Here is a 142,744-nt window from a genome sequence, read left to right on the forward strand (position 1 = left end):
AAGATGAGAAGTTACCTGTAAGCTCTTCAAATGATTTGAATGGTTTCAACATGAAGCGTTTCCTGTACTCATTCAAGGACTGGTATCTCATTTGTCTGCTCTGGTCAATTGAAGCCTTTGCCACTTTCTGTACTGCAGCAGGAACATTTTTCCCACCAGCAACCTATTTAATAAAGGTGAGAAGTAGTAAGATCTCCTGGTAAGAGCCATGCAAAAGTTGTTCCTTACAGTATACAATTAATTTTGGGTAGCTTTTCTCTAGCCCCTTTTCCCATTCCCAGTTTATGCTGGTTAATTAACAACTTGAGAAAGTACCTACCCTGCCAGCACTTTGCTTGGAGAAAGACTTCACCATGTGGGAAAGGCCATGTTCCAGCATTATTGAATTGTTGTAGAGGAACTGCTGGAAAGTGTACTCCTGATCATGGATCTGGAAAGTGTCAGGCAAAAGAGGGTGCCAGTGGTACAGAGTGTTGAACTCAGCTGCAATTCGGTTCTGGTATTGGAACCTCTGGTTGAACAGCAACTCAGGATCAAACTTGAGTTTAAAGTGGTAGCCACTCAAGTGCTGCACATAGTCCTCAATAACGATCTTGATTGTCTCTCCTGTGGATGAGTGAAACAGAAAAGAGTATTGGTACTGGTTGCCTGAGAAACATTAGGTGGTTATCCTGCTGTGAGAGAAAAGAGCATTTTGGGACTGTTCTTAAAGATACTGCAGTGCTTGGGATAAATATATTCTGTAATCTCTTCTTGAAAATCATGTATTTTGTGTTACTGAGGCGTGGAACAGTACTTCAGACCCCAAGAGTTTCTGGCCTGCTTTCCCCTCATGTTAGACTTCCCTCTATGTCCCACAGCACACTGTCTACAGTGTGCTCAGTTACACAACACTCCGCAGGACAGAAGCTGGGGTTGAAGGAAGTTGGTGTCTGAAAGCAACTCTCAGCTTCAAAGCTGCTTAATACAATTGTCTTGATGCAGGGTCACTCAGTCCAAGCAAGGTCTTTTCAAGCTTGGTGTATACCACAGCACTGAACAATTAGACAGAAGTATGAAGAATTACATTTAAAACAACCTCCTGAACTTTAGGTTTAATCCCAGCCTTTCTTTTAAGGCATACCTGAACTGACCCAAACCCAGGGGAAAGAAACTCACAAAACACCCCACAAGAAGTGGAAGCCTGAGGTCATCAAGCCTCATACACTTTCTCTCTCAGAAATGATCCTTAGCTTCCTGCCTTTTCACTGCTTCCAGTTCTGTTTCCCTTAGATAAAGGAACTAAGATTCACTTACGTCAGTTTTCTTCAGTTCTGTCTTTAACACAGCTGGGAGGAAGCTGCATCTCAACACAACCCCAGTGATAGGTCATGAAGGCTCAGATCTATGCCTTCACCACCAGTTTAAGTAACAGCTTTTCCCCTCTTACTACATCTGCTGCAGTAGGTGTAGTAGATGACAGGTAGAAGCGTCATGCTCGGAGAAGGTTAGAGCTGCATGTAGAAGTGACACTCACCTATCAATATGAGCCTGGTAGTTTGGAAGAGCCGCTCATCATCCCACTCAGGATGTTCCTGTTTCAGGATGTCACAGACTCGGTTGTGTTCCCTCAGCCATATTGTAGCGTACATCATCAAGCCTGGCACCAAGCCAAACACTTCCTGGCCGACAGAAAACTGCAAGTTCTCAGGCACATGAGGCGGGTAGATCATCTCTGCCTGAGTGTCCTTCACTGTTGGTGGATACATTTCACCATCAATCATCTGCAGAGGGGGAGGAAAAACAAGTAAGACTGGTGAGCTGTGATACATACAAGTTAAGCTGTGTTGACTTTGTTAGCGTTGACTTTAAGCTTATACTTTAGACCAGATCATGCACATAGCATTAGTTTTTGCAAGTGTATGTTATCCAATAAGGTGGCAGGAATTTGGAGATAAGACCTACCTGGTATTTTAGCTTTCCATCCTTTAGAAGTCTCAGTTTAAGTTGCCTCTCCAGAGTCTCTCCATAAATATGGTTCAAGTCAACCTATAACACAAAAGCATTTACAACATGAAGCCAACCTGCATGTTGGGCTATTTTAGGATATATCCTACTTCTATGGATGCCAACAGGATCTCATCCCCTAGATGTTTACCTTATGTTATTGTTACCTTATAAGTATCATGCACTGATATTTCAGATGAAGCCAAATTATTTCCTGGCAAGTGGAGCAATCTCTGCATAACAGCAAGCTGTTGAACTGCCAATTTAACAAAGGACTCTGTTTAAACTATCAGCAGCTTTCTATTATGCAGACAGCGATTTCTATACACAGAGTTTTTATAGCTTGGTTTCAAACACACTCATTACACTTAAAATGAAGACCTTTGCCCAAAGGCTCCATGTTTTGTAAAGATCCTACATCTCAGTCTGCTTTTGAATTTGTTTTTAAACCAAGTCTCTTCAATTGTCAGCACAAGAGTTGCTTTGCAGCACTGGATACAGCTCTGGACTCTTCCTCTCAGCTGCAAGAAGTAGTTCCGGATACTCACTAGATCTGACATGCTTTAGGTGAAAGCATATTCTTGGGAATGATAAAAAGAGTCAGAGATCACAGTGCAGATAATTTAAGGCAGCCACATGCTTTGCACAACTGGTTCTGACCCAGGAAGAGATGATATCAATTGCTGGAATTTTGCCTCAGGAGAGGTTACAGACAAGGTGAGCCCATTGGTTTGTGCTAACAGTGCTGCACACCATGTGCACTGGTGTTTGTGCACCCTGACAACCTGTAAGACACCATTCCAGCTGCTCAGCAGCAACTAAGAGCCAAGTGCTGAGTCTGAGTACAGAGCTACGATCGTACCCCATGGCCAAGAGCTTTGGTGAAGGCAGGTCCTTTCTTGTGGTCTGTCTTGAAGAACTGATGAGTGAAATGCTGGGCAAAGAATGTGAACATCACATTTGTGCCTTGTGGGTCAGGAATGAATTTTCGCCTCAGCAAAAACTTCTCCACAATCAGCTTTGAATCTGGGAGCTCCTTTTTACCTGTGAAAGAAATAATGGTCTTCAGTACCTCACTATGTTTATGCAACACTTTTGATCCTGACTTCAGACTTTCCATGTATTATTGGAGGACAGCAACATACAGATAAAGGGAATTACCTGCTTTGCTACGCTCTCTTTCGTATCAGGAATGTCTGATAAGTTCAGGTTGCCCAGGGATGTGGCTGAGGCCCTGTCCCTGGAGATACTCAAGATCAGACTTGATGTGGCCCTAGGCAGCCTGATCTAGTTGGAGGAGTCCCTGCTGACTGCAGAGGGTTGGACAAAATGACTTTTGAAGGTCCCTTTCAACCCCATGCAATACGTGCATCTGTGAATTCCCTGGTTTTAGCATAAGAAACAGCATAGTTCTCTTTTGGCTCCTTTACAGAGTATATCTGAAATGTGACTCCTATTGAAGTCAGCTACGGTGGCAAAATGGTCATAGACAAGGTCTCACAGAGAATAAGGTATGGAGAAAATTCTAGAAGTAAACATTATGCATCTGGTTTATTCTTTACCTTTAACTCCCATAGGTGTTGGGCAGTCAAGTCCCACTGGTGGAAGGCTTCTTGTGTAATAGGAAAGATTGGAGTAAGCTTCCCAGCTTTTGTAATTATAATCACTGTTGTAAGTTGGTGGGCTGTCAATCAGGTGTGATCTTGCTGCAAAAGAGAAAGGGATTTTTTTTTAAAAACTGTACATTTTAGTCTCAAAATCAATCACAATTTTTGTTTATTGGAGTTTTTGGGAATTTTTGTTTATTTATTACATATTTTGATAGCTGTTGCATTGACAAATTCCACTCATATCAGCTACTGATGTTAAATGAGGTTACAGTTATGGAATAACAGGACTGAGTCCCTGGTTATCAGCTGGATCTGACTACTAGCATGAGCAATTTGGTGCAAAGTTCATGCTAGCAAAATGCTGATTCTATGAGAGATTAGAGCAAAATCCATTTCCAGTTCAAAGCTGGTTTCATACAAGCCTGCGTCATGCAGTAACTAGATAGGACAAGATGAAATGGGCTTACGTTGTATCTGGGGAGGTTTAGGTTGGATGTTAGGACAAATTTTTTCACTGAAAGAGTGTGAGGCATGGAACAGGCTGCCCAGGGAGGTGATGGAATCACCATCCCTGGAGGTGTTCAAAAAGCTTGTAGATTGTTATTGGTCATGGTAGCTGGGTTATGGTTGGACTTGATGATCTTAAAGGTCTTTTCCAACCTTAATGATTCTGTGATTCTATGCAGCAAACATGTTTTGCTTAGAGTGCACCTTAGTGCATTTTACCTTGCTAATTTATAAATGAACCTTTCAAGTGCAAGATTTTGAAGCCCTACAAGTAGCTTATGCCAGTTTAGAGAACTGGGAAAGAGAACTCATACTTACATGTTAATACATATCTCATAATAGCATCTCGTAAGAAGGGAATGCTGTTGATGACATTCCAGGCTCCTTCGAAGTGGGTAAGGATGTAGTGGACAGTATTGGGAGAAGGTTTCAATGTTAGCTTCAGCCATGTGAAGAATTCCGCTGTGAGCATCAACAGAAAGATGATTGTAAATTAGCTATTGAGACTCATCTGCAGGCCTGCAACTGAATGTTCAAGCTTCACTTCCATGAAAAAAGATGTGAGAGACTTACGTGTCGTGCAGTTTTGCCCATAATATCCTGTCCTTGTACAGTCACATTCATAGCGATCAAATCCTGTTGTCATGCACACTCCTCTGTTCTGACAGGGGTTTGAGCAGCAAGGGTTGGCTGGAAGGAAACCAAACGCTCAGTTTAGCATCTTATACAGCTACACCAGTATTCTTATTGCACTGAACTAACTTTCCAAAGCTAAGTAGGCAATACAGAATCACAGAGTGCTAGGGGCCTATGGGGAAGACACAGAGAGTGAGCATCCATTCACACCAGCCTTTGGGCTGCTACAGGTAAGAGCTACCTAATACAAGGAGTTTGTCTGCATTTCCTGACAGCAAAAAAAAACAAACCCTCGGTTAGGAGTTTGTCTGTGTTTCCTGACCAAAAAAAGAAAGAAAAGTCGCGCTAGAAAAGTCACGAAAATAATCCATTCCGCAGCTGAACAGAGAATAGAAGAGAGATCCCGATGCCCGGCGCGACCGGCGGCGGCCGCGGGCCAGCTGCCTGCGCCAGGCGGGGAGGCGCGATGGGAGACAGGACTCACCGGCGTGGCCGGCCGCCAGGAGTGCGGCCACCAGGGCGCAGGGCAGGAGCATGTCACGGCGGGGCTGGTGATGGCGTGGTGCTTGCTGCAGCTCCGGCTCCACGGGTGCTCGACGCCGAGAACCCAGTGCCGCTCCTAGGTACGCGCCCGCCTATATATCGCCGGCGGTGAGTCACCCGAACAACACTAAATGGGGGATTTCGGAGCGGGCCGGGCCCGCCCCGCCGCCCTCTCCCACCTTCAGTCGGTTGGGATTTCTCCGCCCGCCCCCGGCTGCCGTGACGCGGCGGCGGCGGCCGTGCTGGCGGCTCCCCCGCCTCGGCCCGGCCTCTACCGTGGAGAGACCGAGGCTCTTCCTGCCGGCGGCTGAGGGGACCACATGCCTCGGGGGGCGGAGAGGGACTACCGGGGCTACCCCATACCATTTGCACCCCCGACGGCCTCGGGGAGGAGGAGAAGGCAGCGCTTTGTCGGAAGCGACTTCTCAGCGCCCGAGCCTGTCCGAACCCCCTCGGCGTGCCTTCAGGGCAGGGCGGCGGCAGTCTCCAAGGGCTGCCCCGCGCCGCAGGGCGCTTCGCTTGATCGTGGCGACCAGAGCTGCCCATACACTTCCCCTGGCCCAGTTTTCTGACACCCCCTCAAACTGTCTCTGTTCCAAGGGATGTTTTCAAAGCGCAGCTCGTTACCGACAGAAAAAGTGCAATGCAAAGTGTCACCTGGCAGACACCTCGCCAAGGACTCCTGGCACCGTGCTATCAGAGTGCTGCTGACGGTCGGGTTCACCCCCTGCTCTGTCTGACACAGCACTGAACACTGGGGGACGTGAGATTTAGATAGCTAATGAGGTAATTTTAATCTGTTCATTAAAGAAGGGCTAGAGGACTTTGTTTTTCACAGGGAGAGGGAAACCACCGAGCGCTTGTGTTGCAAATGAACGTGCACGGAAGGAAGCATAGAAGACTTGATCTTGAGGGTGCTGGAGCACTGGAGTGGCTGCCTAGAGAGAGGGGTTGTAGAGTCTCCTCTGAACATTGTGATATTGGGCAGCCTTCTAGTAGGTCCTCCTGCTTTAGCAAGGCAGTCGCACTGGATGATCTCCAGAGCAAAACTGCAGTATGCTGGGATTCAGTGTTTCTGTGACATGAATACCGAAGATATTTAATTTTATTTGTATTTATTTGTGTTTCTAGGATCAAATCTCATTGTTAAGCATCTTATTTTGAAATGACCAGTGAGTTTTCCTTGGTCCTTCTGCTCCAGGATACCGCCCCCCCTCCCCCCCCCAGCTCTGTGTAGCCCATCTGTAAACATCTTTGCTCATTTCCTTCAGTTGCTGCACAGATTTGGCTGTTGCAGGATGCTTTACCTTTTCGTCATTGATTATTTTGTTTGAGATCAGGATGCGCTACTACTATTTTTAATCTTTGTTGTGCATGGAAAATGTGTTATGAAACTAGGGTGTAATGCAGTTGTGTAACGCTCTGCAGCACAGTGCAGGGGGCTTGCTGCAGTCTGCCCATCGCTGCTGCTCTCGCCCATGATGTCAGCACGAAACACTGACAAAACCCATGTTTCAGTAAAGATATCTTTTGAGGTTCGATGCTGCTTGTGTTTAAATTGCATATCGATGACTTTATTTGGTCCAGTTTAAACAAGATCTTATTTTTGGCCCAGAAGAATTGCATTGTGGTTGGTGAATAATTTGTGTACATCAGCAGGAGGTCATCCTGGATGGTTTAGGGAATGCTGCACGAAAGTCTGTACTCACGTGTTTCTCCTGGCATAGGGAAAGGCTTCTACTACATGCTTACATATTTATACATTTATGTATTTACACACATACGTTATAAAAAAGCCAACTTGCCTTGGTCATGAGACTTGAAGCAGAGGATGGCTGTTGGGAGCCTGTTCCAGCATGATCTCTAGGCTGTGGCTATCATTGAACTGTTACTCAGTCTTGTCAAGTATGAAAGAAGGGTGAAAACATTACAAGGTGTCATGAGCCAAATTCATAGATTCATGTCCATAGAATGGTTTAGGTTGGAAGGAACCTTAAAGATCATCTAGTTCCAAGCACCTGCCATGGGCAGGGACACCTTCCACTAGATCATGTTGCTCAAGGCCTCATCCAACCTGGCCTTGAACACCTCCAGGGAGGGGGCATCCACAACTGCCCTGGGCAACCTGTCCCAGTGTCTCCCCACCCTCACTAAAAAGAATTTCTTCCTAATCTCCAGCCTAAACCTTCCCTCCTCAAGCTTCAATCCATTGCCCCTCATTTTCTCATTATAAGCTCTTGTAAAACATCCCTTCCTGGCTTTCTTGTAGTCCCCTTTAAAACATAACACCTCACTCATCTAGTTCTTCAGTAGAGTCTTACTATGTCACAGCATCAACAAAAGCTTGTGTACAGCTAGAGAATGACCACTAAAATGATAATTCAAAGCTCAACTGTGCTATAATTTGGAGGACCTGGGGATGTATATAGAGGGAGAGAGGTAGAGGTAGCTGCAACTGCTCGAAGCTTTCAGTTACAAATAACTAATGTGCAAATCGAGCAGTGGAGCTGAACTTCTTTTGTGGCAGAGGATGCTTCTCCTTGGGAAGTGGCATTTTTGAAGCTGAAAAAGCAGTCAGTGCACTTAACATTCCTCCCTACCTTACCTATGGTGGGATAGGAGCTCTGTTTTCAGCTGGCAAAGGTTGCTTGTGTGCCTGATAGATGCAGGAGGACTGAAAGGATGCTTCAGCTCTCCAAAATGATGGAAAATCAAGGAGGTATGATCGTGCTGTTGTTCTGAAGGCTGCCCTTCCCATGCTGCGTTGGGATTCTCCATAAAAAACAGCTGGTTATAGGTTGCAACTGGAATGTTACTTCAAAATAAACCTGTTTGCTGTGGCGGGACCCACCACCAGGTGGAGATTTTCTGCCTCTGCTAACAAGCGCTTTTTTTCTCTTCTCTTCCTCTTCTCTTCTCTTCTCTTCTCTTCTCTTCTCTTCTCTTCTCTTCTCTTCTCTTCTCTTCTCTTCTCTTCTCTTCTCTTCTCTTCTCTTCTCTTCTCTTCTCTTCTCTTCTCTTCTCTTCTCTTCTCTTCTCTTCTCTTCTCTTCTCTTCTCTTCTCTTCTCTTCTCTTCTCTTCTCTTCTCTTCTCTTCTCTTCTCTTCTCTTCTCTTCTCTTCTCTTCTCTTCTCTTCTCTTCTCTTCTCTTCTCTTCTCTTCCTCCCTCCCTCCCTCCCTCCCTCCCTCCCTTCCTTCCTTCCTTCCTTCCTTCCTTCCTTCCTTCCTTCCTTCCTTCCTTCCTTCCTTCCTTCCTTCCTTGTTTTTTTTAAAGCATATAAACCATCTTTGCAAAACACCCAACAGTATTGCTTTTACATCTGTGATAGTTATTTTAAGTAGCCTTTGGTCCAGATGAAAGCAATCTGTGGAACAGAGTAGCTTCTTTAACTCAACATTCTAATATTGGCTCAAGTTTCTGGAGGAGGCGATTCCCTGAGAACTATTCCTGTTTCTGTTTTAGGTTTAACAGCATAGGAATGAATAGAATAGAATAGACCAGGTTGGAAGAGACCTTCAAGATCGTGTCCAACCTATCATCCAACACCACCTAATCAACTAGACCATGCAACCAAGCACCCTATCAAGTCTCCTCCTAAACACTGCCAGTGATGGTGACTCCACCACCTCCCTGGGCAGCACATTCCAATGGCCAATCACTCTCTCTGTGTAGAATTTCTTCCTAACATCCAGTCTGAACCTCCCCTGGCACAGCTTGAGACTGTGTCCTCTTGTTCTGGTACTGGCTGCCTGGGAGAAGAGACCAACCCCCACCTGGCTACAAACCTCCCTTCAGGTAGTTGTAGAGAGCAATAAGGTCTCCCCTGAGCCTCCTCTTCTCCAGGCTAATCAACCCCAGCTCCCTCAGCCTCTCCTCATAGGGCTTGCGTTCCAAACCCCTCACCAACTTTGTTGCTCTTCTCTGGACACATTCCAGCAAGTCAACATTTTTCCTAAACTGAGGGGCCCAGAACTGGACACAGTACTCGAGGTGTGGCCTAACCAGTGCAGTGTACAGGGGCTGAATGACCTCCCTGCTCCTGCTGGCCACACTGTTCCTGATACAGGCCAGGATGCCATTGGCCCTCTTGGCTGCCTGGGCACACTGCAGGCTCATGTTCAGCCTACCATCGACCAGTACCCAAGGGTACCCACCCAAAGGTTTCATCTAGAATGCATGTATCAAATTTACACCTCTTTGCTGAGCTCAGGTGGCTGTTTCCCTAAGGCAAGATTTCAAGGCAGTATTGGTAGAAGAGGCAGCAATCCATGAGGATTGATTTGCTTCAGTAATGCCACTAAAAGATGGGACAGCAGGAAAATCCTTGTCCCCCATCACTGGTGTTACTCCATTTTGTACTGATTTCTGCAACTCCAAGGCAAATGCTCTTTTTATACTTAGAATGATTTTTTCTGAGATGTCATTTCTCTGGAAAGGGAGGTTGAGGTTTTGCACAGCCCGTTACGTGTCTTGCTTGTGAGACAAGTACAGGCTTTCAGCATGGCTTTCAAAGCCACAGAATCTTTCCAGCAAATGAGGTTTTTCTCCCTTGAATATTTTCATTCACTTTATCCATAGGTGTGGCTGTGAGTGGAAAATCAGTAAATTACTCAGTTCTCTTAGGGAATATTCACACCCCTGAAGTGAAATTTGGCTCTGCCATTCTGGAACAGCTGCAGATACAGATTAGAAATCTCTGCATAGTGGGATATAAGCTAATATACATGATTTTTGTCCCAATAGTTGACAGAACCCCGCATGACCTGTTTTTGATGGCTTTCAAAGAATCTTAGAATGTCTGAATGCAGGATTTACTGAGTATTACTGCCCTCTTGCTGGATGATTGTTTCATGTTGTATGACAAGGTAAGTGATGACAGGCAGCTGATTTTTGTTCTTACTGTTTAGATGATACCCTGTTTGCAAATAAGCCCAGGATCACAATGTCCAGGTGGGTTTGGAATCTCTCCAGAGAAGGAGAGCCTCTCTGGGCAGCCTGTTCCAGGGCTCCAGCACCCTCACAGCAAAGCATTTTCTCCTCATGTTCAGATGGAACCTCCTGGGTTCCAGTTTGTGCCTGCTGCCTCTTGTCCTGTCACTGGGCACCACTGAAAAGAGTCCGGCATGATCCTTTTGCTCCCTACCCTTTAGCTCTTGCTGAGCATTGATCAGATCCCCTCTCAGTCTGCTCTTCAGGCTAAACAGCCCCAGGTCTCACAGCCATTCCTCCTCATAGAGATGCTCCAGTTCCCTCAGCACCTTCATAGCCTCTACTGGGCTCTCTCCACTAGTTACCAGTCTCTCTTGAACTGGAGAGCACAGAACTGGATCCAGTAGACCAGATGTGGCTTCCTTAGGGCAGAGTAGAAGAGAGGAAAACCTCCCTCATTTGGTCACACTCTTCTCAATTTTAAGTAGTTGAAGTCTGATATGAAACGACTTTAATATAAAAAGAGGCATGAAACATTGGATTACTTTTTGTTCTTCACCATTGCAAAATATAGCTGTGAAAAATACTGGGACTGGCAGGTTTTACTGTGCTATTAAAAAAAGTCACTTTAAAAATGGGTTTGAAATCAGATGCATGGAAATGACTTCCAGTGGCTTCCTCTGTGAGCTGGATGCAGTGTGGATGTCAGAGAAACGTGATAAACTGAAAGGCAAGATTGGTTAGGAGTTGGAATTTGCTTGGGCTAAAAATAACCCAGTAAAGACAAGGTGTTTATTGCCATAAGGTGTAGTAGTGTCACTTTATAATCATCAATTACCTTCCCAAATCAGTTTAAAAATCAAATATTAAGAGTTTTTAATGCATTTTTGCTTGTCTGTTGTTTTCTAGCTATCCTCTCTTTCTGTATGGTGCAAGAACTGGAAGTTTTTAGGGGGCATGTCAAGTTATTCCTCTTTAGCACCATATTCGATTAAAATAACCAAGTGGAATTACAGAATTACAGAATGGTCTGGGTTAGAAGGGACCTTAACAGGTCATCTAGTCCAACACCTAAATAATCTACCTTTATGTTAAAAATGTGTCTATATGGAGAGAAAGGATTTTGTGGCATGTCTTGGAGTGAAAATAACCCTGGAAAGATTACCTTTCCAGGAAGAAAGCCACATCTCCTTCCTGATTCTGCTCACTGATGAGCTGATGCCACAGAACACTGTGGAGTTGAGACCAAGTAGAGTAGGAGTAGCTGTCTAAATGCCAGGATGAGTTTGACTTTGCCGAGAAGCACCTGCACGGTGGGCTGCCCAGCTGCTTCTAGGACAGGATTGACTGACAGAATGGCTCTGACAGAGCCGTGTTGCTGTGAATATTCTGGGCAGAGAGCATGGGACTGCAAAGGCTGCTGCTGGTCCCTGATGAGCAGCTCTCACAACCCCCTCCCCTCACCCTGCTTTCAGGATGGGCATAACCCATCACATCAGGACACAGTCCAGGCCCTCAATGTCCTTGTTGGAGTGAGGGGCCCAAAACTGAACCCAGTGCTCAAGGTGTGGCCTCACCTATGCCCAGTATAGGGGGACAATCCTTGCCCTGGTCCTGCTGGCCAGATAATTTCTGAGAGATCAGCACAAGGTGTAGATTGCAGTAAAGCAAAGGGCTTCTCATGTTAGCAGGCTCAAAGGATTAAACGTTACTGGAATCAGTGGGTGTGCTTGCCCTGGTGCTGGCCATGAATTTTATCCTCCAGTGTTTTTAACATGTTTTCAAGGTTGCCCCTCCCTTTTTGATTTTGGGACTCTCAGCCCTGTTTAATAGTGTAGTAAGTTCTGCTGTAATTGAGTTCAGTCATTTAATTCCTGTAGGTTCATCTGGAAAACAAAATGACACCATTAACTGTCATAAAAACAAGGGAAGTTTATTTGGTTTCCCAGGAAGGTGCCTGACTACTGCAATTGTGGAGCACACAAAAGAAATTTGTTCCAGTTAAAAAGATGTGTGAATATAGAATCATAGACTCCTTTTGGCTGGAGAAGACTTTAAGATTATGAATTCCAACCACCACCTAACACTACCAAGTCCAGTGCTAATCCATGTCACTCAACACCACACATTTTTTAAAATCCTCCAGGGATAATGATTTCACCACTTCCTTTGGGGAAGAAATTCTTCCTAATGTGCAATCTAAACCTGCCTTATAGATGGGATGTGAGATATGGGTGTGGAACTGCCTTGCACTCCACAAGAATACCATGGACAGGGATTGGCAAGAAATTTCTTCATTGAAAGGGTTGTCAATCCCTGGACCAGGCTGCCCAGGGCAGCAGTAGAATCCCCATCCCTGAAGGGATTGAAAAGCTGTGTAGATGTGGTGCTGAGGGATATGGTTTAGTGGTGACCTGGCAATGCTGGGTTAACAGTTGGACTTGAGGGTCTTAAAGGTATTCCCCAGCCTAGACAATTGAGTGATTCTAAGTTTGGCTCCATTAAGTTTACTTCCCTTTTCAGAGCAGCTTATCTTTGCACTTCAGCTACTAAAAAAGATGCATAAATTTACTGCTTGTTTTTGATCTGGAAGCCAGCAGGAGTTTTGAGGGCTGATTTCCAGTCTGAAAGATTGTAGCTTTGATCATCGACATCTGGTTAGATTAAACATCATCCAAGTAACCCTTTACATGGTTCTTTTTTTTAATTGACATCTTCAAGTTCTTGTTTTAATTCTGCAGCATTGTTGAGAAACTCAAGTAAGAGTCAAAGGCTGGAGTAAAATTGCTCCATAAAAAGATTAACTTTCATAGATTCATAGAATGGTTTGGGTTGGAAGGCACCATCTAATTCCAAGCCTCCTGCTATTGGCAGGGACACCACCCAGTAGAACTGGTTGCTCAAGGCCTCATCCAACTTTGTCTTGAACACCTCCAGGGAGGGGGTATTCATGACCTCCTTGGGCAACCTGTTCTAGTGTCTCACTACCCTCACTGTAAAGAATTTCTTCTGAGGGGTGGCTGAAGGAACTGGGATTTTTTTTGTCTGAGGAAGAGGAGGCTGAGGGGAGACCTTATTGCTCTTTACAACTGCTTAAAAGGAGGTTGTAGTAAGGTGGGTGTTGATCTCTTTTCCCAAGTAACTAGTGATAGGACAAGAGTAAATGGCCTCAAGTTGCACCAGGAGAAGTTTGGATTGGATATTAGGAAAACATTCTTTGCTTAAAGAGTGGTCAGGCCTTGGAACAGGCTGCCCAGGGTAGTGGTAGATTCACCATCCCTGGAGCTGTTAAAAAAACACATAGATATCACATTTCAGGACACTGTGTGGCAGACATGGTGATATTGGGTTAATGGTTGGACTCAATAATCTTAGAGGTCTTTTCCAACCTTAATGATTCTATGATTCTTCTAAATCTCTCCTCCTTTAATCCATTCCTTCTTGTCCTATCACAACAAGCCTACTTCAAGTACTGGAAGGGTGATCTAAGGTCTCCCCAGAGCCTTCTCTTCTCCAGGATGGGCAACCCCAACTCTCCCAGCCTGTCTCCATAGGGGAGGTGCTCCAGCCTTCTGATCATCATCATAGAATCATAGAATCAATAAGGTTGGAAAAGACCTCAAAGATCATCAACCTGTCATCCAAGACCTCCTCTGGACCTATTCCAGCAGTTCTGTCCTTCTTGGACTGGGGGCACCAGAACTGGACACAATGCTCCAGGTGGGGTCTCACCAGAGCAGAGTAGAGAGAGAAGAGTAAATTTTATGTCAGCTTTAAGCAGTGAGATGAGGATGTGGGATGAAACTCCTTTCATGCTTGATTATCCTGCATCATGGCTGAGTTTCTCCCTGGTAGGCCTTTTTGCTTTGCAAATTCTTTGCCAGTTACCTGTATTACAGTGTGGCTGTGGGGCATCTACACCCTTCTTGGTAAGTGGTAAGCATTAATTTGTCACAAAACTAGAGAAAAAGAACACAAGAACTGCTCATTAATAACAGCTGAGTTGTAAATCTCCACCTTATCCAAAGCAAGGTTGAGCTTTTTGCCTTGGGAGGTGACTAGAGATTGAGGTCACATTATTTTAAATGAAAATTCCTGAAGGAAGTCTCAGCAGAAAGGCTTCCAGAAGCCTCTGTTTTGTTTTCCAGGTGAAATGTGTTTTACGACCTTACTCTTTTCCTCATTTACAAACCTGGTAGTCACAAATTCAATCCTGCTTGACTAGTTCCTACAAAGCAAGCCCTAACTGACTTAAACTCAGCTCAGAACACTCTAGGACAAGTTTTTTTCCAAAGAGAGTAGATGAATGGAGTATGAAACCAAATATTTCTATCCTGTATGATAGTTTGAGGCAGAGGGTGACTGAAAATCTCATTGAGGGTGTTGGCTGATGAGAGGCTCACCATGAGCTACCAGTGTGCTCACACAGCTCAGAAGGCAGCTGTGTGCTGGGCTGCATCAAGAGGATTGTGGCCAGCAGGGCAAAAGAAGGGATTCTGTTTCTTTACTCTGCTCTGGTGAGACCCCAATTTGAATACTGCATCCAGTTCTGGTGTCCCCATAAGAAGGACACAGAGCTGTTGGAGTGAGTCCAGAGGAGGGCTTCAAAGATGATCCAAGGGCTGGAGCACATCTGCTGAGAGGATAGGTTGAGGGAGCTGGGGTTCAACCTGGAGAAGAGAAAATTCTGGGGGGGACCTTAGAGCTGCCTTCTGATACCTGAAAGGATCCTACAGGAAGGCTGGAGAGGGACTTTTCATAAGGGTGTCTAGTGACAGGACAAGGGTGAATGGTTTTAAGCTGAGGGAGAGTAGGATTAGTCTGGATCTTAGGAAGTTCTTCAGTACAAGTTGGTGAGGTACTGGAACGGGTTGCCCAAGGAGATTGTGGATACCCCCTCCTTGGAGGTGTGTAAGGGCAGGCTGGATGAAATCTTGAGCAGTCAAGTCTAGTTGAGAGGTGTTTCTGCCCAGTACAGGGAGATTGTAGCTCTAAGGTCTCTTCCAACCTCAGCCATTCTGATTCTGTCCTGGGTTCTTTTTTCTGGGGGGTGGGTTGTTTGTTTGCTTTTATGGTGGCAAGACTTTTTAATCATTTTTAATGGTATATTTAAAGGAAGAGGCCATAAGCATAAGCTATTAGTTTTTGTCAACCATGTGCTGGACCAAACTTATGGAAATGATTGTGTGATTCTATATTTACATGATTCCATGATTCTGTGCTTGTTTGATTCTGTGCTGTGACTGTCTGAATCTATGATTCTATGCTTTTAAAATTTCAAACTCTTTTTTCCAGAGGCCTTCTTTGGTTCCATTCCCCTGGGATTTTCTTCCTACTTGAATTGTGCCTATTGGAATGGAAAATATTTTTCAGGCAGGAAAACAAGTGTCTTTATTTGCAGTGGGCTACTGACCTTCATCTGCGAACCTCTCTCTGTTGTGATTCAGCTTTCTGGGCTGTTTGTTGGGTTTGTTTTTGTAGCAGAGTCCCAGCTTTTTCTTGGTGCAGCTCAATATGCTTTGTATTTCCTATGCAGACATTCGATCACAGCTGTAAGAAAATAGGAGGTTTTGTAACTCCTTGACATGAAGAAACGTCAGTTGGCATGTGTTATCTGCTTCTTGTCATGTCACAAACCAGCTGGAACTCATATTCATTGCCTCTGTTTTGCCGGTTTTAATAGGCATTGCACATCCCAGCAAGCAAAAGGCTATATTTGTGTGGGAAAACTTCCACAGAAAGTCCAGCCCTGGAGAGGATATGTGTAAGGAATTAACATTCCTCATTGCAGATGCTGGAATTTTCTATTAATGACTTCTTGCTTAACTTTTAGTGAATTCTTTTATCCAGTCCCACATTCTGTTGTTGTGCAGCTGAAGTTCAGCAGCAAATACCCCACCTTGTAATTTTTCATCGCTTTCCAGCATGCTGCCACTCAGCTGGATCAAGGAAACTGTAGTGGGGTTTGCTGAGTGGGAAAGAGTTTCAGCATAATACTTTTTCACATGAAAAGAGCCTCTTTGGGCTCTGCACTTTGTTTAGTTTTATTCATTAATCCCTTTCCTCGTTCAGTTTACAGAAGGTAAACATTTTTTCTACAAAGAAGAGGCGTTTATTTCTGCTAGAGCCTTTACCAGCTCAGTTTACAACTGAGCAAAAACTGCCATTCCATCTGGCAACCTCTGCTCCACATGGTTTTGTAAGGTTCCTGAGAATTCCTAGATCCGTAAATTGAGCTGCCTTCAGTCACTGCAAGGAGTCCACAGATCCTGTAGCTACAGCACTCATGGGGGTGTTCAGCAAATGCTTCAACGTAAAAGCTGAACCCAGGATGTGACACAAATGCAGCCTTGCCCTTTAACTCCACTTAAAATATTTTTCCACATACATAACTATATACACGATTTATAGCCCACACATATAACTATGTATAACTATATACAGCTATAAATGATCTGTATTACAGAATCCCAGAATCCTGGGTCTCCAAAAGGGACCTCTGGAGATCATCCAATCCAAGCCCCCTGCTAAAGCATGGTCACTCATAGCAGCTTGCCCAGGATCACAGTATCCAGGTGAATCTGGAATCTCTGCAGAGGAGACTCCACAGCCTCTCTGCTCAGCCTGCTCCAGGGCTCCAGCACCCTCACACCGAAGAAGTTTCTCCTCTTGTTCAGGTGGAACCTCCTGGGTTCCACTGTGTGCCCCTTGACCTTGCTGGGCACCACTGAAAAGAGTCTGGCCCCATCCTCTTGACCGTCATGCTTTAGCTATGGATCGGCATTGATCAATCCCCTCTCAGGCTGCTCTTTTCCAGGCTAAACAGCCCCAGGTCTCTCAGCCTTTCCTCCTCACAGAGATGCTCCACTTCCACCTTGTCATGTTTTTAGCTACTGGACTCTCTCTAGTAGTTCCTTGTTTCTCTTGAACTGGAGAGGCCAGAACTGGTCCCAGGACTCCAGATGTGGCCTCCCTAGGGCAGAGTAGAGGAGGATGAGAACCTCTTTGATATTGTTTGATCAAGCAGATCTTTGCAGGTCTTTTTAAGTAACAACATTTGATGCTCTGAGTAGTAGGCAGCTCCAATCTACAACTTCTTGTTGAGAGTCTTCATTCAGAGCCCACAGAGAAAGATGCTGTTGAGGTATATTATAGAATGCTTTGGTTCGGAAGGAATCTTTATAGGTCATCTAGTCCAACCTTACAGTCTTTGTGGAGGACTAGATGTGGATTTACATGTTGATATTATGACACTGAGTTAATTTCAGTTGTCTCTAGTTCTTCACAGCTGGGAGGCAGGAGGAGTCATCAGGTGTCAGGCAAAGGACACTGCTCCATGACATAGATGCCATGGAAGCCCTTTGGGATGGACAGTGGACCATGCCTATGGAAATTACAGTAACAGCGTACACTGGGAAGAGGAGGTTCCTGGAGCAGGTTGTGCCCAGTGCAGGCTACCCAAACTCCCAAGTCTCCTTTCTCATCATCTCCATTTCCAGATTAAACCAAGAATGTCTGCCAATATTTTTGGCACCATACTCCTACAATTAACAAAACCAGGAGGAAATAAAATGATTAAGTGATAGTAAACAAGCTGGTTATTGGGAGGGAAAAGGACTAAGAGACCAGATAATTTTCCTTCAAGGGATCCTATGATCCTTTTGCTTCAAAGCTTTTTAGAAACTGTATTTGTAGTCACCGTTGGGAATTGAAGGCATTTGGAGAAGTATTGTTGAGTTAAACTACTCAGGTTGAAACAAGAGTTGTATCCTGGAAAGAATCTGCCAAGGAAATGCACAATCTGGAGAAACTCCTGCTGGTTTTCAAAGCAAAATTAGATGGTGGTGAAGGAGACATCACATCATGTTATGTCTTGCCAAGACATATGACTTGAAGCAAAGGCAGATGGTTAGGAATTGTTCAAATGCTTTTCTGCCTTTTTATTTGGAGTGGGGGGGTTGGGGAGGGGACAGCCAATCACATAACGGTGTAAAAAGCTAGCTGGCTGGCTGGGTTTTAAAAGCAAGCCTCCGAGGGTGATAATGCAATGATGTTACTCATCAGGAAGAAAGACTTGCTGCTTTTAATTTGTCTACCCTAGAATTTTCAATGAGAGGAAATACGTAATGATCAAAGAGATCAAAATATACAAACACTTGTGGCTGTGAGAGGTCAGACCCACAGCCCAGCTAGATCAATGTCTGCCACAGAAAACATCAGAGTCATAGAATGGTAGGGTTTGGAAGGGACCTCCAGAGATCATCCAGTCCGAACCCCCTGCCAAAGCAGAGTCACACAGGAATGCATCCAGGTGGATTTGGAAAGTCTCCAGAGGAGACTCCACAACCTCTCTGGGCAGCCTGCTTCAAGGCTCTTGTACCCTCACACTGAAGTTTTTCCTCATGTTGAGGTGGAACTTCCTGTGTTCTAGCTTGTACCTGTTGTTCCTTGTCCTATCACTGGGCACCACTGAAAAGAGCCTGGTGCCTTCATCTTGACACTCACCCCTCCTATATTTTTAGACACTGATAAGATCCCCTCTCAGTCTTCTCTTCTCCAAACTAAACAGCCCCAGGTCTCTCAGTCTTTCTTTGTAGCAAAGATGTTCAAGTCCCTTTCAACCCCTAACATCCTGTGATTGTCCTTGTAGCTCTCTCCATTTGACTCTCTCTAGCAGATCCCTTCAATTGGAGAACCCAGAACTGGATACAGTATTCTAGGTGTGGTCTTAGCAACATTGGGCATTTCTTTTTGGTGCTTGAGTTTTGTTGCAGGTTTTAGCCTATGGAATGTCATCTTCTCCTTGTTTCTCTGTATGTGTGCAGGACTTCTGCAGAACCTGGCAAACTCCACCTGTGCAGAGCACCTTCTGCCGGTAGGAACCAGTCTGTACAACATCAGAATGAGGGATTGCCTCCCAAAAGGATGCTTCATCTGAAAAGGGTATGTGGTTTATTTGTTCCAGATACTGAATTGTTACCATGCAAGTTAAAGGACTCCCTCATATCCTTCTGAACATCTCATTGTTTGCACTGTGACCTTGGGAACAGCTTTTATTATTGTATTCCACACAATTCATCCTCTAGCACAAGTTTTGATGGTATTCCTTTGTAGAGCAGTTGTTGGTCTGGTTTAATATTAACATGATTGCCACCATTTTTCTGTGTTTTGGTTTGGTTTTGGTTTTGGTTTTCTTTTATTCTTGAGGTGGTTTCTAAAATATTTCTGGATTTAGCTCTCATCCTAACCCTCAGTGGAGAGAGGGCAGATCATACAAACTCAGCTGAAGAAGAGCTGGGGCTGTTCAGCCTGGAGAAGAGAAGGCTCCAGGGAGACCTTATAGTGGCCTTCCTGTACCTGAAGGGGACTACAAAAAAATCTGGGAAGGGACTTTTTACAAGGGCTTGTAGTGATAGGATGAGAGGGAATGGATTGAAGCTTGAGGAGGGCAGATTTGGAAGAAATTCTTTCCAGTAAGGGTGCTGACAGGTTGCCCAGGGGGGTCATGGATGCCCTCTCCTTGGAGATGTTCAAGGCCAGGTTGGATGAGACCTTGAGCAACCAGTTCTAGTGGAAGGTCTCCCTGCCCATGGCAGGGGGTTGGAACTAGATGATCTTTAAGGTCCCCTCCAACTCATACCATTGTGTGAATCTATGAAAACTGCAGTCTCTCAGTGAAGAGATCAATCATCCAAACCCAACTGAAAACATTTCATCTTGTCTGGTTCAGTTGTTTACACTAGCTGTGGAAATTGTGTGCTGGTGCTGCTGTGTGCCTTGCTGTGTGCTCCTTGTAGTTAGTTCATTAAGTAAATGAGGGCTTTGCACTGTGCTCTGGCAGTCCCTGGTATTTTGGGATTGTTTTGGAGAGAGTCGCCAGTCAGCCTTCAGCTTTGGCTTGAGGCCAGGTTTGGATGGAAATAGCAGGGTTTGTTTCACCATTATAGAGTTCTGTCTGGGGAGCTAATTTTGTGCTCGTGGCCCCAAGGAGTCACTGCTTCTTTGAGCCACTACCAGTTCCTTTGAAGTGCCTGGTTCCAGGCTATTGCAAAGGCTATCATTGTCCTGTGATAGGCCTTCAGCAGGTTTGAGGTCAGCAGGTGGTGGCAGGACAGATGGGGATTACCATTCCCTGCTGCCTCCCAGTGAGCTTCTCTTCTTTGCCTGCAGGTCCTTCAGACTTTCAGCTCTTGCTGGGAAAACAAAACCCACCTGACAATCTGCAGTGTGTGTCTTCCCTCTTGACTTGAGTTTTGCAGGGAAGGGCCATAGCTCCTACACAAATAGCTCTTCCATAGCCTGCTGTAACCGCAAACACAGCTCCCAGAAGGCTCCTCCACCCTCTTTCCTGGACTCTCTGAACTCGGATGATTCTGGGTCAGGCCCATGAGCACCTCAGGGTAGCTGCTGATGGAAGTGTGGATGTGGCAAGCAAGACCTTGTGAACTTCCTCTGGGTGAACTCATTTGCAATAGCTGGTGCTCTTGCCTGTATCAATTAAATATAGAGTGTTTCATGCAAAGCACTTAGGTGTTGTAATGTAGCTCTTGGGGGCTTGGAAAGGTTTATAGAACTTCCAGAGGCTAGGAAAAAGGAGAAATATTTATGTGTAGAACATTTTTGTTTCACTTGGCTGCTAAGAATGATTAGCCTCCTTGCCCAAGGCTCCTTGTCCCCTGCTCTTTGGCAGTAATGTATGTAAATGACACAAAGGCAGTGCTGTGGGAAGTCACACAGTATTGTCACACTATAAACAGTGCCAAAAAGGGGAGAAAATACCCCAACAAAAGCAAAGCACTTTTCCACAGCAGGAGCTATCAGGGAATGCTGCACTTTTTCTTTGATGTGTACACACTATTACGGTGTGATTTGATTTGTTACCAGCTCCCAAACAAGTCTCTGCAGCTCCACTGCGATTTACATTGCAGTGTTCTGGATTCTCTACAAGCCTTACTCTGAGGATGCAATATTTTAGTGATTTCTAATACCTGGGAGTCTTCCTCAGCACAAGGCAGTGTCAGATGAATGTGAAACAAAAAATTTAATACACAGCATAAAAACCTGGACAGTTAAAACGTGGTGAGCTGGAGTGAGAGGAGGCTGTGAGCAGGACTCTGTCTTCCAGTCCAGAAGGTTTATTACGCTGCTATCAGCCCATCACAGAATGACAGAATGGTAGGGGTTGGAGGGGAGCCCTGGAGATCATAAAATCCAACCCCCTTGCCAAAGCAGGTTCACCTAAGAAGGTCACACAGGAACATGTCCAGGCAGGTTTTGAATATCTCCAGAGATAAAGACTCTGCCACCTCTCTAAGTGTCATCAACTGGGTAACACTTACCAACTGTGATTTCAAAACACTTCCTGTGCTAAAACAATGTGTTTAGGCCTGCTGTCACCAAAAATTGTGATGATCTTAGAGGTCTTTTCTGATTAAAATGATTCTATGATTCTCTGATTGGGATAATGTATTTCAGCCTATTTGGATTTCATCCAGGTGAAAGTTTGAAAAATCACAGAATCACCTCCAGGCTGTTCTGATTCCATCTTAATTAGGGGGGTAATTTTAATTTTTCTCTTGCTGAGCAGTTCCTTTTTGCTCAGATGCTTGACCAAAATAATAATAAGTTGTTAAAGTCCTATGGATTAAAACCAGGCTTTTCCATCTAGCATAGCTATGTCCTTGTATTAAGGGGAACCTTTTTCTCTCATTTTGGATTTCACATCTCATAAAGCCATTTTTAGCCACCTGTTTAAATTGTCAGTATCTGGGGTCAATGGGCTGGAGAGCTCCTGGGTTCCAGTTTGTGCTCATTGTCCCTTGTCTTTGTTGTAAAGAGGTGGTTGTTGGCCTCTTCTCTCAAGTCACAACTGATAGGACAAGAGGAAGTGGCATCAAGTTGCACCAGTAGAGGGTTAGTTTAGACTTTAGGAAAAACTATACTGAAGGGGTTATTTCAAGACTGGGACGGGCTGCCCAGGAAGTGCTTGAACCATCATCCCTGGAGGGATGTAAAAACCATCTGGATATGATGTAGTAGTGGCCATGGTAGAGTTAGATAATGGTTGGACATGATGATCTTAAAGGACATTTCCAACCACAGTGATTCTGTATGAATGATTCTGTCTGGTCTCTTAGCACCACATCTCTACAGCTCTTAAACACCTCCAGGGATGGGGATTCAATCACCTTGCTGAGAAGCCTGTTCCAGTGGTTGAGAACCCTGTCAATCTTCCAATATCCACCCTCAATCTCCCCTGGTGCAACTTGAGGCTATTTCCTCTTGTCCTATCACTTTTTACATGGGAGAAGAGACCAACTCTCACTTCACTACAACCTCATTTCAGGAAGTTGTAGAGTGCAAGAAGGTCTGTAAGGTCCTTTGATGGATTTCTTTGGCCAAGCTGATTTAACTGCTATTTCAAAAGCAAGTCTTTGCTCCTGCTGATTTGAGAACCATGAGCCATCACTTTTAACATTTCTGTACAAAAAGGGGTAGAGAAATGAAATCTCCTTTTCTGCCAGCCTTCTAGCTTGTCCCCTCATCTTTTTCCACTCAGACAAACCACAGCAATGCCTATTTTGAGAGTCAGTTTACCTGCTGGGTATTGCACATAAGGGGGGGTGGGATGGGGAGGAATAGAAGTAAAAGCCTTTGGGAAACAATAACAACAACAAGAAGAAACAAAATTTATGCTGCTAACTTCAGAACTCAAAGCTAATGATTAACGTGAAAGGAAACAATGCTGACAGGTATAAAGGTTTTAGTTAGTTACTGAATAAAGTCCCATTAGGCAAATGGGCTCACAAATTTGAATTGACGTGCAAATAGTACACAGGGAATTCATCCTAAAATAATCCAGACAAATTCTGTGGTAGTGGGAGCCACCTTCTTGGCATTCACAGCACCTCCCTGTGTCCATGTGGCGTGACATGGCATGGGAGCTGTGTGAGAGGGGTGTGTTTGCCTTCTCTGATTACCACAACTGTTCAGCTCACGGAAGGTGGCAAAAACCCCACCTGGTGAAAAGCCTGGGGATTATTGTGAGCTCCAGCACCAGTTTACTCCTGGCTGGGATAGTGTTTCCAGCTCGGATTTTGGACTTGGTAAATAATGGTCATACCGGGTTGATCCATTTTGGCTTGCTGTTGTTCTTTTGTCTGACAGCCTAGAGAATAAAAGGTGAGAACTTAGCAAGACTGAAAATCACCTGTTTCTCGGTTCTCCTCCTGCTGTTTTCTTGCTTCCTCTTCAAAAGGGAAAAATGTTGGTTTTCAAACTCTTTGCCAAGTGAAAATGCACAGCACAGTGCTCTCAGCTCAGTGTGCAGTGCACACACGTATGATTCAGGTCCCTTTGTGCTGAAGTTCATGAGAGTCTATAAATCATGAAGAGCAGTGAGCATAGGTGCCCTCTTCTATCTCCTCTCTCTGATTCTGACCTCAACATTCTCCTTGCCAGATTTGCAGTATATTATGTTTCATGAACTCTACATTAATAACATAGGAATGGATCGACAACGTGAATGTTCTCAAACCTTAACCTAAGTCGCAAGCCACTTGGTCACCAAGAGTATCACTTCTAATGGAACATGGTGGTGGTGGGGACACACACAGGTTTATTTGAGAGAAAGCAAACTATTGAGAGGTGAACAACTCTTTTGTGTGTTTCTAGTTTGTCACAAGCTTCCTCTTTATGTGAGGCACTGCATTATTATCAGAGATATCCCTGCTCATTGGACTGGTTTTAAGGTCTCTCTCAATGTGTGCTGAGAAGGGATCTGAAAACAGAGTTGTGTTTGAAGGAAGGTTTCTGGGAAGTGGTCAAAGAGTCTAAACTTCAAACATAGCTGAATCCTGTGCCTGACACATGGCTGCTGGAGCTTTGGCAGGTGTAGGTGTGATTTAGTAACTCACCTTGCTGCCTAGTGCAGGAAATTTCTTTTCTAATAGTAGCACTAGGTGGCACACAAGGTCAGGTCACAGCACTTCACTTCAGGAGCCCGACTTCACCTGCTCCTTGGGATCACCAATTGAAGCCTGTGGCACAGGCTGCAAGGTCTCTTACCATTCATTTCCGCTTCAAAGAATCCCAGAGTCCTGGGTCTCCAGAAGGGACCTCTGGCCATCATCCAGTCCAATCCCCCTGCTAAAGCAGGATCACGCACAGCAGGTTGCCCAGGATCACAATGTCCAGGCAGGTTTGGAATGTCTCCAGACAGGAGACTCCACAACCTCTCTGGGCAGCCTGCTCCAGGGCTCCAGCACTCTTGCAGCAAGATGGAACCTCCTGGGCTCCAGTTTCTGCCTATTGTCCCTTGTTCTGTTGCTGGGCACCACTGAAAAGAGTCTGGCCCCACCCTCTTACCCCCTCTTCCCTTACCATCCTCCTCTTTAGCTCTTGATGAGCATTGATCAGATCCTCTTGGACTAGGGAGTGCAGAATTGGACCCAGGACTACAGACATTTCCTCACCAAGGCAGAGCGAAATGGGAGGACAGCCTCCCTTGACCTTCAGGTCAAACTCTTCTTTGTGTACCCCATGTCTTGTCACATGAGATGGGAGGGAATAGGAAGCCAGAAAGGAAACAAGCATTTTATTCTGATAGGCATCATGCTGGAAGGAGCAATGTGTTCCTGGCATGGATGCAGAGGGAATGCTGATGTAAACTGTGCTGAGCCTGTTGGCAAATGCAGGTTGCCAGTTAGCAAGAAGAGCTCTGCTAGCTGAGATGTGAGCATCCACAAGGCTTGCTGAAGGCTGCAATGATTTGTGTTGCTTCTGTAGTTAAAAAAACAAACAAACAAGCAGAACAAAGCACAAAGGGCAGGGCCTGGAAACCCAGGCATGAAGAATGCAGCTGCAGTTGAAGTAGAACCATAGAATCATAGAATGGTTTGGATTGGAAGACAGCTTTAGAAGTCATCAAGCAGCAAACATGGACACCTGCAACTAGAGCAGGGACCTGGTCTATGTTTAGTGCTGTTCACACAAGTGCTGCTCTGCAAAGCTACACCAAATGCAAGGAAGAACAAAGAAAAGGTAATTCCTGGCAATGTTCCATGCCCAAGAACTGCTTTGTCCTCTTTTATTTTCTACTTCTTTACTATTTCTAATAACTTCCATGCTGGAGTTCCTTGTCACCGTAATCATTCTCTGCTGGGGTTCTTCTGCCAGTACCAATATAGTCTGTCTATTGTTTTCCTCCTGTCTCATTCACTTGACTGCTCCTCCAAATATCCTGGCACAGGACTATGAGTGTCCTGCCAGTAATGGGCTGGTTTTGTCTTACTGAAACATTCTTCTGCCCTATATTAACAAAAATACAGTTTAGACTTCAGGCTGTAATTATTTTTTCTTCAATTGTTTTACTGGGCAGTTTCACAGGGATGTTGTACTAAGGGTAAACATGGAATTACGTCCCATAAAAGAATTTAATTTGGGCATATCCAGGAATGTGAATCATAGAATCATAGGATTGTTTTGGTTGGAAAAGATCATCGAGTCCAACCATTCTCTAACTCTACCAAGGCAGGTGCTAAACCATGTCCCTCAGCACAACAACTCTGTGTCTTTGAAACACCTCCAGGGATGGGGATTTAGCCACCTCCCTGGGGATCCTGTTCCAGTGTTTAAAACCCTTTCAGGGAAGAAGTTTCTTCTAATGTCTAACCTAAACCTCTCCTGGTGTGATTTGAGGCCATTTCCTCTCATCCTAAAGGAAGCATGATCAGAAAGGGCTGAGATATTACAGCCATTTAGTCAATAATAGAAGGGATTATACTCTACCAAATAACAATAACATCCTTTCCTAAGCCATAGAATCATAGAATGGTTTGGGTTGGAAGCGACCTTCAAAGATCATCTAGCCCAATTCCCTTGCAGTCAGCAGGGATAGTCTCTACTAGATCAGGTTGCTCAGAGCCTTGTCAAGCCTGACCTTGAACATCTCCAGGGATGGAGCTTCAACTACCTCCCTGGGCAACCTGTTCCAGTGTTCCACCACCCTGATGGTGCAGAATTTGTTCCTAACATCCAATCTAAATCTGCTCTTTTCTAGTTTGAACCCTCGTCCTATCACTGCAGACCTTTGTAAATAGTCCTTTTCCAGCCTTCTTGTAGTTATGTAAGAAGGTTTGTTTTCTTTGGCCAGTTATTCTGTAGTCTTTTCCAGTAGATAGTGACACATGTAATGGACAAATAGACTGTGCATGGATCTAAAGGGGGTTTCAAAAATTGCAACACCAGCCTCTGATATATTCAGGCTGCATTTACTGAAATGGGGCTTTTAGCCTGTTCTTTTCCGGGCAAAAAAAGCTGCTTTTGTGGTTTTCTGCAATCAGGTGTTTGGTTCTCAGGTAAGTGAGACTTGCAGTTGAAAGGAAGGATTATGAAGGGAGGCTATCCCAGAAGACAATGTTTGGTGGGGAGAGAGACATCATGATTGACAAGATGGTATCATCTTCTTTACTGTGAGCTTATTGGTGTTGTTCAGTAGTGTAGGTGAAGAAAAGAAAATCAGAAAAGGTGGAATATCCTGGCCAGCATTCAGCAAGCAATGGTTTAAGAACTTACTGGGTTGGAAGTGACATTAAAGATCATCCAGTTCCAACAATGCTGCCATGGGCCGGGACACCTTCCAGTGGACCAGGCTGCTCATGCAGCCTAGCCTGGTACACCTCCAGGAAGGAGGCATCCACAACCTTCCTGGGAAACCTGTTTCAGTGTCTCACCATCCTCACTGTAAAGAATCTCTTCCTAATCTCCAATCTAAATCTGCCCTCCTCCAGTTTCAATTCATTCCCTTGTCCTGTCACAACAACCCTTGTAAAAAGTCCCTCCCCAGCTTTCTTGTAGTCCACTTCAGATATTGAAATGCAGCTCTAAGCTCTCCCTAGAGCCTTCTCTTCTCCAGGCTGAACAGCCTGTGATATCAGCATAATTTTTTCCAGGGGAAAGTTATCACTTACAAATCCACTCTTTAGGTGATTGGTTTGATAAAATGAAGTTTCTGGAAAAGGAGGTAAAACATCCACCTCATTGATTACTAACTGGTTAAAAGAGGAGAAAAAGGATAGGGAAGAGTGTTCAGTTTTTTTGTAACAGAGAGTGATAGCAGTGGAATCTCTTCTGGAGCCTGTGGTCCTTAAGATATCCATTCAGGGAAAGGAAAACAAGTTTAATAGTGAAGGACCTGGCTTTGCAGCAAACAGAATTACTCTGTGTAGCTTGAACTGTTGTATCTTTACAGAATCCTAGAATCCCAGGACAGTGGGGGTTGGAAGGGACCTCTGAAGATCATCCAGTCCAACCCCCCTGCTGAAGCAGGAAAACCCACAGCAGCTTGCCCAGGATCAAAATGCCCAGGTGGTTTTGGAATCTCTTCAGAGAAGGAGACTCCAGAACCTCTCTACACGGAATCCCAGCATGGTGGCTATTGCAAGGAATCTCTGGTACAGGCTGCCTAGTGAGGTTGTGCTCTGTCCTTGGAGGCTTTCCTGGTCTTATTGGATCAAGCCCTGGGCAACCTGCTCTGAACCCAGATCTACCTCTGCACTGAGCAGGAGGTTGGAGCAGAAACCTCCAGAGGTCCCTTCCAGGCAGAATTACCTTATGTTCCTATAATTTTATGAGGTCAAACGTTATAGATATAATAGGAAACAATTACAGAGACTAAAACCTTCCCTAATATGAAGGTTTCATCCGACGTGCTGCACTTCGAGCTCTCGGAAGATATTTCAGGATCGCAGGACCTGCTGTTATTTTAGCCCTTTGTGTTTGTTTCCATAACTGCCATGGGTGTCTTGGCCACAGCCCCAGAAAACCATGGTGTAGGTGGGAGGAGGGACAGAAAGAAGGGGTCTGTCAAGGAATCAGGCATCTGAGCAGAATTCCCTTGGAGTGTCAGTGTTTCTCATTTGGAAAGTCTTCCAGAATGATTAGTTATTTGTTTAAGTGATAGGGCAAATGTTTGCCTGTGGATGTGGGGGAGTCAGTGAGAAGGCAAACATGCTTACAGGAAATTTCTCATCTCTGCAGTACTGATATATCTGATAAATTGTCGCAGGAGAGCCAACTGGAAATAAAAGGTGCATTTATTCTGCCAAATGTCAATGATAGGAGATGCTGGGTAGCTGAAAATCCAGCTGTAGGCAGCTGCACTATTGCAGGTTATGCTCTCTACAGATACCTGAAAGGAGGCTGTAGTGAAGTGGGTGTTGGTCTGTTCTTTCAAGTAACAAGTGGCAGGACAAGAGGAAACAGCCTCAAGTTGTGCCAGAGGAGGTTTAATTTGGACATGAGGAAAAAAATCTTCACTGAAAGGGTTGTCAAGGCCTGGACCAGGCTGCCCAGGGCAGTGATGAAGTCCCCATCCTTTGAAGGATTTAAAATCCATGTATATGTGGTGCTGAGGGACATACTTTAGGAGCAGTCTTGGTAGTTTTGGGTTAGGAGTTGGACATGGTGATCATAAAGGCCATTGGCAGCCTAAAGCATTTTGTGGTTTTATGACTGATAAACAAATACCTATTTTTTTTTATTTATCCTATTTACCCGTGGTGTTATAGACAATTAATTCAATTGTTTTCATCTAAGAGAGAGAAATTGTATCTTGACAGGAGCAAATGTCTCAGGCCTGATGGAGGGTGGAAGAGGAGGTAGCTCTTTAAGGAATAGCTGGCTTTGTAAACCTGATCAAAGAATGATTTTTGTATGATACACTCTGAGGTGTCCCTGCTTAAAAATGACCAGAAGAAAACACCGAGTTTGTGTGAAGCATCTGACAAAATATCCCTTTTTGTTTGCTTAGTTGCTCCTTTGTCCTGATATGTGCAGTCTGGCTTTTCCATGGTTTTCCTGAGGTTGTGTCTGAGTTTTGACGCCCTCCAGCAGTGTGCTAAACTGGCCTCTAATTTGTCAGAGCTTCCCTTACAGGGCTGCTTCAGAAAAAAACCTTTGTCTGCTCCCTGCTTCACAATACTGTGTTCCACACCCTCTAATTGTCTCACCGCAGTCCATGGCTGGTTTCCACTGTGGACCAGGCTGTGGACAGCTGAGAAGGCAGCTCCTGGGTGGGGGGCTTCTGCAGATTGAAATACACACAGAGCACAGGTGGATCAGTGGAGGGCAAACGTGACAGCTCACCCTGCAGGGTACTGCAGACCCAACAGCAGCAGCAGGGCTGAAACAAAAAAACCACCAAAACACACACATAAAAGGGAATGGAAGGAGGTTACTTACCCCATATCATTCAGAGATTAGTTGATGAGACACCCCACAAAATCTTACACAGGCACAGTGAGGTGTGTGAGGAAGAATGAGAGAGGGGGAAAGGCATCTGCTCAACTTGTTTTGTCACAGGAAAAATAATACCATGAAATTCTACCCGTCATTTTCTTGAAAAAATAGGATTAAGACCAAGAATAGCTTTCATAATATTCCATAAAATAACAGGAACAGTCACAATGTAAAAGAGAGCTTTTCATTCCTTCCTGTGTCAGGGGAAAAGGAATTTTTGATATTAGTTACTCAGCTCCTTATCACGAGCTTGCGTCGTTTCCTTGGACAGGGAGAAATCCAAGTTTAGCTACTGGGAACTAAGGGAGCCTCGATGGCAATGTTGGAGTTCCCCTCTTTGTTGGGGAATTAGTTTTGTGTTTATTGTTGCATTCACTATCTGTAAAACCCCACAGAAGGGCATAAGCAGAGCCAGCTCCTGGGAAGCATGGTTTGCATACATTCAAAGCACTCAGGAAGAGAGCTGGGGATGATGCCTTGGAGTGCAGATAACCTTTGCTTGCAATAGTTCAGGGACAGCTAAGCAAGCCTGTGAGTAACATGCAGCTCTGCTGCTGATGCTGTGTGGCTAGAGCAGGGCTGTGCCAGGGTGGGCATGCCTGGGAGAAGGCTGAGCAACAAGTCCCTCAGGAAGGGACATTTAACTACTGGAGCAGATCCAGAGGAGGCCACAACAGTGATCAGAAGGCTGAAGAACTTCCCCTGTGGGGACAGGCTGAGAGAGTTGGGTCTGTTCAGCCTGCTTAGAAGAAAGCTCCATGGAGGGCCTTCCTGTACCTGAATGAAGATATAAGAAAGCTGAGAAGGGACTTTTTACAAGGGCTTGTAATGATAGGATGAGGGGCAATGGATTGAAGCTCGAGGAGGGCAGATTTAAACTGGAGTTTAGGAAGAAATTCTTCATGGTGAGGGTGGTGAGACACTGGAACAGGTTGCCCAGGGAGGTCATGAATGCCCCCTCCCTAAAAGTGCTCAAAGCCAGGCTAGTGTTGCATGTCCTGGACACTTGAAAAGAAGGAAATCTGGGGGGTTTAGAGCACAGAAAGAGTGGTCATACCCTCAGCCTTGTCAATCAATCACCAGTCAAAGGGAAAAAGTTACTAACTTGCTAAGAGCAATCCTATTCATGCCTTTTGTCATTTCTACACGTCTCAAGACCACTAATGAGCACTTCTGACACATTTTAAAGAGTCTGCTGCTACCAAAAGATGAGCTGATGATGATCTTCAGGCAGCAGCTGACGTGGTAGTCAAAAGGACCTGAATAATAACACTGTTGTGTTTTTGCTGGATTTTTCTGGCTGATGTTCCTTCAAATAGGCATGGTGAGGAAGCGGGTGAAGAGGCTCTCCACATCAAATACATCCTTTCTGAGCTGGCAGCCCTAGGTTTGCTTTCTAAACATACACTTGCCCTTCTCTGTGACAGCACTTAGAGGACAGCACTTTCCTACCATTTTTTTTTCCTTATGAGACAAAAACTAGGTTAAAAGTAATGGCCAGAGTTGCTCAACTCTTGCAGTGCATCATAGCAGGAGACCAGTAAGACAATGGAGATAATGAGGTTTCTGGCTCATGCTGCTTTAGCCAAGGAGTGCCTTGGTGTCCTCTAATTGTGGCTACCAGTTTACTACACATTAGGGAACCTTGTCAACAGAATGGGAATGCCTCTTATTTATCTCTCACTTGTGGAAGAGTACCCTTTGATTTTCTGTGCTTGGAGGAGGTCCTACTTGAGTCACTTAAGCATTTTTTTCTTTCTTCCCTTTATCTTTGGTGTGTTTTTTAATGGCCACATTTTTCAAAGAAGTGAGTTTCTATTTAGACACTTTAGTATGTGCAAAGCCCCAGCAAATCCCAACAATAAAACTGGGTATTTGGGAAGAGCTTGACGTCAACAGTGAAGTGAAACTCCAAGTATTTTGGTGCATCTAGAGAAGAACTGGCTTCTTTGAGATCTGTTATGTTGGGAGCTGTAGTTATGAGAGACCAGCAGCTAAGGTTCAAGACTGTCAGGTTCTCCCAGTGAGTCACTGTGAAGTCCACAGACCAGGTGAAACATATTTTTTTGGGTGGTAATGATGCAGCAAATAATCATAGATTCATAGAATGGTTTGGGTTGGAAGGCACCTTAAAGATTGGCTAGGGGGGTTGAAAGTAGATGATCTTTTAAGTTCTTTTGCAACCCAAACCCTTCTATGAATCTGTGAAGTAATCAAAATGAATGTGTTGCCATGTAAAACAACCCAAACCACCTCACTGCTTCCCTTATTCGCCCACTTCCCCTTTATCCAAGGAAGACCACAGTGCACAGCCAAAATGTGCAACTTCTAACTTTGCATGTTGAGAAGGCAATGGCATAATATAAGGTGTGATGGGGTGTGGTTCAGACTGAAATCTTTGATAACTCTGAAGTGTGAGGGAAGCAGTAGCATGTCAGTAACAAGACTGACAGTGACAAGGAATGCCTCCCATGCGTGCATAAGCTCAGTTGCTTTGCATTTATAACCCTTAGGCTGGTAAAATAATAGCTTGAAATGCAGTCAAGTGATGTCCCATAAGGTGTTGTTTAATATCTTCATCAATGATGTAGACAGTGGGATTGAGTGGCAGCCACAGCAAGTTTGCAGATGGCATCAAGCTGAGTGGTGTGGTTGACATGGCTGGGGGAGGGAATCCATCCAGAGGGATACAGACAGACTTTAGAAGTGGGCGCATATGAACCTCATGAGGTTCAACAACTCCAAGTACAAGGTCCTGCATATGGGTCAGGACAATCCATGGTATCACTAATGGCTAGGGGATGAAGGAATGGAAAGCAGCCCCATGGAGAAAGGACATGGGGGTTGGGGGTGCTGGGGCATGAAAAGCTGGATGTGAGCCAGCACTGTGTGCTACCAGCCCAGAGCCAGCTGTGTCCTGGGCTGATCCCCAGCAGCATGGGCAGCAGATAGAAGGAGAGGAATCTGCCCCTCTGCTCTGCTGAGATGCCACCTGCAGTGCTGGGCCCAGATCTGGAGTCCACAGCACAGGAGAGACAGGAACCTATCGGAGTGGGGCCAGAGGAGGCCACAGCAATGTCAGAAGCCCTCTACTGTGAGGCCAGGCTGGGAGCGTTGGATTCAGTCTAGAGAAGACTCCAAGAGACCTTCTAGTGGTCTTTTCAGTACTTAAAGGGGCTGATCAGGAGGCTGGGGACAGACTTTTTGAGCAGGACCTGTTGTGGCAGGACAAGGGATGATGACTTTGAACTAAAAGAGGGAGATTCATACTAGAGAGAAGGAAGAAAATTTTACACTGAGTATGGTGAGACCCACATTGCCCTGAGAGTTGGCAGATGCCCCATCCGTGGAACCATTCCAGGTGAGGTTGATTGTGGATCTGAGCAACCTGCTCTAGTTGCAGATGTCTCTGCTGACTGCAGGGGGTTTGGACTGGATGAGCTTTCGAAGTCTTTTCCCACCCAAGCGACTCTGTGATTCTAGGATTTCCCACCCAAGCGATTCTGTGATTCTAGGATTTTTTTTTTTTTTTAAATACAAACTTCATTTAGACACCCGTTAAGGAATTAATTTCTTGTTTTTCTGTTTGTCACAGACAGCACATGGTCGCTTCCAACGGTTTCAATTTACCGCTGCTCGCTGAAGTGCCCCACCGAGAGCCCGTACCCCCCGGGCAGTGCCGCGGTGCCCGCTCCGGTCCCGCCACCTCTCCTTAGGGAAGCCAGTCCGCGGCCGTGGGGCGGGCGGGCAGGCAGGCAGGCAGACTTAAGGCTGCCCTTCTGTCCCACAGGCTGCCTTACCCGCGGCGGAGCCTGCCCGCTGCCGCCCCACCATCACCGTGCGTGCCAGCCGGGCAGCCCGGGACAGAAAGCCGAGCTCCAACCCGGCGCTTCCCACGCACGTAGAGCATCGCAGCCGCCCGTGCCTCAGGCCTCCTTAAGAGGCGGCGGCCGTGGGGCAGCGGCTGGCGCCTCCCCCGCCGCGCGGGAGAAAAGCGCCGTGTGCCCGTGATGGGGAGTGGGACTCTGCCCCAGCCCAGAGGGACGGCCGAGCCCGCGGGACCCCCGGCAAGCGTAAGCGCGGTGCCTCCTCCATGGGGTGGGGGGGAGGAGCAGGACTGGTAGGGCGCAGGGGGGTGCGCGGCCGCCGCGCCCGGCCCTGCGGGGCTGGCAGGGCGCGGAGGGCCCAGGCTGCAGGAGTAGAAACGTTGGCAAGGGCGTGCCAGGGCGCGGCCGTGGGGAGAAGGTGCCGGCTGCTCTCTTTCCTCCGCGGTAGGGCAGGCGGCTGACCGAGCCTCCTTCTTGCAGTAGGGAGCACCAAAGAGTGCGGCTGGGGCTGGGGCATCGCGGAGCGGCCACTCCTGTAGCCGCCGCCTCAGACACCTGCTGCCTGCCTGGCGCTACCCGAGCCCCAGTCCGGGCAGCGCGCCTGGCGCTGGTCGCTACTGCTAGAATCACCCCCGGCACCTCTATGCGGCGTCCGTCCTCCCCGAGCGCAGAGCCGCGTGAAGCGGGGCTTTCATGAGGCTAAAGAAAAGCGGCGGGGAGTAAAAGGTGTTCACTGCGTTGCCCATGTGTGCCAAATCAGTGCAGTGTGTGCGGCCATAGGTACCAGGGCATGCCCGGGGTGGTCCTGTGGCAAACAGGACTCAAAAAATGCCCTGATGTGCGTTACTCATTGTCAGCCCCTCGGTCTTGGGGTGGTAGATCTGCGCTTGCCTTCTCTTGATGTCGCTGGAACTGGATTTGCCAGTGGTTACTGCAAACTCTGCCATCTCGTTTGCTTATCCCCACAGAGTGTGAGCGATGAAGCAATCGCTTTGAAATTTATAGGGAAGTAAACCAACACAACTGCTATGGAAAAGTTTCACAAAATGTCTGCAACAGCAGCTTTTCTTTTGGGTCTGATCTGTAGAAAAATGCACTTTCAAGTGCTCCTATTTGTGAGATGCAGCAGGCATAGAATGGTTTGCATCTGTTAATGTTTATTAGAAGCATGAACACCCACTCCCATCCCTTGTTTTCATGGCATCCCCTTTGGGACCAAATGTGCACATGTATAGTAGAGGTTAATTTGTGGTCCTGGCTGACCTCTGGTTAGTCCTGCTGCACCATTTGGAGAAGCTGCTGCCTCTGTGGTATGATCAGTTCCTGTGCTGGTGGTTGTGCTTTCCCTCCACCCCCAGTAGTTTAGGGGTTTGCACTGGTATGAAGTCTGATGCCTTCCCCTGAGCAGCCACTGGCAGTGGGTTTAAACTGTGAGCTCTAGCTGCTGGGGCTCCAGTACCTTTTGGCTGCAGAACTTGCCTGTCAGCACCTTTCCCCTCTGGGGAAAATCCTGTTGGCCACCTGAACTGTGGTGTGTGGAACGTCCAGTTTGAAGGTTCCTTGAGATGAGGACATGTAGGTTCCCAAATCAGGCAAGATGTAATTCTGAGTGAGGAGCAATGGTGTGTGTAGGACTTCTAACTGCAGTGGATACTCTTTGCAGGAATGGTCTTCAGCACCTCAGCAGAGTCATAGAATGGTTTTGGGGGGGACCTTTAAATGTCAAATATGAAAGTAGGCTCATGTGCTTACTGTATGAAATGATCTGTAGGATCAGCTGCTTTGTGGCTACCATGAGTTGTTCGGTCTAACACGCACTTCAGATAGGAAATGTGAACCTAAAACTAATGTGTTTATTTTTTTTTTTCTTCCTATTGGGGTTAAGGTTTTGAATATACAGTGTAGTTAAGTGTTCTGCTGCTATTGCTGTCTCTCTGAATCTCCACCTTGTCCATTTATCACCACCTTTCTGCTCTCCTTTGTTCTGCTATGGGATACGTAATGAAAAAAGAACTGAAAATATTTGAATCACATAATTTAATCTCCTCCTGCATGGCCAGTTAATCTGCACTGGAAAAATACCAGTTTGGCTCTTGACACTTAGTGCTGTTTATGACTTGTTTTTCTTAGAAGAATTGGGAAAAAACCAAACCACAAAACAAAACCCCAGCCTCCCCCAAACACAACCAACCCTTCCCCGAATGCTGCATGCTTGATTTTTTTTTCCCTTCACTTGGAGGTATTTCATTGAACATAGTTCCCATAGGGTGCCCTTCTTGAGCTGTCATGATACTTTGAGTACTTGTCAGCTAGCCTAAAATAGCTGAAATGGGAAATCTGGTTTTATCTTTGCATGCTTTGGTTCCTAACTCTTAGTCATACACAGAAGAGAAGTCCTGAGTATGGAGTGAGCCTTGACTACTTCTTTCAGAGGTGTTTCTGTAAAGCTATTGAGCAGGCTCCACCAGCATTGTGGGTAACCTTTCTTCCCTGGTGTGTATTCTTGTCAGTACCAAGGAGCTAAATCTCCAGTTTAGTCTGGAGAGAAGGAGGCTGAAGGGAGACATTCTCACTTCACAGTGCACTGAAAGGAGGTTAGAGCCATATGGGGATCAGTATCTTCACCCTTGAAAAAAGTGGTAGGAGGAGAGGAAATGGCCTCAAGTTGCCCCAGGGAGGTTTAGGTTGGGTATTAGAAGAAACTTCTTTACTGCAAGTGTTCTGAAACACTGGAACAGGCTGCCCAGGGAGGAGTTTGAATCCCCATCCCTGGAGGTGTTTCAGAGGCACAGAGATGTGGTGTTGAGGGACATGTTTGAGCACCAGCCTTGAAGATCTTTTCTAATCTAAATGGTTCTTTGACTGCACTGTAGCAGTGACTTTTCAGGTGCACATCACTTCAGGACTCGTGTGGATCTGTTTGAGAGGAATTGGATCTGTTAGAATCTGTTTTAATTGATGTGCAATATTCAGGTGTGTCACAGCTTTGGTGACTTCCATATGGTAGTTGCCTTGGCAGCAGAACTGAAGATGCCCTTAGAGACTTGGTGCATTCAAGTTAAATTAATTGAATGGCTTGAGATAGAGAGTGTCATGGATAGATTTGTGTGGTAGCCAGAGAAAGTGTCTCCTGCTTAACCCAGAAGTTCAAGTGTATGAAAATTGACTATAAAATAGGAGAAAATACTGAATTTCATAGAATCACAGACTGGTTTGGGTTGAAAGGGACCTTGAAAGGTCATCTAGCCCAACTTCCCTGCAGTGAGCTGGGACAGCTTCAAATAGATGGATTGCTCACAGCCCCAGACAACCTGACATGGAATGGTTCCAGGGATGGGGTATGGAAACTTTGTAGCACAACAGATATGGCCCATGGGTAGTGCATGAAGTTGAGAGATGGGAGATTAAATTCAAATTTGTTCTTCACATTCTACAAAATACCTTCAGGGCAGTAGCCTAAGACGGGGAGTGACACTGAGGGAGCAAAACTGACTTCTTGACTACTTGTTTACTTGATACTGTGAGAGAAGGTTCCAGGGAGTCCTTTCTTGTGGCCTTTCAGTACCTAAAAGGGCCAACTGGAAAGCTGGGGACAGACTTTTGAGCAGGGCCTGTTGTGACAGGACAAGGGATGATGGTTTAACCTAAAAAAGGGAGATTCAGAATAGAGAGAAGGAAGACTTTTTTTTTTATATATACTGAGGGTGGTGAGACCATGACCCAGGTTGCCCAGAGAGGTGGTAGATACCCCATCCCTGAAACCACTCCAGGTCAGGTTGGATGGGGTTCTGAGCAGCCATGTCCAGTTGCAGATCTCAGCTGACTGCAGGAGGGGTGGACTAGGTAACTTTTGAAGGTCCCTTACACTCCAACCCAGCCTGTGATTCTCTGATTGATGATAGGGAAGTCAGTGTTTCAGTGGTTGCTATAAGGACAAGTCCATGTGAAAAATAGCTGTGACTTATATTCTGGAGCAAGAAGATCAAATATTCTCCTCCAGCTCTTGTTCAGTTGGTGTTTCAGCTCCTAGCTGAAGCCTGGAAGACCAGTCTCCACATACATCATCATATTGAGCTTACAACTGGTCTGGTTTGATTTCATTTACTTTCTGAACAGAAGCTCCGTGCAATCTGCGGCAGCATGTCTTGGATTTCAAGGGTGGTGGTAGCAGAATTGGCTCTCCTCTGCCTGAGAGGTGATGAACTCTCTCTGGTGTGTGTTTGCTCTGCCTCAGTGATATAACTGTCTGAAAAACAAATCCCAGAACCTGCCTTAGTAATGGAAATTATCTCATCACTGCCCTCGGTTAGAATAGCACCATGCAGTAACAGAACTTTCACAAGGACTACTCTTTTTTTTTTTTTTTTTTTTTTTAATAGGGGGAAAAAAAAAAAATCAAAGCCCATTCAGACTTTCCTGAGGGCTTCAGTTTGCTGTTTACCTCAGGGAAATGATACCAATTTCCTGTACCAATTCCAGTAGCCTGTGTGTCAACGTCTGGAGCAGTGTTACTCAGTCCGTGGTGCAGGGACAGGAGGGGGGTCTCTAGGACTCGACAAAGAGATTCACAGAGCAGGAGTGAACCTGCAAAGACATTCCTGTTTTACTTTCCCCACAATCTGTTTAAAATAAAAGTAACTAATGAAGGTTTACACTTCAGCCTCTGCTGTGATTTTGTTGGTGTTTTGTTTTTTTTTTTTTTAATTTATAATAATAAAAAAAAAGTGGCAATATTGCATGAGAGAACTGCTGCACTGTCCTTGGACATCTCTGCTCTGGTCAGACTGCCCTGATCAGGTCTCTTTTTTTTATAGAAATCATCTTGTTCTGTACAGCACTTTCATGCTGAAGAATCATGGAATGTTAGGGGCTGGAAAGGATCTCCAGAGATCCAACCCCCCTGCCAAAGCAGGATCATCTAGGGCAGGTCACACAGGAACACATCCAGGTGCATTTAGAAAGTCTCCAGAGGAAAAGACTCCACAACCTCTCTGGGCAGCCTGGCCCAGGGCTCCAACACCCTCACTGTAAAGTTTCTCCTCATGTTGAGGTGGAGCTTCCTGTGTTCCAGTTTGTGTCCATTGCCCCTTGTCTTATCACTGGGCACCATTAAAAGAGCCTGACACCTTCATCTTGACACACATCCCTCAGATATTTATAGGCATTGATAAGATCCCCTCTCAGCCTTCTGTTCTCCAGATTAAACAGCCCCAGGTCTCTCAGTCTTTCTTCATAGAAGAGATGTTCAAGTCCCTTCATCATCCTTGTAGCTTTCTGTTGGAGTCTCTCTGGCACATCTTTGTCCCTCTTGAACTGGGAAGCCCAAGACTGGACACAGTAGTCCAGGTAATGGTTCAGGCTAGAGTTTAGAGTAAAGAATCCAAGGCTTCTGTTTGTCAGCTAGTGACAGAATTGCTTTGGCAGATATTCGTAGGCTTAAAGGAAATGTTCATTTTGACCACATTAACATGCTGAAAGCACGTTTTATGAAATGCAGGGCTGAAGGAGCCCAGGCCAGCTGTCCTGTCTTACATTGCAGTCATTTCCCTTTCAGCACTGAGTGGGCACGTCAGCAGGTGCTTGAAAATGCCAAGGATGAGTGTGAGTTGGCAAGGGGCATAGTGAGCCTTTGGGTGCCTTAAGAACTAGCTAAATGAAAAGCTCGGGCAGTTAGGTAAGAGGGTAGTCACAGATCATCCTAGCTTTCAGAACTTTCTCTGCCTGACCAGTCCTCTGTGGCTCAGAGGAGTATGAAAGTCCTCCTTATGTCCCTGATTTTGCAGAGCCCTTTTAAAAAGGGAATGTGTCAATCTGGGGTTTCTTCCTGACTTGGATTACTCTCCATTTACTACTTGAGTCAGTGCCTGTGGCTCCTCAGACAGCTAAATTGTTTGTATCACGTTCCTGAAGGCCATATTTAAGGTCTGAGTAGCCAGCAGTTGCTGCCTTTTACTTAGCTCTGTGGTTTTTGTTTGCTTTATAGAACCGCTGGTGTAGCTAACCACTTAGCAGTGATCAAAGCAGATTACAGGAAGGTCTGACATATCTTTTTGCTTATGAAATAGAGGAAAATTTCAAATCACTGTACTAAATAAAAATATTTTCAGTCCAAAGCCTTATTGGTAATGTTGTGCAGTCATTAATAGTGGCTTAGATCCTTCCCCTTGTCTCAGGACTTGACTGTGTTGACAACAGGAGCATTTGAGATGTCTGAAAAATGAAGCAAGTATCATCTGAACCAAAGCCTTCTTCCTAAATCACCAGAGTGACTGCACTAGATCTCTTGGCAGCTTGGTGTTCTTGCTTACTGTGGTGGGTTGAAAATTCCCCCCCAACATTAAATTTGCCAGACCAGCTCAGCTGGAAGCAAATGAAAGCTGTATTTACGAGCAAAACTACAATCTACAATGAAATGAATATGTACAAAATACGCAGTGTTTACAATACTTACAGCACAAGGACCACCCTGGCCAAAGACCACACTTAAAACTCAGCTGAAATGCTGCAGCAGAAGATTCAAACCTTTTGGAAGCTGCCACTATAACCCCAGGAGAAGAGAAGGTGCTTGTGGTTGGAGCACAGGTGGCAGAGATGACCAAGGAACAGTAGAGCTTCTGAGGAGTTGAGAGGCACAGGACAAAAAGGAAGGGGAACCTCAAGAAGGGGCACTATGTGCCGCTCCTTGTGTGGTCCCTGAGGAGGAAGATGGGTGGAGGAACCACCACAGAGTCCTGAATTTGTCAAGAAAATCAAACACCCTGTGTAAGTGCTTTGCCAATGGCTTCAAACAACACAGGAATCACGATTGGCTTGAAACGTAAGCTGGGAATCACAGAATCTTAGGGGCTGGAAGCGGGTTCTAAAGATCAAGTCCAAACCCACTATGAGAGCAGGATCATGTAGGGCAGGACACACAGGAACACATCCAGGTGTATTTTAAAAGTCTCCAGAGGAGAAGACTCCACAACCTCTCTGGGCAGGCTGCTCCAGGGCTCCAGCACCCTCACTGTAAAGAAGTCTCTCCTCATGTTGGGGTGGACCTTCCTGTGTTCCAGCTTGTACCCCTTGTTCTTTGTCCTGTCACTGGGCACTGCCAAAAAGAGCCTGGCACCTTCATCTTGACACGCATCCCTCAGATATTTATAGACATTGATAACAGCCCCTCTCAGCCTTTTCCAGACTAAACAGCCTGAATGAAACACCCTGAGCAAATGCTTTGCCAATGTCAGTTTGGCTTCAAACACAACCTGGGAGCTCTGAACTCTTCTGTAGCTGCTCAAATCCTGGATTGCAGGAAGCTTTATGAGATCAGGCAGGCTTTGGCTCAGCGTGTTTGGCTTTGTGTGGAAGCTGGGTGTTAGATCAAGACAAAGACCACTGGTGTTGATGCACTTTATATTGGAGAAATGTCCAACTGCAGACTGATCAAGAAAATGGGCAGGGCTGTTGGACTGTCCTAAAATCGTATGTTTAAAATGCAAATAAATGTTTATTGTGTGAGTTGCACTGAATTTCTCACCTCAGGAAAACTGCGGAATCTTAGACTGGTTTGGGTTGGAAGGGACCTTCAAAGGCCAGCTAGTCCAACCTGCTGCAGTTAGCAGAGCTGCACAGAACCTGACTTGGAATGATTCCTGAGATGAGACATCTACTGCCTTTCTGGGCAACCTGGGCCAGGGTCTTACCACACTCAGTGTCAAACATTTCTTCTCTCTATTCTGAATCTCCCTTTTTTTAGGTTAAACCATCACCCCTTGTCCTGTCACAACAGGCCTTGCTCAGAAGTCTGTCTCCAGCTCTTTTCTGCTTTTTAATCCGGAAAGGCCACCAGAGCTGTAGCCTGTGTTTGTCTGTAGAATATACACCCATATTGCTTCCTCTCATCTCAGGTTGTGACTTGTGTTGATAACAGGAGTACTTGAGGTAGTTGTCTGAAAGTGTAGCAAGTATCACCGGAATAAAAGCCTGCTTCCTAACTCCAGCTTGGCAATAACCATAAAATGCTTCCCTATAAATTTTCCTCCTCTCACTTCAAAGAGGCTGAGAAATTGCAGCAACAGGAATGTCTCTGACTGCTTTTACTAGAAAGTCTTGACAAATTTCCTTGAGTCACTCTGAACTACTTTGCCAGGCTTTTAGTGCTGTGACCATACAGACCAGAGGAAGTGCAGCACAATTGTCCCCTTCATTGCAGTCAGTGACCAAAGCCTGTATTTTGAGGAACTAGTCCAGACCCAGGAGCTGAAAGCTGCCCGTTTGAGTCATGTTGGGCAGACACCGTGAGTGTGAGATGACGAAGCATCTTCTGCGTGCAGCCCTTGCTCCATCCCTGTGGTGCCAGCGGGCCGGTGCCCGTGTGTGCTGGCTGCCCTTCTGCTGTGCCCTGCAATGCCAGGGAGTTCAGGGAGAAAGACCAGTTTGAAGAACTTGCTCTGGATACTAATTGGGTTGGAAAATTTAAGGAAATGTTTACCTAACTTCCAGCTAAATTTGGTTTATTGCCATCCTGCTTTACCTGAGCACAAGCTAGCTGTTACTTTCAGCAGCTTCTCTTGGTTTTGGCTGTTACTGTGGTTGTTCTTTTGTGTGTAACCACTGCAATGCAAAAGAATTGTCATCTGCCATTGAAGGGTAACAGCACTGGGCAGCTCTGCATGCTTGCCTCTGCCCCAAAGTAAAATAAACAAACAAATAAATAAATATTCTGGAGAAAGCTCTCGGGAGAGCTACATCTCAGTATCTGAAGGGGACCTACAGGAAGGCTGGGGAGGGACTGTTTAGAAGGGCTTGTGGTGATAGGACAAGAGGCTGTGGTTTGAAACTGGAGCACAGTAGGTTGGACATCAGGAGGAAGTTCTTTACAGTGAGAATAGTAAAACACTGGAGATGTTCAAAATCAGTCTTGATGTGGCCCTGGACAGCCTGATCTAGTTGGAGGTGTTTCTGTGGGCTGCAGAGGGGGTTGGACAAGATGATTTTTGAGGGTCCCTTACAACCTGATATATTGTGTGAATGTTTCCTTAAGCTTTTTGTTTTAAACCACCCCTATTTTACAGGGAATATACTCTAATGATTTTTTTTTTTAGTTTGTTTTTCATAGATTTTTTTACATTCTTTGCTTTTTGGCCTTCTTGCTGGAAAAGCAGTCTGGCTGGTTCATATGTAAGCCTCAGGGGCTCTCACTTACGAAGTGGGGATTACTGACCTGCTGCAAGCTTTGAGGCTCTGCCATCTAAACTCTGCTTTGTGGCTTGCACATCTGTAGACAAAGACAGTTATCTATGCCATTTCAAAATCATATTCTTGGAGTCCCTCAGCTGAGCTCTTTTGTTTTTTGGGGGGGGATGGGGTGGTGGTGTTTGTTTTGTTTGGTTGTGGTGTTTGTTTTTTGTTGTTGTTGTTGTTTTGGTTTTGTTTTTTTTTCCCACCCAAGGCTGTTTTTTATTTCTAGTGCAAATTTGAAATTGCATGGAAGACGTTGGAGGGAAAGTTAGGCAAAGGTATTCATTCAAGGAGCTCTTCAATTCTCAGAAGAAAAATGAATTCCTTACTTTGAGTTTCCTCAGTGCCACTTTCTAATATTCCTGCAAGTTCATCATACCAGGAGTCCAGGCATGATGACATAGCTTTTGTTGGTAACATCTTGCTAACTGTTGCAGTGAGTGTTTCTTGTTAACTCTCCCTTGCGCAAGCATTTCTACAGTGAGAGACACCCTCATGCCCCAGGCCTCTTCCTGCAGCCCTGTGTTTGTGGTCAAAAAACATCCATCCATCAGCTGGATGGGGATTGTGCTGGGAACTTCCATGACTAGTATGAAGTAGGTGCAGGTATTCAGGCAGAAATGCTTCCAGCCTCATGAATATTCAGAGAATTCCAGCACGGTGGGGGTTGGAAGGGACCTCTGGAGATCATCCAGTCCAAACCCCTGCTAAAGCAGGGGCACTCACAGCAGGTTGCCCAGGATCACAATGTCCAGGTGGGTCTGGAATCTCTCCAGAGGAGGAGACTCCACAAGCTTTCTGGGCAGCCTGCTCTAGGGCTTCATCACCCTCACAGCAAAGAATTTTTTTCCTTGTGTTCAGGGGGAATCTCCTGGGTTCCAGTTTGTGCCCATTGCCCCTTGTCCTGTCACCACTGCAAAGAGTCTGACCCCATCCTCTTGACATCTGACATTTGGTTATTGACCAGCATTGATCAGATCCCCTCTTAGGCTACTCCTGGTCAGTCTCAAGAGTCCCAGGTCTCTCAGCCTTTTCTCCTCACAGAGATGCTCCTCAGCATCTTTGTAGCCTCTGCTGGACTCTTTCCAGCCTCTCTCTCCCTGTCTCTATTAAACTCCAGATGTGGCAGAGTAGAGGTAGAGGAGAACCTTTCTTGATGTGCTGGCCACACTCATCTGAACGCATGGCAGGAGGCCATTGGCTTTCTAGGCCACAAGAGCGTGTTGCTGGCCCATAGGGAAGTTGTTGTCCACCAGCACTCCCAGGTCCTTCTCTGCAGAGCTGCTTTCCAGCAGGTCACTCCTCCTCTGTGCTGGTGCAGGGTGGTATTCCTCCCCAGGTGCAGGAGGGGGAGGTCATTCCTTGGAGAATGTCAGATAGTAATCTATTTTATTGTGGTTTTTTTTCTTATTGGACTAAATCCATCTTAATGCATTTTATTACAGGAGCATGTCTTATTTCCTCTGACTCACCCAGTCTTACCTCCTGTTACAGGAGGTTACTGCAACTTGGAGTTCTCCAAGAGGTGCTGGGCAGTTGCCTATGGTGAACTGGCCTGAAAATTTTACCGCTTCTATCTTCCTCACTTTTGTCTCTAAAGTAGCTCCCAAGGCGTGAATTCACCTTGCTGAAGAGTTCCTTGGCATTTCCGGTGTTTCTACCCTGCTGCATTATTTTACAGCTCCCTCCTTCCATCAAAAGGAAGTTTTAATTACTGTGTCATCTCCAGTTTCACTAATTGCTTACATCCCTCAAAAGAGTCACTCTCTTTTCAGCTTTTACATCCCTTTCAGCAGGAAGTCAGAGGTGGTTTCCCAATCTTAAAATACCCTGTTTAGCTATTTATGCTGTGTCATTTTTCTTGCCAAACTTCACCCCAGAGCATTCTCCAACAATCTGGCACAAAGGTCAGTCTTTTTGGGTTTCTGCTCAGGATCTTCTACCCATGCTCTCTTAGCAAGGCATGGGAAGAGCAGTCATTGCACATCGGCTAAGCATGTTCTGTCACTTGCGATCAACGTGGAGCGATGGGTGCTCTACACAGAGGAAACTTTGTTTCCTGTCTGAGTTAAAGCAGAACCCATTCTGTTTAGTGCTGTCAATTCCCAGCTCAGTCTCTGCTCATTGAGGCACTTTCTGAAGTTCAGGGCAGGTTTGCACAGCCAGAGGTGCTTCTAGCAGGGAGAAGCCGATGGGCAGAGTTCCTGCTAAGGGCTGGGCTACAGAAAGGCTCTGCCTGAGACTTGCAGAGATCAAGGGCACTGCCACAGCTTGTGCCCCACTTCGGGGGGTAGGAAGGCAGAGGTGGCACCTGTGGGGAGGAGCAGACAGGACAGGTGACCCTCAACTGACCAACAAGGGAGCGCATCCCATGGATGGCATCTGTAGGAGAAAGCTGAAGGATCACCAGGGTCAAGCTGCTTCTTCACTGGCTGCTGTCCCAGGAGGACTCTGATTCTTCTGCCTTTGATCCTGATCCATGTGTTCCTGAATCCAGCTCCTTAATCCAGTTCCGATCTGCTGCTGAGTCTGTCTGGGCCTTGCCCAGTGCCTGCCCCCAGCTTCAGCGGTGCCAATGGTGTCATCATTTGCCATCAGGGGTTGGGTTCCATATTGTTTGTATCTCTGTCTCTGTGTCGTTCCCAGCCAATCAGTCTCTCTCTCTTCTTCCTGGGTTTCATGGATAGCTCTGACTCTCATCTTGTGGCTGGCCTTGCTCTGACCCTTGATGATGGGAAGACCAAAAAGAAGCAGTAAGATCAGTGATTTTCCAGGATGCCAGGCAAAATCATCTAGAGATTATTTGTTATCTCTGTTAGACCATCAGAGCCTGGATCTGTAACCAAACACAGTTCTCTCATCTCATGTGACAAACCTGGCTGGTGACATTCATACCAGGAGCCTGAGTCAATCCTGTGCCCCTTGCTTTTATCAGGTTGGATCAAGCAGTGACTGGTGGAGAGTTGCACTCATTCGTTGACTGTTTTAGTTGTCCATGTCTTTGAAGAATTAGGCAGCTTGATGTAAACAATCTCCTCATATTTGACTGGGGTCTTTTGAACCATCTTGAGGACATTCTGCTGGTGATAATGGTATCATGTTGGGCTCTACTCATTTGCAGAGCTTTTCTGCTCTGTGAGACTAACAGTGGAGTAAGCCCCACCATGCTGGGACTGTGCGATGCTTGCTCCCTGAGGCCTTCCTCCCTAGCCAACGCCTCTGCCTGTGTCTGCCCAGTTCCCAGTGTGTTTGGTGCTGTTCCTGACGTGAGTGCATATTTCTCTGCCTGCATGACCCTTGCCTCACTCAGCATGGCGGCGCTTGGGGATTCTTCTCAGCTCCGTAGCCAGAGAGACCATTGTTTGCGGAATCGCAAATGTGCTTCCTGCAGATGTTGAAATAAATGAGGCAGGGGGTTGTAGGAGAAGAGAAGATGATCTCATGTCTAATCCACTCAACCAGTCCAGTGATGATCTGGAGAGCTGGAACTGTGCCTCTGGGCTGCTGGACAAATAACTGGAACCAGGCTTCTTGACCCAGACCTGACCCGTTTTCTTCTTTCCGCACATGGAGTATTGTCTTTAACTTGGTTCTGTGTATACAGGGCTACGAAGGTGCTGAGGGGATTGGAGCATCTCTCTGAGGATGAGAAGCTGGGGGGCTTGGGGCTGTTTATCCTGGAGGAGACTGGTTAATCTTATCAATATCTAAAGGACAGGGGTCAAGAGGATGGGGCCAGACTCTTCCCTAGTGCCCAGTGACCGGTCAGGGGGCAATGAGACCAAACTGGAACCCAGGAGTTTGCATCTGAACAGGAGGAAAAACTTCTTTGCTGTGAGGATGCTGAAGCCCTGAAGCAGGCTGCCTAGAGGTTGTGGAATCTCCTTCTCTGGAGAGATTCCAAACTGGCCTGGACATTGTGATCCTGGGCAAGCTGCTGTGGGTGCCCAAGCTTTAGCATGATGTTTTGACTAGAATCATAGCAGCGCTGAGGTTGGAAAAGACCCTCGAGATCAGGTACAACCATTAACCCTGCTCTACCAAGTTCACCACTAAACCATATTGCTAAGTACCACATCTAAACAGCCTTTAAACACCTCCAGGGATGGTGACTCCACTATCTCTCTGGGCAGCCTGTTCCAATGCTTCACCACTCTTTCAGTGATTTTTTTTTTTCTTAATATCCCCTGGTGCAGATTGAGGCCATCCCCTCCTATCACTAATTACCTGTGAGAAGATGATTTCTAGAGGCCCCTTCCAACCCCCACCGTGCTGGGATTTGATCCTCTCAAAATGAGTGTGGTTATCTCTTGGTAGTTGACTCTGCAGTCAGAGGAGATGGTCTAGTTTATGTTTTGTGGCTTCCAAATTTCCTCCTCATCACAATGCCTGCATAGCCTTCACTCTTCCCTTAATTCCTTTGAAGTTTGCAGCAGTTCCTCAAAACCTCCTGCAACAGGGCTTCTGTACCAAAGTTCTCTGTCATACTGAGGAAGCAGCGATTGTTCAGCCTGGAGAAGAGAAGGCTCTAGGCAGACCTTAGAGCAGCCTTCTTGTACCTGAAGGGTGCCTAAAAGAAGGCTGCAGAGGGACTGTTAGGTTGGATGTTAGGAACAAGTTCTGCACCATGAGAGTGGTGGCACACTGCAACAGGTTGCCCAGGGAGGTAGTTGAAGCCCCATCCCTGGAGATATTTAAGGTGAGGTTTGGCAAAGCTCTGAGCATCCTGATCTGGTGGAGGATGTCTCTGCTGACTGCAGGGGGATTAGACCAGGTGACCTTTGGAGGTCCCTTCCAATCCAAACCATTCTCTGATAACTTTAAGTAGGACCCAAGGTAAAATACAGCTGAACAGAACAAGACAGCTATACTCTGTCTATAAACACTACATTCCTTCCCCCCCATCTGCATGGAAGTGCACACTGGAATGTATGTAATGGATAAATAGAATTCCTTTATCCTTTTGTTTTTCTGTAGAGCTGCTAGAAAGATTTGGGTGACTGGAATTCAAGATACTTGCTTTGTCTTTTTACCCTGAGGCAGAGGAAGTGAGCACCAGAGCTTTCTCCAGTTCAGGTAAGTAAATATCTTTACCTCCATAGCTTACATGGAATTAAGTTCATGGTAAACAAAGAATTTGTGGGAACCTTCCTTAAGTGGAGGAACTGATTTGCTCTGTTACAAAATACAGTTTAAAAGGGAGCTGAGAATTTGAATATGTTTTTTTCCCTTTATTTACTAGTTGAAGGACCCATCATACTGAATTCAGCTTTGAAAAGTGGGAATCCTCTTCTGTGCAGAACTGAAACAGGACCTTTGATAGTTGTCTTGAATAAAAACTGAAGCAAAAATGTCTGTTATAGATCCCTATCAACACATTGTGGTAAGTAGTTTTGGATCTTCTGTCTCTGTCTTGTCTCTGGAATGCGTCCTCTTAGAAGTTGCTCTGGATAAGCCCACAGCATTAGGATTATCATCGAGTCCTTAAAGGTGTGGGAAGTGTGGCCATCTTGTCCAACCCCCCTGTAGTCAGCAGGGACACCTCCAACTACATCAGGCTGCCCAGGACATGGAATTTGATCTTGAATGCCTCTAGGGATGGGGCCTCAACCACATTCCTGGGCAACCTGTTCCAGTGTCTCAGCACCCTCACTGGAAAGAATTTCTTCCTAATCTCCAGTCTAAATCTGCCCTCCTCAAGCTTCAATCCATTCCCTCTCATCCTATCACTCCAAGCCCTTGTAAAAAGTCCCTCCCCAGCTCTCCTGTAGCCCCCTTCTGGTACTGGAAGGCTGCTTTAAGATCTCCCTGGAGCCTTCTCTTCTCCAGACTGAAGAGCCCCAGCCCTTGCAGCCTGTCCTCATAGGGGAGGTGGTCCAGCCCTTGGCCTGGATAAACACTGAATCTGCAGTTCCTGAAATCTGGACACAGACTGGGTGTGTTCACATCAGGCACTTTTCCTAACAGTCCCAGCGTCTCCTGGCAGGAGAAGTGCTATGTACTCACAGACAGTTAGGCTCCACTTGTTACAGTGTTGAACTCTCATTGCTAAAGATACTGCCTGAACTTCCTTGTCATGAGCTCTTATCAATTATGTGGCTTCTGCCCCACACAGTCACATCCCTTACAAGAGTTTGCAGCCAGCAGATGCCAAACTTGTGTTTTACTCACCCTGTGGTGCTCTGAATGCTGTTGCAAAGACAAACTTCAGGTTGATGTCTGTATTTAACAGCCTTGAAACAGGAGACTAGCTTCCTCCTCTCTGCATCAGTGCCCTCTCCTGGCTGGAATGTCGTAGCTATGCCTGTCTGGGATAGCTCTTGAGGCATTCAATTTCAGTGAATCATTCACAGAAAAGATACTAAGATATCATAGAATGGTTTGGGTTGGAATACACCTTAAAGATCATCTAGTTCCAACCCTCCTGCCATGGGCATGGATACCTTCCACTAGACCAGGTTGCTAAAGGCCTCATCCAACCTGGCCTTGAGCACCTCCAGTGAGGGGGCATCCACTGCCTCCCTGGGCAACTGTTCCAGTGTCTCACCACCCTCACTGGAAAGAATTTCTTCCTAATCTCCAGTCTAAATCTGCCCTCCTCAAGCTTCAATCCATTCCCTCTCATCCTAACACTCCAAGCCCTTGTAAAAAGTCCCTCCCCAGCTCTCCTGTAGCTCCCTTCAGGTACTGGAAGGCTGCTCTAAGGTCTCCCTGGAGCCTTTGCTTCTCCAGGCTGACCAGCCCCAGCCCTCTCAGCCAGTGGCCATAGGGGAGGTTCTCCAGCCCTCTCACCATCTTCATTGCTTCCTCTGGACCTACTTCAGCAGCTCCATGTCCTTCTTATGATGGGAGTACCAGAACTGGATGCAGTGCTGCAGGTGGGGTCTCAGCAGAGCAGAGGGTCAGAATCCCCTCCCTGTCCTGCTGCTGTCAGTGCTTTGGATGAGCCCAGCACACCGCTGCCTTCTGGGCTGCTGGTGACCATTGCTGGCTTCTGGTGAGTTTTCATCAACTGACAACCCCAAGTCCTTATGACCTGGATCATAATGAATAGAATGGAGCTCTAGAATATAGTAGGAGCTCTCTGTCAGCCCAGAACCTCTGCTGTTGGGGGTGTTGCAAATGCAAGAAGGAACATTGTTAATGTAAGAGCTGATCCTATAATTGCTTGAAAAGTGAATGGAAGTTCTTGAGGTAAGAACAATGTGGATGTCATGACTATCTCTTGCTTGAGAAAACAGGCAAACAGCAGTCAGAGTTGGGAGGGGAGTAAAGGAGGCAGGAGGGAGTTTGAAGGGATTGTAGAATCATACAATGTCAGGGGTTGGAAGAGACCTCTAGTGATCATGGAGTCCAAACCCCCCTGCCAAAGCAGGACCAGCTGGGGCATGTCACACAGGAACGTATCCAGGAGAGTTTTGAAAGTCTCCAGAGAAGGAGACTCTGCAACCTCTCTGGGCAGCCTGGCCCAGGACCTTCACAGGAAAGAAGTTTTCCTCACATTGAGGTGGAACTTCCCATGTTCTAGTTTGTATTCATTGTCCCTTGTCATATCATAGGACATCACTGAAAAGAGCCTGGCACCTTCATCTTGACACTCACCCCTCCTGTATTTATAGACATTGATAAGATCCCCTCTCAGCCTTCAGTTCTCCAGACTAAACAGTCCCAAGTCTCTCAGTCTTTCTTCATAGCAGAGATATTCAAGTCCCTTCATCATCCTTGTAGCTGGGGAGCTGTGGGATGAGAACAGGAGATGTTAAACCATGGCTGTCCTTGATACTGGGAAAACATTCTGAATGAAAGCAACAGAGAGTAAATACTGAGCAGAGGAGTTTCTGTAACTCAGAAGAGCCAGGTTTAGAGACGGCACAGGGAAAACTCTAAATCTAGGGAGAAGAATGAAGTGGCCTTCCAAGGAGTGGATGAGGGAACTGGGGTTGTTCATCCTGGAGAAGAGGAGTCTGAGGAGCGACCTGGTGCTCTACAACTCCCTGAAAAGAGGTCTGAGCCAGGTTGGGGTTGGTCTCTTCTCACAAATAACAAGTGATAGGACCAGGGGAAATGGCTTTAAGTTGCACAGGTGGCGGTTGAGGTTGGACATTAGGAGAAACTTCTTCATTGAAAGGGTTCACAAACACTGGAACAGGCTGCCCAGGGAGATGGCTGCATCCCCATCCCTGCAGATGTTTCAAGGATGTACAGATGTGCTTCTGAGGGACATGGTTTAGCACCAACCTTCATAGAGTTAGAGAAGGGTTGGACTGGATTCTCTCAAGGGCCTTTTCCAACTGAAGTGGGACACACACATAAAGCTCAGTCACTGACTAACAAGATTTATGGGTTTGAGTTCCTTGTGAGCTTCTGAATGGTTTATTCCAACTGGCTTAGATTTTTGAAGGTATGCAGATGTTGCTCCACTCACTGTTGCAACACTGAAGTGATTTATATACCATGGTCTATTTTTCAGAAGTAATTGAGGAGTTGGCAATGTACAGATTTTTATCAAGGCTTTGGGTGAACGTAAATCACCTCAGAACATGCAGCTTAGTCACCTGAGCTAGCAGGGGCTGCATTTATAAAGGTATTCAGAGGCAAGACACTTCTTCAGCCTGCAGAAGAGAATGATCTAGGGAGACTTTATAGTAGCCTTCCAGTACCTGAAGAGGGCCTACAAGAACCTGGGGGATTGTTTAACGTCCCTTTTAACCCAAACCATTCTATGAAGCAATGCTTCTGAAAGTTGTCCCAGCTGAAACTATGAACATTGAGATCTTTTAATGCCCTTAGAAACTGGATCCTAAGTGGAAAATTGCCTTCATTTCCATTTGCACTTAAGTTGGTTTGGTGGTAAGAAAAGATCTGGACTTGGGAGCTTCCTGTATCTCTGTGGCTTTATTTATTTCTTTTTCTCACTGAGAGGCAGATAGTTTATTTTAATAGTTGAAAGTGTCTTCCAAGTGTGTGACTATGGCCAAATATTAATAACTCTGTAATGATAACCCTCAGGGTGTTATTCTGGGTGAGGCATGGGGAGAGGAGATAATGTTTTTCTGTCTTGCCAGACCTCTGTGTACTTGCATGCATCTCAGAGGGTACCAGATCTTAAACCAGACTTAACTTGCTTGGCAGAACAACAGCTGGACCAGTGGGGTTTGAAGTCAAGAAAAAGCAGCTCTTCTGATAGTGTTAGCAAACCAGTAATAGAAACTGGTGGAGTTACTCTACTGCTGTAATGAGAACACACTGGGAAGTGGTGGTTTGGGCTTGTTTTATGAATCCCTGGATGGTTTGTGTTGGGAAGGACCTTAACAGCTCATCTAGTCCATCTTGCCACTGCAGTCAGCAGGGACATCTGCAGCTACAGCAGGTGGCTCAGAGCCATAAACAGTCTGACCTGGAATGGGTCTAGGGATGGGGCATCTACCACCACTCTAGGCAGCTCTCACCACACTCAGTGTAAAAAATGTCTTCCTTCTCTCCAGTTGGTTTCTCACTCTTGACCATTAAACCATCACCTCTTGTCCTGTCACAACAGGCCCTGCTCAAAAGTCTGTCCCCAGCTTTCTTATTGGTCCCTTTAAGCCCTGAAAGGCTACTTGAAAGTCTCCCTGGAGCCTTCTCTTTTCCAGACTGAACAATCCCAACCCTCTCAGCCTGGCCTCATAGCAGAGGGCTTCCAGCCCTCACATTATTGCTGTGGCCTCCTCTGGCACCACTCAAACAGGTTCCTGTCTCTGCTGTGCTGAGAACTCCCATATTTTTGATGGTAGGCATTTTACTTAGACATGCAAATTCCAGGAGTAAGCCCAGGAGATGCTTTACTTTTGCAGAAGGGCTTTCTGTCAGGGAGCATCTTGTAGAATCTGTGGTTTCCAGCCAGGAGTCTGGAGCATAGAACTGCAGGCGAGTTCCAGCTGTGAGCTAAAGCCAGCACACCCATGTCCTGGACTTGTAACTTAATTATAACTCCAGCATCCGCCTGCTTGCTGAATGTTCAGTGATCTCCCACTTGTGGCCTCTAGTGAGGAGAGGCTCTTTCTTAACAGCTGAGAAGGAGGAGGAGGGTGGTGTGTTTGTACATGGGGCTGTTTCTCTTAATTATAAGGTTATCTCTGACAAAGGAGTTACATCCTTCTGGGTGAACAAACTTTAAGGCCAGCACCGCATTGTGAAACCCACACTTGGATGATCTGATGTGCGTGTTAAGGTGGCACCCACTGAGGAAACAGCTTCCAGCACTTTCAAGAAGCAAACAGAAAACAAGGGGCAGTGAGAGTTGCTGTTTTCTGGAGATTCATAGAATGGGTTGGGTTAGAAGGGACCTTAAACTTCAACTAGTTCCAGTCCCCTGCCATGGGCTGGGACACCTTCCATTAGACCAGGTTGTTCAAGGCCTCATCTTGGCCTTGAACACCTCGAAAGAGGCATCCACAAGCTTCCTGGGCAGCCTGTTCCAGTGTCTCACCACCCTCATGGGAAAGAATTTCTTCCAAATCTCCAGTCTAAATCTACCCTCCTTAAGCCCCTTGTCCTATCACTACAAGCCCTTGTCAAAAGTCCCCCATCAGCTTTCTTGTACACCCTCTTCAGGTACTGGAAGGCTGCTCTAAGGTCTCTGTGGAGCCCTCTCTTCTCCAGGCTGAACAATCCCAGCTTTCTCAGCCTGTCCCCACAGGGGAGGTGCTCCAGCCCCCTGATCCTCTTCATGGCCTCCTTTGGACCTGCTCCCACAGTTTGATTTGGAGCTTGTAACAATTTCTGAAGCAGGGGAATGGCAGAGCTGGAGTGACTTGCTGTAGCTGTGTTCACAGCAGTACCAGCTATTCTCAGATGCCTACTAAAATCCTTCTTTACCCTGTTGTGTTGGGAAACCTTGGGCTTTATTTGCCATGTAGCAGAGGCAGAAGCTTGTCAGGGAAAAATCCCAACCTCCTTCTCGTCCACCTCGGAAGCTGTGATGCAAAAGGTGATATCTGTCATGAAATCATTGATGTGTCTTCATGTCAGCAAGAGGCAGGCTGTGAAGCTGGAGTTGCTTCTCAACAAATGTGGACTCCCAAGGTCTCTTCTTCTAGTATCAGGTGATAGAATGAGAGGAAATGGCCTGACATTGTGCCAGGGGAGGTTCAGGTTGGAAATTAGGAAAAATTTCTTTGCTACAAGAGTGGTCAGGGATTGGAACAGGTTGCCCAGGAAAGTGGTGGAATCACTGTCCCTGGAGGTGTTCAAGAAACCTGTGGACATGGCACTTGGGGACATGGTTTAATGGCCATGGTGGTGTTGGGTTGATGGTTGGACTCAATAATCTCAGAGGTCCTTTCCAGCCCCAGGAGAGCTGGGAAGGTACTTGTCACAAAGGTATGGAGTGACAGGACCAAGGGCAATGGCTTCAAACTGCAAGAAGCTTGATTTAAATGAGACATTAGGAAGAAATTCTTCTCCCTGAGGGTGCTGAGGCACTGGAACAGGTTGCCCAGAAAAGCTGTGGAAACTCCAAGCCTGGAAATGTTCAAGGCCAGGTTGGATGAGACCTTAAGCAACCTGGTCTAATAGGAGGTGTCCCTGCCCACGGAGGGCGGGGTTGGAACTAGATGATGTTTAAGGTCCCTTCCAACCCAAACTGTTCTGTGATTCTATGAGGAAGTAGGGAGGCAGTAGGAAAAGCCTGAATAAGGGGATCTCAATAGCTCAAGGCTATTGTCCATCATTTTAGATAAACTTCAATGAATCTTCTGAGTCTGGTGCTTCCCCATTTTCCTCCTGACTGGAATGTGTTGTAAGATTGTGCACCTTTGGTTAGTTGTTTTGCTGCCCACAACTGAGACACAGTGTGTGTGTTCATGTGTTACACAAGGTTAATGGGTGCTTAGGAAATGAAAGCCAATACCACAGTTTCCATATTGCCTGAACACCATCCTGGGAAACTTGCCCTGTGGGAGACCCTGCTTTAGCAGGAGGGGCTGGACTAGGTGACCTCCAGAGGTCTCTTCCAACCCCCACTATGCTGGAATTCTGGTTTAGAAATGGAAGCCTGAGGTAGGGGTGTCTCACTGTGCTTGAGAAGTGACTACCTGAGGGCAACTCCTGATGCAGCTGTAAGAGCAGCAGCATGGACTGAGCCATGCAGAAGCAGAGCTCAGATGTGAGCTGGGCTTCTCCCAGTGTACCCGAGTTCCTGCTGCAGGAGAGAAAGCTGGTGCCCTCCAGGTTCTACCAGCATATGAGTCAATGTCTAGGCACTGTGGGCAGCCTTGAGAGGCTTAACACTGGCAGTCAGATGGCAGTGCAGACATGAGTGCTGAGAGGCACTTGTGTGGGGCCTGAGCCTGGCTCTATGCACAAGCCTCAAAACATACCCACAGGGCTCTGCCCTGTGTCACTGTGACTCTCACAGGACTCTAACCTGTGTCCTTGTGGAGGCCAGTGCTGTCTGCCTTGCAGTGTGCAGTGGTATCTCACTTTGGTGTGCAGCAGGTTGGTGAGACTTAGGGCTCCGGAGGTAAAGCACAGAGTGAGTTACAGATCTCTTTTCATGCAGGTTTTTGCATTTGTTTCTTAATTTCACATGTTTTTTTACTCCTCTACTTTGTTCAGGACAGACCTGTTGTAGCAAGGCAGCTCCTGCTTCATGTTTGGGCTTTGGAGGAAACAGAAAGCTCCAGAGGCTGCATGCAAGTTGCTTGTAGCTGTTTGAGCAGCTTGTTCTTCACCTTCCTTCTTTAGTCTTAGGGTCACTTGCACACTGAACACTGATGCCTACTAAAAAGGGCATACTGTGGGCATTGCTAACTCTACCCCTTGTTTGTGCAGGATGCCTCGAGCTCTTCCACAACCTATACCTTGAAATCATAGAATGGCTTAAGTTGGAAGGGACCTTTAGAGATCATTTACTCCAAACCCCCTTCCATGGGCGAGGAGATCTCTCAACTATACTTGGTTGCTCAAGGCCTGATCCAGCCTGGCCTTGAACACTGGCAGGCATGGGGCATCCACAATCTCCCTGGGCAACCTGTTCCAGAGTCTCACCACCCTTATACTGAAGAACTTCTTCCTAAAATCCAGTCATAACCTACTTTCCCTCAGCTTCAAACCATTCCCCCTCATCCTGTTGATAGACACCCTTACGAGAAGTCCCTCTGCAACCTTCCTGCAGTCTCCTTTCAGGTATTGGAAGGCAGCTCTAAAATGCCCCCAGTCTTCTCCAGACTGAACAACCCCAGCTCCCTCAGTGTATCCTCATAGCAGAGGTGCTCCAGGCTTTGGATCATCCTTGTGGCCCTCCTCTGGACTCTCTCCAACAGCTCTGTGTCCTTCTTATGCTGGGGACACCAGAACTGGATGTAGTATTCAAGGTGGGGTCTCACAAGAGTAAAGGGGCAGAATCCTCTCTTTTGCCTTGCTGGCCACACTCCTTGGTACAGCCCAGCACACGGTTTGCTGTATCTTTGTGCTGAGAGAAGGCAAAGGCAGACACCAGCGCACTGTAAAAATAGCCCCCTTGAAATGTTTTTTCCTTTCCCTGCTAACCTGTCCCTGCCTGACTCAATGCCTTCAAGCAGGCTGTGTGGAGAGGAGGAGTGTTGTTCATTGAGATTAGTAGGTGTGGCTGCAGGAAAATCAAGTAGAAGGGCTGACCTTCCAGTAAAGCTGCAGGGTGCAGCTCAGCTCTGAGATGCTCTATCCAGTATGAGTTTCACTTACATTTTGACTGGGTGATTTCTCTCTCTCTGTTTTTGGACAAAATGAAACCTATTTTGATAGATTTTTTTTTTGGGGGGTGTGTGTGGATTTCTGGAGTTTAATCACCTCTAACTCTCTGACTTGCAGGTGGAACACCAGTACTCACACATATTCACTGTGACAGTAAGGAAAGCCACCAATGTCACCAAAGGAGCCATTGGTGACATGCGTGAGTATTTTCTGTTTTGTCTCTTTCTTCCAGGAGCCTGTGGCTGGAGGCAGAGGGAGGTGACATATCATGCTTGAAATGATTGCTAGTGGGCTAGTGGGGTTGGTTTGTATCTTGCTTGTTAAAGCTGGGGCAAAGCACCCAGTTCATGGCTCACTCGCTAACTCCAAAGGCAGATTTGCTGCTGCTTCTTTCCACTGATCCCAGAAAGCTGAGTGAATTGTAAACTATTTGCCTACCAGCAACACCTACCCTGAGCCTTTTGGCTCAGTCAGAAGTGCTGCTATGAAGAGGAGTGAAACCGGCAATTGGGCTGCCTTCAAAAGGCTGTGGTTTGGTGGTGGGAACACTTAGAACGAAGCCAAGGAGTTTGCTGAGTCACTGCAGTAAGAAGCAAAAGCAGAAACCTCAAAGTGGATAAGCAGATCTCCTGCTGTCTGTGCAGGACACCAGCACTTCTGCCCTGTTCTGATCGGCTTCTGAGCCTCTGGGCTTTGCAGCTGAACAGGAAACCACTGGGAAGAATGACCCAGGAAAACTTCTCTACTCTTGAGGGGGGAAGAGAGAGCCAACAATGTACTGGCTGAAGCTTAAAGGAGTATTCCTGTTCCTTGGGTACAACTGTTGCACTGTCAGGTTGCTCTCTGTTGCCCTGGTGCTTCATGCAGAGCATGCCATAGCCTGGGACTTGCAGGTTGGGACTGGGAGGATGATTGTGGTGCCTTGCTCCTGCTCTCTCCTCAGGCTCACTTGGCATATTCATAGACTTGCTGAATGGTTTCAGTTGGAAGGGACTTTGAAGGTCATCTGGTTCTAATCCTGCTGCCACGGGCAGGGTCACCACTCAACTAGACTTGGCTGCTCAAGGCCCTGTCCTCCCTGGCCTTAAACATCTCCAGGGAGGGGCCATCCACAGCTTCTCTAGGCAACCTGTTCCATAGTTTCACCACCCTCATACTGAAGAACTTCTTCCTAAGATCCAGTCTAAACCTACTTTCCCTCAGCTTAAAACCATTCCCCCTTGTCCTGTCACTGGACACCCATGTGAAAAGTTCTCTCTCCAGCCTTCCTGTAGGATCCCTTCATGTATTGTAAGGCAGTTCTAAGGTCCCCCCCAGAGCCTTCTCTTCTCCAGGCTGAATAACCTCAGCTGCCTCAGCCTACCCTCATAGCAGAGGTGTTCCAGCCCTTGGATAATCTTTGTGGCCCTCCTCTGCACTCTCTCCAGCAGTTCTGTGTTGTTGTTATGCTGGAGACACTAGAAGTGGATGCAGCACACCTAAGCCATTCTGTGATTCATGGGACACTGTGAGGAGCATGAGAAGGTGGTTGAAATGGGGACCCCATGATGTGATGTTAAAGGGATTATGGGAAGGGTGAAGAACACCAGAAGACTATGACTGTTTTAGTGTATTTTTATTGTCCCCTCAGGAAATGCTCCTGCAGTATAAATTCCAAATATCAGTGTCATCAGATTATTTCTTTTCCAGAGAAAACTCATATCTTACCAAATCACCAAACCCAAAAAGCTATTCAAGAAGAACTTTTTGTTTTGCTAAAACTTGACAGAGCTGCGCTCAAGGGCCTCTGAAAGCTGCTTAATTACCTGTCTGAGGCAGCTACAGTGCTTCATAGCCTGAAGCATTTCCAACCTGGGGTACCTCAGTGGGAGCTTCAAAGTTCCTGGGGCTTCTTCCTGGAGCAGCAAAACCCCTGAAGTGAAAAATCCCCTGATTGTTGCTTCTATTTTTATTTTAGGAAAATGAAAACTCTTTTTCTTTCCCATGTTGACCCAAAGCTTGGTGGGTTGGAGCCTGGAGGCTGTTTGATCACATCACTTAATCATGTTAATTGCTTAAGCATGAAGCAGTGAGCAGTGGAGGTGGATTTTGTATCATGTTTGCTCTCTTTTTACTTATCAGGCTTGCCAAGACTTTCTGGACTAGTTGTGAAAGATCTGAGTGAATCAAAGCTGATTAAAGATAGGGAAGCCCTTAATTTTTCTGGGGTTTGTGATAGTTCTGTTTCTCTCTACAGCTTCCTGAAAGGAGGTTGGAGACAGGTAAGGATCAGTCCCTTCTCCCTCCTAACAAGTCATAGGAAGAGAGGAAATGGCCTCAAATTGTGCCAGGGGAGGTTTAGGTTGGGTATTAGAAGAAACTTCTTCACTGGAAGGGTTCTCAAACACTGGAACAGGCTGCCCAGGGAGGTGATCAAATCCCCATCCCTGCAGGTGTTTCAAACAGGCAGAGCTGTGGTGCTGAGGGATGTGGTTTAGCACCAGCCTTGGTAGAGTTAGAGGATAGTTGGACTCAATGATCTTAAAGGCCTTTTCCAGCTGAAATGATTCCAGTTTTTCATTTTAAGGATTTGAGGTCTGTTTCTGCTCAAGGAGTTTGAGAGAAGAGGTCTGGTGTACACGGTGCCTCAATTCTTTTGGTGGGCATGGCGTGCCCATGATTTCTCTGGCATAGTTATCCCCCACCTCTCTCCTCAAGCCTGAGCTGGGGACATAAGCAGTATTTTAAGGAAACTTGTCAAGAGTTCTTGAGCTCTTCATTACTGGGGAGCGTGAATGGTTGTGTCATCCTTACAGCTAGGGAATAGGTGCCCACTGCACTGCAACCTGCCATGAGTTTCCTGCAGGGAACAGCTCACACACAGCACTGCTGACTCAAGGCATATTTTTAGTGGTCTGGCTGATCTGTGTGGTTGAAACAACAGAGAGAGCTTCCAGGGATAGCTTTCAGTCTTCTCTCTTTATTTGATTTGGCTGGGATTTCCCATTGTCTCTGCAAACTTGAACATTTTTGTGGAGGGATCTGACAAAGACAAGCAATCAAATCCAAATCTGGGTCATACCAGGATCTGAGGAGCTAAGCTACAGTAGCTGCTTTTATTCCTCACTTAAAGCACATCAAAGCAAACAAAAATGGCAATAATTGCATCAGAAACATTTTCCAGGCAAATGGATTTCATACGTGTGAAGGAAGTTGGGCTGCTTGCAGCAGTTTGTCATTCTGTGGGGGTGTGTTTGGAGCCCCACCATGAGAACTGCTGTAAGAGTACATGACCCACGATGAGAGCTGGCTGAAGGGGAACCTCATGAAAAGTTCAATAGGAACAAGTGCATCTGGGGAGGAACAACCCCCTGCACTAGTAAAGAGTAAGGGTGTCCTGCTGGAAGGCAGCTCAATGGGGAAACACCTTGGAGTCCTAGTGGACAGCAAGTTATCCATGGAACAGCAATATGCCCTTGTGACCAAGAGGACTAATGGTATCCTGGGGTGCATCAAGAAAAGGTCTAGGGAGGTTCTCCCCCTCTACTCTGCCCTGGTGAGACCACACCTGGGATAGTCTGTCCAGTTTGGGGTTGCCCAATTCAAGAGAGACAGGGATCTGCTGGAGAGATTCCATCAGAGAGCTATGAGGATGATGAAGGGACTTGAACATCTGTGCTATGAAGAAAGGCTGAGAGAGCTGGTGCTGTTTAGTCTGGAGAGGAGAAGGCTGAGAGGGGATCTTATCAATATCTATAAACATGGGTGTCAAAACGAAGGTGCCAGGCTCTTTTGGGTACAAACTGGAACACAGGAGGTTCCACCTCAACATGAGGAGAAAATTCTTTACTGTGAGGGTGCTGGAGCCCTGGAGCAGGCTGCCCAGGGAGGTTGTGGAGTCTCCTTTGGAGACTTTCAAAACCCATCTGGATGTGTTCCTGTGTGACCTGCCCTACATGATCCAAGTCCCTTGTTATTTCAGGTCCATTTGCTGTTGCCTTTGTGTAGCAGCATTTACTGATTCCCCTTGGTTTAATATTAGGGTGGCCCTTTCCAGGTAACTTTCACACCCTAGATGCTGTCCTATCAACATCCCATTGGTGCAGCTCTATCTTCACAAAAGATTTCACATCTGGTTTAGTGACTACTTCTCTTACAGCTGTGCTCAACCATTCTGGCTAAGACTTTTGACAGTCTGGAAGATTAATGATTCAAGCAGCTGCAGCAGATGTGTGGTTTGTTGACTCTGGCTGGCCACCAAACTGCTGTATCACTCCCCCTCCAACAGGATGGAGGGAAAAAGTAAGATGAAAAAAGCTTTCATGGTTCACAATGAGGACAGGGAGATCTCCAACCTACTGCCACCATGTGAAAACCACAAATGCTTTACAGTGATGGTGGTGAGACACTGGAACAGATTGCCATGGGAAGTTGTAGATGTCCACTTCCTGGAGGTGTTCAAGGCCAGGTTGGATAAGGCCTTGAGCAACCTGGTCTAGTGGAAGGTGTCCCTGCCCATGGCAGCAGGGTCAGAACTAGATGATCTTTAAGGTCCCTTCCAATCCAAACTATTCTATGAATCTATGAAATAATCTTTCCTTTATTGCCAGTTATTTCCTTTATTGGCAGTTAATTGTGACAGAGTAGGGTGGTGAGAAGCAAAACTACACCCACCTCAATCCCTGCACCTCCCTTCTTCCCAGGCTCAGCTTCACTCCTGACTCTTCCGCAGCCCCCAAGTGCTGCAGGGGACAACTGGGGGTTGCAGTCAGTCTGTAATACGCTCTCTCTGCCACTCCTTCCTCATGCTTCTCTGCCTCCAATGTGTCATCCCTTCCGCAGCATAGTCCTTCATGACCTTCTCCAATGTGGGTCCTTCCCATGGGCTATGCTCCAGTACTTCCATGAGGTACTCTTCCTCAGGAACATACTGCTCCAGTGTGGGCACTTTCCACATGCTGCAGTCCTTCAGGAATGTTTTGTTCCCTTGTGGGTCCCACATGTGCCACAGTTCCTGCCAGAAAACATGCTTCTGCGTGGGCTTCTCTCCAAAGGCTGCAGCTCTTGACAGGAGTCTGCTCTTGTGGGGGTTCTGCATGGGCTATGACTTCCTTCAGAGCCCATCCACCTGCTCCACTGTGAAATCCTCCACAGGATGCAGTGCGGATCTCTGTTCCACCATGCTCTTCCTCTGGCTACAGAGGGACAACCTCAGTCACTATGAGGGAATATCTACTCTGGCACCTGGAGCACCTCCTCCTTCTTCACTGGCTTGATATCTGCATGGTTACTTCTCTTGCATTCCCACTCCTCTCTCACAACCACTAGCAGCTCACAGCTCCTGTCTTAGCCTCACCGAGCAGCTCTGCACCATCTTGAAGTCAGCTTAAACTGGCTCTGTCTGACCTTGGGGCAGCATCTGGTATCTTCTTACAGAAGTTACCTCTTCAGCCCTCTGCTTACTAGAATCTGACACATAAACCAAATATGAGGTGGAATATCTCAAAACCTGCATGTTCTTGATGAGGACTTGGTTATCTTAATTACTTAGCTTGCTGCTGGTCACAAAGGTCAATAGACATTGTGAAATTGAGGCCACAGCTGGAGTACTTATTACTCTCTACAACTACCTGAAGGGAGGTTGTAGACAGACGGATGTTGGTCTCTTCTCCCAGGCAAGCAGTACCAGAACAAGAGGACACAGTCTCAGGCTGCGCCAGGGGAGGTTCAGGCTGGATGTTAGAAAAAAGTTCTATACAGAAAGAGTGATTGCACATTGGAATGGGCTGCCTGGGGAGGTGGTGGAGTCACCATCACTGGAGGTTTTTAGGAGGAGACTTGACGGTGCTTGGTGCCGTGGGTTAGTTGTTTGGGTGGTGTTTGATTGGTTGATGGGTTGGACGCGATGATCTTGAAGGTCTCTTCCAACCTGGTTTATTCTATGTATTCTATGTATTCTATGTAGTACTGGGTCCAATTCTGAGCTCTCCAGTACAAAAGAGATGGGGTACTACTGGAGAGAGTCCAGCAGAGGTTACAAAGATGCTGAGGGGCCTGGAGCTTCTCTGTGAGGAGGAAAGGCTGAGACCTGGGGCTGTTTAGCCTGGAGAAGGCTGGGAGGGGATCTGATCAATGCTCAGCAAGAGCTAAAGGGTAGGGGGCAAGAGGATGGGACCAGACTCTTTTCAGTGGTGCCCAGAGAAAGAACAAGGGACAATGGGCACAAACTGGAACCCGGGAGGTTCCACCTGAACAACAGGAGAAAATTCTTTGCTGTGAGGGTGCTGGAACCCTGGAGCAGGCTGCCTAGAGAGGTTGCAGAGTCCCCTCCTCTGGAGGGATTCCAAACCGACCTGGACATTGTGATCCTGGGCAACCTGCTGTGGGTGCTCCTGCATTAGCAGGGGGGTTGGACTGGATGATCTCCAGAGATCTTTTCCAACCATTCCAAGTTTGACTAGAGGATTTCCATAGGTCTTTTCCAATCATTCCAAACAAATGATCACTGTTCTGTGATCGTTTTCTCACTGGAGCTGTCATGGATTGAGTTGAATCTGCTGCTGTTAGTCATACCATGCTGCAGTCATGCCAACTTCAAAAAATGAAGGTGCTAGGTGGAGCAAAGTATTATGGGGTTTGAAGTTCAGATTGGAACATGGGAGACAGGGAGGAATGGGAGAGTAGTTTTCTGGCTTGGGCTTTTGGTTGCTTGCTGCTGCTTTCTGCTGTGCTTTTTCTGCAAAAACTGTACTTGAGCATCTGTTGAAGCATCATCAGATAACACTCCTCCTGCAAGGCTCTGCAACAGGATCTGATTTTCACAAGGGAACTGAAGAGGAAAACAATGCAAACTCCTCCCCTTTGCAGCTGAGCAACCTGGAAAAAGTAGGTCAGAGTTGGCCAATCTTCCAAGTTCTACAACCTGCACATGCAGATCTTCATGTGAGCAGGAGCTCTAAGAGGTGCTTCATGCCTAGCAGAGAGCAGAGGAGGAATTTTGACAGGATAGAATCATAGAAACATTTTGCTTGGAAAAGAACTTGAAGATCATCCAGTACAACCATTCTCTACCAAGGCTGGTGCTAAACCATGTCCCTCAGCACCACAGCTCTGTCTCTTTTAAACACCTGCAGGGAATGGGATTCAACCACCTCCCTGGGGAGCCTGTTCTGGCTTTTGAGAACCCTTTCAGTGAAGAAGTTTCTTCTCATGTCTAACACAAACATCTTCTGGAGCAACCTGAGGCCGTTTCCTCTCATCCTCTTACTTATTATTTGGGATCAGAGACCAACCCCCACCTGGCTCCAGCTTCCTTTTGGGGAGCTGTAGAGAGCATTATCTCCTATGACCCCACTTTTCTACAGAAAAGGAAGGAGGTAGAAATGTTCCCAGCTAGACCCATGCTGCACCAGTCCCTGCTAGAGCAGTCTGGATGGGCAGCTGAGTCTCTGGGTTACCAAGCTCTGTGGGCTTCAGCAACTGCTTTTGATGTGACTCTTCTCAACAGTCCTTGTAGCAGCCCTGCTGTGGTCATGTCCAGTAGTGGTCTGGGCTCTACCACCAACTGTAGCTGGGCTGGGTCTAGAGCCATGGGCTATCATAGAATAACAGAGTGGTTTGAGTGGAAGGGACCTCTTAAGGCCATCTAGTTTTGGGCAACCTGGGCCAGGGTCTCACCACCCTCACTGTCAAACAATTATTCCTTAGATCTATACTGAATCTCCATCTTTTAGTTCAAACCCATTGCCCCTTGTCCTGTCACAACAGGCCCTGCTCAAAAGTCTGTCCCCAGCTTTCTGGTTGGCCCCTTTAAGCACTGAAAGGCCACCAGAGGTCTCCCTGGTCCTTTCAATTCTCCAGGCTGAATAACCCCAACTCTTTCAGTCTGGCCTCACAGCAGAGGGGTTCTTCTCCCATGAGGAGAGGATCCTTAGAAGTTGTATATCTTTCAGTGATGAACAGTACCAGTATCAATTGCTCATGAAGTGTGTACTGCAGATGTCAGATTAACAAAGGGGCACCTGGAGACCAAATTCCCACTTCCTTGACACTTGCAATCTTTTGGCCGTGTTGCAGGGCTAGGTAGAGCGGCGCTGAAAGGTGATAGTTGTGTTGGAAATGGCCTCACCTGTTCCACACTGAAACCAACCCAGGCAATGCTGCTCTTTCTGCTTGCAAAAAGATCTTTTCAGAGAGAAACAAATCCTGCTTCTGGACACTTGCTCCACAGACAGCTCTTGTGAAATATTAGTGCAGACTTCTTCCCATCCTAGAAGAAGTTTCCTGTTACTGCCTTGCACTGTAATGATAACATCAAAGCAGTCATGCTGGCTTAGTCTAAGAATCCAGCTTGCTTGATCATTTGGGTGAAGGACCTCTTAGTCACTCTGCTTGAAGCCCTTGCCACTCTGTGACCAACTGGAGACTGATGGTGACTGGAAATTGTTTCTGGTTTATGTGCTGTCCTGTCTCTAGGCAGAACTTCATGGTGGGGCTTTACTCCAGGGAGCTGTGGACACCCCTTTCTCTAGTTTGAGCCTTTCACTCTGCATTTAGGAGCAGTCATCTGTAATAATTTGATTTCTTCTTTCTTTCCTTTATTTTCTGTCTCATCTCCCTTCCCAGGGAGGGCTTTGAAGTTGTGTTAGGCTTGGGTTAATGCCAGATCCTGAGGGATAATCGGGAAGGACATCAGTTGCAGTCAGAAACAAAGGCAAAGCGCTTCTAGGGTGAGGATGTGAACTTCCCTCTGATCCTGTCCAAGCACTCAACTGTCTTCAGTAAGGATGTGCCCTCAGCTGGATGTGCTTCTGATGTAATTAGTAGCCGTCTGAGTTTCTCTTGGAAAAACTTCACTGTTTTTTCTTGAATCTTCTCATCCCCACCTCCTTTGATAAGGAGTTCTGCCAGTTCCTGTCTACTGTGTGAAGAAGACTTGGAATTTGTTTTGAAAAGGGTTTGATTTGAGGCATCCTCTGGTTACTGTCTTGCATTTGGCAGAATGGTTTAGGTTGGAAGGGACCTTAAAGATCATCTAGTTCTAACCCCCCCTGCCATGGGCTGGGAAACCTCCTACTAGACCAGGTTAGTCAAGGCTGAATCTAACCAGGCTTTGAAAAATTCCAGGCCTGAAGCCTCCATAACTTCTCTGGGTAATGTGTTCCAGTGCCTCACCACTCTCATCATGGAGGATTTCTTCCTAATGTCTAATACAAATTGATCTGCTTCTAGTTTGAAGCTATCACCCCTGGTCCTTTCACTCCATGCCTTTGTGACAAGTCCCTCTCTAGATTTCTTGTAACACCCTTCAGGTACTGGAAGGTTGTTTTAAGGTCTCCTTGGAGCCTTCTCTAGGCTGAACAACTCCAACTCAGCTAGTGTTCACAGGGTGTCATATCAGTCAGTACCAAAGAAAATTTCCTTCAAATCAGTCTGGTTTTGTATTTCATAGAATCAGAGAATTGTCAGGGTTGGAAGGGACCTCAAGGATCATCTAGTTCCAACCCCCCTGACATGGGCAGGGACACCTCACAGTAGTTCAGGTTTCCCACCTGAACTCCCTTCAGAATCTATCTGACTTGCACAGACTATCTGTGCAAGTCTGTAAATTAGAATAGAATAGAATAAACCAGGTTGGAAGAGACCTTCAAGATCATTTCTGACTGAACATGCTCTGAAAGGGAGAAAAAAAAATCAACCTTCCTTATCTTCATCACTACAGAAAAGAAGGCTTTTGTAAAGGCTGGTACTGAAATCTGTGCCTGGAACATCCAGCCAACAGTGCTACAGGGAACATCTGCTTAATGCTGGGTTGTGCCATGCTTAGTTGATTAACTCACCTGCACAATCATCTCCCTTAAAGACCCGTTAGCATTGATGAGCAAATGCTGCTCTGAGTGCTTCCCAAGCCATTCTTCACTCCTCTAAATGGAATGTCTGCAAGAACCTGGCTGAGCAGCAAGGCTGGGGCAGGAACACTTCACAGGTGTCACTTCATTTCTGAGTTTCCTGTAGTGGCTTGCACTGGCAGTGATGATGGGTTTATGAAGATGTGATCTTTACATAGCCAACCTGAGGCTATACTTAGAGTTATGGAATTGTTTTGGTTGGAAGAGACCTTTCAGATCATCAAGTCCAACCATTAACTCAGCACTGCCAAGTCACCACTAAACCATGTCCCTCAGCACCACATCTACACAGCTTTTACTTCCCTTCAAGGGATGGTGGCTCTACCACTCCCCTGGGCAGCCTGTTTGAGGCCTTAATAACTCTTTCATAGAAGAAATTGTTCCTCCTGTCCAGCCTAAACCTCTCCTGGCATAACTTGAGGCCATTTCCTCTTCTCCTATCACTTGTTACTAGGGAGAAGAGGCAAACTCCCACCTGGCTCCAACCTTCTTTCAGGGAGCTGTAGAGAGCAATGAGATCTCCCTTCAGCCACTCTTTCTCCCAGTTCCCTCAGCTTCTCCTCACCAGACCTGTTCTCCAGACCCTTCATCAGCTTCCTGCTCCAGGACCTCAATGTCCTTCTTGGAGTGAGTGTCCCAAAGCTGAAGCAAATATTTGAGGTGAAACAGTTCTGCCCAGTTAGGACAGCTCTGGGTTGTTAAAGTGTGCCTCCCAGTTGTCTGAATTAAGTCCAGAGCAGAACCTCTTCTCCCTCAAAAGCCAGAAGGCTGTGCTTCAGCAATGTATTAAATCAAGCTCTAGGGCTGCTGGTGGAGAACTAAAAACTCTGAAGCCTCATGATACCAAACACAGATCCAGTGTAAACTTGTTCTGCAGATACAAGAGCTATTGCCAAGATAGAGCTGTAGAAGCAAACTTTCTGACAGGCTAGGAATCATCCATACTCCATCATCTAACATCACCCTGGCATGAAAGTCATCCTGTGGGATTGGAGTCATTGACCAGGAATGCAATGATCTGCCTAAACTCACTGAAGATCAAATTATCTCTACCCAGATCTAGCATAATCACGGACCTGTAGTCACAGCTGAAGTAGGCAGCCATGCCACTTTTCATTTCCTCCGGCTTCTCTCTTGGCAGAGTGAGATGTTGGCACTGAAAATGCTCTTAAAAACTGGGTATTTAATTAAAGCAACCCAAACCACTTGTATTCTGGCACACTCCTAGAAAACTGGATTGCTCTCTTGACTAGAGCACACTAATCACAGAGTGGTGGGGGTTGGAAGGGACCTCTGAAGATCATCCAGTCCAACCCTGCTGCTAAAGCAGGGTCACCCACAGCAGCTTGCCCAGGGTCTTGTCCAGCCAGCCTTGGAAGGTTTCTTTGTCTTTGAAAGATAAATTCTTACAGTGAAGATTTGGGGCTTTTTGTAGCAAACCAGATTCTGGCATATTTCAAGAACTGGAGAAGAGAAGGCCCTGGGGAGACATTAGAGCAGCCTTCCAGTGCCTGAGGGGGTTACAGGAGAGCTGGGGAGGGACTTTTTACAAAGTCTTGGAGTGATAGAACGAGGGCCATGGGTTAAAGCTTGAGGTGTTAGGATGAGAGGGAATGAATTGAAGTTGGAGAAGAGAAGATTTTGACTGGAAATTAGGAGGAAATTCTTTATAGTGAGGGTGGTGAGACACTGGAACAGGCTGCCCCTGGAGGTTGTGGATGCTGCCTCCCTAGAGGTGTTCAAGGCTAAACTGGATGAAGTCTTGATCAACCTGGTCTAGTGGGAGGTATCCCTGCCCATGACAGGGTCTTGGAACTAGATGATCAAGGTTTCTTCCAACCCAAACCATTTGATGATTTGTTTGAACCTTTAATAGACAAAGGAGATAAATGTATTGTGTGATGGCAGTGGCTTCATCCTTGGTGCTGTGGAACAGGCTTTCTGTAGTTTAGGTCTCTTCCAGTCAAAGAATTGAAACTGGAGTGACTGAAATAGAAACTACATTTCTGAAATATTAATTAACCATTAACCCAGCACTGCCAAGTCCCCACTCAACCATGTCCCTCAGCACCACATCTACATATCTTTGATATTTCTTCTGGGATGGTGACTCCAACACTGATCTGGGCAGCCTGTTTCGGGCCTTGACAGCCCTTTGGAAGAAGAAAGTATTCCTCATCACAGTATCACCAAGGTTGGAAGACACCTCAAAGATCATCAAGTCCAACCCATCACCATAGCCCTCATGACTAAACCATGGCACCAAGTGCCACATCCAATCCCCTCTTGAACACCTCCAGGGATGGTGACTCCACCACCTCCCTGGGCAGCACATTCCAATGGCGAATGACTCTCTCAGTGAAGAACTTCCTCCTCACCTCGAGCCTAAACTTCCCCTGGTGCAGCTTGAGACTGTGTCCTCTTGTTCTGGTGCTGGTTGCCTGGGAGAAGAGACCAACTCCCTCCTGGCTACAACCACCTTTCAGGTAGTTGTAGAGAGCATGTCCAACCTAAACCTCCCTTGGTGCAACTTGAGGCCATTTCCTCTTGTCCCATCACTTGCTACTATTTAGAAGAGGGCAACTTCCACCTGGTTCCAGCCTCCTTTTGGGGAGTTGTAGAGAGTGAGAAGATCTCCTTGCAGCCTCCTTTTCTCTCAGGCTGAACAACCCCAGTTTCCTCAGCTGCTTCTTATAGGACTTGTTTTCTAGATTCTTCACCAGCTTTGTTGCCCTTCTTCAAACATCTTCCAGTGTTTTTCCTCTGAAGGAGTTAAAAAAAGGAGGTATTTTCATTCTTTTACTACCAGTGGCACAAGATGAGCATTCAAACATGAAAGGGCAGGTGATTAACTCCGTGCCTTGAGCTACCTCAGATGATGAAGGCAGGGAGTGAGAGGGTGGCTTGGCAACCCTGAGTGATGCCAAGTGATTTTGCTAAGTTTAGTTGTTCCCCACTTTGGGTTTAGTTTCTCTACGTGAGATAGGAAGTTAGTGACACATCTGTCTGCCAGCTGTGCCATGCCATGGGCTTGTGTTTGCAGGTAGGAAACCATCTGCTACTTGTGTTTGAAAAGAAAAATGTTTGCTGAGTGTTCATATGAAAAATGGAACAGAAAGGAACCCATGGGTGTTTTCCTCAGGACACTCTTCAGCAGCAAGACCTCGCTTACATCCCAAGCCTTCCTGTTGGATCCCTTCAGGTATTGGAAGGCAGCTCTAAGGTCCCCCTGGAGTCTTCTCTTCTCCAGGCTGAACAACCCCAGCTCCCTCAGCATATCTTCATAACAGAGGTGCTCCAGCCCTTGGATCATCTTATTGGCCCTCCAACAGTTCTGTGTTCTTGTTATGATGGGGACATCAGGAGTGGATGCAGTATTTGATATTGGATCTCACAGGAGCAGACTAAAGGGGCAGAATCACCTCTCCTGACCTGATGGCCTGGATCTCTTTCCTTCTTGTAGAGTTTTGTGCTGGAATCCACAGGAGCTGATGCCTTCAGTGGGAGTTAGCATCTGGTTCCATCTGCCAGTGAGGAAAGAGCTCCAATAAGCACTTGGGGGTTGATCCCTGCCACTGCCCTGACTTTAAATTAAGAGACAAGATCAGTCATAAATTCTTGGGAGCTAATCAAGTTTGCTATTTAAAGCCTCTCCACACTGATCCCCAACTTTAAATAGCTGCTGGTTAATTGCACAGGTAGCAGCTTGAATCTGCCAAATCATATCAATTAGCTAAGACCTGCAGATATGGAGCACAGTGCAAAGCTCTCTGGGGAGTATTGTAGCAGTCCAAGGATGTTCTCACATGGTCAGATCTCTGACTCAAGGATTGTTTGCATACAAACTTGGACTTGAGGGAGCCTGAGTCTAGGAGAAGGTTTGTTTCTAAAGTTCTCCTGGAATACTTCATTCACACTGTGACCCTGACGTGCAATTCTGCATCTCCAGAGCTATTTGAAGTACTGTGTGGGTAAGTTCAGTGTCTGTTCTGTTTGGAGATGGCATCAGAAGGCATGTTATTTCTGGCTGATGTTCCCCACTGGAACTGCCAGGAGGCCAAACATTTGAGTTTTGATTCTGTTTTGTTCTAGTACAAATCCAGAAGCTCCTGAGGAGTTTCAAAAAGCCTTTTGTTTTGAATCACAGAATTGTTTCTGCTGGAAAAGACCTTTAAGGCCATTGAGTCCAACCATTCTCTAAGTCTGCCAAGGCTGTGGCTAAACCATTTCCCTCAGCACCACATCTCTTCATCTTGTAGACACTTCCAGGGATGGGGATTCAACCACCACCCTGGGCATCCTGTTCCAATGCCTGACCATGCTTTCAATGAAGAAGTTTCTTCTCATGTCCAGCCTAAACCTCCCCTGGTGCAACTTGAGGCTGTTTCCTGTTGACCTAGCACTTGTTACTCAGGAGAAGAGACTGGACCCCACCTCATTCTAATTTCCTTTGAGGGAGTTGTAGAGAGTGAGAAGGTCTCCCCTCAGCCTCCTTTTCTCCAGGCTGAACAAGCCCAGTTCCCTCAGCTGCCCCTCATCGGACCTGTTCTCCAGACCCTTCACCGGCTATGTTGCCCTTCTTTGGACATGCCCCAACACCTCAATGTCCTCCTTGAAGTGAGTGGCCCCAAACTGAAGCCAGTACTTGAGGTGTGGCCTCGCTAGTGATGAGTAGAGTGTTCCCTGGTCCTGCTGGTCATATTATTGCTGATCCAGGCAAGGATGTTGTTGCCTGCCTGAGCACCTGGTTGCTTTGTTGTTGTTATTCAATAGATGGTTGATTTCTGTTTGAAAATACCAAACCCATTTGTGTTGGCCTTTTCCTCCTCCTTCTCCTCCCAGCTGTGATTCTTTTGAATTTCATGAGGTTTCCTCCACCCAGCTCTCCACCTGTCCAGGTCAATAAGCTGGAATCAGTCCCACTGCCACTGTGTTTGTTGAAGGCTTTTCTTCTCCTCTCTTAAAAAATGTGGTATCTGTTGGTTTTGAGAGGTTGCTAAGATCCCTGTATCATTCCTGGTCTCATACTTATGGAATTCATAGATTTAAACAGTTTTCCATCATAGACCATGAGCTAACCTCTGAATTCCCATAACTGCATTGATTATCACAACCCACACTGGAGCCTAACCTAATGTGAGCATCTCTTTTGCCTTGTAGTTGACACTCCAGATCCCTATGTGGAGCTGTTCATCCCCTCTGCCCCTGACTGCAGGAAGAGAACCAAACATTTCAATAACGATGTGAATCCTGTCTGGAATGAGACCTTCGAGTTCATTTTGGACCCAAACCAGGAGAATGTTCTGGAGGTAAATCCTGTGGCCAAGCTGAATCTGTGGCAATGGAAAGTTAAAAGGACACTAGCTTGTTCCTTACTTGTTCTTCACATCACCCATAAATTATGTTCTCCATGCTTCCTACACTGGTGGACACTTAATAGGTGGGGGCAAAGTGAAGTCACAGCTGCTTAGGAGACAGAAAGCAGAAGCATTGTTCTGCTGTCTCCTCTGTGTCTGGAGCCAAGGGGTGAGTAGCCTACAACAATGGCCCTAACATGTGAAGGCTTCAGACCCAGGCTTACGGAGTTTCAGTCTAAACTGACCAGCTGAGACAGAGGCTAAAGCTAACATGTGAATCCACACCTTGAGTAGTGACTTCAGTTTTGGGCCCCTCACTCCAAAAAGGACCACTGACAAGAGTCTGGTGCCATCCTTTTGTCCCCTACCTTTTAGCTCTTGCTGAATGTTGATCAGTTCCCCTCTCAGGCTGCTCTTCACCAGGCTAAACAGCCACAGGGTTCTCAGCTTTTCCTCTTCATAGACATGCTCCAGGCCCCCTCATTTCATTCATAGCCTTCTTTGACTTTTTCTTGTAGTTCCTTGTCTCTCTTGAAGTCAGGAGACCAGAACTGCGCCCAGGGCTCCAGATGTGTCCTCCCTAGGGTAGAGTAGAGAAGGAGGAGAAGTTTCTCCATGGATAAGTTCTACTAACTGGCAATCTGAAGGACTGCATATTTTAGGTGTGTGATTTGAAGCTCTTACATCTGATTAGAAGGATAATGGCATCTACTGACAGAAGGGTGCTTGCATGAAAAGCCCCTTGGACATGAGGCTTTAATAACCATGCAATTGAATGCCTTGAAAGTGCCACCTACATGTTCCATGAGTTTACCCTGTGGTAGAATAACATGTCTGTTGTGATTGGTCATTGACTGGGTTGGGTTAGGCCTGTTTCTTTTCCACACAATTTGTTTTTCCTTTAGGCATAGGATGGATGGGATAAAAAGGGATTTATCAAAGTGGAGTTGAGTGCCTGGGTTATCTTTTCTAGGTCACTTTGATGGATGCCAACTACGTCATGGATGAGACTCTTGGCACATCCACATTTCCTATATCCTCTCTGAAACTGGGAGAGAAGAAGGAGGTCCATTTAACTTTCAATGATGTAAGTTGCAATGTTCCTGGCTTTGCCTTTGTTGGTGCAGCTTTGAACACAGCAGAGATTTCCCTGATGATTGCAGGGTGGCTGGACAAGATGACCTTTGAGGATCCCTTCCAGCCCAATGCAGTCTGTGGATCTGTGAATCTGTGTCCCAGGCTGCCTCCCCTCACAGGTCTTTGAGACACAAGTTGAGTATGAAGTTTACCCTGTGAACTGTGAAGCAAGTCTCAGATAGACTGTGACTGGCAGGAGAAATAAAGGATCAAAAGGGTGTGAAGACAATTAGATCCTTTCAGGCTAAAGGTGAACAGCACCTTCAAAAGGTGATTGTCAGTGGAAGAAAGTGAAGAGATGGAGTCTGGTGAATGAAAGTCAGGACCTGGGAGCAATTAGCTAGTGGTGCAATTTGAAATCACACTGTGTGCTTCTAGAAACTAAGCTCTGTAGAAGAGAACCCAATTCCTGTCTTCCAGAGGTGGTGTCCTCTGTAAAATGGTGATTTCAAGAGCACTTCTGACTAATCATTACTTTGTGTGCCAGGTGTGTTTGTGGCTTTATCTGCTCTCTAAGTGCTGTAACCATAGTTTCAATACTTCTTGTTTAGGTGACAGAAATGACTCTGGAAATGTCTCTTGAAGTATGGTAAGTATCTCACATTAAGAGAAAAAGGTGAAAAATATATTTAGCAGGAAAACTATTTGTTACTTTTACTAAGTTTTTTAGAATCTTAAAACTATGTCAGGTAGAGTGCAAAAATCCCCTGGTTCAACACAGAAGTCTCAAGTACTGTAAAGATTTGGAAGTGGAGGGTAAATTTCACATGGTATTTCTGTCCCTGACTTACACACCATCATTTGTACTGTAAGTTTGCCCTTGTAGGAGCAAGCCCAGCATGTGTGATACTTCATATTTCTCAGTTATCCAGGGACAGCAATGTGCCCTCGTGGCCAAGAAGCCAAATGGTCTCCTGGGGTGCATTAAAAAGAGTGTGGTCCATTCTACGCTGCTCTAGTGAAACCACAGCCGGAGTATTGTGTCCAGTTCTGGGCTCCCCAGTTCAAGAGGGACAGGGATATACAACAGAGAAGCTATTAGCATAATGAAGGTACTGGAACATCTGTCTGATAAGAAAGGGCTGAGAGACCTGGGGCTGTTTAGTCTGAAGGAGAGAAGGCTGAGAAGAGATCTTATTCATGTCTGTAAATATCTGAGGGGTGGGTGTCAAGAGGAAGGTGCTGTGAGGGTGCTGGAGCCCTGGAACAGGCTACCCAGAGATTTTCTGGAGAGATTCTGAGAATCATGCCCCTACCCTTTAGCTCTTGATCTTCCCTCTCATCCTGTCACTCCAAACTCATGTAAAAAGTCCCTCCCCAGCTCTTCTGTAGCCCTCTTCAGGTACTGGAAGACTTCTCTAAGGTCTCTGTGGAGCCTTGTCTTCTCCAAGTTGAACAGCCTTAACAGTCTTAGTCTGTCCCCATATGAGAGGTTCTCCAGCCCTCTGATCTTCTTTGTGGCTTCTTCTGGACCTGCTCCAGCAGGTCCATGTCCTTCTTGTGCTGGGGGCACCAGAACTGGAGGCAGTGCTGCAGGTGGGGTCTCAGTGGGGCAGAATCCCCTTCCTGTCCTGCTGCTGTCAGTGCTTTGGATGCAGCCCAGCACACAGCTGCCTTCTGGGCTGCCAGCAACCATTGCTGGCTCATGGTGAGTTTGTCATCAACTGACTCCCCAGTGTCCAGACTGCTCTTGAGCCACTCCTAACCCAGCCTGGATCTGTGAGTTCTACCTTTTGCTAACTGCTGTCTGTTTTGCCTCATAGCTCCTCCACTGACCTGCGGTTCAGCATGGCTCTGTGCGATGAGGAGAAGCGGTTCCGACAGCAGCGCAAAGATAACATCATGCACAGCATGAAATCCTTCCTGGGAGAGGAAGACAGCAAGAACCTGACCACTTCCCGTGATGTAAGTTTGGAGAGTATCAACTTTGGACTCCTGCATGCATGTCTCAATGGAATGAGTGAGACATAGGAAGTAGAAGGGCTCTCTAGGGAAGTAGTAGAGGTTGGAGCAAGGTGGGGATCCTTGGTCTCTTCTCATTGGCAACAAGTGACAGGACAAGAAGAAACAGCCTCCAGCTGTGCCAAGGGAGGTTCAGGTTGGAGATTTAAGAAAAAATTCTTCCCAGATAGGATTTTCAGGCACTGGAACAGGCTGCTCAGAGAGGTGGTGGAGTTACCATCTCTGGAGGGATTTCAAACATGCATGGATGTGGCGCTGAGTGTTTAGCTTAGCAGTAGTGGTGGGAGTGTGAGCTCTAGGTGAGCAGTTGGACTTGATGATCTCAAAGGTCTCTTCAACCTCACCAATTCTATGGTTCTATGATCCAATTTGCTGTGGGAAGCTCAGTTAAGCTGCTTGCCTCTGCTCCAGAGCTTTTCAGTTGAATTTCAGCTCTGAGATGGCAGCTGCTTGCTTTGTATCAGGTGGAAATGAAGTGCTATTCTACAGCTCCCTATCTCTTGGGACCCCCACACTCCCCAGCAGAGGAGTCTGATTCTGGAGTGCCTGTGGACTCAGAATACAGGAAATTTTTGCTGTCAGGATGCTGGTGACTCCTCTCCACGTTCTTTGTTGATCTTCCTTATGGTTTTCTCTGCATCCTGAAGACAACTCAGATTTTCCTTTGTGCTCATGCCACCATGGCTGATGAGTAGATCATCATGAATGGTGGTGCTTTGGAAGGCTTTTCACATACTTTCTCCAGGCTTGCACCTGCAAACCACCCTCTTTATCCTGTTGGGATTTGTTGGTTAATTAGGTGGTGTTTGTAAAGAGCTTTCAAAGCCTCAGGTCCGTGATTAAAGCTGTGATTAGTGATGTGGCTCTTTGGTTCAAAGCAGCTGCTCCGTTATTGGGGTGTTGGCTTAACAAAACATCCCAAACTTTACCTTTGTTTTGTCATTTTTTTGGGGGGATAGCTATCTCTGGAGGAGCATGATGAGTGCTGATGCCTCTAAATACCTGTGGTTTCTGTTACTAAAGCCTAAAACGTAGGAAGACAAGGATCAAATGATCTGACTGCATCAGGAATAAGCGATTTTTGCAGAGCGTAAGCATGGAGAAATGTCTCAATTTACTTGGGCATTGGGCATGGTCATTTCTATGTGACTCAATGGTTTCAGCCTGCAGGGCAGTTTCGTAGATTCACAGAATGGTTTGGGTTAGAAGGGACCTTAGAGATCATCTATTCCAATCCCCCCACCATGGGCAGAGGATACCTCTCAACTAGACCACGTTGCTCAAAGCCTCACCCAAGCTGGCCTTGAACACCCCCACAACTTCCCTGGGCAACCTATGCCACAGTCCCACCACCCTCCCACTGAAGAACTTCTTCCTGAGATCCAGTCTAACCCTTGTCTCCCTCAGCTTCAAACCATTACCTCTTGTCCTGTCACTTGACACCATTATGAAAAGTCTCTCTGCAGCCTTCCTGTTGGATCCCTTCAGGTATTGGAAGGCAGTTCTAAGGTCCTCCTGGAGTCCTCTTGTCCTATCACTTGTTGCATATGGGAAGATACCAACCCCCACCTCTCTCCAGCTTCCTCTGAGGTAGTTGTAGAGGGCAACAAGCAGAGGTAAATGACAGAGACATTGTATGTCACTCTTGGGCCCAGGGAATCTGAGAGGGACAGGTAACTCCATGGGTGGGACCATGGTACTGTTCCATTCTACATAGGGTGTTTGAAAGTCGTGTTTCAAAGGACTTCAACAGAGTGTTTTGAGGGTGTTTGAGCTCTGGAGCAGGCTGCCCAGGGAGGTTGTGGAGTCTTTTTCTCTGGAGATACTCCAAACCCACCTGGACATTGTGATCCCAGGCAAGCTGCTGTGGGTGCCCCTGCTTTAGCAGGGGGCTTGGACTGGATAATCTCCAGAGGTCCCTCCAACCCCCACATTGCAGGGATTCTGTGATTTTGCCATTGTCTTACACTTGTACTACTAAAAGACTGCACAACATCTTTTTGGCTTCTTAGAAGTTTTGGACAAGCAGGGGTTTCTTCTCTGCTGTGAGGATCTTCAGATGGTCACCTATGAATTGCACAAGGCTGTCGGGTTTGGCCAGTGGTTGTTACTAAATCTGTCTGAAAATGGATGTGGTAGTCTGCTGTGTTGTTCTTCCCTCTGCAGGTACCAGTGATAGCCATTCTGGGTTCAGGAGGTGGATTTCGGGCCATGGTGGGGTTTGCTGGAGTCATGAAAGCTCTTTATGAGTCTGGAGTTCTAGACTGTGCCACTTACATTGCTGGGCTCTCGGGATCCACATGGTAAGGGGGAGTTCTTTTGACTGTCCTCACTTTTCCTTTGGGGAGTTCAAGAATGAATTTTCATGAGACTTGACTTCCTTCTAAGGTTTTCATTCACAGCAGATGTTACTGCACTGCCAGTACAGAAAAGACCTACAGAACACCTACCTACCTTGCAGCACAGTGGGACAGTGTAGCGGGTCTGCTGAAGGTGGTGCTTCAAAATGCTTCAGAGGGTGAGGACAGCTCAGTCCCCAAATGATCTTATAGAATCAGAGAATCATTTTGGTTGTCAAAGACCTTTAAGACCATCAAGTCCAACTGTTAACTCAGCACTGCCAGGTCACCACTCACTCACGTCCCTCAGCATCACATTCATACAGGTTTTCAATCCCTCCAGGGATGGGTACTCCGCCACTACCCTGGGCAGCCTGTTCCATGCCTTGACAGCCCTTCTGGGGAAGAAATTGCTCCTCATGTCCAACCTAAACCTCCCCAGGTGCAACTTGAGGCTGTTTCCTTGCATCCTATCAGTTGTTACCTGGGAAAAAAGACCAGCCCCCCCGTCTAGTTGCATCAGAGGACCAGCATGGCAAGTGGGGGAATAGAGCACATGAAAAGATGGAGTAGCTGGATTTGTTTTGCCTTGAGGAGCAGGCCAAGGTGGTGGTGGTGGCAGCAAATCTTACTATTATCTTCATCCATCTACTGAATAAGCTGTAAAGAAACCAGACTGCTCTTGGAAATGCCATTCCCCCTTGTCCTTCAAGACAAGAGAAACTGGATGACCTATTAGGGGAGTTCTTTTGCAGTGAGAGTGGTCAGTCACTGGAAGGTATTACCCCATCCTGAATTAACAGGGTGGGGCCAGGTGTCATCCTCTCACTCTCTCTCTTTGACTCAGTGAATACTTATGTGAAAGTAGAACTTGACTGAACAAAGCCCTGAACAACCTGATCTGACTTTTGAGCTGGCTCTGCATTGAGCGGGAAGCTGTAATGAAGACCTTGAGGTTCCTTGCAGTCTAAATGATTTGATGTGAATGTCTCATTCCTTCAGAGTAAGGAAAGAAGAGTTTGATTGGAAGAGCTAAAGATAAATAACCTGGGAAAATGCTTGGGATGAGTTTTATCCCCTGGTTTAGCCCAAGCACATCCTGCTGGAGGAAGTACAGAGGACCCTGCAAAGATGATCAGAGGGCTGGAACTCCTCCCATATGAAGACAGGCTGAGAGCTGGGGCTGTTCAGCCTGAAGGCTCTGGGGAGACCTTAGAGCAGCCTTCCAGTACCTGAAGGGGCTACAGAAAGGCTGGTGAGAGACTGTTTAGAAGGACTTGGAGTGAGAGGATGGTGGGCAATAGTTTGAGAGTGGAGCAGGGTAGATTTAGGTTGGATATCAGGAGGAAGTTCTTTACAATGAGAGTGGTGAAATACTGGAACAGGCTATCCAGGGATGTGGTTGAGGCCCCATCCCTGGACACATTCAAGATCAGACTTGATGTGGCCCTGGGCAGCCTGCTATAGTTGGAGGTATCCCTGCTGACTGCAGGGGGTTGGACAAGATGACCTTTGATGGTCCCTTCCAACCCAGTGCAATCTGTGAATCTGAATTTTGGTTCCAATGATGACCTGTTCTGTTCCTTGTGTGTGTGTGTGGGTGGGTTCTTTCACTTCTGTGAAACTTATGAGGTCATGTAAGGATCACAGGTCTTGTTAAGGAGCAGCTGAGGGAACTGGGGTTGTTCAGCCTGGAAAAAAGGAGGCTGAGAGGAGATCATCTGGCTTCTACAACTTCCTGAAAGGAGGATGGAGCCAGGTGGAGGTTGGTGTCTAATCCCAGATGACAAGTGACAGAAGTGATGAGGATGAGAGGAAATGGCTTTAAGTTGCCCCAGGGAACATTTAGGTTGTACATTAAGAAAAATTTCTTCCCTGAAGGAGTGGTTAAGCCCTGGAACAGGCTGCCCAGGGAAGTGGTGGAGTCCCCATCCCTGGAAGTAGTCAAAAAAACAAGTAGATGTGGCACTGAGGGCCATGATTTAGTGGTGGCCTGGCAATGCTGGGTTGATGGCTTGACAGCTTGACTTAATGATCTTAAAGGTCTTTTCCAGCCTCAGTGATTCTGTGGTTCTCTCTGAACTGATTCAGTCAGCAACATGTCAGAAGCAGCTGTATTTGAACAAATTTGCCTTTGTTGTCCTGGTGTTACCTCTTCAGACTTTCCTTGCTTAGTGAATAAACGAATAGACACTTTGGCACTCTCTTTTCCTTCTCTCCATGCAGTCCATTACTTGGGAATAATTCTCTTTTCTTTCTTTCTTTCCTGAAGGGTGGAGAATTCCTTTCCTGGCAGGAGAGGCAGGTTTTTGCTTGTTCACTGAGATGCATGCCTAGCCTTGGAGCAACTCTTTCTGTCACCTCTCTTCAACCCTGTGCTGAATGCTTCATCCTGCCTTGTCCTTGCTCTGCTCATGTGGAAGTTCTCTGCTGTGTTCTACCAAGGAGGTGACCTGCAGGCTGAGCTTCAGAAGCTGTGCAAGGCCTCACAAGCCAAGCTCTTACCCCATGCATGTGACAGGGTTCATCAGGCTGGCAGGTGAATTGCTGGGCAGTTACCTCAGGGCTGATCTTGGCCAGCATGTATCTGAATGCGTTGCAGCATGGTATGTGTTCCTGAGCCAGCTCCTGCAGTCAGCAACATTGAAATGACTGTCCCAGAGACAAGGGCAGCTTACCTTACCATCCCTAAGGATCCTTAAGGCAACCCAGGGGCAATAGTTTGAAACTAGAGCAGGGTAGTTTAGGTTGGACATAAGGAGGAAGGAATTGCATGACCAGCAGGACCACGGAAGTGGTCATGCCCCTGCACTTGAAACTGCTGAGGCTGCACCTTGAATACTGGGTTTGGTTTTGGGCCACTCACTCCCAGAAGGACATTGAAGGGCTGGAGTGGGTCCAGAGAAGGGCAACAAAGCTGGTGAAGGGTCTGGAGAACGGGTCTGGAGAACAGGTCTGGTAAGGAGTGGCTGATGGAACGGGGGTTGTTTACACAGAAGAAGAGAAGGCTGAGGAGGGCCCTCATTGCTCTCTATAAGAAATTGTTTAGCTTTCTGTGCCTTGGGAAAAAGGAAAAGGCAATTAATGGTGACTAAATTAATCTGATTTTATCAGTAATTACAGCAAGTTCTTCAGGAGCTGATTGCCCACATTGGAAACCTGCCACTGACCTGGGCTTTGACACTTACAGAGCCTGTTTTCCATTGCAGGTACATGTCCACTTTGTATTCACACCCTGATTTTCCAGAGAAGGGACCCAAGGAGATCAATCAAGAACTGATGAACTCTGTGAGCCACAACCCTCTCCTGCTGCTCACTCCTCAGAAAGTCAAACGCTACATTGAAGCTCTGTGGAATAAGAAGAGCTCAGGGCAGCCTGTCACCTTCACAGACATCTTTGGAATGCTGATAGGTGAAACCCTTATCCATAATGTGAGTTCATGTTTTGGTGATTATCAGAGGTGAGAAACTGTTGATAATTAGGAAAAAATTTCTTTGCTGCAAGAGTGGTCAGGCATTGGAACAGGCTGCCCAGGGAGGTGGTGGAGTCACCATCCCTGGAGGTGTTCAAGAACTGTGTGGACATAGCATTCTGGGGCATGGTTTAGTGGCCATGGTGGTGTTAGGTTGATATTTTGACTTGATGATCTCTGAGGTCTTCTCCAATCCAAATAATTCTTTGATTCTATGATGTCTTTCCTTCCATGTAGAGAATGGACACCACCTTGAGCAACATGAAGGAGAAAACTGACAGCGCTCAGTGTGCTCTGCCGCTCTTTACCTGTCTCCACGTTAAACCAGATGTCTCAGAGCTGATGTTTGCAGGTAGGTTTTCAATCTGCCTGTTGAGTCACTTGGGAAAAGAAGAAAGAAATGCATGGCTGGCAAAAAAACCAACTTGTTTTTTTTAATACTTTTTGTACCCTGTAATTTGATAGAGTTTGAAATGATTAGTCTTAGGGCAAGGCTTAGGAAGGAATTTGCCATGATATGAAACATTCCTCAGGGCTTAACCCAATTTGCATTGTTAGGAACCCAGTCCAAGGAGATTTTTTAATTCATAGCAAGAATAGGAAGTGGAGATGCTGAAGGATATATCAAACAGGCATATCACGAGGATGCTTCTGGAGGGTGTAAAAAGGTGTTTGGGAAATTATCCTGGTTGTGTTCAGTGGCTTCTGGGAATATGACAGTGGAATCTGACAGGAGAAGTTGCCAAGGAGACCTTAGAGTGGCCTTCCAGTACCTGAAAAGGGCTACAGGAGACCTGGGAAGGGACTTTTTACAAGGACTTGGAGTGATAGGATGAGAGGGAATAGATTGAAGCTGGAGAAAGAGAGCTTTAGACTGGAGATTAGGAAGAAATTCTTCCCAATGAGGGTGGAGAGAAACTGGAACAGGTTGCCCAGAGAGGCTGTGGATGCCCTCTCCCTGAAGGTGTTCAAGGCTGGGCTGGATGAGGCCTCCCTGCCCGTGGCATGGGGGTTGGAACTAGAGGATCTTTAAGGTCTCTTCCAACCCAAACCAATCTGTGAATCTAAGAATCTATGATAAGAAATTGCACAGATATAAGTGATCCCTGGGACTGTTTAGTCTGCAGAAGAGCAACCTGAGAGGGGAACTGACCAATGCTCAGCAAGAGATAAAGGGTGCAGAGCAAGAGGATGGGACCAGATTTTTGTCAGTGGTGCCCAGTGACAGGACAAGGAGCAACAGTCACAAACAGGAAACCCAGGAGGTTCCACCTGAACACGAAGAGAAAATTCTTTGCTGCGAGGGTGCTGGAGCCCTGAAGCAGACTGTCCAGAGAGGTTGTGGAGTATCCTTCTCTGGAGAGATTCCAAACCCACCAGGACATTGTGATCCTGGGCAAGCTGCTGTGGGTTCCCCTGCATTAGCAGGGGGGTTGGACTGGATGATCTCTAGAAGTCCCCTCCAACCCCCACCATGCTGGGATTGTGTGCAAAGCATTTTGATTTCTGATGACCTTCTGCTTTCTGAGACATTTTCTTGGGGTTACTTATTTATGGTTTTACAAGCATAATGACCTTTAGTCAATAATGACCTTCTCTAATAAGGCCAGAGGCACCTGAAGGCTGCCCCAATTTCTTTAGCTTTACCAACTGATACAAAAAGGTATTGCCTCTGCCAAGGGATCTAGAGTTTCCTCTTTTGAGGCTACCATCTGTCTCATCATATAGGATGTAAGAGCTTTGATCATTTGTAGTTTGTTTTCCCTTCTTAGAACTGAACAGCCATTCTTGACATGAAATACATAGTAAGTTTTGAACAGAAACATTCACCCTTTCTTATTTAGTAGATTAGAGATGTAGTTAAGCTCCTTTATGTACTTTCAGGTTGATATGCATTAATTAATATCAGACAACTTTCCTTCTGGGAGCCATGGTTCAAGATTCCATGCAGCTGCTAATAGCTTTCATGCCCCAGGCTCTACATGTTTTCCTTCCAAGAACATTTCTGACCTGGGTGGCACCTGCCATAGCCAGAGCTGCAGTAATCAGTTTAACTGAGCATAATTACAGTGATTTAGCTAAAGACAGCTTTGCTGATTTTATTACTCTACTATATTACTGTACCTTTGATTATTACATCAATACCTCAGGTGTGTTGGTCAACAGCCAGCTGAACATGAGACAGTGTGTGCCAGGGTAGCCAAGAAGGTTGCCAGCATGCTGGCTTGGATCAGCAATACTGTGGCCAGCAGGAGTAGGGCAGGGATTGTCCCCCTGTTCTCAAGACCAGTGAGACAACACCAGTTCAAGTCCATAAGGAGACAACCCTCATGAAGTTTATTTTAACTGGCTTCAGATTTCAGTTGGAAAGGATTGTGGCCCTGTACTCACCCTGGTACTGGGTTCAGTTTTGGGCCCCTCATGCCAAGAAGGACATTGAAGTGCTGGAGCAGGTCTCAAGAAGGGCAATGAAGCTGGTGAAGGGTTTGGAGAACAGGTCTGGTGAAGAGCTGCTGAGGGAACTAGGGTTGTTTAGTGTGAAGAAAAGGAGGCTGATGGGTAACCTTCTGCCTGAAAGGAGGTTGGAGACAGGTAGGGGTCAGACCCACAAGTGAGAGGACAAGAGGGAATGCTCTCAAGTTGAACCTGGGAAGGTTTAGGTTGGATGTGAGGAATGCTTCTCAAAAGGGTTGTTAAGCTTTGGCCCAGGCTGCCCAAGGCAGTGGTCGAGTCCCCATGCCTGAAGAGGTTTCAAAGCCATGAAGATGTGGTGCTGAGAGACATGGTTTAGTGGTGACCTGGCAGTGCTAGGTTAATGGTTGGAGTCCATGATCTGAAAGGTCTCTTCCAAGGATTCTGTGATTCTATTTTGGATTAAACCACAATCAGGTTTAGCCCAGTTTACTGGGATTTATTAAGTATTTCTATTGATGTGGAGTTCTTGTCTCTTGGGACACTAAGTTAATGGACTGAGTTGTGGATGCCCCATCCCTGGAAGTGTTGAAGACCAGGTTGGTCAGTGGAAGGTGTCCCTGTTCACTGCAGGTCAGTTGGACTAGATGACCTTTTAAGGTCCCTTCCATGACTCAAGTGCACCTCATTTGAAATGGACACTATCTCAAGGAGCTTCTGGAATGGCAGGAGGTACTGCTGAAGCCATTTAATTTTAAGGTAGAAATCTTGGTTCCCTGAGCAGGATCTGTGATCTGAGAAATCATCTTCTCTGCAAGCACCCAATGGAAGTGGAATATTGCAGATTAAATTAATTCTAACACTAAATTCAGTTTCACTCTCAGCATGGTTCTGAATCTGCCAATTCCTGTTTATATATCCAATGGGAAATTCCATTAAATTCCTGCACTGGGTCTTCAAATGAATTTCCTGCTGCTGCAGTGGATGTGAAGATTTATGGGTGGTTTATCTGCAAAATAGGATGTTGTATTTAGCTTTGTAGATAAGCGAAGCTCTCAGCAGTCATGATTAAGTCTTTCCTTTCCAGGAGGAGTGGTTAATCTTCAGTTTAACATTTCAGCAGAAACACTCAGTGTCTTGAGGAGTGGATGGCAGCCCATCAAGAGTCAGGACTGGGCCAGCCACTAGATGGGGGCCAGAGGCTCTATGTGAAACCCTCTGCTTCCCAAAGGGAAGAAGGGAGAGACACTGATGGGGTTGAGAAAGAAACTAAACCAGACACACAAACCAATATGGAACCCAACCCCTGCTGGCAATGACATCACCATTGGCACCACTGATGCTGGGGGCAGGCACTGGTCAAGGCCCAGACAGACCCTGCAGCAGATCGGACCTGGATTCAGGAACACATGGATCAGGATGGAAGGCAGAAGGAACAGAGACCTCCTGGGACACCAGCCAGTGAAGAAGCAGCTTGACCCTGGTGATCCCTCAACTTTCTCCTGCAGATGTCATGCATGGGATGCGCTCCCTTGTTGGACAGTTGAGGGTCACCTGTCCTGTCTGCTCCTCCCCACAGGTGCCACATCTGCCTTCCTACCCCCCAAAGTGGGGCACAAGCTGTGGCAGTGCCCTTGGTCTCTGCAAGTCTCAGGCAGAGCCTTTCTGCAGCCCAGCCCTTGGCAGGAACTCTGCCCATCAGCTTCTCCCTGCTAGAAGCACCTCTGGCTGTGCAAACGTGCCCTGAACTTCAGAAAGTGCCTCAATGGGCGGAGACTGAGCTGGGAATTGACAGCACTGAACAGAATTGGCTGTGGTCTGGCTCAGAGCAGGACACCTTTCTAATTTCAGAATTACTTCTGATGTGTTTGCAGAAGCTGTTGAATCAATCACAAGTAAAAATATGGAAAATAAAATGGTGCAATACAAAAAATGTAGGGTACTCTTGGGGTTTTAGGGTACTTTTTGTTTGTTGTTGTTCTCTTTTTGCAGGGAATTCTGATGTACCAAACTCCACTGATACCACAGGAAATATTTCCCAATCAGCCTTAATGCCGTGTCAGGAACACTTCATTTCACATCCATGTAGCACATCATGTAAATGACTTTGGAAATGTCCTGCTAAGATCAGAAAATGCAGCTGGATATTTTCTTCCATAGATTTTTTGGAGCCCTCTGTTCAACACAATGTTACAGACTTCAGAAAGTGTCTTTGATGTCATTTGGTGTGAAGTTTCTCAGCTGCCTCTCAGCTTTGCCTTTGCCTTGTGGATTTCACTAGAAACTTTAGATGCCTTTGCTAGACTGTTTCCCCCCTTTTGTGCTAATAATTATGGTGTTGTTTTTTTCAGTTCTCTTCACACTTTTGGTACAATCACAGTGGAAGAGAAGAAACTTCAAACTGGGACCCATGTTGTGTTTCATAAATTCACAGATTCATAGAACTGTTTGGGTTGGAAGGGACCTTGGAGATCATCTGGTTCCAAACCCCCTGGCATGGCCCAGGGGCACCTACCACTAGACGTGTTCCAGCGCCTAGGGAGGTGTTCCAGGCCATGTTGTGCGAGGCCTTCCCTGGCCAAGTGGAAGGTGGTATCCCTGCCCATAACAGGGGGGTCAGAACTAGGTGATCTTCAAGGTCCTTTTCTTGGATGTGATAAGTTGAAAAACAGATGTTGTTTTGTTTTTTCTCATTCATGGTCACTACTTTTATACTGAGGAGGTTTTTATACTTAGGAGGCTTACTTGTACACAATTAGGTTTTTACAACCTCATCTTTTTTTCAGCACAATTTGTTGTGATAAGAGTGAAAATTCCTTGTCTGCTGAGACATTAGACTGTCCCTCACTTGCAATCAATATTTTGACTTCTGTAGAACCTAAGAGCTTTTCCCCTTGGTCATTTAACTTCCCATTTAACCAGATTTTCTTTGCTTGGACAGAAGTTTCATTTGTTTTTGTCCTTTCATCCTCTGTTTCTCTTCATGTTGAGATTGCTAACAAAGCACAATTTGGTTTCTTCTTTTGCAGACTGGGTGGAATTCAGTCCCTATGAGATTGGAATGGCCAAGTATGGCACTTTTATGTCTCCAGATTTGTTCGGAAGCAAATTCTTTATGGGGACAGTGGTGAAGAAGTATAATGAAAATCCCTTACATTTCTTGATGGGTGAGTATGTGACAGCAAAAGACTTGAAAACAAAAGTCATTTCAGTAGTTCATGGACAAGGGCAGTCACACAAACTTTGGGGCAAGAAGTAGAGTTCCCAGTTTATTGAAGGCATGCATTTGAAAGACACTGCAGACATGGATTGGAATTCCCATTTTTTCTTTCTTGCTTTTGTTGTTGTTCCTGCTTTCATAGAATTATAGAGTGGTAAGGGTTGGAAGAGACCTCTAGAGATCATCAAGCCCAACCCTCCTGCCAAAGCAGGATTACCTGGGGCAGGTCACACAGGAGCACAACCAGATGAGTTTTGAAAGCCTCCAGAGAAGGAGACTCCACAGCCTCCCTGGACAGCCTGCTCCAGGGCTCCAGCACCCTCACAGTAAAGAATTTTCTCCTCATGTTGAGGTGGAACCTCCTGTGTTCCAGTTTGTGCCCCTGGTCCTATCACTGGGCACCATCATAAAGAGCCTTGCACCATCATCCTAACACCCACTCCTCAGATATTTCTAGACATGGGTAAGATCCCTTCTCAGCCTCCTCTTCTCCAGACTAAACAGTCTCAGGTCTCTCAGCCTTTCTTCATAGGAGAGATGTTCAAGCCCCTTCATCATCCTTGTAACCTCCACTGGACTCTCTCCAGCAGATCTCTATCTCTCTTGAACTGGGGAACCCCAAACTGGACACAGTATTCCAGGTGTGGTCTTACCAGGGCAGAGTAGAGGGGGAAGAGAACCTCCCTAGACCTTCTGGGCACACTTTTCTTGATGTACCTCAGGAGACCATTTGCCTTCTTGCCCATGTACATCTGAACTTATAACTTCCAAAATGAGATGTGTTCAGAAAGCAAATAACTGCTTCAATAGTGCAAGAAATGGGCTTTAGTTCCACCAGTCCTCTCTTCATGGTTTGCTTTTTCCCTTCCAGGTGTCTGGGGCAGTGCATTTTCTATATTATTTAACAGAGTGCTTGGCGTCTCCAACTCTCAAAACAAAGGACCCACCATGGAAGAAGAATTAGGTAATATTGGGAACTAACTAATCTACTGTGCAAAGCAATTAGCAAGATTCAGTCCTCTGTGGAAGGATGGCTTTGTCCATAGTCATTTCAGCTTTGAAATAATACCTTGAGATAATAATGAACAGTTAGCAATGACTCTGTGGTTGTGTGAAAACACAAGCTGTAAAGGGTAACAAAACGCAGAGTTTGGAAAGAAAGTTCACTCCTTTCTCTTTTTATTTCTCTCTTATGACATTGAGATTAAAATTATTTCATTTTCTACCTGCCCAAGGGTACTGACCTTTATTTTCCACATGTTCTGCAGCAGAGCTTTCATAACCATCTCAGTTTCTGATTGTCCCCCACTATTTTGAAGTGGGTGTGTCCATTCAGGTGCCCATTCAGGACACATCAAATCTCTTCAGATGCATTATGAAGACTATGACAGTTTTATGATTCCTGGCTGTTCTGACAATGAAACTGTAGCACTTTAAAGTGATTTTTATGTTTCTCTCAACAGAAAATATTAGGCTAAAGCACCTTGTGAGCAATGACAGTTCAGACAGTGAAGATGAATCACAGCAACCAAAAGGTGAGGAAATCTTCCTCTTTTCTTTCCTAGTTTACTTTTCTCATCAGCTTTTCTGTAGCCTGGTCAGGTTTCCAGATGTGGTTAATTAGTCATAGATGCTTTTCCTTAATCTTACCAATAGTCTCCTATAAATGTGTCAAGGGTCAGGGCTGAGCCACCCACTAGATGAGTGCCAGAGGTTCTCTAAGAAGCCCTCTACTTTCCAAAGGGAAGATAAAGGGAAGAAGGGAGAGAGACTGATGGGCAGGGAAAGAAACTAAACCAGCTGGGATGGAAAGAAAAACAATGCCATGGAATAGAGACAGAGACACAAACCAAGAGCCAACCCAAACAATGGCCTCACCAGTGGCACTACTGATGCTAGGGGCAGGCACTGGGAAAGTAGCAGACTGGACTCAGCAGTAGATGGGAACCAGATTCAGGAGCTGGATTCTGGAATTGGATTCAGGAACACAGATCAGGATGGAAGGCAGAAGCAACAGAGTCCTCCTGGGACACCAGCTAGTGAAGAAGAGGCTTGACCCTGGTGATCCCTCAGCTTTGTCCTGCAGATGCCCTCCATGGGATGCAAAGTTGAGGGTCACCTGTCCTGTCTGCTGCTCCCCACAGGTGCCACCTCTGACTTCCTATCCCCAAAGTGGGGCACAAGCTGTGGCAGTGCCCTTGTTCTTTGCAAGCCTCTGGCAGAGCCTGAGCTGGGAAGTGACAGTACTGAGCAGAATTGCTTCTGCTCTACCTCAGACCAGGACAGCTGACAGTTCTGCCCTTGTTTATACCAATGATAAAGCTTAATTGCATATCCCAAAGATCTCAAAGGAGCCAGTGGCTCAGCCAAAGAGCAATATATTGAACAGGAGACCTCAGGAGGGCCTTTGGTTTGACTTCCTGCCTCCTGCTCAAGTCAATGGTCAAATGATTCTCTTAAACATCCTCAGTCTTGATGTCTGCCCAACATGGCTTCAGAGAACTCAGCAATTTCACATACACCCGAAAATGAGGGTTGCTGAGTCAGATGATCACCAGAAGCCTGTGGCCAGCAAGCTACAGAGCACAGAGGCATGTTTGAATTGTTACCCACACAGCACCTGACACTGTCAGTATTTTCAAGGTTTCCTTGGTCAAATATTTCCCTGAGAAGTGTTTAGTTTGTGTTTCCAGCATTCTCAGATACCTTCTAGCACCTTGGTAAATGACATTTGATACAGGAAATTCCTAGGGCTTGGAATCATTTGTTAAACAATGCCCAAATCCAGTTTCCTAGAAGAGCCACAAGCACAAGGGGAACATTGAGCAGTGGGAGGAAAAGATCCTAATGAAAATGATCTTTAGGTACTGAAACCATCTGGGAATTTCTGTGATTTTAATCAGTCTCAGTCTCACCCTAATAATTTGATGATCCTTTTGGGCACAACAGTGATTTTCACCTGAAGAAATCAGTCACTTTAACAATGAAACCAAAGAGTAAACCTCATGGTCGTGAGGAACAATTTCTTACCCAAAAAGGGTTGTCAAGCCCTGGAACAGGCTGCCCGGGGCAGTGCTGGAGTCCACATCCCTGCAGAGGCTGAAAAGCTGTGTAGACATGATGCTAAGGGACACAGATCACCATCCCTTAGTGATTGGACTCCATGATCTTAAAGGTCTCTTCCAAGCAGAATATTTCTGTGAGTCTCTTGGAATGCAGGTCATTTTAGAATCTACAGGAAGAAAAGAAAACCTTGGGAGATGAGGCAGTGGATGATGTCATTAGCTCAGTCAAATGGTTACTTCTGCAGCTCCCCTGCTGTGTAAAATGAGAGTGTGATGCCATGTTCTCTGCAGAATTCCTGTCAGCACTCCAGCCAGCACCAAACACTACATGTCTCTCATGATTTGTAGCTGCAGTGGACAGCCTGCAAATCTGTGGTTTGGGTTTACACTTCAGAAGGTTAACTGTCTCATCACTGGATATTTTCACTTTCCTCTGCAGGCACTGAAAATGCTGAGGCAAATCAGGAATATCAGAACAGCAGCCAGGAGAGCTGGGTGCAGCGAATGCTGATGGCGTTGGTGGGGGACAGTGCCCTTTTCAACACCAGGGAAGGGCGTGCGGGCAAAGTGCACAACTTCATGCTGGGATTGAACCTCAACAGCTGCTACCCACTCTCTCCTCTGGCAGACCTTCTGAAGCAGGAGTCCGTGGAGGAAGATGAACTAGATGCAGCTGTTGCAGGTCAGTTTGCAGGAAGCCCACACTCATGTGTGTTTATTAGAATAGAATAGAATTAACCTGGTTGGAATAGACCTTTGAGATCATCGAGTCCAACCTATCACCCAACACCAGCTAATCAACTAAACCATGGCACCAAGCACCCCATCCAGTCTCTTCCTAAACACCTCCAGTGACAGTGACTCCACCACCTCCCTGGACAGCACATTCCAATGGCCAATCACTCTTTCTGTGAAGAACTTCTTCCTAACATCCAGCCTAAACCTCCCCTGGCAGAGCTGGAGACTGTGTCCTCTTGTTCTGGTGCTGGTTGCCTGGGAGAAGAGACCAACCCCCACCTGGCTACAACCTCCCTTCAGGATATTTGTAGACAGCAATAAGGTCTCCTCTGAGCTGACTCTTCTCCAGGCTAAGCAGCCCCAGCTCCCTCAGCTTCTCCTCAAGCAATGACTTCTCAGCATGGTGGCATCCAACTTAGGAGGCTTGCAGCAGCACCTACCTGAAGGCAGGAGAATGTTTCTGTAGAGGCAGCTATGAGTATTGATCAACAGCAGAGGCTGGGAAGGATTTAGGTGCCTCAGAGGGCACCACATGATGATTGTCCCCCTGTACTGGGCACTGGTGAGACTGCATTCTAAGTATGGGGTGCAGTTTTGGGCTCCTCACTACAAGGACATTGAGAGGCTGGAGCCTGTCCAGAGAAGGGCAGCAAAGCTGCTGAAGGGTCTAGAGCACAAAGTGCTTTGAGGAACAGTGGAGGAAATTGAGGTTGTTCAGCCTGGAGAAAAGGAGGGGAGACCTGGCTCTCTGCAACTCTCTACAATTTCCTGAAAGGAGGCTGGAGTGAAAAGGGGGTTAGTCTTTTTTCCCAAGTAACAAGTGATAGGACAAGAGGATGCTGCCTCAGGTTGTGCCAGGGGAGGTTTAGGTTGGTCATTAGGAAAAATGTCTTCATGGAAGGGGTTTAGTACCAGTGACTTAGCAGTAGTAGTGAGCTCTAGATGAGCAATTGGACTTGATGATCAAAAAGGTGTCTTCTGACCTCAATGTTCTATGATTTTATGTGCTTTCCATGTTTCTGTGTAGAGGCACAACACTACCACCCATCCCTTGTGGTAACTCTAGGTCCTCTGAAGAGGACAGGGATTGCCCTGGCTGATCATTATGCAATGGTAAATACCAGATGTCGTTTAAAAGCTCAAGTAGCAGAGGAGCTCTGCTGTGTATTTGTTAGTGTAACAAATCCCTTGGAGTGCTTGTGGAGTAATTTCCATCTGTACTTCTCTTTCTAAATATTTTCATCATCTCAGAGGTGTTTACAGTTGGGTAATCTTAATATTTAGAGTAGTTGTAGAAGACAGGAAAGCCTGTAGTAAATGTATGGAAAAAATGACAGATGATTAGAATTTTGCATAATTAAGGCGTGTAGAGGGGCTTCAGAATCAACCTTCAGCTTCCTGGGGTTTAATTTCAATTGAAACAAAATGCTGGGCCTGCACCTCAGAGACAATTCTTGACATTCCTCTGGGCAAAATGTCTGCCACAGCTGTGACTGAACTGCACTATTTTGCCTCCGTGCATAAACCTGATGAAACAAATCCAACAGCTGTGAGTAGCTGCAACAGTACAGAATCACAGAACGGTTTGGGTTGAAAGGCACCTGCAAAGGTCATCTAGTCCAACGCCCCTGCAGTCAGCAGGGACATCCTCCAGTAGATCAGGTTGATCAGCACCTTGAAAAGTCTCACCTAGAATATCTCCAGGAATGGGGCCTCTACTACTCCCTGGGCAACCTGTTGAAGTGGTGCAGAACTTGTTCCTAATATCCAATCTAAATCTTCTCTAATTTCAAACCAATGCCCCTTGTCCTATCATTGCCTACAGTCCCTCTGCAGCCTTCTTGTAGATACCAGGAGGCTTCTATTAGGTCTCACTGGAGCCTTCTCTTCCCCAGGCTGAACAACCCCAGCTCCCTCAGCCTGTCCTGATAGCAGAGGTGTTGTAGCCCCCTGAACATTTTCGTGGCCTCCTCTGGACCTGCTCCATCAGGTCCATGTCCTTCCTGTGTTGAGGGCTATATTATGGTCAAGAACAGTTAAAAACCCCTTGAAATTTCAATAGTCAGTTTACAACTCACTCAGTAGTGTGATAGGTGTGATTTTAATGCTGTGAATTAATTTCAGGCTGAGAGAACTTGGGCTGTTCCGCCTGGAGAAGAGGAGGCTCCAAGGAGATCTTCTGCTGTCCTGTCAGTACTTAAAGGGGCCAATCAGAAAGCTGGGGACAGACTGTTTAGCAGGGTGTCTTGTGATAGGACAAGGGGTGATGGTTTGATGGTGAGGAGGGAGAACTAGCATAGAGAGAAGAGAGACATTTTTGGCACTGAGTGGTGAGACACTGACCCAGGCTGCCCAGAGAGGTGGTAGATGCCCCATCCCTGCAACCATTCCAGGTCAAGTAGTCTGGGGCTCTGAGCAACCTGCTCTACTTGCAGATGTCCCCCCTGAATGGACTAGATAGCCTTTAGAGATCCCTTGAAACCAAACCTGTTCTCTGGTTCTGTAGAGCAGAGATCCCAGCTGCCTAATCTCCAACACTTGGCTTTACTTTGCTAAGGATCCTCTTTCTGCTGAGCATTTTCTTCACTGATGTCAAGTATGCTTTAAAATTTACACTCCTGGAATGATTCCATTCTGAACTCAATTGTTCTGCTTCTGCGCCTTCATATTACAACACTCCAAAATCACTTGAATGTGAATACCAATAGGGGAAAAAATAGCTCATGATGTCTGCTTCCTTATTTCAGTATTTATGGAAACTGTTACGGCTGGTGCACGTCAGTAGCAGATGTCCCTTCATTTCCCATACGTTCACTGAAGCTGCCATCTGTCCCAGGCTTTGCTCTCTAGAAGATGCTTTCTTTTTCCCTTCCAAATAATTCATAGAATCATCCAATGGTTAGGGTTGGAAGGGGCTTTAAAAGGTTACAGAATCATAGAACTGTTTTGGTTGGAAGAGACCTCCAAGATTATGAAGTCCAACCGTCAACCCAACACCACCATGGCCATTAAACCATGTCCCAAAGTGCCATGACCACAGGTTTCTTTTACATCTCCGGGGATGGTTACTCCACAACCTCCCTGGGCAGCCTGTTCCAATCCCTGACCACTTCTTCACATCTAGGAGGTGTCCCTGCCCATAGTAGGGTCTTGGAACTAGATGATCTTCCAGGTCCCTTTCAGCCCAAACCATTCTATAATTTTTTTGCAAGTGTTGTTTTTTGTTTTCTTGTTTGGTGAGGTTTTTCTGTTTTGGTTTTTGTTTTAATGATGATGGATTTGGTACACATTCAGATATTTTCATTGACTTATGCTACTCCCTGATCATTAAATATACCTAGTTCTAAAACAGATCAGTACACACCCTTGGCCCTTTAGCATGGAGCATTGATTTGATTTTCTCCCTCAGGTATCAAGGCAGACCTGAGGACAGTGGTAGAATAGAATAGAATTAACCAGGTTGGAAAAGACCTTTGAGATCATCAAGTCCAACCTATCACCCAACACCAGCTAATCAACTAAACCATGGCACCAAGTGCCTCATCCAGTCTCTTCCTAAACACCTCCAGTGATGGTGACTCCACCACCTCCCTGGGCAGCACATTCCAATGGCCAATCACTCTTTCTGTGAAGATCTTCTTGCTAACATCCAGCCTAAACCTCCCCTGGCACAGCTTGAGATTGTGTCCTTGAGATTGAGGTGCTGGTTGCCTGGGAGAAGAGACCGACCCCCACCTGGCCTTCAGGTAGTTGTAGACAGCAATAAGGTCTCCCCTGAGCCTCCTCTTCTCCAGGCTAAGCAACCCCAGCTCCCTCAGCTTCTTCTCATAGGGCTTGTGCTCCAAACCCCTCCCCAGCTTTGTTGCCCTTCTCTGGACACGTTCCAGCAACTCAGCATTGCCTCATTTCTTAGCAGAGTGCCCTCAAATAAGTAATAACAGAAATAAAATTCAAAATGTCTGTTCCGATGATTTTTGTGGCTGCTCATAGCAGTAAATTGTTCTCATGGATCCTGCAATGATGGCAGTAGAGTTGGAATTCTTGTTGAAGGAATTTCTTCACATGAAAATATTTTGTATTCATATTAATTCTATTGCTGATAAAATAGGTGCTAAAAATAATGATAGGATGATAGGTGGGACTGGGACCAGTGTTTAGTATCCTGTCAGTGACATGGGCAGTGGCACTGATGCATCCTCAACATGTTTGCTGATGACACCAAGCTGTGTGCCCTGGTTGACATGGAGGAAGGAAGGGATCCATACAGAGGGACTTTCACAGGCTTGAGAGGTGGGCCCAAGCCAACCTCATGGAGTTCAGCAAGGCCACGTGCAAGGTTCTGTACCTGGGTTGGGGCAATCCCAAGCACAAATATAGGCTGGGCAAGGAGTGGCTCAAGAGCAGTATGTAAGAGAAGGACTTGGGGGTGTCAGTTGAAGACAAACTCACCATGAGCACTTGGTGCCATGGTTTAGTAGTCATGAGGTCTCGGGTAGGAGGTTGGACTTGATGATCTTTGAGGTCTTTTCCAACCTTACTGATTCTATGATTCTATGAGCCAGCAATGGTTGCTGGCAGCCCAGAAGGCAGCTGTGTGCTGGGCTGCATTCAATGCAGCAGGACAGGGAGGGGATTCTGTCTCTCTGCTCTGCTTTACTGAGACCCTATATGCAGCACTGTATCCAGTTCTGGTGTCCCCAGCAGACAAGGGACATAGAACTTCTGGAGTTGGTCCAGAGGAGGCCACAAAGATGATCAGAGGGCTGGTGAACCTCTCCTGTGGGGATGAACTGAGGGAGATGCAGCTGTTCAACCTGGAGAACACAAGACTGAGGAGATCTTAGACCAGCTTTCCAGTACCTGAAGGGGGCACAAGGGCTTAGAGCAACAAGATGAGAGGGAATGGATTGAAGCTGGAGGAGGGTAGATTGAGGCTGGAGATTATGAAGAAATATTTTCCAGTGAGGGTTGTGATACACTGGAACAGGTTGCCCAGAGAGGCTGTGGATGCCTTGTCCCTGGAGGTGTTCACAGCTAGGCTGGATGAGGTCTTGAGCAACCTAGTGTAGTCAAAGGTGTTCCAGGATCTACCTGAGCTTTAAGGCCCTTTCCAAGCCAAACCATTCTGTGATAACTGTGCTGTTCAGCATTCCCTAGCTTACAGTGCCCTCTGCAGATATAAGCATCATCTGCAGTTAAAGTGAAACATGCACTGGAAATGTTTTTAAGATCTAGAGCAAGAAACAAAACTGTCAGGGGAAAAAGTTTATGACCCTTTAGTTGTACCCAGAGACTTGGAGAAGTGCACAGACACTTGGGGAAAATGACTTATTTTTACCCTGAGTTTCACCTAGGGAACATTGAAGTTGAAGGAGAGACAGCATCTTCTTCAGCTTCAGTTTGGGCTTCAGAGATAGGAAGCTCTTTGATACTCTACCATGGTGATCTCAGAGATCTTTTCCAACCAAAACAATTCCATGATTCCATGACAGTAACAGCAGTAAGTGGCTTACATGTGATTTCCCCCAGTGCTTCTGTTTCAAATACAGGCATGGATCCCTGTTCCCTTCTATCCCATGCCTATTAGTGAGTATGAAGTCATCAGCTGTCATTTAGATTGAAAGGCAAGACTTAGTAGTCCTAAGTTTAAGGGACAGAAGCAGACATGGACAAGAATTACACAAAATCAGAGCCATGTCAAGGCTTCAGAGGCAAATCTCAGCTGGAGAATAGGAAGAGGGAAGGACAGAGTATTGGGAGGGAACCTGGAGGAATAGGTTTGGACAGGGCTTGTGGGACACTGGGGGATGTATGTCAGGAATGTGTCTCTTCATGTCCCATAAACACTTTATCATAGATTTACAGAATGCTTTGGGTCAAAAGGGACCTTTTAAACACCCAGATAGTCCAACTCCCTGCAATCAGCAGGGACATCTGCAACTAGAGCAGGTTGCTCAGTGTCCCTGAATAGTTCCAGGGATGGAGCATCTACCACCTCTCTGGGCTACCTGGCAGAGGGTCTCATCATCCTCAGTGTGAAAATTTTCTTCCTTCTCTCCAGTCTGAATCTCCCTCTTTTAGTTCAAACTGTCAACCCTTGTGCTATCACAACAGACCCTGCTCAAAAGTCTGTTTAAGCACTGAAAGGCCACCAGAAGGCCTCCCTGGAGCCTTCTCTTCTCCAGGCTGAATAACCCCAACTTTCTTTGTGTACAGTTTTTTTGGGGATGACAGAGTAAATGTGGGAAGGCCAGGGTCAAACATGGGCATTCGTCCCCTTCAGTTTTGCCTCAAGTCACCTCTGCTTCTGCCTTGGGACAGGACATTGGTGTACTTGACCTTCTGGGGTCCCTTGCAGCTCTGTTTTTTCATCTTGTGGTCCAGTTGTTAAGACCAGAGTTAAGGCTGCAGGAGCTGATAGTGTGTTTAGTTGGGATGCTGCACATTTTGGATTCTGTGGAATCTTCAGTACTTGGGAAACCCATCAGAACATCAGTTCCTCACTCTCTGTTCCTGTTGTGTTTTCATTTGTTCCACACAGATCCTGATGAGTTTGAGAGGATCTATGAACCTCTGGATGTGAAGAGCAAAAAGATTCATATAGTGGACAGTGGGCTGACATTTAACCTGCCATACCCACTTATCTTGAGACCTCAAAGAGGTGTGGATCTCATCATCTCTTTTGATTTTTCAGCAAGGCCAAGTGATTCCAGTCCTCCTTTCAAAGTAAGTAAGGCAGATCAAGATGTAAAGTTGACTCAGTTGTACTCTTCCAGTCAGGTTGGTTGCACATTTGATGGTTCCAGAAGGCCTCAGTGCTGTTGTATTCACAAGACTGGAGCAATTTGTCTCCATGTCAAGACAGAGTGTTGCACTCTATCTCAGTTCCTGTTTACATGATTCACAGGAGGCAGCTGACACAAAGCAGGCTGATGCAGTTGGTTTGATGTCACAGCTCTGCTGTGATGATGGCAGCCTTGCCTTCAACACTGCTGCACAGCTCCCTTTTGGGTCAGGATTAACCAATTTGGTCATTCAGGTGCCAACATGCTGCCACTCCAGCTCTGCACAGCTGAGTCTGGAGTGTGAGGGGAGGAATTTCTGTCAAACGCTCCAGAAGTGTGTCCCACTCACTCTCCTCTTGCTAAGTACACAATGTTTTGGAAGTGGAGCTAACTTGATTACCACGGTGGAGAAGAGCTTGGGGGTGTCAGTTGATGGAAAACTCACCCTGAGCCAGCTGGCATTCCAGAAGGCAGCTTTGTGCTGGGCTGCATCCAAAGCAGTGAGAACAGCAGGACAGGGAGGGGATTCTACCCCTCTGCTCTGCTAAGACCACACCTGGAGCACTGTGTCCAGTGCTGGTGCCCCCAGCATAAGAGGGGCATGGAACTGCTGGAGTGGGTCCAGAAGAGGCCATGAAGATAATCACAGCCTGTCCCTCTACTGCAGGGACAGGCTGAGAGTTGGGGCTCTTCAGCCTGGAGAAAAGAAGGATCAAGGGAGACCTTAGAGCAGCTTTCCAGAACTTGAAGGGAGCTACAGGCAAGCTGGGGAGGAACTTTTGTTTACAAGGGCTTGGCATGATAGGATGAAAGAGAATGGATTGAAGCTGGAGGAGGAGAGATTTAGACTGAAGATCAGGAAGAAACTCTTTATAGTGAGGGTGGTGAGGCACTGGAACAGGCTGCCCAGGGAGTTTGTGGATGCTCCTGAAGGTGCTCAGGATATCATAGTATGAGTCAGCATTGGAAGGGACCACAAGGATCATCTAGTTCCAACCCCCCTGCCATGGGCAGGGACACCCCACACTAGATCAGGCTGGCCAGAGCCTCATCCAGCCTGGTCTTAAACACCTCCAGGGACGGGGCCTCAACCACCTCCCTGGACAACCCATTCCACTTCACCACTCTCACAGTGAAGAACTTCCTCCTCACATCCAGCCTGAATCTCCCCACCTCCAGCTTCATTCCATTCCCCCTAGTCCTATCACTACCTGAGATCCTGAGAAGTCCCTCCCCAGCCTTCTTGTAGGCCCCCTTCAGATACTGGTAGGCCACAATTAGGTCCTCTCGGAGCCTTCTTTTCTCCAGACTCCTTCAGTCTGTCCTCATAGGAGAGGTGCTCCAGCCCTCTGATCATCCTTGTGGCCCTTCTCTGGACACCTTCCAGCACGTCCATATCCCTCTTGTAATAGGGGCTCCAGAACTGGAGGCAGTACTCCAGGTGGGGTCTCACCAGAGCTGAGTAGAGGGGGAGAATCACCAGGTCTGGTTTGATAAGGCCTTGAGCGACCCGTACAATCCCACTGATTCCACTTGCATCACAGGTTCCAGTTCAAGATCTGGCCTGGACCTGTAGTAGCACTTGAAGCTACAGAGAGGGAAATCAGCCAGCAGAAGTCAATGACTCTGCTCTTGGTTTATCATTTTACACCCACTATTGTTTAATCTCTTGTGTATCCAAAACAGTTGCCCAAAGAAGGGCCCTATTTCATTCAAACCCAAGATTAAAGATGTTGACCTTCCCTCTCCTCCCTCTCACACACCCTCATTACATGCTTTTGAGTCATTATTTACCAATTATTGTGTTTACTGGGTTGTCACAAGGGGGAAAAAAAGCCTCTTTTCCAAACTTCTTTCTTCACTTAGCATTCTTTCAGATGTCTTGCTGTGCTGTGCTGGGACTCCAAAGACAGCCCCACGTGGACTGGTGTTTATGAGCTCCCGCTGGTTTCCATAGCGCCGCTACTCAGTTTGACACTGAAATTATGGACAGCTTCTTCTAGCTGTCAGCTCTGTAAATTCACCCAAAGATTTATGTGACAGAGCAGCTCTCTCCTTCCTGTGAATCATCATCACAGGTGGTGAAGCTCAGCAGGCTCCATTAGGTGCTCAGGTTGCCATACTGGGTCATCTGTACAAAGGTTAACTTCATGAGTCCTACTGTAAAGAGGCATGAGTTCAGCTGCTTCTAGTAAGCACATGTGGTGTGCAAACTGTGTGGTGCAGCCAGAAGGGACCTGGAGCAGATGGGTAGAGCTGGGATGAGTAGGGCTGACAGTCATCCATCCAGATTAGAGATGCAGCAGGGTTGAGAGCATGGTGGGTGAAAGGCAGGACATGAGCTGGCACCAAATGCTGCCAGCCCAGCAGTGTGGGCAGTAGGTGGAGGGAGGGGATTCTGCCCCTCTGCTGTGCTCTGCTGAGACCCCACCTGCAGTGCTGGGGCCAGCTCTGAAGTCCTCAGCACAGCAAAGACATGGACCTGTTGGAGTGAGGCCAGAGGAGACCATAGCCATGATGGGAAGCTTGGAAGCCCTCTGCTGTGAGGCCAGGCTGAAAGAGTTGGAGTTGTTCAGCCTGAAGAAGAGAAAGCTCCAGGGAGACCTTCTGGTAGTCTTGCAGTACTTAAAGGGGCTGATCAGAAAGCTGGGGACAGACTTTTGAGCAGGGCCTGTTGTGACAGGACAAGGGGTGATTGTTTGAACTAAAAGAGGGAGGATTCAGACTGGAGAGAAGGAAGAAAATTTTCACATTGAGGATGGTGAGACCCTGGCTCAGGTTGCCCACAGAGGTGGTAGATGCCCCATCCCTGGAACCATACCAGGTCGGGTTGTTTGAGGCTCTGAGCAACCTGCTCTAGTTGCAGATGTCCTTGCTGACTGCAGAGGGGGTGGACTGGATAACCTTGAAAAGTTTCTTCTGCCCCAAACCATTCTGTGTTTCTACCCAATGTGCCTCATGTCTCTGTCCGAGCTCTCTCTTAGCAGTGGACCTGCACCTGGGTTTTTTACCTTTTCAGGAGATTCTGCTTGCTGAGAAATGGGCCAAGATGAACAAGCTTCCATTCCCCAAAATAGACCCAAATGTGTTTGATCGAGAGGGCCTGAAGGAGTGCTATGTTTTCAAGCCAAAGGACACCTCTTCAGAGAAAGACTGTCCAACTATAATCCATTTCGTTTTGGCCAACATCAACTTCCGGAAGTACAAAGCTCCAGGTGAGCGTGCAGCTTCTGATGCTGAATCTGGCTGAAGCCTTCTCATGGCCTGCTGATGTCATACTGGAAATGTTTTGTCTCAGAAGTAACTCCTGAGTCTGTCTGTAGTAGGAGGAGATCTCAAGAGAGGCGTTCAAAGGAAGATGGGAGGTCTTCAAACCCCAAACCTTGATTGTCTTTGTGTTTCTTCTGTGTGTAGGTGTTCCCAGAGAAACTCAGGAAGAGAAGGATTTTGCAGACTTTGATATTTTTGATGATCCAAATACACCCTTCTCTACCTTCAACTTCCAATATCCCAATGAGGCTTTCAAGAGGCTCCATGATCTGATGGAATTCAACACCCTCAATAACATAGATGTACGTATGCTGGTGTGGAAGGGCCTTCAAGGGTCTAGATCATTAAACAGAAAAGCAGGTGAGGTAAGCCCTAAAGCTGCCATAGCGGAGCTGCAGGGGTTCACCTCAGGGTTTGCCTGGGTGTCAGAACATCAAAAGTGCTTCTTACATGTCCTTGTGCCCTTTTAACTTCTCAGAGTTGAGGCTGGATCAGTGGGAAAATCTGATTTTAGTGAGGGCTGGAGTATACCCCAGCTAAATTCTTCATGAGCTTGTATGAAGGCATGCACAAACTGGTGTGGTCAGTTTGTGTCCTTGTGACCCGGGAAGGAGAGGAGTGCAGGCACTGCAGGAAACGGGGGTTCCCCAAAAAGTGCTGGATGAGATACACAGATTGAGGTGAAAAGCATTTGGTGTTTTCACTTGACCTCTTTTTCTGAAGCACTTGAAGTATCAGTGTTGTAGGAAGTGTTACCACCTATGATCTTTTCTCAGTAATAAACCACTAAACAAATATGCTGCTGAAAAGGTGCTTTCCAGTGGAATAAATAATACTGGCTGAGAGGACTGATGCAACATTGTGGCCATCTTCCAAATGGAAGCACTGCTAGGGTACTGGGGGGGTGTGCTTTTCGCAGTGTTTGAGCCTGGCCCTGTTAGGATCCACACCAGTTCATGCTCTTTTCTAGTTTGGTTCCTGTGTTGGCCATTTTGCCATCCAAAGCCTTGAAGGATACTTGAGCAGGCCTGGAGAAGAGAAGGCTCCAGGGAGACCTAATAGCAACCTGAAGGGGGCCTACAAGAAGGCTGCAGAGGGACTATTTCCAAAGGCCTGCAGTGATAGGATGAGGAGCAATGGTTTGAAATTAGAGAAAAGCAGACTTACATTGGATGTTAAGAACAAGTTCTGCACCATGAGGGTGGTGGAACACTGGAACAGGTTAGCCAGGGATGTACTTGAGGCTCTATTCCTGGAAATATTCTAGATGAGGCTCGACAAAGCTCTGATCAACCCGATCTACTGGAGGATGTCTCTGCTGACTGCAGGGGGGGTGGAATAGATGACCTTTGGAGGTGCTTTCCAACCCAAACCGTTCTTTGATCTGCTTCTGTGTTGGTTATTTCCCTGAATGACACCTTGTTGTTGCCTTTTTCCCAGGTGATCAAGCAAGCTATGAAGGAGAGCATTGAATACAGGAAGGAGAACCCATCTCGCTGCTCCGTGTCCCTCAGCAGCGTGGAAGCACGGAGATTCTTTAACAAGAACAATCTGAACAACAACCATACGTAGAGGATGTGCCAGAGGTCCTGCTCCTTCAAGAAACTGGTTCTGTCTTTATAACTGGATTAAGAAAAGGCATTATCAGAGCATTGCTGCTGCTGAGCAGGGCTGGGCACAACTCCTGCAAACATCTGCTTATGAGTTCTCCAAGTGTCAATATGATTTTGTACTCAGTTTTTCAGCAAAAGCCCTGGAAACATTTCAGCATGACAAGAACCCGACTATAAATACTCTGGAATCAGCTGGGGATGATGATGTTCCTTGGGTTCAGTGTCTAGCTTTTTAGTACTTACAAAAGGACAAGCCCTGGGTTCTCACCGTGGGGCCATTGTCTGGTTTGTGATGGATGGAAACTGGATGTGTCTTGGAACATGGGATGGAATGAGAACCAGAGGAGAAACAAATCTAGAAACAGAGACAATACAGAGGGGATCTGATCAATGTTCAGCAAGAGCTAAAGGGTAGGGGGGCAAAAGGACAGGGCCAGACACTTGTCAGTGGTGCCCAGTGACAGGACAAGGGGCAACAGACACAAACTGAAACCGAGAAGGTTCCAACTGAACAGAGTGAGAACTTCTTTGATTTGAGGGTGCTGGAGCCCTGGAGAAGGCTGCCTAGAAAGGCTGTGGAGTCTCCTCTGGAGAGATTCCAAACCCACCTGGACATTGTGATCCTGGGCAAGCTGCTGTGGGTGATCCTGCTTTAGCAAGGGAGATTTGCACTGCATGATCTCCAGAGGTCCCTTCTAACCCCCACCTTTCTGTGTGTAGCTGGGCTGGGGCCCATACTCCGCTCTGCTCTGTATCTATAAGAAGCTTTCCTCTTACTGTGGTCTTAAAAGCCCAGGTTGGTGACCACCACTAGACTCCAGCAGTTCCCCCTGAGGTACATTCAGTCATTTGGCTGCTTACCAGCTGTGTCAGGGTTGATTTCTTACCCTTGAAAGGATTTTGCTGGCTAACAATCATTGGCTGTCTTGACCTGACCGATTCCACATTTCTCACACATGGTGTCTCTTAAAACCCCCAGCAGATGGGAGTCAGAGAAATGGGGTTTATGCATCTTAGAGAAAAGGTTCCTCAGCTGCTTATTAATGCTTGTAGAGCTTTTGCATCTGATGCTAAGGTGGACCTGCGCCTGAATCTTTTAATTTCAAGTATTGTCACAAAAAGTGAAGTCCACTACTGTTTTAAGAGTGTGTGCATCCAGCCTCTTGGCACTTCTTTCTCTTGCTCCACAAAATTACACTAGAATCATGGAAGGGTTTGAGTTGGAAGGGACCTTAAAGATTATCTAGTTCTAAGCCCCCTGCCATGGGCAGAGACATCTCCAAACCAGGTTGCTCTAAGCCTCATTCATCCTGGCCTTGAACACCTCCAGGGAGAGGGTGATGGTTCTTGGAGAACCCAAGAGTAAAGATCACAGAATCCCAGAATGGTTTGGGTTGGAAGGGTTGTTGAAGATCATCCAGTTTCAACCTCCTGCCATGAGCAAGAACACATCCCACTAGATCAAGTTGCTCAAGGCCTCATCCAACCTGATCTTAAACATTTCCAGGGATGAAGCATCCACAGCTTCTCTGGGCACCCTGTTCCGGTGTCTCACCACCCTCATTCTAAAGAATTTCTTCCTGATTTCTTAGGAAACCTCTTGATAAGGCTTCTTAATTAACAGTAGTTGAAGGAAGAAGTTAAGTTCTTATTGCTGACAAAGAGAAATTAGAGGTGATTTTTCCATCTGACCACCATGTTTCTGCTAGAGGACCATGCTAGTGCTTACTGGGGACAGCAAAAATGTTGCTGGGTGAAGAATGTGCTGTAGTTCCTGTGTCAAAGGCTGATTTTAAAGGTACATTTTCAGTACACTGCATAATGACAGGCCCTGTGCAGACAGCTCATTCCTGTGCCCTCTCAGTGTTAACTGCATATGCATAGAAAATGCAGTCACACCTCCAAAACCTTCAACCTGCTTTGAAATCATCTCATCAGCAAGTGTGTGACATGGGAAAGAGCAGGAGCTGATGGGGGCCCTGCTGGCCATGCACCGTGCACAAGATCCAGTTACTGCTGTCTTTTGTGGTGCCTCCACAACATACTTAAGTGGAATTTTGGTCTCAGTATCCCTCTTGATGTTAATAGGGTTTGGATTTCTCCCTCTATCTCTTATATAGATTTATAGAATGGTTTGGGTTGGATGGGACCTTAAAGATCATCGAGTTCCAATCCCCGCTGCCATGGGCAGGGACACCTTTCACTAGACCAGGCTGCTCAAGGCCTCATCCAACCTAGCTGTGAAGAGCTCCATGGAGGGGACATCCACTGCTGTTCCAGTGTCTCACCACCCTCACATGAAAGAATTTCTTCCTAATCTCCAGTCCAAATCTGCCCTCCTCAACCTTCAATCCATTCCCTCTCATCCTAACACTCCAAACCTTTGTAAAAAGTCCCTCCCCAGCTCTCCTGTATCCCTTTCAGGTACTGTAATGCTGCTCAAAGATCTCCTTGGAGCCTTCTCTTCTCCAGGCTGAACAGCTCCAGCTCTCTCAGCCTGTCCCCACAGGGGAGGTTCTCCAGCCCTCTGATCATCTGCATGGCCTCTCCTGGACCCAATACAGCAGTTCTATGTCCTTCTTGTGCTAGGGGTGTTAGGTCAATGGTTGGACTTGATGATCTCGGAGGTCTTTTCCAACCAAAACAATTCTGTGATTCTATGAGGGAAAATAGAAGAAACTTATCCTACTGCTGCCTAATTTAAACGTTTTCATTAAGATCTGGAATACAGGAAGAAACTGGTACTGTTATTTTATTGTAAAATTCTCTTTTTCAAGGTTCCACTTCCCCCCCTTTTCTTAGTGATGATATTTGTGGTTTGTATTTTCCAGTATCTACCTGCTCTGCTGTATGGAACTATTTTCCCCTCTTTTATATAGTTCATATTCTCACAGTGTTACCAGGCAATGCAGAATAAAATGTAACTCTCTTTGGCACCTCATTTCATTCTGATCATTGATGTGATGTTTTCTTTTTCATCTGGGACAGCTCAGTAGTGTGGGACCTGGAGGGACTGCTCTGTGGTGGGGTAGCTGGCAGGACAGCTCATGAGCAAGAGATTCAGTGTTTTGCTTACAATTCTGTACTTTGAGCATAGATGTTAAAACCATAACATTTTGGAGGTATTCAGAAGAGTGTGGTCAGCAGGTCGAGGGAGATTCTCTTCACCCTCTACTTGGACCCAGTGAGACTACAACTGGAGTGGTCAGGCCAGCTCTGGGCTCTCCAGCTCAAAAGAGACAATACTGGATCATCAAGGCAGAGTAGAGTGGTAGGAGATCCTCCCTCAACCTTCTGGTTACACTCTTCTAAGTGCACCCCAGGAGACTGTTTGCCTTCTTGGCCAGGAGGGCACATTGCTGGCTCATGGGGAACTTGTCCACCAGAACACTCAGGTCCTTCCCCACAGGTCTAGGTGGCCTTTTGTTTTTCATTTTCTCTTCCTTTAATCCCTGTTTCGCCTGGTTTATGGCTGCAGTATTTTTTTCCAACCAAAGATATCATACCTAGGGGGCAGCAAAAGATGGGTTTAGAGAATGAATTATTTCAGGTGCGAGAAATTATTTTAGGCGATGCCTGCAGGGTATGGAAGTGCCATTGTGCCAACCCAGAGTGACTGCAGAGAGCCCAGCCTTGCAGGTCAGCACAGTTCCTGAAGAGCAGGACTGTGTGCACTGTGTGTCTGGGGAATCCTGGCACCAAACCCGGCCTACAGGTCACGTTTCTCTTCTGTAGGACCTTCAGGCAGTCTCCAGCAGCCACGATCAGCATCTGAAATCTCTGCTTGTCTTTTTGCTTTAGCAGTGGAAGCAGATGCTTAGAATAAAATCCCGTTGAGCTGCAAAGCAGGAGAGTGCTCACCTCAGGAGAGTTTGCATCAGCCAGGAGAAAATTCATTTTGGCAGGGAGATGTGGCCTCTGCATCCGTGCTTTCTGACCAACCCAGCATATCTTGTCTGTGGGATGGAAGTGCAGAAGTGTGTGTCCACAGGCTCTTTAACTCAGCCCAGATCACCCACAGGTCTCCGCTTTTGAGCCGCTGTAGGCTTGGTTTTGCTGAGCTCTTCAGCTGCTCTACACACGATGGGCCAGGAGCTCAGGAATGCTGAGGACTGAGTTGTGCAACCAGGAGCCTTTACATAAGCTGTACTGGCTCCCGTGCTCACTCAAAGCAAAAGCATGCAGACGTTTCCTGAAGCTGGAAATTGACCCATCATCACTCTTGCGGCTTCTGCACTTCCCATGCGGGATGGCTTTGTGTGTGCCTCTGACTCACCCAATTCAGCTGCCTACCCTGAGCCTTCTCACGCTAGGTAGAAAGTAAAGACTGTCCCAGTTCACCAGCAAGGAATTCCCCATGACAACAACCACAACACAATACTATTTTGCATGCAAATGACGAGCAGTGTGGCAATCAGGTTAAGTGGTTAACCTTTACACCGACCAAAAAATGCAATATTCAGGACAATAGGAACAGGAATTCCTTAGGCTCCACGCAAACTTGATTCAAGCACAAATTAGGGGCCAGAGGCCAAGCCAAAAGAATTTCTGCTCTCTTTAGGTTTTGTCAGAAGTTGTATGAGAGTAGAAGCAAAGTCCCAAAGGAGGCAGCATGAAGTAGGAGGAGAGACCCCAGCACTGGAGAAGAGATCCTGGGCACCAGGGATGCCACAAATACAGCCAAGGCTAAGAAACAGCGTGGGGCAAATGGGGAAAAGGGAAACCCAGGTGCAGGGGCTGGGGTGGGAGGGATCAGAGAATCACAGACTAGTTTGGGTCAGAAGGAACATTTTAAGCTCATCCAGTCCAATTCCCCTGCAGTCAGCAGGGACACCTGCAACTATAACAGGTTGCTCCGAGCCACAGCCAACCTGATCTGAAATGGTTCCAGGGATGGGACACCTATCACTTTTCTGGGCAACCTGGGCCAGGGTCTCACCACCCTCTGAGTCAAAAATATCTCACTTCTCTCCAATCTGAATCTCTCTTCGTTTCAAACCATCACCCCTTGTCCTGTCACAACACACTCTGCTCAAAAGTCTGTCCCCAGCTCTCTGATTGGCCCTTTTAAGTACTGCAAGGCCACCAGAAGGTCTCCTTGGAGCCTTCTCCAAGCTGAACAACCCCAGCTCTCTCAGCCGATGTCTGATGCCCTCAGAGGGGAGCCATCCTGACAGTGCTTTGAGACAACATGCAGCTCCCCCTGCACCTAGAGTCATCAGCCTTGTTTATGATGTTTTCCTAAGACCTGACAGAAAAGCCTTGGGAACGGAGCCCCTTCCCTGCAGATAATTCAAGGTGAGGCTCGACAACGCCCTGGGCAGGCTGGTCTAGTTGGGGATGTCCCTGATGACTGCAGGACGTCAGACTAGATGACCTTTGGAGGTCCCTTCCAGCCTGGACCTTTCTATGACTCTATGATTATGCTCAAAAAACCATTTTGCCTTTAATTAGAGCAATGCTCTTCCATTGCACCCTCCTTGAAGTTTGTGGCCAAGCTAAAAGGAGAAACTTGGAGTGTTTTGGGATGCATTTGGCCTCTATGTTCTTCCCTAATTCTCAGCCAGATGTATTTTTATAAGGAAGTCAAAAGTGAACAGGAATAAATAGGCAACTTCATTCTTTCCATGGTGTGAAACTAGAACTTCTACCATCACACAACAAGCTACATAGGTGAAGTTGGACAATTCCTTTGTTACCATTTTCTTGTCTGCTTCTTGGCCAATGTTCTGGATGTGACTGGGAGGATGGCTGGATGGATGGATGGATGAATGGGTGGATGGATGGATGGGTGGATATATGGATGGAGCCAGCAGCTGCTCTGACAGGAGATGAAAAATTGCCTCTTCTGTGAGGCTGGTCATTCAGTGCTTAAGATGAGGAAGTTCTTGTAGGAGGCACATTCAGCATCCCGCCAGTGCTAACCACGTGCTAGAGGGTTTGTTGCCAACACGTTGCTTAGGGTGTGTTCTGGAAAACATGAAACAGAATCAGCAGACTGATATAAAAAGAGATTGAAGCAAGGATTTTGCCTGTGGGTTTGGGAAGCAGAGCGCGATGTTTTGCAGCTGTGAGTTTCATACAAACCCTTCCTTCTGGTTGCACTTTGCTAAACCCTGGGGATCTGCCACAGGCTGTTTCTGGTTTAGGGTCAGACAGTGTTGATGAGATTCGCAAATCTGTCAGCTGCCGACAGGAACAGCACAGCCTCAGCCAGGCAGTATCTGCATGCTGGCAGATGCAGCAGTGGAAGTCCATCTATCTGTCCGTAGCCCCAGGGCAGGGTGCTGTGGGTGATGGGTGCAGAGGAGCCCTGACCTTGTTTGCCCATGGATCCTGCAGCAGAATGAGTGCTGAGGCTGAAGCCAGGTTTGACTCAGTGAGTGAAAGCCCAGTCAGTGCTGTGGTGAGACACATGCCATGGCCTGCCTCCAGAGCTTGTTTTTGCCATCCCATTGCAGCACTCACAGCTGACAAGGTTGGGAGCAATCAATAGCCCAACAGCCTGTGCAGTGCTTAGCATGTTGACATTCATCTAACAGAGTCTTTTCTGGTGAGCTTCCAACGCTGCCTGCACACCCTGCTCTGGATGACCCTGCTTTAGCAGGGGGTTTGGACTGGGTAAGATCCAGAGGTCCCTTCCAACCCCCACCATGCTGGGATTCTGTGAAAACACCAATTAAGAAGTTTTACCTCCAGGAATCTCTTACCATTTTGAATCAGTGCTTGTCTGACCCTGGGGAGGTCCAAAATCTAAAAATGCTGATTAACTCTCATTTACTATTCCTCCCTCAGCTTCAATCCTCTTTTAATATCTTGTTTAAAGCCATATTTGCCCCCACTTCCCCAATTTTTAGGTGGACAAATTTCTTTCAAGCTGGTTTACAGCAGGTTTCAATAGCCCACCACACTGTAGACCTTTTCCTGTTACTGCATTCCCTCTGTGTCTTCTTTTTTTCAGGCAGCATGGGACAAGAGCATGCCAGCAAATAAGTAAGGTAATCATTTGGCATCTGCAACCTTCCCTGTGTTTGTACCGGGCACCTCCTCTTCTCTTTGTGTTTTTATTTTCTTTTTGAGCCCAAACCTTTTCTCCCTTAGTCTGATGTGCTGTGCCAAGCAAGTAAGAGATGCCCCCAGGAGCTGGTGCTCTGGAGCCAGCTGCCCAGAGAGGATGCGGAGTCTCCTGTGGAGATATTCCAAACCCACCTGGACAATGTGATCCTGAGCAAGCTGCTGTGGGTGCTTTAACAGAGTGGTTTGACTGGATGATCTCCAGAGGTCCCTTCCAACCCCTACCACGCTGGGATTTTGGGATTCTTCATCCATACAGGACTACTAAATAACTGTCATATATCTGCCAAAAAGAGAGGGACCTGGGGGCGCTGATTGACAGCCGCCTAAACATGAGCCAGCAGCATGCCCAGGTGGCCAAGGCCAATGGCATCCTGGCATCCTGGCCAGCAGGACCAGGGAAGTCATTGTGCCCCTGTACTCTGCATTGGTTAGGCCACACCTTGAGTACTGTGTCCAGTTCTGGGCCCCTCAGTTTAAGAAGGACATCGAGACACTTGAACGTGTCCAGAGAAGGGCAACAAGGCTGGTGAGAGGCCTTGAGCACAAGCCCTATGAGGAGAGGCTGAGGGAGCTGGGATTGTTTAGTCTGGAGAAGAGGAGGCTCAGGGGAGACCTCATCGCGCTCTACAACTACCTGAAAGGCGGCTGTAGCCAGGAGGGAATTGGTCTCTTCTCCCAGGCAACCAGCACCAGGACACAGTCTCAAGCTGCGCCAGGGGAGGTTTAGACTCGAGGTGAGGAGAAAGTTCTTCACTGAGCGAGTCGTTCGCCATTGGACTGGGCTGCCCAGGGAGGTGGTGGAGTCACCACCCCTGGAGGTGTTCAAGAGGGGACTGGACGTGGCACTTGGTGCCATGGTCTAGTCATGAGGTCTGTGGTGACAGGTTGGACTCAATGATCTTTGAGGTCTCTTCCAACCTTAGTGATACTGTGATACTACTGTTTTCCACTACTGTTTCAAGTTTCCAGTTCATAACCAAACAATACTCCTAGTTCCTTCTTAGTTAATATTTACCCTTGTAGACAAGGCTGGGATTATTTCACAAGCCATGTGGAAAGAGCTACCTGCTTTATTTTCTCTTCCTGATAATGGATTATGTAATCTTGAGGCCGGGAGATACCAAAAATACTGCATCAAAATGTGACCCATCTTCTTCTGGATTTCTGCTTCAGGGCAGTCACACCAGGCTCTGTATTTCTACTCACAATTATCTCTACACCTAATATCTACAGTTGTTGTGAAATTCACCAGGTAAGTCCCTAATGAAAGTGATCTCAGAATTTAAGGAAACTTTCAGAACTGCCCCAAACCTGCCAGATACATCTTCAAAGGTCATGGATTTTGGAAGGCTGTGAAATGTTAACAATTGCACTAACAGCTTCTTGTTTTGAAATTAATACAGGATATTTTCATTTGATGTGGGGGGGAAAAAAAAAAGTCCAGAGAAAGTTTTTTTTTCCAATGAAAATAGGTTAATTTAAAATTCTATTTCTTGAAAGTCTGAAGTTGTTATGGAGATGTGGATGGAAGAAGGACAGAGAGCAGTTGTCTGTAGGGAGGGAAGGGATCCCAAGGGTGCTTCTGGTGATCTGGACAGGAGAGTCCTTCTCAACAGGTGGTAAGAATGGTAGTGATGTCCTCTCCAGAGGCTTTTGTTTCTCTGTTGCTTTTACAATTTGGAGAGGAGAGGCCACATGAAGTGAACTGCCTGCCAGGATCACTGCACTTCTTGCACCTGCTGTTCCACTCTTTCACACTCCTACTGTGTTCTATTTCACTTTTGCTGTTTTCCACTTCGTGGCTTTTAACCCTTTCCCTAGAGTGTGTCTGTGCTGCGTTCCTTGCCTGCCGAAGCGAACGTGCTGCTGGCAGAATTAGAACTGAGACTAACTTCTCAGAGTCTTCAGCTTGGCAGGATATGGTTTAATGGCCATGGTGGTCTAAGGTTGATGTTTGGATGCAATGATCTGAGAGGTCTCTTCCAACTGAAACAATTCTATGAATCTATGATTCCACCCAAAATGGAATGTTGGCTTCTCACAAAGGACTAACAGGCCCTTTCATATCTGTTAGAGAGCCTAACCATAAAATCTCTGTCATGCCACCTCCCACCCTAAAGTGATCCACTTCATACTCCTGTGCCTTCATTTAGAAGGTTATAACTCTGCTAGTGTTGGAGCAGCAGACTATACCTATTAACAACACAATATTCTGGCATTGCTCACAATTCATCTAGAAATTAAACCTGTTAGAGCCATTTCCTTTTTTCTGTGAGACAACCATGTCCTTTGTTCTGACCCTCCTGTTTCTTTTTGATCTGTCATTGTCTGCAGGACTTGGACTTCCTCAACTCCAACAACATCATTCACCGGGACATCAAAAGCTGTGACACCCTCCTCAGCATGGATAGGGCTGTCAAACTGAGTAGCTGTTCTTGGTCAAGCAGGTTCTTCCCAGGGTGTGGTGTAGGGCTGCTTTTGTCTGATTGCCAGTTACCCAAAAGTGGTGCCTGTGGTCATGCACTGACCTCTGCTGCAAGCAGACTGCATGGTTTAGCGTGCAGAGAAGGATAGAAAGGAAAATGTGTCCAGGGTGGCTTTGTTTTGGGTGAACTCCTTCCAGAGAGATGGAGTTACAGTCCAAAGCATCAAATGAAGAAAAGCCACTGCACGGACCTAAGGTTTTTTTTAGATGGCCAATTCAGTATTTCCTTGAGTACAGAACTGAGGAACTGGCTGATTCTGTGATTCTGTTCTGCTGCAAGGCAGTGCTGAGTCCATCAGCACTCTGCCATGTGTCTGCCTGCTCTTGTCTTGGCACTGAAAACCTGCACCTCAGTGGCCTTCTGAACATTACATGGGCCTGGACACCACTGGGATCAACATTTCCTAGAGATACTGGAGTTCTTCTGCCCCTCAGCCATGCCTGGCTGTGACAACAAGGGACTGGACACCAAGATGCAGATGCAGGTGGTCCCCTCAGTCCTATCTGTGATTATTCCCGGTAAGCAGAGGAGCAGTGCTTGAGCCTGTGAGTATCTAAGTTTGGAAATTAATGGTCCCCTGCTTGTTCTCCTTGGGGACAGCATCCATTTGTGAAATCAGGTGAGCCCCTCTCCAGCCTGGTTCCTCTCATCACTGCAGCAAAGCCACTAGAGCTTGAGGCCAACCTTCTCCTGGAACAGCTGGGATCAGGGTTGGGAACAACTGGAGAACACCTCAACTCGCAAGACAGACGGACGACCGAAGCAGCCAATGGCCCCAGTCCTGACAGCAGGAGGAAGAAAAACTCAGTCCCTCCAGGAATAAAATAGGATCATTTGTCTCTTTCCTGCTTTCTGGCTCCTTTAAGATGAGACAGGGGTTAAGACAGACAGGTAATGTCCAAAAATGCTTTGCTGCCTCAATCCTTTCCAAGACAAAGCAAATTCCGGCCCTACAGAACCACAGCAGCACACACATGGAGGCTTCATGCCACCAAACTCCCATTGACTGTGCTGTGCCCTGCACTTTGCTGGCCTAGAGATACTGAATGCCAGAAACACACCAAGGATCACTGAAAACATCTGCATGGCTTCAGTGGGACTCCTCCAAAGAAAAGCTGTTTCTTCCTGTGACAGGAAGCATTGACACATCCTTGAGTCACGTTCTCACTCTTCTTCAAAGTCAAGATTCCAAAACAGGGAAACTTGGAAGGGAAGTGAACAAAGAGTGAAAGCAGTGAGAGCTTCAGATTTTAGCTTGTCAGCTTTCTGCTCGCTGCTGCTTTCTGCCGTGCTTTTTCTGCAAACAGGCTAAGGTGCATTATGTTATCTCATTTATAATAAACTCTTATCTCAACCCAGAGGGGTTTGTGTGTGTGTGTGTTACTTTCCCTCACTTCTGTGTTGGTGGGAAACAGGCAGGTTAACCTGTTTACCATGCATTAACCTGTTACATGGATTTAAAAGCTACAGCAGGAAAGAGAGGAACAAAGCCCTAACCCATTACTGCACCTGAGTAAGGCCTGTCACACTCACACGCAAAGCAACATCAGTTTGGCATCAATTCAGCCTTAAGTATTGCGCTGGCCTCTCTTCCCTGGGTCTGTCTGGGCTTGCACAGAGCCACAGAGAAGGGCAAGCATCTATTCCACCTCTGTGTATGGATTGGCAGCTTTCCTTCCCCACAGTTCCATTTTAATGCCAGGATCTCTCTAGGGAAGAGGAACCTAAATCCATTATGCATTTCACTGTCTTCAAACAAACCAGAAAACTTTGGAAAAAGAAAGTCTTGCTAAATAATTCCATTTCTCTCTGAAGGCCAGCAAGCCACATGGGCTTGCTTGCTGAAGACCCTGTGTGCACAGAGCCCCAAGGAGTTTAGTAAACATGGCAGTGGCACTGTAAGCGGTGGCCCTGCTCTGTCAGGGCAGAGCCCTCCTGTTCTCACTCCCAGTGATTTGTGCTGTGGGATTGGCTTTTCCTGACCACTGGCCTCTGCATGCCCACAGATAGGGTATGGTGGCCTGCAAAACAAATTGTCATTTGCAGTGCTCTTGATACTGCAGAGATGGTAGTCGCAGGTGGCACTGTTAAATCAGTGCAGCCATCCCAGGATAAAACATGAGCTTTGTGCATCAGAAAAAGCTGCAGGGCTGGTGGCCTCTCTACTGGGAGATCAATGGAGACTTCCTTTCCAACTCCTCATTCCTGCAATGAATACTGACAGCATTGCTCCATCTTCTCTGGTCAGTCACTGCCTTTTTGTCATGTCCCTGTCTGGCAGTAAGAAGATGGCCTAAGCTGGGGCTGTGTAGACATTCTTTACCTCCTCCACCCTTGTGCCCACATAAGTCCAGAAGCATCACATTTCTGCATGCCTCCTTCTCCAGATACAACCCAAAACCCAGAGACCTGTAGGAAGTTTTCCTACATTTGTAAGAAAAGCAGCCCTTAACATCACTTCTCCTGGATGCAATGTGAGTCTGGACTATTTACTACAGAGGGAGAGGGCTGAGTGTTTCAAACCAAGACAACCACTTCCTTCTGCACTCTTGTGGTTCCTTTCTCATCCAAGACAACCACAGCCTGTTCACACCTGCAAAGAACAACCCTGCATGCCCAAACACCTTTGAGTTTTCATCACATCTCAAATTCTTCCTTTCTGAAGGCACGAAGGGGGCTATCAAATTGCTGAGATTCATCTTTGCAATCCTGTTGCTGTCATCACAGTGACCAAAACCCTTTCACCACAATTGGTTGGTGGGTTGAAAAGCTACAGCAGGGGGAGGGAGCATCAAGGCAAAGCCATGTGGGCAGGCCTCGTTTCCTTGGGAGGCCAGTGACTCTTCAGCAGCATCTTGCGTTAAGACCTCGCAGGCTAAGGCAGGTCAGGTGTCTGCCGTGGGAGGTGGTGTTCTCCCACCGCACCCTGTCGCACCGTCGATCCCTCCGCGGTCACTGCTTGTTGCGGTCAGTGTACGGGGATGTCCCTTCCTTTCCTGCCTGCCACCAGCCAACGTGCTGAATCTGCAAGCACCCCAACTTTCGGAGCAGTTCTCCACAGGCCAGGCGTTCCCCGACTTCAGGAGAAGCTGCTGTGCCCCAGCTGTGCCGATGCGGGCCGGGCCGGGCTCCCCGCAGCGAGCGCCCCCTGGGTTCCGTTCCCGTCCTCGGCCTCTCCCGTCGTTGCCCGGGCAGCGGCAGGGCTCGCTGCGGCTTTCGCGACAGCTGCCTGCTGCGGCCGCTCGCCCCTAGGGCAGGAAACCATCCTGCAACCAGCCCGCCTCGGCGCTTTGCTGCCGAGTGGAGCATTGCGGGGCGCTCCCAGCGTAGTTCATCTGAGCCCTAAAGCCGCTCCAACAACACCTTGCAGAGGGGTTTCTTCTCCCTGAATCGTTTTCCTCTGCCCAGGGCAATATTAAATCCTCCCAAAAAGAGGAGTCACACACCGCCCCCCACCGTGTTTAGGAGGAAAGAAAGTGGGGTGGGCGTCTTCCTTCCTGTCTTCCTTTTTTATTTAGCTGGAGAGATGGTAGGCATCTGCTGAAGTCAGTCCTAGTCCCTGGCCCTTTCAGGAGGGAGCCAAGTCCAGCCAGGCTCTTGCCTTACATAGGGGAAAATAAACCAGGAACAGTCAAAATTGCCCTCAACTAGAAGCCAAGTAATTCACTTTTAGGGCAAGGGCAGCAGTATGGTACCACAGCCATCCAGCTTGACACGCTGTGCTGTTCACTGACTTAGTGCTTATACCTATATGGGAATTCCAGCTTATTTTCCAGCGGGTAAAAAGACCAGAGCTGTCCTCCACCAGGACCTTTTCTTTCCCGGGAAGGAGGGAGGGAGAGGTGGTGCATGGGAGCTGCCAGTGCAGCCCCATGCTCACAGCCAGACACAGGAAGGCAGCCTGGACAGGACAGGCATGGGCATCATAGAGGAAGAGCAGCAAGAAAACCAAACTCTGCACTTTTTCCTTCCTCCAGGCCTTTTGGTTTTTTTTTTGCATACCTGCCTTTTGGACCAGCTAAACCAGTCTCCTCCCTCTCTTGACAGTCACCATGCAATGTGCAAAACCTATCCCTCAAAATCTGATTTTGGCCCTGTTTGGTGATGTGCCACTATCATCCTCACAGAGCAGCTTTCAGTTTCTATTCTCCCCACCTGTCTGTGAGGAGCAAACTGGTGGGTTTGCCCATTGTCATTTGGGGTTGGCTTGATGCATGAGAAGTCTCCCACAGCAGAATGGACAAAATGATGGTGCGAAGGTTCATGCACTTGGTCCAGCCTGGCATGGGCACTGGTGGCAGACCCCAAGAGTATGGAACACTTGTTGAACCCACGGCAAGATGGAGGGCTGCAGGTGGACTCTTCTGCCTCATTTTAGGCTCCATTAACACGTTGAGCAACTCCAATACATTTGAGAAGACGGCAATGTTTTTCTTACTACAGTGCAGAGAAACTGTTCTCATGGAGCAATTGTGACCTCCTGTGGTCATGTAGTAAAGCTCCAACTTTCTCCCCTGTATAAATAAGGGAGAGTTCCAACACTGGCTGCAGCACAAATAGCTGTTCCTATACAACCCCTTTCTTTAACTGGGAAGCACTAGCTTACTCTTAGAACAATTTTGCCTCTTTGCTAGAATTTCACTCATCTTGAGGCTAATGTTCTATGGGATTTTTTTTTCCTTTTAATCCATAAAAGTAAAACAAACAAACAAAAAAAAGGCAAATAAACCTTGTACAAGTAAAGCTGTTGGGGTAAATCACAGAATAATTAAGACTGGAAAATGGCATTGAGTCCAACTGTAACCCAACTACCATGAACACTAAGCTGTATCCTGAAGTGCCACATCTCACATCTACAGCTTCTTGAACATCTCCAGGAATGGCAATTCCACCACTTCCCTGGGCAGTCTGTTCCAAAGCCTGACCACCCTCTCAGTAAAGAAGTTTTTCCTAATGTCCAATCGAAACCTCCCCTGGCACAACTTAAGTGCATTTCTTCTTGTCCTATCCTCTAGTTACCTTGGAGAAGGAACCCCAAGACCAGTCTCACATATTTTGGCCTCATTTGTGCCTCTAATTTCACAACATGGGAACATTCAAAAGAACTGAGTCTCTTTCCCTCTCAGGACCGAGATACCTCCTTTCATGTAGTTATAGAGAGCAATATGATCTCCCCTTAGCCTCCTTGTCTCCAGACTAAGCAACCCAGTTCCCTCAGCTCCTCATATGCCATGCCCTCCAAAACTTATTGCTATTCTCTGACAAAAATTTCCTAATATCCAATCTAAGACTCCCCTGTCAAGGAAGAAGAGGTTACATACTTCACAAGGCAGCATAGCATAATGCCCTTTCCCTCTGCTAAATATGATCCTCAAGGGATCACCCCCTCCCAAGGGAGCAGCCCAAAAGGCCACAATGCAGAAGTCGCTCAGTCACTGCAACTGAAGGAGGGTCCAGCTAAAGCCTTTTTATTTGAAACAACCTATCAAGTGATAGAAGGAGAGGAAATGGCCTGAAATTTTGCTAGGGGAGGTTTAGGTTGGAGATTAGGTAAAGTTTATTTGCTGCAAGATTGGTCAGGCATTGGAACAGGCGGCCCAGGGAGGTGGTGGAGTCACCATTCCTGGAGGTGTTCAAGAAGTGTGTGGACATGGCACTTCAGGACATGATTTAATGGCCATGGAGGTGTTTGGTTGGTGTTTGGACTCAAAGATCTTAGAGCTCTTTTCCAATTGAAAGAATTCTATGATTCTATGCAGTAGTCTTGAATAAAGTTATTAAACCATTGCTTCAGCTCCTTTCACTTGATAAAATTATGGGGTAAATTTATGGGATATTTTCCTTACTGCTATTTGGTGTTAAGCCTGGTATGGCCTTCATTTGTGTTTGGAAAAGCTTTAACATAAGCAGCTACATAAAAAATTGCCCATAATTGCTGTTCTGTGAAATACTGGTGTATCAGTCTTTCTAAATCCTGAAAATGTTTTGTTTATTGGTATGCAGATCTAGTTTGGGGTTTTGTTAATGCTTATAATGCTCTGGCCTCAGCGAAATTTCTTGACAGTGAATTTCACAGACACGTTTTAAGCAGTCCCACCCTTCCTTCTTGAATGTATCTCTGATCACCAGCTTATGTTCATGGTATGAGAGACCAAGAAGCGATAGACTTGCACTTTGATTTGTTTAGATCTACTTTTTTTTTTCCCTTAAGGGGTTGATTTTTTTCTCCACCTGGGAATATACTGAACCTGCAAGTCAGGCTAATTTCCTGTTCCTTCACCTCCACTATCTGGGAAAACTGGGGAACGGTGCTGAAGACACCTGGCTGACAACAGAACCCAAAGGTTATATTATATTATATTATATTATATTATATTATATTATATTATATTATATTATATTATATTATATTATATTATGTCATATTATGTCATATTATGTCATATTATGTCATATTATGTCATATTATATTATATTTACTGGTTTCTACCCTCTTCCTAACCCATTTTGAATGCTGAACTCTATTTTCTGACATCACCTTGAAAGGTGTGTTTTGTTTATCTACTGTTATTCTGTGCTTCAATGCTCTTGTTGGCTGTTTGTCTCCAAAATGGACTATATATAAACATACATTTCTAAAGGTCTGTGGTGGTAGGGTAAGAGGCAATGATTCTATGAAATAAGGAAAAAAAAATCTGCATCTCTGAAAGCACTTCCAGAACTGCCTCTGTAAACCACATATTTGTGAGTAGGAACACAATCTGATCTGTTGAATCAAAATGATCAGCAGTCTAGTTGGAGGTTTTTGGTTTATATTTCACTATTTTTAGGGAGGTGTTTTTTTTTACTCTCTAAGACTCCTCCCGTCCCAGACCTTTGACAGAAACCCACTTTACTCTTCAGGGAGAACACAGCCTGATGTGAGAATATCAAAGGATGAGATCCAGCATCCTTTTTATCAGCTGACAGAAGCACAGGTGCAGTTCCCTGATGCTTCTCTTTTTATTCATCCAAACTCAGACATAACTGATTAAAGTTTCAATAATCAATTAAGTCAACATGTTTCAGTTCTGCAACTGGTCTCAGGAAAGGAGACTTTCCCAGCAGGGTATGTGTTGGAGGGTTTTACATGATGATCTGTGAGCCCCTGGTGGCATGTGGAAAAAAGAAGGAGCAGATGGTGATGGCTTTCCCTTGGGATCCCAGGATACCATTTGGATGAAAACCTCATTCGTTTAGTGGAGTGCTTGAGGGAGCCTTGGGGCGTTAGCTGAGGAACTGCAGATGAAGGTCTGCATCACCATGGGTGGGATGGCAGGTGAGCATTTTAGCTGAAAATGATTGTTTCCACCTCGTGCCTGCAGTATCTAAGCCATCACAGTACCTGAGCCCTCCAATGTCATCATCCTTTGAACCATCTCATCAAACAGGTTCACCTCCCCACTCCAAAACTAAATGGACTTTGCTGACTAATTAAGGGACTTTGTGCCTTCCGGCCACTTTCTACCTTCAAAGGCCAGGAACTGCAGTGGTGCTAATGAGCTAAATAACCCTTTAGTAGCTTGCCTCAAGCCCTTGGAAAGAGGAGCAGAAATGGAAGGAGTTAACCTCTACCACTCTTCACAGCATGGATTTGTGTCACAAAGTTCCAAGAATGACTTTGCTGAATTATGGTCTGTCTCTGTTTACAAGTTTTATGATGCCATCCAGGATTAACTGATTTTGCCATTAAAGAGAGATAAAATGATAAAAGTAAAAAGCAGTCCATAAATTCCAGCAACAAGGGGTGCCAACCTCTGCCTTTTGTAATGGATGGGGCTTTGGCATTTTTATGTTCCTTTTTATTTGCAGTTTGGCTTTAGCTGGGAGAGACAACATTAACTGCCAGGAGAACAGTGCGACTAATAACATCAGTTTATAGGGCTGTGGGGGTGGCTTGGAAAAGCATGAGGATATTCCTTCACACAGATAGAATCATGCAGAATGGGGGGGGAGTTGGAAGGGAGCTCTGGAGATCATCCAGTCCAACCCCCCTGATAAAGCAGGGTCACCCACAGTAGCTTGCCCCAGAATCATAATGTCCAGGTGTGTTTGGAATCTCTCCAGAGGAGACTCCACCACCTCTCTGGACAGCCTGCTCCACAGCTCCAGCAACCTCACAGCAGAGTTCTCCTGTTCAGATGGATCCTCCTGGGTTCCAGTTTGTGCCAATTGCCCCTTCTCTTATTGCTGTGGTGACAGGATGAGGGGCAACAGTTTGAAACTGGAACAGGGTAGATTTAGCTGGACACCAGGAAGAAGTTCTTTACAATGAGGGTGGTGAAATACTGAAACAGGTTGCTAAGAGATGCGGCTGAGGCCCCATCCCTGGAGACATTCCAGGTCAAACTTGATAGGGCCCTTGAGCAACCTGATCTAGTTGAAGGTGTCCCTGCTGACTGGAGGGGGCTTGGACAAGATGACTATTAAGGGTCCCTTCCAACTAGGTGCATTCTGTAATTCTGTGAGGTGATGACACTAATGCATCACTTTGGAATCTAGGAAGCCTGGCCTGAAGGCTGGGATATCAATGCCATCGGATAAGTTCTCACTTACACATTTATGTAGCTAAATTGGTCTTAAAATAAAAAAGAATTTAGCCTCTTCTACATATCACATTATCTTTAAAAACAGAGGAGTAAAATGTTTTCCCTGAAGGCTGCAAAGCTTTTCAGCTGAGAACCTTGCGTATTAAGTGGGATGGTCCAAAAATGGAATGTTTGGGAATTCTGCTTTCAAGGCTGTATTATTAGTCAGGGCCTGGATTGCATGAAGTACCAGAGGCTACCTCTAAGGTGATAAAAAGCATTACTGCTTTCCCAGTGGATGGGGTGGTGGAGAAATGCTCTGCAGGAAGAGATTTCCTTGCAATTTGCTTGGTTAGTGTACTGTAGCATGCAATTTAGGGTAGGGGTTTTGGTGGAAACTTAAAGACTGTGCAGACTCTTCCCAGTGTCTCTCACTCCAGGTAATCTCTAATTTCAAGTTATTGACCTCTTTCTTGCTTGGTCCTCAGAAGGTCCTCAGGCCCAGCACACTTGCGCAGCAGGTCCCTGGACACCCCTACTTGAGCGGGTATATTATGTCAAGGTGTGAGCTTGTTTGTCTCATGAGGCCTTTCTGGCTGGTGTAGCTGATTTCTATGTCTGTGTGTCACTTCCAGCTTATTCCCAGCAGTGACATTTTTGTGATGAACTTAATGAGGTTCTTCTTACCTCTGGGAAATGCAAAAACGACAACAACAAAAATCACTTACTGAGAGCTAGTCCAATCTATCCCAAGCACCAATATAGGCTGGGCAGTGACTGGCTTGAGAGCAGCCCAGAAGAAAAGGACTTGGGGCTGCTGGAGGATGAGAAGCTCAACGTGAGCTACCAGTGTGCACTTGCAACCCAGAAAGCCAATCACAGCCTGGGCTGCATCAAGAGAAGCACAGCCAGCAGGTCGAGAGAAGTGATTCTCCCCCTCTACTCCACTCTGGTGATATTCCACCTGGAGTACTGCATCCAGTTCTGGAACTCCTATTACAAGAAGGATCTGGACATGCTGGAGCACATCCAGAGAAGGGCCATGAGGATGAGGGCTGGAGCACCTCTGCTATGAGGACAGACTGAGGGAGTTAGGACCATTCAGTCAGGAGAAGAGAAGGCTCCAAGAAGTCCTTATTATGGCTTTCCAGTATCTGAAGGGGGCCTATAAGAGAGCTGGTGAGGGACTTTTTAGGGTGTCAGGTAATGATAGGACTAGGGGGAATGGAACAAAAATAGAAATGGTCAGATTCAGGTTGGATGTTAGGAAGAAATTCTTCACCGTGAGGGTGGTGAGATGCTGAAACAGGTTGCCCAGGGAGGGGGTGGAAGCCTCATCCCTGAAGGATTTTTAAGGCCAGGCTGGATGTGGCTCTGAGCAACCTGATCTAGTGTGAGGTGTCCCTGCCCATGGCAAGGGGTGTAGAAATAGATGATCCTTGAGGTCCCTTCCAACCCTAACAATTCTATGATTCTATATTGTCTGGGTTGACAGAGTAGAGGGAAGGGGAAGACACCCAATGTAATGAGCTGGTGGGGAAAAGCAAACTGTGGTGGTCTGACTTCTCCAAAACAAAAAAACTCCCTGAGAGGAGGTTGGAGTGAGGTGGGGTTTGGTCTCTTCTCCCTAGTATCAGGTGATAGAATAAGAGGAAATGGCCTGAAATTGTGCCAGGGGAGATTCAGGTTGGAGATTAGGAAAGTTTTCTTTGCTGAAGAGTGGTCAGGGATTGGAACAGGGAGGTGGTGGAGTCACCATCCCTGGAAGTGTTCAAGAAACCTGTGGACATAGCACTTCAGGACATGGTTTAATTTCCATGGTGGTGCTGGGTTGAAGCACCAATGATCTCAATGACCTTAGAGGACTCTCCCAACCAAAGAAATTCTATGATTCTAAGAAGCAACAAATTGTGTTGATTTGGCTTATGCCAAAATCACCACCCCTGCCCCACGGAGGGAAATGGGGCAATGCCAGCTTCTGGGGGACTGTGTGTGTGCACAGCATGCCCGATGGCTCCACCCGACATGGGGCACACAGCCGGCCCTGCTGCACCGCTCCCTCTGCTCCCTACGACTCCACAGTGCCCACACTGACCCCAGCTCCCACCACCGTTCTGCTCCACACTGCCTACCCAGCCTGGACAGCTCCCTCTGCCCCTGCCACTCTGCCAGCTCCACACCGCCCCATTTCTGGGCCCTGTTGTCACAGTGCGCACCTGCTGCCAAGAACCTGGGACTGTTCCTGTGGTAATTCTGCAAGCTAGGTCCAGAGAATGGTGATAGCCTTTACTCTTATATTCTCTCTTCCCCTCTTCCTCTCTCTAATTTTCCCTCTCCTTTTCCTTCCCATTTTCCCTCTGCTCTGGTCCAGTCAAACCCAACTCATCAGCCATTTGGTTGCCTTTACTCCAGGGGAGTTATTTGAATCTTAGCACTACTTCCTCTGCTGACCAGGGTTGTGACATTAAAACAGGTTATGACAGTGACTATTTCTGGAGTCCACTTATCTCCTCCAGTACCTTTTCATTCACCTCTTCATCTGATTCCAAATCACCATAGGCTAAAAATAAAGAACCAGATTGTGAGAAAGTAAAGGGAATTCAGTTTTAAGTGGTGATGAAGCAATGATTTGATAAGCATGTGTGGTTTGAACCCAGTTCTAATTCCTGGTGGATTTTATACTTTCTGTAAAAAGACTGGACCTTCCTTGCAGCTGCAGCTTTTCCACCAACAGCTGTAGGACCTGTGCTTCCTTCTTCTAGATGTACATGTCAAAGCATGTTTCCATCTAACTTGAGAAACAGTTTGCACTTAGGACTGTGAGATATAAGGAATATTAAGGAATTCCTTTTCAGTCAGGTGCAGATGGAGAAATCCTGATGTGTTATGGCATGTGAGGCTGTCCCCCTAACCATACCTAGGCCCTTTTCTTCCTTCTGCTCTACTTGTCCTGCACCTGCTGCCATTCTCCTTCTTCACTGTTGTCCCTTGACAGTGCCTCACTTCCCTCCTTGCCCTCCCATCCACCTCTGGCTCCTGTTTCAGCCTTCCAGAACTTCTTTACTCGTTTTCGTGGATTCTGAAAAGCCCTCTCACTCTGCTGAGTGGCCAAAAGGAGCCTTGCTGATTTTCTTGCCCAGGCAGAGGCATCTTCTCACACAAGGCGTCCTAAAAGAGGACTCTGCTCCCAGGCCCTGCTCGCCTCGAGATAGGAAAACGGGGCCGCGCCTCCTTGTTCCATTGGCTGCTCGCGAGCCGCGTCCCTCGCGGGCCCTCGTCCAATCGGTGGCGCGTCTTGCTTTGGCTCCGCCCCGAACCACAGGCCACGCCCCCACCTGTCGCTCTCTCGGCCCCGCGGTCTGGCGCCGGCTTTGCTCGGGGGGTTTCGAGCGGGGGTGCTCGGGCCTGGGAACGCCCTTGGGCCTGGGGTCCCTCGGGTCCAAGCTCTCCCCACCGAGGTCGTTTGACCCCCGGTACTTGCCCCGCCCCTACCCCGCCCCAGATGCCGCAACAAGGGGGCAGCGCCCGGGGCCCGAAGCAGTCCCGCAGCCGCTGGTGAGGGGGCCGGGAGCTGGGGGGGGCACCGTGTCCTGCTGCCGGTCACACCACCCACGTCACCCATGTGTGTCCCCTCAGTGGATTCCCCGACCACCCTTTGGTGCCTCATCGGGCCCCTCTGTGTCCCTCCCGGTGATGCCCGTGCTCCCATCTCCCCTGCCGTGGTACCCCCGACCCCCTGCCATCCCGATTGGGCCCCCTGTGTTTTACCCCCCGATGTCCCCCACGCCAGCGTGTCCCATTTTGGTATCCTTCCGTGTCCTCCCCGCGGTGTGCACTCCTTGGGCTCTGTCCTGATGTCCAGCACCCACACTGTCTCCCAGCACGTCTCCTCTGCTGCCGCTCTCTCTCAGCCCTCTGCTCCCCTGTGCATCCTACCCTGTTACGCCCCACGGTATCCCCCGATGTTCCCCTTCTATGTTCCCTCCTCAGGCCCCCCCGCCGGGACTGGCGCTCGCTGCTGCCGGACCTGGAGCAGATGGTGCCGTGGCCCTGCGGAGGGGGAGGGGGGCGCCGCACCCAGGTACGGGGAAAGGGTCCGGGAGAAGGGGGCAGAGGGTAGAGGGTTGGTGACAATCTGAGAGAGAATCCTGGATGCTGGGGGGGCTCTTGGAGAGGGATGGAGGGGGGACAATGGGGAGAGTCGGGGGGAGGTGCTGGGGGTTGTCTCTGTGATGGTGAGGTCTAGTGGTCTAGTGGTCGGTCTGGGTGTTGTCGGGGGCGTGGGGGTTGGAGCGCTGGACCCCCCCGGACTCCCTCTCCCCCCCTTTCCTCAGGCACAGGTGTTGGAGAGCGTCCTGGGGTACATCCAGTACCTGCAGAGGACCCTGAGCATCCTCCAGGGTGGGGCAGGTAATGGGGACCCTCCCCGTGACTCCTTCAATTCCAGGACACCCTCCCTAACCCACCCACCACTCCCCCCACTCACCACCACCCCCACCCACCCCGATTTTTGAGGTTCCCCTTCCCGGAACTCTTCATCCACTGGGCCCTCCCATTATAGCTTCCTTTGCACCCTCAACCTTCAAGCTCCCCAGGCCCCACTCAAGCTTCTCTGCCCATTCCGAGACGACCCCCCCAAATTGGTGACACGCCCCCATCCCCACAGGCTGCCCCGCTGGCGGTGACACCGCAGAGGTGGGACGGAGTGCTGAGGCCACACAGGGGTATGTGACAGGTTGGGCCGGGGTGGGGGGGAGAGGTATGGGGGAATACCCTGAAGTGCTAACCTCCCTCTCGCCCCCCCCTCAGGCAGCAGCTGGTCCCCTACGAGGAGAAGGAGGAGGAGTTGGGAGAGGCCGACAGCCCTTGGCTAGGCCCTACTGGGCCCTACTGGGAGGTAGTGGGCTGGGAAGATGGGGTCCCCCTGTCCCCTCCCACACAGCAGGAGGGGCTGCTGGGGCTCAGCCCTTCCCTGCTGGCCTCGCCGCCCCCCCCGGGACCCCCCGATGAAGTGATACGAGGTGGGTTTGGGGGACCAGAGGGAGGGATCCGGGCTATGTGTGTGTGTGCCCTGCTCAGGGTCACTATGTCTCCTCCAGCCCTCTTCGCAGACATCTATCTCAGCCCGCAGGTGGGGACCGTCATGCTTTACCCCCTCCCCCCGCAGTGTCACTCTTCCTCAGTGTCACACCCTACCCCCCTAGCCCCGAGGTCACACCCCCCAGCGAAACACGACTGTTCTCACAGGCCCCAGCAACGGCACCGCATGAAGCAGTGGCTGATGGCAGCACGGTGACCCCCAGGGTGGCCGTGGGGATGGGGAGGACACCGCAGGGACAGCGGGGACGGGGACAAAGTGCTTCCCCCCGCCAAAAGAAGAAATGTGTGAATGGGTTCATCATGTTCTGCTGCATGAATCGGAAACCCTACATGAGGTGGGGACACAGGGACAGTGGGGGGGAGCATGGGAACTGGGGAGGATGGAGACATGGGGACCCGGGTAGAACCTGGGGACCCTTGGGAAGGAGGGGGGCATGGGGATACTGGGACTCCAGGTGGACCATGAGACCCCAAAGATGATGGGAACTTGGGGACCTGCACACCACAGGAGGGTGGGGACCCTCCGGGAAGACCTGGGGACCCCTGGAGGATGGGGCCAGTCAAAGGAGACATGAGCACTGGGGAGGGATATGTGGACTTGAGAGAGATGTCCCCAGAGGTGGTGAACCCCCGGTGATGGTACCAGAGCCCATCCGGGACTGCCCTCCACCGTGGTCACACGGGAGCTGGCGCAGCTTTGGCGAAGCCTCAGCCCGAGAGAGCGCCGCCCGTACTGGTACACACTGGTTCATACTGGGCACCTGGATGCCTGTGTCCCCTCTGGACGCCTGGGTGTCCCCCTTCCCGGATGCTGGAGTCCCACGCAATGTCCCCCCTGTCCTCTCAGCCTGCGTGCCCGGCGCTTCAACCGTCTGCATGACCGTATGATGCGGCCAGAGAGGGATGGGGATGGTGACAGAGATGATGATGGTGACACTTACACTCCCATGCCCCTCCAGCTGCTGCTGGCCACCCGTGCTGGCAGGCTTGGGGGGGGCCCTTTGCCATCCTAAGGTGCCCTTTTGACTCCATATCTGTTCTTGATCCCAACGCTGTTTCTGTCTTCATCCTTTCTCTGTCCCTGTCCCCTCTTTTGTACCCATCCCCATCCCTGTCCTTGTCCATGTCCCAGTACCCCTACCCCCCACTGTCCTTGTCCCAGTCCCCACTGCTGTTTTTGTCTCCATCCCTGTCCCCAAATATTTATTCAGCTGGGAGGCTGGTCCTGCCCTGGAGAGGGATGGGGATACTTGGGGACTCCTGAAGTCCCCCCACTGGGGCAGTGGCTGTCCCAGCTGCCTGCTGAGTTGGCCAATAAAATCCCTTCTTTATCTCTGTCCTCTCCTTGTGCCTCTGTCCCCTCTGTGTCCCTCTTCCCCATGTCCCAGGGTCCCAAACAATGCTGACAGCTTCATGGGAGCCTTTAATTGACAGGGGGAGGGGGAGGTGCCAGGGACCCCCCCTTAATTCTGGCCTGAGCCAGTGCCCATAGTGAGTATCAGGTGCCTGTGGAGACAGGGGGGACTCAGGGACCTGGCGTCTGGGGGTAACCTGTCTTGGGGGATGTGATGGCTGTGGGTGCAGCTCAGCCAGCAGCAGGGAGGGGATGTGGCAGTTTGGGAACCTTGTGGAGTATCTTGGGGATGAGGGACACCTACAAGGTGCTGGCAGGGGACAGGAATTGCAAGAGCACAGGGGAAGATTCAGGTCCCCTCCATCGCCCCAGGGTGGTGACAGTGGAGAGGGGAGAGGACTACAATGAGAAAGGGGATGAGGACATCTTGGCAGGGGTGGTGGTCAAGGAGTGCTGAGACCTGATGCTCTCATCACACAGGTGAGCAGCTGGAAGGTATTGGTGGTGGGGATGGGGATGGGATTGGGCACAGGGACAAAGACAGGGACACTTGCAATGAGGGACATGAGGGAGATGACATTGAGGTTGCCAGCCAGCCAGTTGCAGGGCCAAAGTGGGCCACCCTGCAGTGCACAACTTTACCTGGCCATGGGAAATGGGGGTGGCAAGAGTCGCAGTGGTGACATGGATGTCTCCAACCCCCATGCCTCATTTAGGCCAACGCAGACCCCCTACATCTGTCTTACTGTCACCTGTCCCATATCACCCCCCATGTCCTCAGGGGTCACTCCAGGATCTCCTCCATCCTCCATCCCCACCTGGGTCACCCAGAGTCTCCTAAATGCTCTCTGGCACCTCCAGGGTGCCCAGAATCCCCCTGAGTCACCCCCAAGGTATCCTCCTGGCCTCTGTGGTGGAGGAGTGGTTTAGGTTGCCTCAAGAATCCTTATTGGAGGTGCTGGCAAAAGTGATATTCAGGTGAAATTGCAACAGCGTGGCCTCGGTCTGGGTTGGGGAGGGTTGATTTTCTTCACAAAGGCCTATGGTGCACTCCCAGGACAGCAGCTGAGCCAACCCGTGGTGTATGCCAGACCACACAGCCTCATGCCTGCTGAGAAGAGGGGGCTGGTGTGGGTGGTGGTGGTAGGTGCCTGCCACAGCAGAGGCTTTGCACATGGCCAGCTGAGTGCCTGCATTTGATACCCCTGGTTGGTGATGAATTCCTTGCTGTTGGTGCTGTCCTTATGCCATGTATTTCACCTTATTGAACGTCATGAGTTTCTCCTTAGCTCACCTCTCCAGTCTGTCTAGGTTGCTCTGGCTGGCATCCCATCCTTCAGTTTTATCAACTGCACCACTCAGCTTGGTATCATCTGCATACTTGCTGAGGGTGCAGATGATACCAAGCCGAGTATGCAGGCAAACATTTTCTAAAGGTAGTCTGAATGAAAATTTGAAAGAAAGTTCTTGTCCCAGGCATCAAACCCCAGTACTTAGAACTCATAGGTGGCACTCAAGTGCTGCAGCACCACCACCAGAACGCTGCAATTGCCATTATAGTCCTTGCACTCCTCTGAAAGTGCTGACAGAACTCTCTCATACTTGGCTGCATGTGGTTTGCAGTACACACGTTGTTGGTTCCCTTGTTACAACTTCCCAGCTGTGGGAACAAGACATGGTTGCTTGTCAAGTACATCAGTGGCAGTGGCAATTATTTCATTCCTGGGAATTCAAGATAGCATAACTTATGGAAAGTGTAAGTCAACTGTGGTAAAAAATAATGTCCTGTTCCTAATTCTGGGGGAGTTTGGAGAAGCCATGTTTTACTTGCTCATTTTACCCACCTGTAAACTGGAATTGATTTCAAAACTTTCTAACAGGGGTGCAATGAGGTTTAAAGAATCCTTGTGTGTAAAGGACTTGAGCTCTGCAAATGAGTGACACTTTCCACTGTAAGTGGAAAATCGCATATTAAGTGATTTTACAGCATTTCATTAGAGGACACGAAATACACTTAAGAGATGAATACACCAGTGTTTACCAGAACTGATTACTAGATGTCACTCTTGTTCCATTTTATTCAGCTGGAAAGGCAGCTGTCATATTCTAATGCCTCCTCACCCTTTGGAATTTATACAGGAGTTATCATTTGTTGTCACAATGTAAGGTAAGTCACCTTTCTGAAGGAGAAGTCTGCAAAAGGAAAGGAAACTAAAGTTATTCCACACTAATTACCAATGTATTGGAAACTGTAATAGAATTAGCAGATGCTTCACCCACAGGAGAGGACCATCCTTTGGTTTAAGGATTCAAAGCATTATTTAATAAAGGTCAAAAGCCAACAAGCAGAAGCACTCTGTAGTGAAGTTTTCTTCCCAGAACTGCTCTGCACTGCTTGAATGGTGAAAAGGAGGCACAGGAGAAGACAAAAGCTCTCTACAGAATCTGTAGCAGAGAGCTGGAGTGTAAGAATGAAAATCAGGTTCCCTAGTTTCTTTTCTTTGTTGCATATGCTTTGGTCTATGCAAGACTGGTATTGAAACCAACCATCCTTTGCGAGAAACTCTTCTAAGCTTTATTCTCTTAATAATTATTCTGCCTCATAGCAAAGATCTACTTCCCTCTCTGTTTAGTCTCTGCTGGTAAAAAAAAAAAGCAACTACTGAACTCTTCCTTGGGGACGGGAGAAAGAACACCACAGCACATATCATTCAGATGCTGCAAGGAAACTGTGCCACCTAACAAAAAGGCCCTCACTAGATTCTGCAGGAGACTCAGGGGTGACCTTATTACTCTCTACAACTACCTGAAGGGAGGTTGTAGACAGATGGATGTTGGTCTCTTCTCCCAGGCAAGCAGTACCAGAACAAGAGGACACAGTCTCAGGCTGCGCCAGGGGAGGTTCAGGCTGGATGTTAGAAAAAAGTTCTATACAGAAAGAGTGATTGCCCATTGGAATGGGCTGCCTGGGGAGGTGGTGGAGTCGCCATCACTGGAGGTTTTTAGGAGAAGACTTGATGGGGTGCTTGGTGCCGTGGGTTAGTTGCTTGGGCGGTGTTGGATTGGTTGATGGGTTGGACGCGATGATCTTGAAGGTCTCTTCCAACCTGGTTTATTCTATGTATTCTATGTATTTGTAATAAAGACAAGCTTATCTCTAATGAGGCTGGCTGTGTCCACCCTCACTTCCCTGTGTGCTAAAGAAGGCATTTTGACATGCTTTCGAGATTCACTATATCCTTTTTATTACTTAGATGACTGCTGCAGAAAAATAGTTAGAGCCTTTAAAATCACAAATGGATAAGCTAAGAAACACATACTGGTAAACTAAAAGATATGATGACTTCCTGTGATTATTGATGACATACATGCCCATCTCAAAAGGTGATGGCATCTCTTCTCATAAGCCTAAGTTTAGCTGACATTAAAGCTAGCAATTCAGACACCTTCTTATTGAAACTCAGTGTCTTAAGGTGTGTGATAAATGCTTTTGAGGTCATGTTGACATGTTCAGAATGTATTAAATTCTTTATTAAATTTTCATGCTTTCTCTCTGCAGTCCTACATATTTCAGATGTGATTTATTGCTTCCAGGAGTGAGATTTGACATTGGAACAGTCAGCCTTTTGTAGGTTAGTGACACCATAGGATATAACTGTGGAGATAACCACTAAAGAGAAGAAAGTCCTTCAGGCTTGCTTGCAATGCTTGTAACATGCCTTTTAGTAATCATTTAACTAGTAATTATCCTTTGCTCACAGAAATGCTGAAGGGATAGAGCAAATAAACTGAGGGAAATAGAGAGCTAAATTCTTTTTGCAAAGGGAAGCACAAGTGTTTCCTCCAGTGGACATCTTTTTATCAGGTGAGCATTTCCTTGACTTTCCCTAAAGTCCCTTGACTGAAAATTGGCATACAGATATATCTGCAGGCAGAATTTGTTGACATTTACATCAAATTAATCCACAACATTAATGTCCCCTTCACATTTAGCAGACTGTAGGCAAAGGGACAAAGTCAGCTTGCAAGCAAAACATAAAACATGCTTAATGACCGGGAACTGTTGTGAAGGAATAGTCTTAATACGCTCAGAAATTCAGAAAGGATAGAGAAAGACAGGGATGGGAAAGCTCTCAGTGCTCCTGACTACTCATTATTTATTTAAGTCAGAAGAAGCCTCTAAAAAAATTTGTTTCACAAGTTTTCCAGATATTTTTTGTCATAAAATTTGAAGGTGATTAAGAGTGGAAGTAGAAGACCTGATCTTTATGAAACACCCCAGGGTGTGTTAACAGGCATTGCAAATGTGTTCCTTGGCCTGAATGATACACCTAAAAGGAAGGGAAAGAAAGAGTGAAAGGAAGTGGGAAAAGGGAAATAAAGAAAATTTGAACTAAATGAAGGTCAGGAGGTTCTCATGTACGAGATGGCATCTTGGCATGCCTGGAATTAGAAAATGCCTAGGATTGAGACTACAGATTCTTCAAGCATACAAGAGATCAGGAAGGGATAAAAGCAATACTGAGTTCATCCCCAGCATTTGCTTGCTTCAAGCTACATCAGTGCAAACTGCTGGATTCCTTATGGTCTTTGAACAACAACACATCTTTCAGAAGCCTCAAAATCTAAGAGGCTTGTTTGCCTTTTGTATCAAGCCAAAAATCAGCCTGCAATGTATGTATGAACCAAGCAAACACAGAAGGGAAACACTTCTGTGTCTCAGCAGGCTGCTTGCTGATTTGTTTTCTTAATAATGGGAGTTTGCATTTTTCACACTATTGGGAAACAAGGAATGCTCCTGGAATCAGTGCACTGGAAGTTTGCAGACAACACCAAATTGAATGGGAGACTTGATCTGCTTGAGGGGAGGACTGCAAAGAGATCTGTACAGGTCCCGTAGATGGGCTGAGGTCAATGAAATGAGGTTTAACAACCCTCTCCAATTCACACTTTTCTAACCACACATCCCCAAGTCTGTAAGAAGACCTGATTTGATGAAAGCTATTCTACATCCTTTTTGTACTGTACTTGTTTTGTTTCACTGCTCACTCCGTGTCCATTGAACCATAACCAGAATATCCTGTTCTATAGCAACACTGCACTGGTCAGTGCATTCAAGGAAAGGGATAGCCTACTCTTTCTAGAAACTGAGAAGTCATTATTGATGCCACCACAGCAAATTGAGGAAACATCCTTTATGATGTCAATGCAATGAAATACTACATTTTTATGACTGCAGCCAATGCACTGATTTGGCAACCCAAAGCTGAGTGCAGGGGATCTTAAAAGAAAATTCATAAAACTGCTGTCCGTGCTCATTGAGAAAATAATGCAGTTCCAGAAGAGCAGGTCTCACTGTAGCTGAATCATGGCTTCCACAGTGTGCTGGCTTATAAAAACATACTGTCTTTGGGGGAAAAAAAGCATCAAATTTCTTTAATACCTTTTTCTGAACTTCTGAATTCTATTTACTTCAAAGCCAAGTTTTTTAACTCCACTTGAGATGTAATTTATGCTTTCCCCATACCTAATTGGCTTAGAATTTGATTGCATCTATTTAAAAGCAAGGAAACAAAGTATTCATTATAGGCATAAACCCAAAGTGTTAGCAATATCAATACTTTGACCCTGATTTTTTCTTAATAAAATCAAAACAATAAAGCCTTATCTATGCATAATGGAAGTGGAACAAGTTTTATATCCATTAACATGTCAACAACATATTGACTGTCTCCTATGACATTACTAAAATGAACTGAGGTTTGTAGATCTGGGGCAGGACTTACTTAAGGTAAATTTCTCTGTAGAAGGGAAGGCTGAGATGGGATCTTATTAGTAGCTATAAATATCTGAGGGTCGACCTTTCATAAGGATGTCTAGCAGTGGGGCAATAGGGAATGAGGGAGAGTAGCTTTACACTGGCTCGTAGGAAGAAGTTCTTCAGTATAAGGGTGATGAGACACTGGAACAGGTTGTCCAGGGAGGTTGTGAATTCCCCACCCTGGAGGTGTTCAAGGATAGGTTGGATGAAGCCTTGAGCAAACTGGTCTAGTGGAAGGTGTCCCTGCCTCTGGCAAAGGGGATGAAACTAGATGATCTTCAAAGTTTCTTCCAAGCCAAACCATTCCATGAATTTGTGAGTATCTCTTTATCTGTCTACCATTGTACAATGAAGGTTGACTTAATTTTCAGATTCAGTGTTTGATGAACTAATGCATCATTTATCTTATGTTTACTATGAATTTTTAATCAGTTAGTTCAGGCAAGGCTATATCATATGCCAGAAGTGGCTGTATATAAATACAGGGACTGTTAAGAGTTGGGGGGTTTTGTGTTGTTCCATTTGAAGGTAACAGGGATTTTCCTTAAAGGATTTGTGCCCCAAAATTTCTACTATCAAACCCTTCTGTAGTCTGACTGCATGTTTATCTCATGCTTATATCTCTGATTTATCTGTCTTTGTTATTCTGTTGTTTCCTGCAGTTTCAAGCAAACATCATTGAAAAAAAATCAACAAGAAATTGAGGCACAAAGAGAATGGCACTGCTAGGAAAGTAAGGAGAAGTTCAGTGGGTGTGTAGTCCAAGAGAAGACTTGATTTAAGCAAACTTGGTCTAATAGCCCCTCTCTTGCCTTTGAGAAAGATGCCTATTATTTTGCATGGCAAATGATGCCAAAAGGTGTAGAAGCTGTGGGATGCTGCAGAAGGCATACTGCAACAAACTGCTGAGTAGCAGAGCTAAGAGGAGGTGTAACAACATTGCTCCTTTGATTACAGCATGTGGAGATGTGTCCCAATGTGTCTTTGGAAATTATGATAGCCAAAAATAACTGCAATGAAATATAATGGAAACTACAATTTTTTATAGCAAAATATGAAGAAAAAAGGAGGCAGTAGAAAATGATGGAGATGTCACGAAGGCTCACACAATTGAATGAGGCAGGTGTTAAAGAGATTTATTTGTTATCAGAGTTATGCAGAACTCTTGACATTAGCAAACCATAGATTCAGGATGTAAGGCTGGGGTAATGCTGCACAATCAACTTCAGAATTATTAAGCTTTAGAAATGATGACCATAAATGTGCAAAACACTCACCTGAAAGATGAAGGCTCTTGGCTTCTAGGAGTTTCCTTAGGTGGCATCTGAACCTAAGGGAAGAGTCCCTGACTGCTCCAAGGAGCACTCAATTTTCTCTCTGATGTGGCTCCATTTGTACCCTAGGCACTTTGTTGGTTGAAGGCCTTGCCTTTCAACTGAAGTGTGGATGTGATGGTTGTCACCAGTCAAGGTGTGGTTAGGCCACACCTTGAGTACTGTGTCCAGTTCTGGGCCCCTCAGATTAAGAAAGATGTTGACTTGCTGGAACATGTCCAGAGAAGGGCAATGAAGCTGGGGAGGGGTTTGGAACACAAGCCCTGTGAGGAGAGACTGAGGGAGCTGGGGTTGCTTAGCCTGGAGAGGACGAGACTCAGGGGTGACCTTATTGCTCTCCACAGCTACCTTAAGGGAGGTTGTAGACAGGTGGAGGTTGGCCTCTTCTGCCAGGCAACCAGCACCAGAACAAGAGGACACAGTCTCAAGCTGCACCAGAGGAGGTTTAGGCTGGATGTTAGGAAGAAGTTCTACACAGAGAGAATGATTTGCCATTGGAATGGGCTGCCTGGGGAGATGGTAGAGTCACCATCATTGGAGGTGTTCAGGAGGAGACTTGATAGGGTGCTTGGTTGCATGGTTTAGTTGATTAGGTGGTGTTGGATGATAGGTTGGATGCGATGATCTTGAAGGTCTCTTCCAACCTGGTCTGGTCTGGCATTATTCTATTCTATTCTAGTCTAGTCTAGTCTAGTCTAGTCTAGTCTATTCTATCCACAGTCACTGCAGAGGCTGTGACTTGTAGACTTTCTTTCTTCTCAGTGGTCAAGGAGTTTCAGCCTTTATCAGGGTGGATGCACCTGTCACAGGAGAGAGGACAGTTAGAAAATCAGAGGACTGGTAGAAGCTAGGGGAAAAAAGCATATTTAAAAGAAACAGGGAAAGTGAAAAATTCAAAGCAAGGAAATAAACAGAGGAGAGAAGCAGCAAAAGAAATGCCAAATAAAAAGTTGAAGAATCTGAAGGTGAGGTAAACAGAAAAGGAAGTAGAAAGATTACCAGAAGAGTGAAAAAATGTGAAATATAAATAGAATAGAAAAGGAAGAGAAAGCAATAAAAATAAGAGGACCTATGAAATATGAATGTGCCTTCTCCTATACCACTATTCTATTTATAATATTTCAAGATGTGAGGCCTTCTTTAGATCATTAATATTAAAGAAATTTTTTAGACTCTATTTTGAGGCATTTACTGTTGTCCAGTTTGTTGCTGGTAAACAGCAAGTAATTAAAGGGAAAAAAAGTGCTCCAGAAGGAACAGATCTGAATGTACTGAAGCATATGGGGAGAAGTCTGCAGGGCCAGAAGCTTGGAGAAGGAAAAAAAGCATAGAAAGGAATAACAACAGAAAACAACAAATGGAAAAGTGAGAGACTGAATGGTGGAGGGTGGAAAGCAACTGAGAGCCAGAATACAACAAAAAAAGTCGTGTGGAATATGAACTTCCCACAAATGCTCGTTTAGTGCCAAGAGCAGTATATATTTCTCATTTACTGCATTTAAATAAATAATTTAATAAGCTTGCTTTTAAGTAAACATGCTGCTGAGAATTTGCCTTTTTCTTCCTTCCTTTTTTTCCCCCCCCTCCCTTTGTGTTTTGTATTTTAATCACTAGAACTTGTCCCTAGAGTGCAAATTCTGAAAACAAAACAGGGCATTGAGTGCAAATTCTGAACAGAACAGGGCGTTGAGTCCATCATCAGTAAATTTGAGGATGACACCAAGCTGGGGGCAGGAGTTGATCTCCTGTAGGGTAGAGAGGCTTTGCAGAGGGACCTCGACAGGCTGGACAGATGGGCAGAATCCAACGGCATGAGATTTAACACATCCAAGTGCCGGGTTCTGCACATTGGCCACAGCAACCCCATGCAGTGCTACAGGCTGGGGTCAGAGTGGCTGGAGAGCAGCCAGGCTGAGAGGGACCTGGGGGTACTGGTCGATGGTAGGCTGAGCATGAGCCTGCAGTGTGCCCAGGTGGCCAAGAGGGCCAATGGAATCCTGGCCTGCGTCAGGAACAGTGTGGCCAGCAGGAGCAGGGAGGTCATTCTGCCCCTGTACACTGCACTGGTTAGGCCGCACCTCGAGTACTGTGTCCAGTTCAGGGCCCCTCAGTTTAGGAAGGATGTTGACTTGCTGGAACATGTCCAGAGAAGGGCAACAAAGTTGGTGAGGGGTTTGGAACACAAGCCCTATGAGGAGAGACTGAGGGAGCTGGGGTTGCTTAGCCTGGAGGAGACTCAGGGGAGACCTTATTGCTTTCTACAACTATCTGAAGGGAGGTTGTAGACAGGCAGAGGTTGGTCTCTTCTCCCAGGCAACTGGCACTAGAACAAGAGGACACAGTCTCAAGTTGTGCCAGGGGAGGTTTAAGCTGGATGTTAGGAAGACGTTCTTCACAGAGAGAGTGATTGCCCATTGGAATGGGCTGCTTGGGGAGGTGATGGAGTCACCATCATTGGAGGCGTTCAGGAGGAGATTTGATGGAGTGCTTGGTGCCATGGGTTAGTTGATTAGGTGGGTTGGATTAGCTGATAGGTTGGATGTGATGATCTTGAAGGTCTCTTCCAACCTGGTGTATTGTATTGTATTGTATTGTATTGTATTGTATTGTATTGTATTGTATTGTATTGTATTGTATTGTATTGTATTCTATTGTATTCTATTGTATTCTATTGTATTCTATTCTATTCTATTCTGATGTTCCTCAGCGTTTGCTGTCTCTCCTGTTATTTGTTTTTTCTCTCCATTATTATTAAGTTTTTCACATCAGATCAAGAGGAGAGGTTTCTTTTCTCAAAAGAGGAATATTCCCATGGCAGAGAAATTTTGTCTAATGGCTGTTTCTAGATTTTGTGACGCACAATTGGACTAAAACTAGGTTCTTGAAATGTAGCTCTCCAGGCAGATAGGTTTGCAGGGAGTGGATGTGCCATGATTATGTCTTAGTGTAACAGCCCACCAAGGCATGCACCCTCCCAAAATACAGAATAGACATTGCTTAATTTGGGCAGTTTTCCAAAGGAGTATATTTTCAGTATTCTATCAAGAGTCAGAAAGAAACCTGCTGGGGCTCTTCTACTTAATTCTTAGAACATTTGCTGAAGCAAAGTCATTGTGTGACAATTATGAAAATATGTAGAACTAGGCAATGTTGTATCAAACCTTTGTTTAGTCCTCAAATGTTCAGGAGTGCAATAAGCTTCTTTTCTTTCTATTTCAGTGCAAGCCTCACATAATGACACTCCTTGAAGCCTTAACTATATAAGAAGTACAATGTTTATTGAAAAAATATGCCAAGATCATTCCCATTATTGCTGACTACTGCAATAGGAAGCTATTTATGTATTAATATGTTATGTTTGATATAGTCATGTCTAGCAAGAAAATAACAAAGCTAAGGCATCCTGGCATGTGTTAGAAACACTATGGCAAGGAGGAACAGGGAGGTGATCATCCTCTTGTTTTCAGCAGTAGTGAGGCACCTTCAGTACTGTGTTCACTTCTGGGCCCCTCACTATAGGAAGGGTATTGAGGTGCTGGAGTGTGTCCAGAGAAGGACAATGAGGCTGGTGAAGGTCCTGGAGCACATAGCCTACGAGGAGCAACTGAGGGAACTGGGGTTGTTCAGTCTGCAGAAGAGGAAGCTGTCTACAAGTACCTGAAAGGAGGTTGGAGCAAGGGGGGGACAGCCTCTTCTCCTTGATGGCAAGTGACAGGACTAGAGGAAATGCTTACAGGCTGCACCAGGGGAGGTTTAGTTTGGATATTAGGAAATATTTCTTCACTTGAAAGGGTTCTCAAACATTGGAATGGTTTGCCCAGGACAGTGGTGGAGTCACTATCCCTGGGGGTGTTCAGGTGGAGTGTGGACCTGGTGCTTAGGGACATGGTTTCATACTGGATCAAGGGTTAGGCTGGATGATCTTTGAAGTTGCTTCCAACCAGAAATACATTCTCTGGTTCTATTCTATTCTGATTTTTTTCAGTTAATGATGATTGATCTGTCAGCATTTCAACTAACTTCCCACTTGGAATGGCAGTAGCTGTTCCATTAAAAAGCAGTATCAATCCCATTCTTATGCATCATTTAAACTCCTTTCTAATGTGCTGGTTGCTGTCATAGAAAATAATTTTAAAGTTGACTGATTAATGAGTAAACAAAAGGTATTTAATTAAAATCTTCATGATTTTTAGTATGTAGTGGGGACAAAAAGGGAGAGAAAAAAGAGTATCTCAAATACTGAACAGAAGAAATTAAAGCTTGGAATCTCAAAGGTGTTTTGAAAGTTTCCTGCACAAGAACATTTCTGACCTTTTATTGCATGCTGAAATGAATACTCACACTGTGCTGACTGATAGACCTGTTCATGAAGGGTATGAGATCTAATGAAATGGTGACATCTGGTGACAAGTAAAGTGCAATATGTTCTTTGACACATGTCTGGAAACTCCAGGAAAACTTGCCTGAAGACTATAAATTTCTCTCAGTTCAGGGAGAAGCATTTGCACTCCTTTCTTTCAACTTCCCTGACATTTCTGTCTCCACAATTCCATCTTTTCTCCATCTGTTAGACTCATTCTTCTATGTAAAACAAAACAGGTAAGCCAGGAGGGGAAAAGGAGCCACTTCACAGCATTTAGAACAGAACTTTTAACACAGCATTGACTCTGCAGCATCACAGTATCAGAAGAACTTCAAGCAAAAAAAATAAGTTTCCAAAAGACTGTCAGAATTACATCTATTTTTCTTTCCCTGTGATGATATTTATGGAAAATGAAGTGCTGTTGTTTCTTGGACATGATTTCCTGTTAAAATCTGAAATTACTTAACCTGTGTTTCTTTTTTTTTTAAGAGGGTGTTTTCTGTGGAGGGAGGTGGGAGGCAAGGGATCTGGGCATCCTGATCTTTTTGAGGGTGCTCCTGTTTACTGCAGGAGGGGTTGGACTAGATGACCTTTGGAGGTCCTTTTCAACCCACACCATTCTGTGATTGGATGTGAGGAAAAGAAATGGTGAAGGGTTCTTTCTGGCTTTCAATAAAAAAGGCCCAACAAAAACTGTCTCAGTGAAACAGTTGTTTTGATAAGATAGAGTAGGAAGAGGAACAGAGATAGTGAACAAATCTTATGTCCCTTCAGATGCTGGCAGTCCTTCATTTGTGCAACATTTGATGAACTTTGGGTGGATTTTTCCATGGCAGTCTGCACAGTCCCATCCAAGGAGAGAAGGAACTTCCTCCTCTTTAGTCATCCCAGCTATCATGCAATTTTCTTACCAGAAAAAAGCCTTGCTGTTCCTAATGGCTGTTCACATGAGAACTTCCAGCTGTACTGCTGACAGAGGCAGCACCATGCAGATGGCAGAACTGCCAGTACCACGGGGCAGCTGCCTGCAGCTCCTCTCTGGCAATCAGATGCTGAGTTTGTCCTGCAGCCAAGGAAGTTGGGAGGACAACACAGTCCTTCAAATCAAGTTGAAATAACCACCAGAAACAACCACTGAATTTACAAGCCCTAAAAAAGGAACCACTGCAGGAATGGTACAGGAAGCCCCATCAGGGGCTTGTTCTAATTCAACATCCATCTTAATATTTGCTGGCATACATTTGCATGGTAACGATGTACTTGTGTTGAGGTAGAATAACAGAATTCATGTTGTTGTCTGTTATCTTTGTTATTTGTATAATGCATTAAAAAAATAAAAAGGAAAAAACATTATTAGGAACTGAAGGGGAATTTGGGAACATAACATCACAGTGGCAAAATGAGTTTATCAGGCATAGAATAATATAGAGGCAAAGAATTTGACTTACGGTATTTTTAAAGGATAGGATATTGAAATAAAGCTAAATTTAAAGGTTTTATACAAGCTTTGCAGCTTTTCATGTTGAAAAGTAACTGCCACAGAAGTGCCATGTGTCATTTTTGTGGAGTAATACTTCATACTATATGGAGTTAGTTCTGCTTTGAGCAGTAATCTGGTCTGAATGACCTCCAAAAGTCCTTTCCAACCTGAATTGTTCTGTTATTCTAAGACATACTAACAAGAAACACCAAGATTAACATGAGAGCAGCTTCTGTCTCTGCCTGTTCACTTTTAAAAAGAAGTTTTGTTTTATTGCAGTTTTCTTCTTGCCATCTCTTACATGGATTAGCCTGGCCTCCAAGTGTTTTACTTGCTAGAACCTCAGGCTGTCTTAAAGATCTAAATGCATCAAGTTGATTTTGACTGGACATTTTTGTCTACTTAGAGATTAAAAACAGACTTTGAAGCAGGGTTGTGGGGTTTTTTATTTGTTTGGTTGGTTGTTTTGTCTATCTAAATGGTCTTCAAACAACAGTTAGATCAGAGGGGCTTTAAGAAAAAGGTACAACTAAAGCAACTAGAACATTACCAGTACTTTTTTAACCTCTTCTTCCCTTGCTATTTCAAATTTCATTATTAAGTAATCTGCAAAGACATTGTTTCAGTACCAGGCTACAAATACTGTGTTTATGTTATAAGGTAACAGCTGAAAATGCAAGAGAGAGAAAATGTATTTGCAAGCTTGACTTCTTCCTTTGGAAATACATTTTTTTTCTCTAAGCCATACAATTTACAGTGTTTTTTCCCTACCAAACACAAAAGTGATACGTCTCTGAGAAATGTCTACCCTTTATACATTAGGAACTCCTACATTGTATTTAGATCTTTCCAGTTGTTTGATTGTTTTCTCAATTTCCACATTTTACTCTTCAACTCCAGAGGACAGGCTGAAGAATTTAGGTAACCAAGCAATACTTCAAAATTCATGGTCAGGAAAATGAGATACTCATTATAAGAAGGTTGTCAGGAGATTTCTTTCATTAATTTCACTGCCACCTGCATTACAGACTACATTATGTGTTCAGAATAAATCCAAATAATTTTGCTGCTGTTTTTAGTCTCAGTGTGTTTCTTCTTTAAAGTATTCCTTGGTAGCTGCAGTGCACGTTACAGCACCTCTGTGAGAAATGGGGAGGATTGTGACACGGTACATAGGCCTTTACTTCCAAGAACTTCATTTCACAGTTCTGCTCATTACCATACAAAGCTAGTTTTTCTTTTCTGTTTGAAAATGTGGATTCAAAATTGCTACTAAAGTGTATTTATTTCTGTATCTTGATTCAACATTTGCAGACTAACAGTCACATATCTTGTTGATATCAGGAACAGTGTGGCCAGCAGGAGCAGGGAAGTCATTGTGCCCCTGTACTCAGCACTGGTTAGGCCACACCTTGAGTCCTGTGTCCAGTTCTGGGCCCCTCAGTTTAAGAAAAATGTTGACTTGCTGGAACATGTCCAGAGATGGGCAGCAAAGCTGGTGGGGGGTTTGGAGCACAATAGAATACATAGAATACATAGAATAAACCAGGTTGGAAGAGACCTTCAAGATCATCGCGTCCAACCCATCAACCAATCCAACTCCGCCCAAGCAACTAACCCACAGCACCAAGTACCCCGTCAAGTCTTCTCCTAAAAACCTCCAGTGATGGTGACTCCACCACCTCCCCAGGCAGCCCATTCCAATGTGCAATCACTCTTTCTGTATAGAACTTTTTTCTAACATCCAGCCTGTATCTCCCCTGGCGCAGCCTGAGACTGTGTCCTCTTGTTCTGGTACTGCTTGCCTGGGAGAAGAGACCAACATCCGTCTGTCTACAACCTCCCTTCAGGTAGTTGTAGAGAGTAATAAGGTCACCCCTCAGTCTCCTCTTCTCCAGGCTAAGCAACCCCAGCTCCCTCAGCCTCTCCTCGTAGGGCTTATGTTCCAAACCCCTCACCAACTTTGTTGCTCTTCTCTGGACTCGTTCCAGCAAGTCAACATCCTTCCTAAACTGAGGGGCCCAGAACTGGACACAGTACTCGAGGTGCGGCCTAACCAGTGCAGTGTACAGGGGCAGAATGACCTCCCTGCTCCTGCTGGCCACACTGTTCCTGATGCAGGCCAGGATGCCATTGGCCCTCTTAGCTGCCTGGGCACACTGCAGGCTCATGTTCAGTCTACCGTCGACCAGCACCCCCAGGTCCCTCTCAGCCTGACTGCTTTCCAGCCACTCTGACCCCAGCCTGTAGCTCTGCATGGGGTTGCTGTGGCCAATGTGCAGAACCCGGCACTTGGATGTGTTAAATCTCATGCCATTGGACTCTGCCCATCTGCCCAGCCTGTCGAGGTCCCTCTGCAGAGCCTCTCTACCCTCCAGCAGATCAACTCCTGCCCCCAGCTTGGTGTCGTCAGCAAATTTACTGATGATGGACTCGATGCCCTGTGAGGAGAGGCTGAGGGAGCTGGGGTTGCTTAGCCTGGAAAAGAGGAGGCTCAGGGGAGACCTTATTGCTCTCTACAACTACCTGCAGGGAGGTTGTAGCCAGGTGGGGGTTGGTCTCTTCTCCCAGGCAACCAGCACCAGAACAAGAGGACACAGTCTCAAGCTGCACCAGGGGAGATTTAGGCTGGATGTTAGGAAGAAGTTCTATACAGAAAGAGTGATTGCCCATTTGAATGGGCTGCCCAGGGAGGTGGTGAAGTCACCATCACTCGAGGTGTTTAGGAAGAGACTGGATGGGGTGTTTGGTACCATGGTTTAGTTGATTAGGTGGTGTTGGATGATAGGTTGGACTCAATCGCAAAGGTCTATTCTATTCTATTCTATTCTATTCTATTCTATTCTATTCTATTCTATTCTATTCTACCTGCACATATGAAAGGAGAGGGAAGACAGAAAAGATAAAGAACTGAAAATTTTGATGCATGAAAAGGAAATCTCAGCCTTGTTATTATTATTGGTGAGGGGTTTGGAACACAAGCCCTACGAGGAGAGGCTGAGGGAGCTGGGGTTGCTTAGCCTGGAGAAGAGGAGACTCAGGGGTGACCTTATTACTCTCTATAACTACCTGGAGGAAGGTTGTAGACAGACGGATGTTGGTCTCTTCTCCCAGGCAGCCAGTACCAGGACAAGAGGACACAGTATCAGGCTGCGCCAGGGGAGGTTCAGGCTAGATGTTAGGAAAAAGTTCTATACAGAAAGAGTGATTGCCCATTGGAATGGGCTGCCTGGGGAGGTGGTGGAGTTGCCATCATTGGAGGTTTTCAGGAGAAGACTTGATGGGGTGCTTGGTGCCATGGGTTAGTTGTTTAGGTGGTGTTGGATTGGTTGATGGGTTGGACGCGATGATCTTGAAGGTCTCTTCCAACCTGGTTTATTCTATGTATTCCATGTATTCTATGTATTACAACTGACTTACAAGTGAGTGAGCACAACTTTTCAGGATGGGCTATTTCCTGTGCTACTGTGGGTCATGCTGATATGCATATCATATGTGTATAGTGTTTTGGTAAACTGCTAGTAGATGGATACATTTGTGCCTCAGCAATGCCAGCTATTGTCCAGGTGAAGGACACTCAAGAACATTTGCCTTGGAGGTAGAAAAGTACATAATTTTTAAAAAATGATTT

At 46.6% G+C, this 142,744-nt stretch overlaps 2 protein-coding genes across 2 annotated transcripts in view; one reads left to right on the forward strand and one right to left on the reverse strand.

The window, feature by feature from the left end:
- Positions 1 to 5,381, reverse strand: part of PTGS2 (prostaglandin-endoperoxide synthase 2) — a 6,428-nt gene extending 1,047 nt beyond the window's left edge. The window contains exons 1-9 of the mRNA XM_009910722.2: positions 5,224 to 5,381; positions 4,677 to 4,793; positions 4,422 to 4,565; positions 3,549 to 3,692; positions 2,849 to 3,030; positions 1,945 to 2,028; positions 1,517 to 1,763; positions 320 to 606; positions 16 to 163 (exon numbers count right to left, since the gene is read on the reverse strand). Of these exons, the coding sequence (XP_009909024.1) occupies positions 16 to 163; positions 320 to 606; positions 1,517 to 1,763; positions 1,945 to 2,028; positions 2,849 to 3,030; positions 3,549 to 3,692; positions 4,422 to 4,565; positions 4,677 to 4,793; positions 5,224 to 5,275 (1,405 nt within the window). The 5' untranslated portion in view covers positions 5,276 to 5,381. The remainder of the gene's footprint in view (positions 1 to 15; positions 164 to 319; positions 607 to 1,516; positions 1,764 to 1,944; positions 2,029 to 2,848; positions 3,031 to 3,548; positions 3,693 to 4,421; positions 4,566 to 4,676; positions 4,794 to 5,223) is intronic.
- Positions 5,382 to 47,536: 42,155 nt separating this feature from the next.
- Positions 47,537 to 104,460, forward strand: PLA2G4A (phospholipase A2 group IVA). Its single transcript, XM_009910721.2, has 18 exons — positions 47,537 to 47,636; positions 47,803 to 47,943; positions 56,391 to 56,472; positions 71,321 to 71,469; positions 72,491 to 72,604; positions 73,206 to 73,243; positions 74,418 to 74,559; positions 76,783 to 76,919; positions 80,165 to 80,387; positions 80,666 to 80,780; positions 85,870 to 86,007; positions 86,932 to 87,024; positions 87,524 to 87,595; positions 89,565 to 89,807; positions 96,405 to 96,589; positions 99,668 to 99,863; positions 100,063 to 100,220; positions 101,359 to 104,460. The coding sequence occupies exons 2-18, from the start codon at positions 47,911 to 47,913 to the stop codon at positions 101,488 to 101,490; spliced, it is 2,250 nt and encodes a 749-aa protein (XP_009909023.2). The 5' UTR covers positions 47,537 to 47,636; positions 47,803 to 47,910; the 3' UTR covers positions 101,491 to 104,460.
- The last annotated feature ends 38,284 nt before the right edge of the window (positions 104,461 to 142,744 follow it).

Source organism: Dryobates pubescens, chromosome 11 (genome assembly GCF_014839835.1).
Source record: "Dryobates pubescens isolate bDryPub1 chromosome 11, bDryPub1.pri, whole genome shotgun sequence".
Lineage (NCBI taxonomy): Eukaryota > Metazoa > Chordata > Aves > Piciformes > Picidae > Dryobates > Dryobates pubescens.

What these genes read in the sequence shown, in the direction of transcription:
- PLA2G4A (XM_009910721.2), top strand. Translation starts at nt 47,911, where the DNA reads ATGTCTGTTATAGATCCCTATCAACACATTGTG. An exon ending in GTGAAACCCTTATCCATAAT is followed by an intron (nt 80,388 to 80,665) that starts GTGAGTTCATGT and finishes CCTTCCATGTAG; the next exon opens with AGAATGGACACCACCTTGAG. An exon ending in ATTCCAGTCCTCCTTTCAAA is followed by an intron (nt 96,590 to 99,667) that starts GTAAGTAAGGCA and finishes TTACCTTTTCAG; the next exon opens with GAGATTCTGCTTGCTGAGAA.